Source organism: Erinaceus europaeus, chromosome 9 (assembly GCF_950295315.1).
Source record: "Erinaceus europaeus chromosome 9, mEriEur2.1, whole genome shotgun sequence".
NCBI lineage: Eukaryota > Metazoa > Chordata > Mammalia > Eulipotyphla > Erinaceidae > Erinaceus > Erinaceus europaeus.
This window is the reverse complement of record NC_080170.1, coordinates 67185792-67322144: the sequence shown is the minus strand read 5'-3', so window position 1 is coordinate 67322144 and position 136353 is coordinate 67185792. Positions and strand designations below refer to the sequence as shown.

Genomic DNA, 136353 nt, shown 5'->3' with positions numbered 1-136353 from the left:
CTATCCAGCTTGGGTCTGCTCAAGGGAGGCGACTTTAAAGAGGCAGCACCTGAGATGAGACTCTTGGGGTAAAACATAATTTAGCCTGGTAAAACATGAGAAGAGAAGGGCATTCAGGGAAAGGGGGACATTGTGGAAAAAAGACTGGGAAGCTAGAAATAGTGTGATGTATGTGAAGAAACACAGTGGCATGACTTGTGACACAGGTGGTAGACAAGGCTGAAATGACAGAGTTGAGCACTCCAACATAGGAAACCCTGGAATGGCCTTTAGAGGACTTAAAAAAAAAAAGATTTTATTTATTTATTCGAGACAAGAGAGAGAGAAACAACCAGATATCGCTCTGGCATATGTGCTGCCGGGGATTGAATTTAGGACCTCATGCTCAAGAGTCATAAGGTTTTATCCACTGTGCTACCAACTGGACCATGCCTTTAGAGGATTTTAATGCAGGAATTTAAAAGTCAGATTTGGGTTTAGATCAAGCACGTTAGCAATAGAGATAAGACTGAAGATGGGGGCAAGGAAGACAGCATAAAAATTATACAAAAATGATTTTCATGCCTGAGGCTCAATCCCAGGTTTAATCCCTGCCCCCTACCCTCCCCCCATCACCTTAAGACAGGATTGAGCAAGACTAGTCAAAATAAAAATTAAAGGTAAAAGGCAAGTTAGCAGGCTGTCATGAGCCCACAAAAAAGATGATAATGTCCACAATAGCCATGATGAGGAGCGGCAGGCTTGAAATATAATCTGCAGAGGCAAAATCTTCAGGACTTTGTGATAGTTTATTAGAATACAGTACAAATCCCTGACTTTTAGCTTGGTGACTGAATGCTACTATTGTTTCCTGGAATCCATATAGGAAAGAAACAAGCTTGAAGGGGGCAGAGGAGATAGCATAATGGTTATGCAAACAGATTCTCATGGCTGAGGCTCCCAGGTCCTAAATTCAATCCCTGGCACCACCATAAACCAGAGCTAAGCAGTACTATCATTAAAAGTAAATAAGGGAGTCCGGCGGTAGCACAGTGGATTAAGTGTAGGTGGCACAAAGTGCAAGGACCGCCGTAAAGATCCCAGTTCGAGCCCCCGGCTCCCCACCTGCAGAAGAGTTGCTTCACAAGCAGTGAAGCAGGTCTGCAAGCATCTATCTTTCTCTCTCCCTCTCTGTCTTCTCCTCCTCTCTCCATTTCTCTCTGTCCTATCCAACAACGATGACATTAATAACTACAACAATGGCAACAAAAGGGAATAAAATAAATAAATAAATATTTAAAATAAATAAATAGGGGAGTTGGGCAATAATGCAGCAGGTTAAAGCACATGTGGTGCTAAGCGCAATGACCGGCTTAAGTATCCCGGTTCGAGCCCCCAGCTCCCCACCTGCAGGGGAGTCCCTTCACAGGTAGTGAAGCAGGTCTGCAGGTGTCTATCTTTCTCTCCCCCTCTCTGTCTTCCTCTTCGCTCTCAATTTCTCTCTGTCCTATCCAACAATGACAACATCAATAACAATAATAACTACAACAACAGTAGAAAACAACAAGGGGAACAAAAAGGAAAATTATATATATATATATATATATATATATATATATAGAGAGAGAGAGAGAGAGAGAGAGAGAGGGAACATTCTTTTTTTTTAATTTATTTTTTATTTAAGAAAGGATAAATTTACAAAACCATAGGGTAGGAGGGATACAACTCCACACAGTCCCCACCACCCAATCTCCATATCCCATCCCCTCCTCTGATAGCTTTCCCATTCTCTATCCCTCTGGAAGCAATGACCCAGGGTCGTTGTGGGTTGCAGAAGGTGGAAGGTCTGGCTTCTGTAATTGCTTCCCCACTGAACATGGACATTGACTGGTCAGTCCATACTCCCAGTCTGCCTCTCTCTTTCCATAGTAGGGGGGTCTCTGGGGAAGCGGAGCTCCAGGATACATTGATGGGGTCTTCAGTCCAGGGAAGCCTGGCCGGCATCCTGATGGCATCTGGAACCTGGTGGCTGAAAAGAGAGTTAACATACAAAGCCAAACAAGTTGCTGAGCAGAGAAAATTCTTAAATAAATAAATAGAAAAACAAGCAGGGGGAGATAGCATAATGGTTATGCAAAGAGACTCTCATGCCTGAGGCTCCAGTGTCCTAGGTTCAAGCCCCCACACCACTAAAAGCCAGAGCTGAGCAGCAGTCTGAATATATATATATATATATATATATATATATATATATATATATATAAAATTAAAATAAATAGAAATAAGCTTGAATGACCAGGGAGAAATGCTGAATTTCAGGTGTCTAGAATAAAGCTAGAGATTGAGTTATATAATTAGGTATTGGAGTCTCAAGTGCTGAGCAAAAGTGTAGATGAAAGACTAGTAATTGGCTGTGCTGGATAATGGTGTACCTGGTTAAGCATACATATTGCAGTTTACAAGGACCCAGGTTCAAGCCATCAGTCCCCACCTGCAGGGGGAAAGTTTCACAAGCAGTGAATCAGTACTGTGGGTGTTTCTCTGTCCCTCCCTCCCCCTTCCCTCTCAATTTCTCTTATCAATATCCAATGAATAAATTAAAAGGAGGAGGAGGACATATCTGAAAGTTATCTACATGTCCATGCTAATTAAAACCAGGTTGAGGGGCCAGCAAAATAGTTCATGTGGATAGTGTGCAGCTTTGTCATGTGCCGGACCCAGGTTTGAACCCATCCCCACCATATGGAAAGATGCTCCAGAGCTGTGGTTTCTTTCAGGCTCTCCGCTTCTCTGTCTCAATAATAATAATAATAAACTTAGAAATAACTTAAGGGACTCGGGCGGTAGCGCAGCAGCTTAAGTGCTGGTGGCGCAAAGCGCAAGGACCAGCGTAAGGATCCTGGTTCAAGCCCCCGGCTCCCCACCTGCAGGAGAGTCACTTCACAAGCAGTGAAGCAGGTCTGCAGGCGTCTATCTTTCTCTCCCCCTTTCTGTCTTCCCCTCCTCTCTCCATTTCTCTCTGTCCTATCCAACAACATCAATAACAACAACAATAATTTTTTAAAAGGGGGCAACAAAAGGGAATACATATTTAAAAATAAATAAATTTTTTTAAAGGCAGGGGCTAGCAGTGAGGGAGTATATCTAAAAAATGAGCTGGAAACTAAGGGCAGACATTTTATTATTTATAAGAGGACAAGAAAGAGTTTCACGAGTCAGCAAGAGCCAGAGAAAATTAAATAAATAAATAAAAAGAAACAGAGAGAAGCCAGAAGACCACTCCAGTGCATGCTGTACAGGGATTGACCAGAGAACTTCAGGCATGAAAATCTGATGTTACCAGTTGAGCTATTTCAAGGCCCAACTCTTCCCTTTCCAAGTGAAAGGAGAACCTAGGGAACAAGTCCTTTGTACCTTTTCTCTTGAATGACAACCACCTATTTTCTGCTTTCACCAAGTCCCCTACTACATGTTATATTTTTGTTTTCAGCTTTGCTTATGTCAGAAAAGCTGGGCAGACATACTAAGAAACAATGTAGGGCTGGGGAGACAGTATCATGATTTCACAGAAGACTTTGATGACTGAGGCTCCAAGGTACCAGATTCAATCACCATAAGCCAGAGCTGAGCAGTACTCAGGTCTCTATCTCTCACTTTATCTTTCTCTCTGTATCTCTCTTATCAAAATAAAATGTATAAAAAATAACCAAAACCTAAAAGAAAATGTAATTGGGGAGTCGGGCGGTAGCGTAGAGGGTTAAGCGCAGGTGGCACAAAATGCAAGGACCAGTGTAAGGATCCTGGCTCCCCTCCTGCAGGGGGGGGTCACTTCACAAGTGGTGAAGCAGATCTCTGTCTCCCCCTCTCTATCCTCTTCTCTTTTCATTCTCTCTGCCCATCCAACAACAATGACATCAATAACTACAACAATAAAACAAGGGCAACAAAAGGGAATAAATAATTTTTTTTTTTTAAAAAGAAAATGTAATCATGGATTTTGCTGTTGAGGGTGGTGAGGACTGGACTGCCCTTGAACCCATTTCTCCTCTTGAAGATCTCACTCTCTTTTTAGTATGTAGAGAACAACAAGAATGCTGACAATGACTGGTTCCGTCTGGAGTCCAACAAGGAAGGGACTCGGTAGGTAGATCCCCTTGAGGGGTGTTGGGAGTGAGAATCTGACATAAGTCAAGCATTGGGGTGTCCCGGGCTTTCCACTGCCAGGCTTTCCTTGCTTCATCTGAGCTACTCCTGCCCCTATCACCCCAGACTTCCCCAGTCTCCATCCCATGAATATATCAAAGTCAAGAGCAGTATGTTTAGTCTAAGAAGAGTGGGTATGTTAGACTGGACCTTGGCCTTTGTTACAGGTGGTTTGGAAAATGCTGGTACATCCATGACCTCCTCAAATATGAGTTTGACATCGAGTTTGACGTGAGTATGATAGAGTGGGAAACACAAAGGTTAGCAGAAGAGGAGGGACTATGTTTTTGTTGGGAGGGATTATATATTAACAAGCTAAACTTTTTTGTTCTGACTGATCAGAAAAAACTTAAAAAATGAGAGGTCATGGGGCCTTGTGGTGGTGGCATATCCAGTTGAGCACACATGTTACTGTGCACAAGAAGCCAGGCTCAAGCTGCTGATCCCTACTTGTTAGAGAGGAATCTTCACAAGCAGTGGATCAGTGCTGCTCTCTGTCTTCTTTCTTTCCTCTTCCATCTGTTTCTCTCTGCCTCTACCAAATAAATAAATAAATGTAAGTCAGGAGAGAGCTCAGCAGGTAGAACGCATACCTTACCATGTGTGAGGTTCTGGATTTGACCCCTTGTACCACATGGGAGCAGCAAGGATAACACAATGGAAACTCCTTAGATGGTGGAGTGATTCTTTTTTTTTTTTTTTTAATTTCATTTTATTTATTTATTTATTTATTTTTTATTATTAATTTTATTTTTGAGAGAGATGTAGAGAGAGACACACACAGAGAAACACCAGAGCACTGCTCAGCTCTGGTTTATGGTGGTGCACGGGATTGAACCTGGGATTTAGGAGCCTCAGGCATGAGAGTCTGTTTGCATAACCATTATGCTGTCTACCCTGCCCAAGGAGTGGTTCTATAATGTCTTGCTCTCTCTCCTCACTCACTTTCTGTATAAGTACCGCGCGCTAACCGATTGCGCCACTGGAGCTCTTCTCACTCACTTTCTAATTAAATAAGAGTGATTAGTCTGGGAGTCCATGCTATGATATCATACATAAGTCAGACCCATGACAAACTATGGGTTCTCCAGTGTCAACTTAAAAAATAATAATGAGGGAGGTGGAAGCAGGTTAAGCACAGGTGGCGCAAAGCGTGAGAATCAGCGTAAGAATCCCGGTTCGAGCCCCCAGCTCCCCACCTGCAGGGGCATCACTTCACAAGTGGTGAAGCAGGTCTGCAGGTGTCTATCTCTCCCACTCTCTGGCTTCCCCTCCTCTCTCCATTTCTCTCTGTCCTGTGCAACAATGACAATATCAATAACAACAATAATAACTACAACAATAAAACAAGGGCAACTAAAAGGGATAAATAAATAAATATTTAAAAAACAGAAAAAAAAATGGGTACTAAAGCAAAGAATTCTGGGGGAGAAGGGTAAGGAGAGGATTTAGGGAGGAGGGAGGCTTTGAGGTTTTGGTACATGATGATAGAAAAGGACCTAAGTTAGAAGTGAGAGTGTTTCACAGTCACGTGTCATGACAAGATGTTGACACTTGTCATGGCAAGATATTTACACATGTGTCAACAACTGTACTGTAAACCATTAGCCCCCCCTTGCCAATACACCGCTTCCCCAATAAAATGATAAAATAAATATAGGGGGAGAGTAGTTTTGAAGAGAGGGGGTTTTGAAGTAATTGTAGCGTATAGTTACTCAATTCCATGCCTAGAATTTTTTTTTTCCCCCTAGAGCACTGCTCAGTTCTCACTTATGGTGGTGCAGGAACCTCCTGGTGAAGGAAAGTATTTTGTATAACTGTGATGCTCTCTCCCCAGCTCATGTCTAGAATTCTTTTGTGTGCATACTCTTTGGGGAGTTTTTCAAATATTTGAGTTATTTTATCTATTTTACTTTTAAAACAATTAATATTTATTTATTTATTTATTTATTTATTCCCTTTGTTACCCTTGTTGTTTTTTATTTTTGTAGTGATGATTGATGTCATTGTTGTTGGATAGGACAGAGAGAAATGGAGAGAGGAGGGGAAGACAGAGAGGGGAGAGAGAAAGACAGACACCTGCAGACCTGCTTTACCACTTGTGAAGCAACTCCCCAACAGGTGGGGAGCCGGAGGCTCCAACCAAGATCCTTAAGCCAGTCCCTGCGCTTTGCGTCACATGCGCTTAACCTGCTGTGCTACTGCCCGACTCCCTTTTTTTTTTTTTTACTTTCTTTAAATTTACTTATTTATCCCTTTTTGTTGCCCTTGTTGTTTTATTGTTGTAGTTATTATTGTCATCATTGTTGGATAGGACAGAAAGAAATGGAGAGAGGAGGGGAAGACAGAGGGTGAGAGAAAGACACCTGCAGACCTCCTTCACCACCTGTGAAGCGACTCCCCTGCAGGTGGGGAGCCGGGGGCTCGAACCGGGATCCTTATTCCAGTCCTTGTGTTTCGCACCACATACACTTAATCTTTTTTACTTTTTTTTAATTTATTTTTTATTATTTATTTTCCCTTTTGTTGCCCTTGTTTTGTTGTTGAAGTTATTATTATTGTTGTTGATGATGTCATTGTTGTTTGATAGGACAGAGAGGAATGGAGAGAGGAGGGGAAGACAGAGGGGGAGAGAAAGATAGACACCTGCAGACCTGCTTCACCACCTGTGAAGCATCTCCCCTGCAGGTGGGAAGCCGGGGGCTCGAACCGGGATCCTTTTGCTGGTCCTTGCACTTTGTGCCAGGTGCGCTTAACCCGTTGTGCTACCGCCCGACCCCCTCTTTTTTTAAAGTATTTTATTTATTTTATTTCTGAGAGAGATGCAGAGAGAGTAAGACACAAAGAGAAATACCAGAGCACTACACAGCTCTGGCTTATGGTGGTGCAGGGAATTGAACCTGAGACTTTGGAGCCTCAGGCATGAGAGTCTCTTTGCATAACCATTATGCTATCTACCCTGCCCTGCTTATTTTTATTTTATTTTATTTTTAATTTTTTTTGAAAGAGAGATAGATACACAGATAGAAACCAGAGCACTGGTCAGCTCTGAAACCTCAGAGCCTCAAGCATAACCACATCTTTTGCATAACCCGTATGCTGTCTTCCCAGACCTGTACTAATATATACTTATATCAATAGTATATATGATAAATGCATATTTATTATTGGATAGAGATACAGAGAAATGAGGAAGGGAGGTAGAGAGGGAAAGAGACAGAAAGATACCCGTAGCCTTGCTTCACCACTCATGAAACATTCCCCCTGCAGGTGGGGACCAGAAGTTTGAACCTGAGTCCTTGCACACTGTGATGTGTGCACTTAACCAGATGTGTCACCGTTTGGCTCCCTGGGTGTTTAATTTTCTTCCTTCCTTTCTTTTTTTTTTTTATTGTTGTTGTAGTTGTTGTTGTTATCGATGCCATTATTGTTGGATAGGACAGAGAGAAATGGAGAGAGGAGGGGAAGACAGAGAGGAGAGAAAGATAGACACCTGCAGACCTGCTTCACTGCCTGTGAAGTGACTCCCCTGCCAGTGGGGAGCCGGGGGCTCGAACTGGGATCCTTGCGCAGCCCTTGCACTTCACACCACGTGCGCTTAACCTGCTGCGCTACTGCCCGACTCCCTTTTAAAAAAATTTTTTTGGAAAATATTTATTTATATTCCCTTTTGTTGCCCTTGTTGTTTTATTGTTGTTATTGATGTCGTTGTAGATGGATTGGAGAGAGGAGGGGAAGACTGAGAGGGGGAGAGAAAGATAGACACCTGCTTCACCGCCTGTTAAGTGACTCCCCTGCAGGTGGGTAGCCGGGGCTCAAACCAGGATCCTTATGCAGTTCCTTGCGCTTTGCGCCACGTGTGCTTAACCTGCTGCACTACCACCTGACTCTCTTTCTTTCTTTCTTTCTTTCTTTCTTTTTAATCTTTTTTCATTTTATTTTACCAAAGCACTGCTCAGCTTTGACTTATTATAGTATTGGGGATTGAACCTAGTACCTTTGTTGACCTAACCATGAAAGTCTTTTTGTATAACCATTATGCTATCTCCCCCACCCTTATGTTTACTCTTTTAGGTTTAGAGAGTGAAAGAGACCATAGCACCAAATTTTCTTCAATGCAATGAGGGCCAGGCTTGAACCTGGGTTCTACACATGTGGCAAAGCAATGCATCATCCTTTACTGGCCCTTGAGTTCATTGTTTTTATGAAAGACCAGAGCACTTCTTAGCCTTAGCATATGGTGGTGCCAGGGATCAAACCTGAATCAAGGCATGTTAAATCCTTTTCTCTAATTCACTGAGCTGTCTCCCTGGCCTGAAACACTTAAGTTTAACCAAAAAATTCTCTCTCTCTCTCTCTTTTTTTTTGTCATAAGAGTTAGCACTGGAGCTCAGTACTTGTATAATGACTCCAACACTCTTGGCAGCGTTTTTTTTTTTTTTTTTTCTCTCTCTCTCTCTCTCTCTGTTTCTCCTTTTAAGAGAAGGTGAAAGACAGAGATAGGAAAAGACCGAGGACAGAAAGGAGAGACGCACTACTGCTCCACCACTTGTGAAACCTTTCTCCTGCATGTGAAAACCAAAGGTTTGAATCTAAGTCTTTGCACAAGGTAGCATGTATACCAGGTGCTCCACCACCTGGCCACTAAAGAAATGTACCTTTAATCTAAAGTATACCTTTAGATTAGCTCCGGTATATCTTGCTTCTGTTTTATTATTTCTCCAGATTCCTATCACATACCCCACTACTGCTCCAGAAATCGCAGTCCCTGAACTGGATGGAAAAACAGCAAAAATGTACAGGTAGGGTTGATGGGAAATGAGAAAGGGTCCAAGAGTGCTTAGGGAAGACCGTGGGAGGCAGGCAATTTTCAGGGTCCACTGGTCTAGAAGGACACCAAGCTTCCTTCCCTCTGTCAAACTCAGGCATAGTGCTTGACTATTCCACCCTTAGTTCTGATCACTAGTGATCTTCCTGTGTTCTTAAGAGGCTGTTGTGCTTCCTGGTAATCTTGACATATTAACACTGTCTTCCTCTTATCCCTCTCAGGGGTGGCAAAATATGTCTGACTGATCACTTCAAGCCTTTGTGGGCCAGGAACGTGCCCAAGTTTGGACTAGCACATCTCATGGCTCTAGGGGTAAGTTGGGGGGGATACTTGGCATATATGGGGGAAAAGGTTAGTCCTTAAGCAGTGTAAGAAAATGACTGAGTGATGTTCCGGGAGGTGGCGCAGTGGATAAGGAATTGGACTCTCAAGCATGAGGTCGTAAGTTTAATCCCCGGCAGTACATGTACCAGAGTGATGTCTGGTTCTTTCTCTCGCTCCTACCATTTCTCATGAATCAATAAATAAAATCTTAAAAAAAAAAAAAAAGAAATAAAGGTAAAAAGAAAATGACTGAGTGGTTCAGAAGGTGGCATATTGGAAAAAATGTTGGACTCTCAAGCATGAACTCTACAGTTTGATACCCAGCAGCACATGTACCAGAGTGATGTCTCCTTTTTTCTTTCTCCTCCTGTCTCTCTCATTAATTAATTCTTTTGTTTAGGGGGGTGGAGAGAAGATAGCATGATGGTTATGCAAAGAGACTCTCATGCTTGAAGCTCTAAAGTCCCAGGTTCAATTCCTCACACCACCATCAGCCAGAGCAGAGCAAAAAAAAAAAAAAAATCTTTTATTTTAGTTTTTATTTATTTTGGACAGAGACAGAGGTAAAGAGGGAAATATGGAGAGATACTTGCAATACAGCTTCACTACTTGTGAAGCTTCCCCTGCAGGTAGGGGTTGGGGGCTTTCACCTGGGTCCTTGCACACTCTAACATGTATATTTAACCAGGTGTGCCACCACCCATCCCTCTCATTAATAAATTCTTTAAAAAATATTTTATTATTGGATGCCGAGTGGTAGCACACCAGGTTAAGCATACATAGTGAGAAGCTCAAGGACCATCACAAAGATCCCTGTTCAAGCCCCTGACTCCCCACCTGCAGGAGGGGTGGCTTCACAAGTGGTAAAGCAGGTCTGTAGGTGTCTATCTTTCTTTTTTTTTTTTTTAATATTTATTTATTTATTCCTTTTTTTTGTTGCCCTTGGTGAGTGTCTATCTTTCTTTCCTCCTTTTTTTTTTATTGTTGTAGTTTTTTTTAATTTATTTTTTATATATTTATTTTCCCTTTTGTTGCCCTTGTTGTTTTTCATTGTTGTTGATATTGATGTCATCATTGTTATATAGGACAGAGAGAAATGGAGAGAGGAGGGGAAGACAGAGAGGGGGAGAGAAAGATAGACACCTGCAAACCTGCTTCACCGCCTGTGATGCGACCTCCCTGCAGGTGGGGAGCCGGGGGCTTGAACCCAGATTCTTACGCTGGCCAGTGCTCTTTGTGCCACGTGCGCTTAACCCGCTGAGCTACCGCCTGACTCCCTCTTTCCTCCTTTCGATCTTCTTCTCCTTTCTCAATTTCTCTCTGTCCTATCCAACAACAGTAGCAGCAACAACAATAATGGGGAAAAATGGCTGGCAGGAGCAGTGGATTCATAGTGCAGGCACCGAGCCCCAGCAATAACCCTGGAGGCAAAAGGGGAGAAACTGTTATTAATTTATTGTTAATGAAAGGGAGAGACAAGGGCCAGGTGGTAGCACACATGTTACAGTGTGCAAGGACCCAGGTTTGAGCCCCTCGCCCCCACCTGCAGGGGGAAAGTTTCACAAGTGGTGAAGCTGTGCTATAGGTGTGTCTCTGTCTCTCTCCCTCTCTATCACTCCCTTCCCTCTCAATTTCTGACTGTCTCTATCCAACAAATAAAGATTTGAAAAAAAAAAAAAAAGGGAAAAAGAAAAAAGAAAAGGAGAGACAGAGAGAGGATGAGACCAATACCAGAACACTGCTCAGGTCTGGATTATGATGGTGCTGGGGCTTGAGCCTGGAACCTCAGAGCCTCAAGCATAAGAGTCTTTTGTATAACCATTATGCTGTCTCCCAAACCCATAAGTCTTTTTATTTTATTTTATTTGCTAGGTCAAAAAGAAATTGAAAGAGGGAGAAAGAGGCAGTGGGAGATAGCATAATGGTTATGCAAACAGATTCTTGTGCCTGAGGCTCTGAGGTTCCATGTTCATTCACCCACACCACCATAAACCATAGCTGAGCAGTGTTCTGGGGAAAAAAGAGAGAGACAGAGAGAAAGGGAGAAAGGGAGAGGAGAGAGAGACAACACTGGTACACCACTTATGAAGCTTGTGCCTTGCAGGAGGAAACTCAAGGCTTGAACCTGGGTTCTTGTCTGTTGTAATGTGTGTGCTTAATCACCACCCAGCCCAATATATACATATATATATATATATATATATGTATATGTATATATATATACATATTCTTTTAATATATATATTAAAAGAACTTACTTATTTATTCATGAGAAAGGAAAGAACCAGACATCACATGTGCTGCTGGGGATTGAACTCAGGATCTTATGATTGAGAATCCAATGCTTCAATGCTTTATCTACATCGCTGCCTTCTGGACCACCCAATACATTTAAAAGAGATAGAGAGAGAAGGGCAGGGGTAGATATATAATGGTTATGCAATGCCGGGATAGCCTGAGGGTGCTTCTTCCTGAGCAAGTGCTCTCTGGGTTGGAGAGAACTCAACTGGAGCCATCCTAGGCTGCTGCGTGGGAGAGGGATCATGCCGCACTAACGTTGCAGGAGATATACCCTGGAACTCTTGGAGCCGGAAAGCAATTCCAAGTGATTTTACTCACAAAAGCAGCTTGTATATATACTAGCCAAGTAGGGTGGAAACAGGGTGTGACCTAGAGAGGGTGGAGCGAAAAAAGAGACTGGTGAAAATCAGGTGTGACAAGGAGAGGGGGCGGAGCAGGAGAGAATTCTACCACTAAACCACCAGTGCCCTGGAGGGAGGGTGGTGCTTAGTTAACAGTGGCTTGTGTAAATAGCTTTGAGTGGGATCAAACCAATGCCCTGCAGGCATGCCAGTGCTTAGTTAAGCAGGATTAGAGACAGAAGCTTCAAGCCATGGGAGCTGGCATACTACCCCACAATGCAAAGGCTCCAAAGTTCCAGGTACACTCCCCGGCACCACCATAAGCCAGAGCTGATAAGTACTCTGGGGGATGAGTGGGGCGGGTGAGGAAAGAAAAAAGTAGACAAGGCTGTCGCTTCTAATGGAGGTAATGGGGATACAGAACTTTGGTGTTGGGAATGGTGCAGAATTATACCCATTATCTTACAATTTTTCAGTCAACATTAAATCACTAATAAAATTAAAGTAAAAAACTGAAAAAGTAAACAAGAAGTCAGTGTTTTCCATGGGCTTGTTCCCCTAGAATACCTCTCTCTGGGAGTCGGATGGTAGCACAGTGGGTTAAGCACACATGGCACGAAGCTCAAGGACTGCATAAGGATCCCGGTTCGAGCCCCGATTCCCCACCTGCAGGGAAGTCACTTCACAAGCGGTGAAGCAGGTCTGCAGGTGTCTGTCTTTCTCTCACCCTCTGTCTTCCCCTCCTCTCTGTTTCTCTCGGTCCTATCCAACAACGACGACATTAATAACAACAATAATAACTACAACAAGGGCAACCAAAGGGAATAAGTAAATTAAAAAAAAAAAAAAAAGAATACCTCTCTCTTTTTCTCTCTGAAGAACGGAGCAAGACACGGGCTAGGTTGTGGTCAATTCACAGGCTCTCCCTTTAATTGCAGCTGGGTCCATGGCTGGCAGTGGAAATCCCTGATCTGATACAGAAGGGCATGGTTCAGCATAAAGAGAAGTGCAGCCCCTGAAGGATGAAGCCACCAGAGCATAATGGACGGACCTCTGACAGGCAACAATCTTGCACAGCACATCCAGCCGCTTTACTTCTATTGCTCCCCCCCACCACACATGCACACAACATAATTGTTACTCAGTAGCTGCAGCAATTGTTGCTACTGGATTCTCTGGGCGAGTCTAAGCAGGGAGGAAAGAGTAAGTCTTGGGCTTTGTGAAAGCTAGGGACAATTTCTGTTCTTTCCCAGGGAGGAGCATTATGAGATCCTGGAGGGAAAAGTGTGTGGGGTAGGGGGGCGTGGGGGAGTCATGCCCAGTCCGTCGGTTTTCGGAGGGGACACTTCAATAAAAGCTGTTTCCTCTGGTGCCCGTGGTTCTCCTTTTTTTAAAAAAAAATATTTATTTATTTATTCCCTTTTGTTGCCTTTGTTGCTTTATTGTTGTAGTTATTACTGTTGTTGATGTCATTTTTGGATAGGACAGAGAGAAATGGAGAGAGGAGGGGAAGCCAGAGAGGGGGAGAGAAAGACACCTGCAGACCTGCGACCTGCTTCACTGCTTGTGAAGTGACTCCCCTGCAGGTGGGGAGCTGGGGGCTTGAACCTGGATCTTTATGCTGGTCCTTGCGCTTGGCACCACGTGCGCTTAACCTGCTGCGCTACCACCCAACTCTCTGGTCCGTGGTTCTTACTGGTGAGTGCCAACAGTGGTTTAGCAGACATATCCAAAGGCACATTCACCTCCACCAAGCTGATTTGTTGTTGGGGGGGGGGGGGGTCACGGGGTATGAAGGATGCCCTGGTTTGCAACTTGGGACTGCTTCCCTGGGTCTGAGCTGGGCCTATTGTCCTCCATTGTGTGGAGAGCCTCTACTTTAACCTGCAAGGTGCTGAGCAGTGTTCTTGGGAGCCAGCATCCCTTGGCTCTCTGGTGCCGCACGCCCCTCCCTGTGCCTGGGTATTTCTCTAATATCTGTGGCAAGGACTTGGACTAAGAGCCCAGGAGCTGCACGTCGATGGTCACACCCACAACCGTGTGGGCCATGCTTGGAACACCTGGAATCTGAGCTCCAGGAAGCAGCTCTGGGTAGGGCCCAGCCACAGGGCTGAAGTTGGCCGCGTTTCCATGGAGCCAGCGGTCGGACGTAGGGGGCGGGTACACGCAGGCGCAGAGGGAGTAAGTAGGCGTATGACGCCCGTGGGTGCGCAGGCTCAGTGGGAGTCGGTGAAGCCTCTGGCCAGTGGCCGGGCGGGACCAAAAAAAGATGGCGGCGGCCCCTGCGGCGGGAGAGTTCCCGGCGACAGCTGCGGCTGGAGCTGCAGCCGGGCCCGCGCGGGGGCTGCACGGGGCCCGGAAGGGGTGGGCCTGAGCGGGGGTTTGGTCCCAGCTGACCTCTCCCGCCGCCTTGCTAGAGGACAGGTATGGAGCCGGGCATGATGGAGGAGGGTGGGGGGACGAGGGAATCCGCTGCAGCCCAGAGAGAACGCCTGCCAGCAAAGCGGGGGCGCCGGGGACCCCAAAGGGCCCGAGAGAGTTGGGCTGGAGGGACGACATCTGCGGGCCGCGGGGAATAGGGCGCTGGACCCTGCAGCCAATCAACGACCGCGGCCTTTCTGCCCTCGAGGGGGGCGGACCCGGCTGAAGCCCTGCGGGGGGGGGGAGGGGGGAGAGGTGCCAGGTCGGGGTGCCTAGTCCTTCCTCCCTGCAACTGCTTGGGAGCCCCGGCACCTCGTGGGCGCCCGGGGGTAGGGGAGGGAGGGACTCACAAACCACCCTTACAATCAGCTTCGTTTGCAGCCCAGAGGGTAGAGGTCTGAGAGTGGACCTCTGACTCCTGGACTGGCACCCTTTCATCCACACCTTGTCATCTTTTCATGCACACCTCATTCGTCCAAATGTCTGTCCTAAGCCACCCAAGGCACAACCCAATATGGGGGTCTTTGTTGGCAATGTGTTGATTATAAAGGCAATGGGGGTAAGAGATTCTCGTTGGCTCTTCAGTAAAGCTATGTGCTACAGAAAGGGCTTGAGGAATATAGCATCAAAGCAGCTGCCATTCGTTCGTTCATTCATTCATTCAGTAGATAGAAAGCATCTAATTGGTGCCTGGCACTACACTAGGTGCCAGGAATGCAAGGATCAGACAAAAAATAGTTCCTGCCCTGCCCCATGGCTTCTAGAAACTAATCTGGCAGCCTAGTAATCTCTAGAACTCATATCTGCTCCCGTCTTCTCCTGCCAGGTCCAGCCCTGGTGTCCACAATGCCCCAGGCCTCTGAGCACCGCCTGGGCCGGGCCCGGGAGCCACCTATTAATGTCCAGCCCCGCCTGGGATCCAAGCTACCATTTGCCCCCCGGGCCCGAAGCAAGGAACGGCGAGCCCCTGTCCCTGGGCCAAACCTCATGTTGCGACCCCTGCCTCCCCGGCCAGGTCCCCCTGAGGAGCGGCTCAAGAAACTGGAGCTGGGCCGGGGCCGGGCCTCGAGCTCTCGCCCCAGGGGCCCTCTACGGGCTGATCATGGTGTCCCACTGCCCAGCTCCCCACCTTTGACTGTGGCTGTGCCACTCCCATCCCGGACCAACCTCACCCGCTCCAAGTCTGTGAGCAGTGGGGACCTGCGGCCCATGGGCATTGCCCTGGGTGGGCACCGCAGCACTGGGGAGCTGGGCGCTGCCCTGAGCCGTTTGGCACTCCGGCCGGAGCCCCCTACTCTGAGACGGAGCACCTCCCTCCGCCGCCTGGGGGGCTTCCCTGGCCCCCCCACTCTGCTCAGCATACGAACGGAGCCCCCAGCTTCCCAAGGCCCCTTCCACGTGATTTCTGCCCGGTCCTCTGAGCCTTTCTACTCTGATGACAAGATGGTAAGGACTGGCCAGTGCACCTGGTTGTCCCTTCATGCCACCAGTTCTCTCACCAGCCTATGGTCGGTCGCCTCTCCCCCTTTGCCCCAGGTTCTCTCCTCCCCTCTCATTACAGCAGTAATGGCCTTTCTCTCCCTTCTCAGTCCCCACAAGCCCCTGCAGCCCTTTTTATGAGTTGCCTGAATCTCTCCACCTGCTATGCCATTTCAGTCCCCTGGAGAATGACCCCAGCCACTTGAAATTCTTCCTCAGCTCCCCAGGCCCTCATGTGCCCTGCTGCACCTTCTCTTGTGGGATGCTTCTTGGGCCTAATTAATCTCTGGAGCCAAAGATGGGCGGGTACCAAGTGGCCAAGCACCAGTGGTTGCCCATTTCCAGAGCCAGCTGCGCTGGGCTGGCTGCAGTCAGAGCCAGCAGGCAAGAGTGCAGGCAGGGGCCACGGGGGCCGGAGGGGGGGGCCTGGGGGGCAGCAAGGTGGGCATAGGGAGCAGCTGGGCCACCATGCCTGTGCTGGGGGAGCTGCCCCAGGAGTTGCAGCGCCGGCTGGCCAGGCAGAGGAGCAGGTGGGGTTTGGCCGAGTCGGTGGTGCACTCAGCTGTGATGGGCTTGCTGCTCTTGGCCAGAGAGGTAGGGAGACTGCCCCCCACACACACACCATACCCTGAAATGGAAGGAGGGTTAAGACTGGTGTAAAGGGTGGGGGGTAATGTGGGAGGCTACTGATCACAATCTGACCTTGCAGGCTCATCACACGCTGCTGCTGGGCTCTGGTCATGTTGGCCTCCGGAACCTGGGGAACACGGTGAGCACCCAACTCCTGAGACTGGGGAGCTGGTGTCCGGGGGGGGGCATTCCTCACTGTCTCCACTGCTCCCCTCGCAGTGCTTCCTAAACGCCATGCTGCAGTGCCTGAGCAGCACCCGGCCACTGCGGGACTTCTGTTTGCGGAGGGACTTCCGGCAGGAGGTGCCTGGAGGAGGCCGTGCCCAGGAGCTCACTGAAGGTGGGGTGACCTCCCGCCTGCCTCTGCCTCTCACGCCCTCTTCACACCCCCATTGGCAGCCTGAACCCCAAAATCCGGCTAATGTCATGTCTGGCTTACCTGGTGCCAGGAATGGCTTTCTGTGGTCCAGCCCCTGGCCACTAACCCTCATCCCCTTCCACTCTACTAGCCTTTGCTGATGTGATCGGTGCCCTGTGGCACCCTGACTCTTGCGAAGCTGTGAATCCTACTCGGTTCCGAGCTGTCTTCCAGAAATACGTGCCCTCCTTCTCCGGATACAGGTTGGTGAGCAGGAGGATGCGGTTATTCTCTCTGGCCATACTGTGGGGAAGTAAGTCAGGCATCCCTTCCCCAAAAAAAGAAGGGAAAAAAACACATAAACAGATGTTTTTCATCCAGGCAGTAGGGGAAGGGAAGGTCTTGGTGACTCATGATGGGGCTCCATTATCCATATTCTTTTCTGGCTGTAGCCAGCAAGATGCCCAAGAGTTCTTGAAGCTCCTTATGGAGCGGCTGCACCTTGAAATCAACCGTCGAGGCCGCCGAGCTCCCCCAATCCTGGCCAGCAATGCAGCCTCCTCTGCAGCCCGCCGTGGAGGAGTGATGCTAGAAGAACCAGACTTAAGGTGAGAGGTGCCCCCTGACCCATGTTTCCTACCCAGTGTTTCTGTGCAGCATTCATTCTGCACAGAATGAGACTGAGAAGACTGAGCCTGGGATTGGCTGAACATCTCATTTTTATAGTGCGCTGCTTTGCCATGTACAATACTGATTCAAACCCCGCCCCCACTGCATTGGAGAAAGCTTCAGAGTTTATGCCCCCCCCCAATATCTAAAAGAAAACACTAAGGTTGTAGGGACCAGGGAGACAGCCTAGCCAATATAGCCATTTGGAGGGTCAAGATTGAAGGTGCATCCAACAACGACAACAACAATAATAGCTACAACAATAAAACAACAAGGGCAACAAAAGGGAATAAATAAATAAAATAAATATTAAAAATAAATAAATAAATAAAAATAAAATAAAAAAGATTGAAGGTGCAGATGAAGGCAGAGAGAGCTGTATGCTGAAGTGGGAGGGAGGGGCAGGGGAAGGAGGGTGTTATTATATTGACAAAGGTGTGGATGCAAATTTCCAAAGAGGCATAGAGTCAGCCTGCTCTGTTTGAGTCCACTGGCCTTGACTTCCCCAGGAAGCCCTCTTAAACATCCCTCATTGACATTATGAGAAGGGCATTGGGACATGGGTGGGTTCCAGGGTAGTCATTTCAGTGGTGGTGGGGTGCCCAGTGTCCCTGCTGTCTCACGGGCATCCCCACTGCTGCAGCGATGATGACCGTGCCAACCTGATGTGGAAGCGTTACCTGGAGCGAGAGGACAGCAAGATTGTGGGTACGGAGTGACGCCAAGCAGGGTGGATGTAGGGAGAAAACTTGGGTGCTGTCAAGGGATGTGGGCTCAAGGCTGGATGGGATGCCTTGGTCAGGGTGTGGAGGGCTTGGTGGGACATTGAAAGGGCAGGAAGAAACACCCCCATGACATCTCTTTGCTTCTGCCTAGACCTCTTTGTGGGCCAGCTGAAAAGTTGTCTCAAGTGCCAGGCCTGTGGATATCGCTCCACAACCTTTGAAGTTTTCTGTGACCTGTCCCTGCCCATCCCCAAGGTGGGGCTCCAGAAGCTTTCTGGTGTGGGGACCTGGGAGGGAAATTTGGGGAGAAGAGCTGAAGCTTGGGTTGATTGGAGGGTTGGGAGAGAGAGTTCTGAACCTGCTGACCCTTCATTCCCACTTGCCTCTCCTCTTTACCCCCTACCCCCAGAAAGGATTTGCTGGGGGCAAGGTGTCACTCCGGGACTGTTTCAACCTTTTCACCAAGGAAGAGGAGCTTGAGTCGGAGAATGCCCCAGTATGTGAGGGTGCATATGGGATACAGTAGGGGAGGCTGGGGTTGGGCGGGGGAGGGCTGCATGATACGTTAGCCTGGGAAATAGTTTGTGTATCTGGTTTTGTTTGCAGCCAGGGTTACCACTGGGCCTTGATGCATACGCAGCTACTCCACCATTCCTGTTGGCTGCTGTTGCTATTATTATCATTATTATTACTGTTATTATTTTGATTGATATTACCAGAGCACTGCTCATCTCTGGTTTGTGGTGCTGGGGGTTGAACCTGGCACTTTGGAACTTCAGGCATGGACATCTTTTTATATAGCCATTATGTTATCTCCCTAGCCCTATTAATTATTTTACTTATTTATTTATTTATTTAATTTTTTAAATTTGTTATATGTATTTATTTTTCGTTTTGTTGCCCTTTTTTTGTTTTTGTTGTAGTTATTGTTGTTGTTATTGATGTCATCATTAGATAGGACAGAGAGAAATGGAGAGGAGAGAAAGACACCTGCAGACCTGCTTCACCGCCTGTGAAGCGACTCCCCTGCAGGTGGGGAGCCGGGGGCTCAAACCAGGATCCTTAAGCCGGCCCTTGCGCTTCGCACTATGTGCGCTTAACCTACTGTGCTACCACCTGACTCCCTATTTATCTATTATATAGAGGGAGAGAGGTAGGGAAAGTGAGATACTGGCAGACCTGCTTCATGATTTATGAAGCTTGCTCCCTGCAGGTGGGGACCAGGTGTTTGACCAGGTCTTCACGAATGGTAATGTGTACACTCTACCAGGTACAAGACCACTCAGTTCCATGTATCTGGTTTAGTGTTGGAGTTGCAGCTAAGTCCTCATTCTCCTAGGACAAAGGGAAGTGGTTCAGAGGGCACAGAAGTTGTGAATGAGAGGGATCAGGGAAGGGAAATAATGGAAGGGAGGGACACAGGGACCTAACATCTCCTGACACTTCAGGTGTGTGACCGGTGTCGGCAGAAAACAAGAAGTACCAAAAAGCTGACTGTACAAAGATTTCCCCGAATCCTCGTGCTCCATATCCTTACTGTCATGCTGATTCCTCACATCCACTCCTTTCTCCGTGGTGCATTCAGGAACTCCAGGAAAAGCCTATTACTCCAGGCCTTCCCTCATGCCCCCTAGGTGGGTTGGGAGAGGGGAGTGGATAGTGATCAAGACCTGAGACATCCCACCACAACGACCCCCAGGCCCCTCACCTTCCTTAACAGAAGCTCAGATCTCAATCGGTTCTCTGCCTCCCGAGGCTCTATCAAGAAAAGTTCAGTAGGTGTGGACTTTCCCTTGCAGCGACTGAGCCTTGGGGACTTTGCCAGTGACAAAGTGGGTGAGTGAGTCTTCTGGGAAAGAGTCCTAGGAGTGCCTGGAAGTGGGGGATAAGTGGTGCACGGGAGATGACCCCACCATGACTGGCCCCCCTCCCCAGGAAGTCCTGTGTACCAGCTCTACGCCCTGTGCAACCACTCAGGCAGCGTCCATTATGGCCACTACACGGCCCTGTGCCGCTGCCAGACTGGCTGGCATGTCTACAATGACTCCCGGTGAGAACTTCCTTCAACCTGTGGCCCTAGGAGAGGGTTGGAAACGGGCTACCTCTGAGGAGGGGAGTCATGTGGGAGGATGAGGGGTGGTCATAACCATGACCACAAGGCTCCCACTTGTCCCCAGTGTGTCCCCCATCAGTGAAAACCAGGTGGCATCCAGCGAGGGCTATGTGCTGTTCTACCAACTAACGCAGGAGCCCCCACGCAGCCTGTGACATTCCTGCCCGGCTGGCACCTGCGATACCATCTCTGTCTTCAAGTCCCAAGCTCCCAGTTTACCTCAGAGACGTCTATTTTTGTGTCTTTTTAATCGGGGAGGTGGGAGGGGGTGGTTGTAGCACCCATTATTTTTTTTATTGGAAAGCACCCTTCACCCTGGAAGTCTCCAAGACCCATGTACAGAGCCCCCCCCCCCGCCCACCACATCCCCTACCCATGTACAGACCCCCACCCCTCAGCAACCTCACTTTTTTTTTGTGAATAAATTTATTAAGAAAACATAGCGACTTCGTTTGTATTTTATTTTTTTACTTTATGCCCAAATATACATATCTATTTATAGTGGATAGACAGAAAAATTGAAGGTGAGGGGGATACAGGAGAGACACAAGAGGGACAACCTAGAGCCCTGCCTGAGAAGCTTTTCCCCCTCAGGTGGGAACCCAGGGCTTAAACCTAGGTCCTTGAGCATGGTAAGATGTGTGCTCTTCCAGGTGTGCCACTGCTTGGCCCTCCTGCTTATATTTTATTTATTCATGTACATTCTTTTCTTTTTTAAAAATTTTATTAGACCTCTGCTCAATTCTACCTCATGATGGTGCTGGGGTCCATCTGTATTAGTGCTAAGGGATGGACACCCGGTGAGGTTGAGCCATCCCCACCCCACTGCCCCTCCCCCAGCAGATGGGGTGAGCAGGCCGGAGGGCAGGTGCAGGCCGCCCCAGGGGAGGCCCCGGGACCCCTGTGGGCAAACACAGAGCGTTGCCGGGCCGCCCCGCTCCCGCAGGCCACGCTGTTGCTAACAGCACAACGCTGTTTATGTAGCCTCCCCACGGGTGGCCGGGCTGTGGGGTGTCCCCGCTGCGCCACCTCCCGGGACCCACTGCCGCCTCAGCCCGCAGTTTCCGGGCTCCGCGAACGCTTCCAGATCGCCCCGCCCTCAGCCCGTTCGCCGTTCTTACTGGTGATTGGGATCCGGGGTTTTCCAGAGTTTACCAATCAGGAACGGGACAGATGGGGGGGCGTGTCGAAAAGACCCAGTGGACGGTGCGCCCGAGGGGCCGAAAAGCCTGGGGGCGGAGCTGAACCACGGACCTGTAAAATGTGGGGCCTGACGCCCTGAACACGGCCCTTGTTCCCTGAACCCGCCCCGGCGCCGCGGGAGCCTGAGCTCCGCGATAGTGGGGGTGGGTCTTATCTCGCGACCGCTGCGGGGCGAGGCCTGCGACCCGCCGTCTGTTATCCCACAGTGTTCTGACCCACCCCCCTCCGGGAGGCAGTCAATTCCATTCCGGACCCAGCAGGCAGTGGTGCCATGGGCCGCCCCGTGGTCGTGCTGGGCGGGGGCATCAGCGGCCTGGCCGCCTGCTTCCACCTGACCCGGGGGGCGCGGCCCCCCAAGGTGAGCCGGGCGGCCGCAGTCCCCTCTCCCCCCCCCCCCCCCCGCGGTGGCCCGGGCTGCATGCAGCTCAGCGTTCTCCTCGTTCCACAGGTGGTGCTGGTGGAGGCCAGTGAGCGTCTGGGAGGCTGGATCCACTCTGTGCGAGGGCCCGACGGCGCAGTCTTTGAACTGGGCCCTCGAGGGATCCGGCCGGCGGGAGAGCTGGGAGCCCGGACCCTGCTCCTGGTGCGAGCCTGGGCTGGGGTCTGGGAGGGAGTGGGGCGGGGCGGGCAGGCGAGGGCTGCACTGCGGGGCTCACTCCTTCCCTTGATCGGAACAGGTGTCTGAGCTCGGCCTGGAGTCAGAGGTGCTGCCGGTCCCGGGACACCACCCCGCAGCCCGGAACCGATTTTTGTACGTGGATGGCTCTCTGCACGCACTGCCCTCGGGCCTCAGGTAGCACCACCACCACCTCTCACACCAGCCTTCCCTCTCCTCACCTCCTGCCAGGGAGAAAAAGAATAGATGTTGTGGACCCGGGGCAGGTGGGCAAAACAAAACCCTCTCCTCACTGGGCCCTCCTCCTGCAGGGGCCTTCTCCGCCCTTCACCTCCCTTTTCCAAGCCTCTACTTTGGGCTGGGCTTCGGGAGTTGACAGCACCCCGCAGCAAAGATCCTGATGAGACTGTTCACAGTTTTGCCCTGCGGCGCCTTGGACCAGAGGTGACATTGCTTAGAAGCCCCAAGTTCCTCCCCTCCACAACCAACTGCAGGGTTTTCCTCGCCCCACTTGATGGGTCACCTGTGTCTGGGGGCTCTTCAGAACTTCATGTGGAGTGCCTTCCTATCCCTACCATAGATAAACTGTTCCCTGGGGCCCCGGGTTGTGAGGCACCTGCTTAAGGGCACATAATATGAATTGCAAGAATCTGGGTTTGAGGTCCCACCTGCATGGGGGAAAGCTTCAGGAGCGGAAGCATGTCTGCAGGTGTCTGTCTCCCTATTTCTCCCTCCCCTATCGACTTCTCTCTGTCCTATCCAATTAAAAGAAAAAAGAAGGAATAAATGACTGCCAGGAGTAGTGGATTTGTACTGCCAGCACCCAGTCCCAGCAATAACATTGGAGGCAAAAAGAGGGAGAGAGAGAAACTGTACCCTGGCTCCTGCCCTACTCACCATTCCCTCAATAAGTGGAAATGGGGGTTTCTCAGTCTCATTATCCCCCTAAAGGTGGCATCCCTGGCCATGGACAGTCTCTGCCGAGGAGTGTTTGCAGGCAACAGCCAGGAGCTCAGCATCCGGTCTTGTTTCCCCAGTCTTTTCCAAGCTGAGCAAAGCCATCGTTCTGTTCTACTGGGGCTGCTGCTGGGAGCAGGTGAGGGGAGGATCAGTGCCATGGCTGGAAGATGAAAGGACTGAAACCCCCCAAGGTATTGAATAACTCTACTCTCCAGGGAAGCGTCCACAGCCAGACTCAGCTCTCATTCAGAAGGCCCGGGCAGAGCGCTGGAGCCAGTGGTCACTCCGAGGAGGACTGGAGACACTACCCCAGGCCCTGGATGCCTATCTGACAAGCAAGGGGGTCACAATTCTCAGGGGCCAGCCAGCCTGCAGTCTCACCCTCGAGGCAGGAGGATTCTGGAAGGTAGGAGTACCCCCAGAACATCTCCCATTATGCTGATTTTCTTTTAAGCTTTTTTTTCCCCCTTTTTTGCTGTCCTTGTTGTTTAACATTGTTGTGGTTATTGATGTTGTTGTTGTTGTTGGATAGGACAGATAGAAATGGAAAGAGGAGGGGAAGACAGAGAGGGGGAGAGAAAGACATCTGCAGACCTGCTTCACTACTTGTGAAGTGACTTCCCTGCAGGTGGGGAGCCAGGGGCTCAAACCAGGATCCTTACGCCAGTTATGCTGACTTTTTGAAGGTCTTTGCCTAATGTTTTCACTGGCCAGGCCTGGCAGGGTCAGAGTCCTTCCTTGTTTTCCTGCCCCAGAAGTTATTTAGGTCTGGGCAACCTTGGGTCTTATTTTATTGTTTGAAAAAAAGTATTGTTGAGGTGGGGATATATAGCATATAATGGTTACACAGCCATGCCTGATGCTCCAAAGTCCCAGGTTCAATCGCCTACACCACCATAAGCCAGAGCATCACTCAGGCATGTTGGATGCTAGAGATTGAACTAAAGATCCCATGCTTTATTTAATTTGCTTATTTATTAATTTTATCAAAGGCCTCATGTTTTAAAGTTCAATGCCTTGTCCACTGTGCCACCTCTTGGTCCACAACCTTGTTTTTGTTTGTTTGTTTTAAATAGAGACAGAGGGGTGGGGTAGGGGGAGACTAAAAGAGACCACAGCACCTAAATTTCCTCCCATGCAGTGAGTGCTGGGCTCAAACCTGTGTCTTGAATGTGGCAAAGCAGCTCATTAACCAAGTGAGCTATTTTGCTGGCCTGACCCTGGGTGTGAGAGTTGTTTATGGATGTAGCAGCTTTGACCTAGGTCTTCAGGGAGAAGGAATTCTTAGAAAGGGGCAGGACCACCCACACCTGCCTCACTCTGCCCCATTTTGGTGACATGTTGGGAGGTGGCTTTTGTGACTGCAGTCACTCAACCTCTTCATCCAGGTCTGTCCTCTGCATGGGTGCCTGGGAAACTGAGGCCAAATCCCCAATGTCTTGGGTGTCCCCACCCTCTCAGGTGTCTCTAGGGGACAGCAGCTTGGAGGCCAACCATGTCATCAGTGCTGTCCCTGCGCCAGGTACTGGGGTCCTGTCCTCCCCCCAACCCAAGTTAGTCAAGCAGATCCCCATGGAGGTCTGGCTGGAGGGATAACAGTCTCTGTCCTACAGTGCTCAGCCAGCTGCTCCCCCTCAAGGCTGCTCCCTTGGCCAGCACACTGGCCACCATCACTGCTGTGTCGGTGGCTGTGGTAAACCTGCAGTACCAGGGTGCTCAGCTGCCTGTCCAGGTGAGGCTGGTGATGGGGGGGTGGGGGCAGGATCACTGGAATCCACCCATCCTGACCCTACCTTCCCTTTTTTCCTCCAGGGATTTGGGCATCTGGTGCCATCCTCTGAAGATCCAGGTGTCCTGGGGATTGTCTATGACTCAGTGGCCTTCCCTGAGCAGGATGGGAGTCCCCCTGGCCTCCGAGTGACTGTGAGGAGGCAGCTTGATTTGAGGGATGGGCTGGAAGAGGGGCTCCCCCAGGGTGGTGGGGCCAGGCTGGTCAGGGTCATGTTCCATTACTAGGTGATGCTGGGAGGCTCCTGGTTACATGCACTGGAAGCAGGAGGTCAAGTCTTATCACAGGAGGTGTTGGGACAGCTGGCCCAGGAAGCTGCGGCCACACAGTTAGGACTTAAGGAGCCACCAAGCCGCTGCCTGGTCCACCTGCACCAGGTGAACGGAGTGAACCCTCTTTGGTATCCCACAGAGGCTGTGGGGGCCACATAAGTAACACTCATTCTCATGTCCCTGATTCTCTCTGCAGAACTGCATCCCCCAGTATACGCTTGGGCACTGGCAGAAGCTGGGTAAGTGGGGGCTGCTGCTGGGGCAAGGGCTGAGGGGTCCAGACTTTCCCCAGCCATAACCTGCCTTCTGTTCTATCTTCCCAGAGATGGTCACCCGCTTCCTGGCTGCTCAGAAGCTGCCCCTGACTCTGGCAGGAGCCTCCTATGAGGGAGTCGCGGTGAATGATTGTATAGAAAGTGGGCGCCAGGCAGCAATTCATGTCCTGGGTGCAGACCCCAACAGCTGACTACCCCCACTGCACTGTCCTGCAGCAGGGACCCTCCAACCCAGCAAATAAAGTGCTTGGCTTAGTCTGTTCTCTCCTGTGTGGACAGGTTGGTGGAGTGGAAGGAAGGGTGGAAGCCACCTGGGATGTGGAAATTGGAGGGCAGAGGTGAGACGTAGTCCTTTATTAGAAAATATATCAAAATCCCAGCCTCCCCCAAGCCCAGCTGAGAAGGGGGGGTGCTCCAGCATATCCCAGGAGAGGCTTCCTGGGGACCATAAATAGAATAAATAGTCACAGGGCCAGGGTGAGGGGAGGGGGCGCTGGGTCTCTTGTCACTCGGGGTCCAGCCCTGGTCCTGTCCCAGGAGCAGGGAGCCCCTAGGAGTCAGCACTTAAAAATCATGATTCAAGGATTCACAGTCAGATCCTGGCAGGGGACTCTCAAAGGAGAGAGGGCCCTCCAGAGGGAGAGGAGCCCAGCTCCAGTCCAGCAGTGAGGGGAGGCCCCCCAGAGTCCGGGCAGGAGAACCAGCCCTCAGAGGAGTCAATTCATGATTACAGTGGGCCACGGGGGGCTGTGTGGTTGGCAGCCGGGAGTGGCCCAGGCCGGGCAGGGGGCCGACGCTGCAACATCTCTTGCCGGAAGGCCTGGGAGGACCCAGGCGGATACCGGGGCCCAGTGGGAGTCCGAGGCCCACGTGGGTCCCTCCCTATGTCTGCTGTGATGTTCGTGTAGAGTGGGCCCAGCTCTCGGGCCAGCAGGCGGTAGGTCAGTGAGTTCATGCCATCCTGTGTCCAGGAGTTCTGAGTCCGTATCAGGAGGTCAAACCTACATTTCAGAGAGGAAGGCTGAGCCTGAAAGTCACAGCCCAGTGCCTGGGGCCCTGGTGGGAGTGTTCTGGTCAGGATGCAACCCTCCCTCCCTACCTGTGGGGGTTCTCCTCATTGCCCTTGTCTCCCCGATGCTTCACCATCTTGTAGTGACCCACAGATGTGGGGGGCCGGGAGATCTTCATCCCAGCCAGGCGCACCCTGTAGAGAAAAGTAGTGATGGAGGGAGGCTGAGAGGTGCACCCAATAAAGTACACGATACAAGCTTCATGAGCAGTGAAGCAGGGCTACAGATGTGTGTCTCTCCCTCTTTTCTCAATTTCTGTTATTCTTGGTGTAAAAGATTTTGGGGGGGGGGCGATACAGACCATGGAAAAGGATGACAGAGGACCTAGTGGGGGTTGTGTTGTTATGTGACAAACTGAGAAATGTTATGCATGTACAAACTACTGTATTTACTGTCTACTGTAAAACATTAATCCCCCAATAAAAAAAATTTTTATTATTATTCTATTAAAAGAAAGAAAAAAGGAAAACTGGCCACTAATAAATTAGTTGTGCAGGCACCATGCCCCCCGGCAGCTTTGCAGGGCAAAGAAACCACCCCACTCTGGCATGCCGTGCAATGGCCTGAGAGGATATGGCTGTGCACAAATGGGACAAGATTTCCAAGATGTCACCTCAGAGAACACAACAGGGAAGGGGGGCAGCAATGAGTCCTAGCACAGATGTTCACTCTGCAGATAGGAAAGTGGGTCACAGGAGGCTGAAGGTCAAACTGTTTCTCAGGCTGAAGATGAGCTGGCGTCAGCCCAGGGGCAGGCTGTTACAAAGGGGTCTTGGGCTCAGCAGACCTATAGCAAGAGGGCTGGGTGTGACACCCCTACAGAAGAAGGCCTTTCTAGTTCAGGAATCTTAGTTTGTGATAGTCTGTTGATTCTCCTCCTGGGAATGGGACATCCAGGTGGAGGGGGGCTGAAGGGGAAAGGGGGATACATAGCCTGACTTGAGCTAGATGAACTATGGGGCCGGGCCAGGGTGATCTCAGGTGGGGGAGATGATAGGGAGGCTGACCTGGTGGCAATGTCGTCATCCTCTCCACCCCAGCCCCAGTACTCGTTGGGGAAGCCATTCATCTTCAGGTATTGATCAGGTGTGAGTGCGGAGACTCCTCCAAAGTACTGGGGGTACGGGAGGCTGGGGAGACAGCATGCCTTGAATCTTCCCAAGTCTTCTGGGGGAGATATTCTCCCCTGTAGACCCCAAAACCACATATTCCCCATGAACACCCTTGGCCACTTCTACCTGTATCCAAACTTGTTCATGGCAACCGCCACGTGTCGAGGCCCCCGGGGATCACACACATACAAGTTGTGGTCATTCTCAGGCAAGAGGTCCACATCATGTAGGAAAAGGCAGTCCCATTCCTCATCACGCAGGGCCTCACGCACCCCAACGTTCAGCAACTTGGCCCGGTTAAAGGTCCCATTTCCGGCCTGGGGGAAGCAGAAAGCAGGATATGGGGCAAGTAAAGTGACAGGACAGACACTCCACCAATGTCTTCACTCAAGTTTGCTGCTGCAAGAGCTCTGTCTGGCAACCATTACAATATGGTATGTCAGATCCTGCTCTCTACTTCATTTTAGGGGTTACAGTCTTGCTAAAAGTAAAAAATGGGTGGGAAGTCACTAAACGTAAAAAATGGGGAGTCGGGTGGTAGCGCACTGGGTTAAGCACAAGGACCAGCGTGAGGATCCCAGTTCCAGGCCCCTGGCTCCCTACCTGCATGGAAGTCACTTCACAGGTGGTGAAGCAGGTCTGCAGGGGTCTTTCTCTCCCCCTCTGTGTTCTACTCTCTCCATTTCTCTTATGTTCTATCCAACAATGATGACATCAATAACAATAACAACTACAACAATAAAAACAAGGGCAACAAAAAGGAAATAAATATAAAAAAAAAATCTTTAAAAAAATAAATAAATAATGGCAGGAAGCAGGAGCACTGAAGCCCAAATCTGAATAAGCCCCTTGATTAGGGAATCATCATGGAATGAGGGGCCATAAGCAGCTCCCCACAATCCCCTGCCTGATGTTCTTTTTTAAATTTTATCTTTATTATTATTATTATATTTTTTACCAGGGCAATGCTCAACTCTGGTTTATAGTGGTGCGAGGGATTGAACCTGGGGCTTTGGAGCCTCAGGCATGAGAGTCTCTTTGCATAACCATTATGCTATCTACCCCTGGCCATATTATTATTTAAATATTTATTTATTCCCTTTTGTTGCCCTTGTAGGTAGTTATTGTTGTCATCATCGTTGGATAGGCCAGAGAAAAATGGGAGAGGGAAGGGGAAGACAGAGAGGGAGAGAGAAAGATAGACACCTGCAGACCTGTTTCACCGCCTATGAAGTGATTCCCCTGCAGGTGGGGAGCCGGGGGCTCAAACCTTACAATGGTCCTTGCACTTTGCGCCACATGGCTTAACCTGCTGTACTACTGTCTGACTCCCCATATTATTATTACTGCCACCTGGGTTATAGCTGGGGCTCAGGAACCTGCATGAAGAATCCCCTACTCTCAGTGACCAATTTTTTTTTTCTGGGGGGTGGAATAAGAGAGAAATTGAGAGGGGAAAGAGAGGTAGAAAGGGAGAGAGACCTGAAGTACTGCTTCACCACTTGTGAAGCTTCTCCCCTACAGGTGGAAACCAGGAGCTTGAACCTGGGTCCTTGCACACACAGTGATACCTGGTGGATGACATAGATGCCGTAGGCCAGCTGCTGGCGCTGCAGAAAGGGGTGCAGATGGTAGAGCAGCAGGCGCAGGTGGTGCTCCCGGGCACGGTGGGGCACAATGACTGCAGTACGGGAACGGGGCTCACAGCCTGGGGGGCGGTACCGGCCCCCAGCTTCCACCCGGGGATTCCGCTCTACAATCTCAGCCAGGGATGGCACAGGGCTAAAGGACACGGACACAGGACCCACTGTTGGGAGGGAACCGCAGGGTCAGGGTGGTGAGGGGCAAGACGACAAAGGACTGCCAGAAACCCCTCTTCCCAGCATTCTACTTCTGGGGCTTGGTGCCCTCCCACCCCCTTAATCACCCAGCATCTTCAGAAATGTCACACACCTTGAGCACTCTGTGGTTGGGACAACTCTGTAAAGCCCAGAGAAGCAGGGTCTTTATGCTGTCTGACCTTATATTAGGGTTCCTTTGCCCCTCAGGGTTCTAGAAGCCAGTTAGGGGGTGGGCAGGTCAAAAGGACTTAGAACTATAGCTGGTGCCAGGCAATGGCGCATCTGGTTGAGCACACACATTGCCATGTGCAAGGTCAAGTCCAAAGCAGTGAAGCTGACTATAAGTATCTCTTTTTCTCTTTCCCTCTCTGCCTGCCCCCTCATTTCTTTCTGTTCTATCAAATAAAAATAAGACTTGCAACTAACTAAACCAGGCTTAGTGACAAAGCTGTTCCTAGCCTGAGGCAGGAAGAGCCCCAAGTAGCCAATCAGTAGGAAGTTGAGGTGCAACCCAAGAGCCCCATCCAGAAACTCTGAAATTTTGTTTCCACTTAGCTGGGGCTCAGCCCACCTACCGGTTACATGACCCCTCCCCCCTGCCATGAAGTCCCACCCCTGCCTTCTGGGCTGCCCTGGCTCCCTCCCCCCACCCCAGGTCTCCCCCTCTTCTTTTCACCCCACACTCACCTAGCAGAGGGGACCGTTCTGGACAGTAGGGCAGGCCCTGAAGAGCTGGGGGACCCCCCGGGGCAATGGGGATCCCAGACAGGTGACTGAGATTGCTGTAGACATCGTGGGGGTGAGAGTAGTCAAACGTTGGGCCCGGATCCCTGCCAAACAGGGCGCTGAGGCTCCGGAAGCCCCCCAGGGACAGGTACATCATGACCGCCAGCTGGGAACCCACGAGTAGGGCCAGGGTGCAGGGCCGCTCCAACAGCCGTCGCAGCATCCTGGGTACAGGGCTGCAGAGGGAGAAGGTGTGGGGGTGCTGAGGGTAAGCAGGAAGGGAGACCCCCACAGAGGGAAGATGAGAAAGTAGAGGACTGGGGAAGAGAGACAAAGCTACATGGGGAGAGAGGAGGGCACAAGTGCCTGGCAGGCAAGAAAAAAGAAACAAGTGTGACCCCCCCCCCACCCCAGCCCAGCCACCTGCCACTTCCAGTCAAGGTTTCGCTCCTCCCCAAACCAATTCTGCCACCTACTCTCCACTACCCCCCCCCCCAAGCATCACATGGTTGGAGCTCTAGAGAACAGCTCCTCCAATGTGACAGGGGAAGGGGGAGAGGCACTCACTGAGGTTCAGGCTGTCCTCTTGCAGATCATGGGGTGCCAGGGGGTCCCGGTGAGGCAGAGATGTGAGGCATCATCTAAAATTGGAAGTGTCCCCCAGGGGGAACAGAGAGAGGTTCCATTCAAGCCTCCTCCCCCTCCCCAGCAATCCTGGGACCAGCTGAAACTAACGCAGTCAGGGATGGCCAGCCAGCCGTGGAAGTGCAGAGTGGAGCGGATACGGGTGAGGCCCGTTGTTTTTTGTGTATTTTCCCAACTCGAGTAAGGTTAAGTGGTGGGAAAGGAGGGGTTGGAGCGGGAGACCCCTGCCCACCCCCCTTGTCAGGTTCCAGCCGTCCAGAATTCCTTCCCCACTCCAACAGGACAGACCAGTTCAGGGAGCAGGGACAGGGCAGCTAGAGGAGACTTTTCTCCAGCCGGGCCGGACGGGCGCAGCAGGCGGCCTCCAAGGGGGCGGCGGGCGGGAAGCGGCTCCTCGCGCTCTTCACGTGCCCCGGGGCTGCTCCTTAGGTGCAGGAGCGTCACCACCTGGGTCTCCGCGGCCGGGCGGCCCGGGCGGCGCCCTCCACCTCTCCCCACCTGGTCCCCGCGGGGTGGGACTGGGTGGCGGCTTTGGCGGGTGACAGCGGCGCGGGAGGCTGGGCGGAGATCGGGGGATCTCCTGAGCCGGCACACCTGGAGGGGCTTGACCCGCACTCTGCAGAGCCCGCCGCCTGCTCTTTTTTTGGGGGGAGCTCCCGACCTCCCACCCACCCCCCTCCGGTGTCTGCCCTCCCTTGCAAAGTGAGGCTCGGTGCACACTCCACCTGGGACAGCACCTCAGCGCTGCGCGAATCCCTCTCCAAACCCCCCTCCCGGACTTCTCGCTCCCCGACCGCCCGAGCCCCCATCCCCGGTGGGCTTCTCTTTCCTCTAGATCAGCTCACGGACCTGGTCTCCAGCTTCCTGTTGTCACCGCCACCCATACCACCCGGCAGGCATCGCTGCAGCCATCTTGGAAGCGGGCGCCGTGGGGGCGGAGCCTGAGCTGGAGCCACCTGGGGGCGTGTCCGGGGCGGAGCCCCAGTTTGGGACCGGGGGGGAGGGCTCCACTTCATGGGGCGGGGCCTGAATTGGAGTCGCCGGGTTTGGGGGCGCCTTCGCGTAGGGCGGTGGGGCCTAGGCAGCAGCCTCCAGGGGACGGAGCTCCGCACTCGTAGTAGCTTTCGGATTGGAGCATTCGCATTTTAAACCAGAGACTTTTTGGAAACGCCTTGTGATGACCGGAGCATCACCTTCCAGGGCGGGTCTGCACTGGAGCTACCAGGATGCGGAGCGCTGAGAGGTCTACGCCTCCCAGCTCTTAGAAGTGCTTGGCAACCGCGGTCAGGTCGTCTAACCCGTGGACAGCACTCGCGGCCCCTGGACTGCGGCTGGTGGGCGGCGTCCCTGCAACTTTGTATTACTTTGTGTCAGGGTGCTTCTTGCTCTAGATGCATAGCTCAGCCCAGCCCGGATGTTTTTGGTTTTTTTTTAATTCCCGCCGGGACCTGCCGGCCTTGAAATAGAAACCATTACTAAAACAAGCAAACTTTGGTGCGCCGTCAAGAGTGCTGCTTTCCCAAGAAAATGGGTTTCCCCAGAAGTTTAAGGACAAGGAGTGAACCCCTCCCCCTCCAGCATGCATCTAGCTATACTTGAAGTCAGCTCTGTATTACTCATAACCCAGACAGAATGTAAATGTTCTGTAAATAGTTGTTGTATTATATTACCTATGGATGATTGACACGGGTTAAAGGTCTGTACGTGTTAGAACAGACATGGCCATGCTGTATAGTATATTCTTCCCACCTGTGGTTGGTTCAGTCCTTCAGAACAGCAGATTCTGAATTTTACAACTCTATAAACAGGTAACCAACTGATGATAAAATCCTATCTGATGGAGTTCTGTGAACAAGGTGGCTTCCCCAGGTCTTCTTAGCAGATGTGTTCCAAAAGCAGCTGTTCACTCCGAGGGAGCAGCATCTCCCTTTGTAGTGTGTGTGTGTGTGTGTGTGTGTGTTTTGTAAATTGGTGTGTAAGGTATAACAGAACAGCTGCACCTCATTCACATCTGGAGGTTCTAGTAAAGCTTCTCAGAAGTGATGGCTGATGGGAATCCTGAAGGCTTGTCTGTAGCACTTCCTTCTGAGACTTTATACTGTTTTACAGGGCCTGCAAAATAGCTCACTTGGATAGTGTACTACTTTGCCATGTGCATGACCCAAATTGAAGCCTGGCACCCACCACATTGAAGGAAGCTTTGGGGCTGTGGTCTCTTTCATCCTTTGACTACCACCATTACCACCACCACCCCCACCTCTCTGTCTCTATCTAAGTAAAAAATTAAAAGACTGTTTCTATGGAGTTACAGCCATATCCCGTTGTTTCAGGGAGTTGGTTCCAAGATATCACCCACAAATCCAGGAAGCTCCATATGTAAAATGGCCTAGTATTTGCATGTAACTGAAGCAAAACTTCTCTGTACTTGAAGTCAGCTCCGTATTACTCATAACCCCGACAGAATGTAAATGTCCTGTAAATAGTTATTGTATTGTAATGCCCACAGATGATTGACATTGGTTAAAGGCCTGTACGTGTCAGGACATGGCCATGCTGCATAGTATATTCTTCCCATCTGTGGTTGGTTCAACCCTTCAGTGCAGCAGATACTGAATTTCACAACTAGATAGTAAGAAAATCCTGTCTGATGGAGTTCTGTGAACAACAGTGTTCACAGTCATTATATCTGTTATTTCTCAGATGAGTTAGATCTTTAATGTGCATTCATTTGTACAGGGGTATTGACAAAGACTCCTTAATCAGACTGTCTAAAGTCTCCTCTATAGATCTCTAAAAAATTTTTTAAATTTTTTTATTATCTTAATTTGTTTTTATTGCATAGAGACAACCAGAAAACAAGAAGGAGAGAGAGATAAAGAAGGAGAGAGAGAGACACCTGCAGCACTACTTCACTACTTGTAAAGCTTTCCCCCCTGCAGGCAGGGACCAGGGACTTGAACATGGGTCCTTGCACATTGTAACGTGCACTCACCAGGTGTACCACCCCCCGGCCCCTAATTTTTTTTTTACTGGTACTCATGTACCACGTGTAAGGACCCAGGTTCAAGTCCCCAGTCCCCACCTATGGGGGGGGGGCTTCATGAACAGTGCTGCAGATGTCTCTCCTCTTTACCTCCCCCCTCAATTTCTTGTTTGCTATTAAAATTTCTAAGGCAGGGAGTCGGGCGGTAGCACAGCTGGTTAAGCGCACATGGCGCAAAGTACAAGGACCCGCATAAAGATCCCGGTTCAAGCCCCCGGCTCCCCACCTGCAGGGGAAGTCGCTTCACAGGCGGTGAAGCAGGTCTGCAGGTGTCTGGCTTTCTCTCCAGTTCTCTGTCTTCCTCTCATCTCTCGATTTCTCTCTGTCCTGTCCAACAACAAAAACTACAACAACAAAACAACAGGGCAACAAAAGCGAAAATAAATAATAATATATATATTTTTTAATTAGGGCAGTGGTTCAGGAAGTGGCGCAGTGGCTAAGGCACTAGACTCTCAAGCATGAGGTCCTGAGTTCAATCCCTGGCTGCACATGTACCAGAGTGATGTCTGGTTCTTTCTCTCTCTCCCCTATCTTTCTCATAAATAAATAAAATCTTAAAAAAAAAATTAGGGCAGTGGTAGATAGTGTAGTGGTTATGCAAAAAGACTCTAATGCTCTGTAGTAAGGCACCAAAGTAAAAACCCTGGGTGGAGGATGAGGGTGGATGTTCAGTTTCATGAGGCGAGGTGGGGGAGGGGAGGGTGGATGGTATGGGACACAGTCTTTTGGTGGTGGGAATGGTGTTTATGTACACTCCTATTAATTTGTAGTCATATAAATCACTATTTAAGTAATATGAGAAGGGAAAGACTGATTGAATGTCTCAAACTTTTTAAAGCATAGACTGATATTGCATCCGCCGATTCCAACCTAAACAATGCAATGAGTGCCAACTCAGCATGCTTCACCTCAGACTGTGTACAGAGACGTCAGGCATGGAATGCCAACACTTCACCCTCATCACTTGGGTGAGACCTTTCCTTTCATGGTATTCTCTAATTCCATTCCAGGAGGTTCACTTCCTAACAAAGTCCCAAAACCTAGATATAGACCAGGTCCCATAAGATAGAACACATGTTCACATGTATCCATAAATTAGGGCAAAATATACACCTGACAGCAAAAATACACAATAGTCTGTAGTGAGTCAGTATCAAGTTCATAATGAAATAGTGTCCACTTAGACTTAGATACCCTCCTCACCTACTTCCTATTGTAGTTCTCTTACTCACTCCAAAGCTAACCTTATCAAAGCAAGGACTGCAAAACCTGAATAAGGGCAAGAGACTGGCATACTTTAATGATGACTCTTTAGTCACTATCAGGCCATTCCACTAGCTGGGGCCCTAATCAGGGAGTCCTGAGATTCCCAAACAGACTTGATGGGCCTAGAACTCGAATAAATCCCTCTCTCCATTGTTACCAGTCATTTCTATCAGGAACAACACAATAGACCCCTCTGTGGGCCCCCATAGGACCTTGCCCTCAACTTGGATCAACAATGGTAGAGAATGTTCCATCTTCTGAAGGGAGGATGGACAACATATTCTATGCTACACCTGAGGAAGATGGGTCGATATTGGGGCAGCTTGGAATGTTCCTACTCATGACCACAGAATGTGAGCTCAGATATAGAGGGATGCAGAGGTCACACAGGCTCCTAAGCTAATTATGGGTCCCAGATCACATCAAATCGATGGAGTTTACAGTCAACAATATTTATACACCTTTCCCATATCAGGGAGCTACTCTCTTCCCTGATTCAGCTTTCTGGTCCTTTTCCCAGCTGTGACATCATCTTCCCAGACAATAATTAGGATCTACCTGCATATCAGATTTCAGGCTCAGGCAAAAAAAAAAAAAAAAAAAAAAAAGCATTAGTATAGCTACAGGCCCTTTGAAATATAACTAAAATATGCCTACTAGTTATATACAAAATGGAGGACCCCCCCCAACACTTCATCTGCACTATTCCAGCCTTTTGGTCCATGATTGTTCAACAATTTGTTTGGCTCTGTATATTAACTCTCTTTTCAGTCACCAGGTTCCAGATTCTAGCAGGATTCGACCAGTCTTCCCTGGACAGACAACTTCACCACCAATGTGTCCTGGAGCTGTGCTTCCCCAGAGCCCTTCCCCACTAGGGAAAGAGAGAGACAGGCTGGGAGTATGGATCAACCTGTCAACACCTATGTTCAGTGGGGAAGCAATTACAGAAGCCAGACCTTCAACCTTCTGCATCCCACAATGATCTTGGGTCCATACTCTCTCTCAGAGGGTTAAAGAATAGGAAAGCTATCAGGGGAGGGGACGGGATACAGAGGTCTGGTGGTGGGAATTGTGCAAAGTTGTACTCCTCTTATCCTATGGTTTTGTCAGTTTCCTTTTTTAAAAAAATTTTTTATTATTATTTATTTTCCCTTTTGTTGCCCTTGTTGTTTTATTGTTGTAGTTATTGTTGTTGATGTCGTCGTTGTTGCATAGGACAGAGAGAAACGGAGAGAGGAGGGGAAGACAGAGAGGGGGAGAAAAAGACAGACAGACACCTACAGACCTGCTTCACTGCCTGTGAAGCAACTTCCCCTGCAGGTGGGGAGCTGGGGGCTTGATCCTTCCGCTGGTCCTTGCATTTTGCGCCACGTGCGCTTAACCCACTGCTCTACCACCCAACTCCCCAGTGTTTCCTTTTTATAAATAAATTAAAAAAAAAAAAAGACTCTAATGCCCGAGGCTCCAAAGTCACAGGTTCAATCTCCCACAAGCCAGAGCTAAAAAGTGTTCTGGTAATAATAGCAATAATGTTTTTTTTTTTAGATTACTAATGACAGGGGCCGGGCAGTAGCACATGGGTTACATGCACATAGTGTGAAGTGCAAGGACTAGTGCAAAGATCCTAGTTTGAGCCCCCGGCTTCCCACCTGTAGGGGGGTCACTTTGGAAGCAGTAAAGCAGGTCTGTCTTTCTCTTCCCCTCCTCTCTCAGTTTTTCTCTGTTCTTCTTCTTTTTTTTTTTTTCCCTCCAGGCTTATTGCTGGGGCTCAGTGCCTGCACCTGAATCCACCACTCCTGGAGGCTATTTTTTTTCCCTTTTGTTGCTCTTATTGTTTTATTGTTGTGGTTGTTATTATTATTATTATTATTATAGTTGTTATTGATATCATTGTTATTGGATAGGACAGAGAGAAATGGAGAGAGGAGGGGAAGACAGAGAAGGGGAGAGAAAGATAGACACCTATAGATCTGGTTCACCGCCTGTGAAGAGACTCCCCTAAGTGGTGATACAGGGGCTCTAACCGGGATCCTTACACTGGTCCTTGTGCTTTGCACCATGTGCGCTTAACCTGCTTGCGCTACTGCCCGACTCCCAGTTTTTCTCTGTTCTATCCAACAACAACAGCAGCAGCAACAATAACAGCAACAAGAGCAACAATGAAAAAAAATTACTAATGATACAGAACAAGAGCATCACTCTAACACACTGATTGACCTTGTGCTTGAGAATCCAACACTTTATCCACTGTGCCACCTACTGGGCTATGAGACATCTTTTCAACTAAGATTCATCAATGAACACCTCCCATTTAGTGGAATCCTGCCAAGTAGCTTCGGAAAGAACCCCTCACCCCCCCCCCATGGGTCTTAACATTTGATCACTCCAGCCTGTCTTAAGCAAAAATCTTGTTAAGCTGGCTTTGCAAGATTCTCTGTCCTTCACTTTCTATCCCAATCCTCCTATTCTGTTCATAGGCTTAGAATCTCTACTGTAAAGTTCAATCCAATCTTTCAGGTTAGGATTGTCTTATTTTAAAATTTTTTTTTATATTTATTTATTTTCCCTTTTGTTTCCCTTGTTGTTTTTCATTGTTGTTGTAGTTATTGTTGTTGTTATTGATGTCGTGGTTGTTAGATAGGACAGAGAGAAATGGAGAGAGGAGGGGAAGGCAGAGGGGGGAGAGAAAGATAGACACATACAGACCTGTTTCACCACCTGTGAAACATCTCCCCTACAGGTGGGGAGCCGGGGGCTTGAACCAGTCCTTGCACTTTGCGCCATGTGCACTTAACCTGCTGCATTACCACCTGACTCCCAGGTTAGGATTGTCTTGATGCTTATTGTAATATTGATAGGCTCAAATAGAATCTTTCTTAGTGTGTGTGTATGTGTGCCTGTCTGTCTCACTAAGGCCTCAGGCACACCTGATTCTGCTACTCCCAGGCAACTACTTTTTATTTCAAATAGAATGAGGGAGGATGCAAAGAGACTCTCACGCCTAAGGCTCCAAAGTCCCAGGCTCAAACCTCCACCATCAGCTAGGGATAATTAGTGCTCTGGTTAAAAAAAAGGGGGGGGGCAGGAGTAGATAGCATAATGATTATGAAGAGACTCTCATGTCTGAGACTCCTAAATCCCAGGTTCAGTCTCCCACACCACTATAAATCAGAGCTAATCAGTACTCCGGTTAGAGAGAGAGAGAGAGAGGGGTCAGGTGGTGGCGCACTTGGTTGAGTTCATATGCTACAGTACACAAGGACCCAGATTCAAATCCCTGACCCTCAGCTGCAGGGAGAAAGCTTTGCAAGTGGTGAAGCAGTGTTGTAGGTGTCTCTCTGTCTCTCTTCCTATTCCCCTCCCCTTTCTGTTTCTATATGAAAACAAAACAAAACAAAACAAAAAACTGGGGTGGAGGTAGATAGTGTATGGTTATGCAAAGAGACTTTTTTTTTTTTTTAACCAGAGCACTGCTCAGCTCTGGCTTATGATGGTGCAGGGGACTGAATTTAAGACTTTGGAGCCTCAGGCATGAGAGTATATTTGCATAACCATTATGCTATCCCAGTCCACAAAGAGACTCTTACACCTGAGGCTCCAAAGTCCCAGGTTCAATCCTCCACACCACACCACCATAAACCAGAACTGAATAATGCTCTTAAAAAAAAAAAAAAAAAAAGCTGACTTCCAAAAGTAGTGGAGTCATTGTACAGGCACTGAGCCTCAGAGATAACCCTGGTGGCAAAAAGGAGGGGGAAGAGGGGGAGGGAGAAAAAGGGAGGGAGGAGGGGGAGGTGGAAGACAGAGAGAGAACACTGAATTTGAGCCTCCTTGTGTGGTTGGTGTCACATCTGTGATGTAAATCTCATCTTATTTAGTTATTTATTGGAAAAAGACTAAGAGATTCACAGGAAAGGAAAAGGGGAGGAGGGGCTGAGCTACAGGTAGAAATCAGGGGCTTGAATGTGGGTCCTTGCACATAGTGACTTGTGTGCTCTACCAGGTGTGCTACCACCCAGACCCCATGAACCCCATCTTAAGGAGTACTGAGAGAAGTACTCAGGGAGAAACATGGGAAATTGCCAGGAACAGTAAATTAGCCACACATCTTAATTTTGATTTAAACTTAAATTTGAGCACAAGATGAGCTGAGTACATGCCCAGTTTTGGAAGGTTCTGGTGTGTTGGTGATACAGACAGCTGAAATGGGGTTTCCTTAGAGAATCCTTCCTCTGACCTCTGCCTCTCTAAATGCTCTTCTTTTATAAAACCAGTCTTCATGTCTTACCTGCTCTTCAATACCCTACCAATTTCCACTAATTCCACTCCATTCTCCAGTGAACTCCTTGTTCTCTAGAATCTTGGCCTTCCTTTCATTTCACAATGACCACACCCTGGGCTTAGTCATTGCCCAGAACTACTGCTACATTTCTAGTGTGCCAGTTTCCACCACAATATCCTGTCTGTCTCTATTCTGAACAAGCTCTGGTGTCCCTAATGCCCCTACCCCCACTATTGACACACAGCCAGAGGAAATCCAATCTAGTCATCAAACGTGAAGGTCCTTTAAATCTGAACTTAGTTTTTTGTTTGCTTGTTTGTTTGTTTGTTTTTACCAGGTCAACTCTGGCTGGTGATGTGTGGAATTGAACCTGGGACTTTGGAACCTCAGGCATGAGAGTCTCCTTGCATAATCATTATGCTGTCTACCCTCACCCTGAACTTAGTTTCTTAAGGGAACATCAGAAGGAGGAGAAGTGAGAGCACTGTTTTTTTGTGTTTACCAGAACATTGCTCAGCTCTGGCTTATGGCAGTGAGTGGAATAGAACTTGGGACCTTGAAGCCTCAGGCATGTGAGTCTCTGTTGTATGCTTTACATTGGGTTGTTCTAGCTCTCCCCCGCCAAGAAAATTGGATCAGTCCTGCTAATTTCGGCGGGCCCGCTTGGCCCCACCCAAAGGAACACCGAGAGGGTTCCAGAGTTCCAGAGTTGCAGAGTTCGAGAGTTGGAGAGTTGCAGAGTTGCAGAGTTCCGAGAGTGCTTGGCGCCGTCGCGGGGGAAAGAGGCAGCAGAGTTCTGTTTGGTGGTTAGTTTGTCTTAGTTTATAAATCGTTGTTCCTGAATAAAGAAATACAGCTTCCCTGCCCAGCCGTATGTCTCTGGTCGTCTCTGTTACCCGCCTGTGAAGCTAGCCCGGCCAGCTGGAGCCTCCGAATTTTAACAAGTCTCTTTGCATAATTACTATGCTATCTACCTCTACCTGGGAGGACATTTTAATGTGCATTTCTTTCCCTGTTTTGAAAATTTTTACCAATATTTATTTATTTATTCTCTTTTGTTGCCCTTGTTTTTTATTGCTGTAATTATTATTGATGTCATCATTGTTGGATAGTTCAGAGAAAAATGGAGAGAGGAGGGGAAGACAGAGAGTGGGAGAGAAAGATAGATGACACCTGCAGACCTGTTTCACCACCTGTGAAGCAACTCCCCTGTAGGTGGGGAGCCAGGGGCTCCAACCAGGATGCTAACGCCAGTCCTTGCACTTTGAGCCACCTGTGCTTAACCTGCTGTGCTACCACCTGACTTCCCATTTATTTATTTATTTGCCTCCAAAGTTATTATTGGGGCTCAGTGTCTGCACCATGAATCTACTGCTCCTGGAAGCCATCCCCCCACCCTTTGTTGCCCTTGTTGTTGTAGCCTTGTTGTAGTTATTATTGTTGTTGATGTGGTTCATTGTTGGATAGGACAGAGAGAAATCAAGAGAGGAGGGGAAGACAGAGAGGGGGAGAGAAAGATAGACACCTGCAGACTTGCCTCACTGCCTGTGAACCGATTCCCCTGCAGGTGGGGAGCCGGGGGCTCGAACCGGGTTCCTTACGCCGGTCCTTGTACTTTGCACCTTGTGCACTTAACCCGCTGTGCTACTGCCCGACCACCTTCTTGCCTTTTTTTTTTTTTAATATTTATTTTTATTTATTCCCTTTTGTTGCCCTTGTTGTTTTATTGTTGTAGTTATTATTGTTGTTGTCGTTGTTGGATAGGACAGAGAGAAATGGAGAGAGGAGGGGAAGACAGAGAGGAGGAGAGAAAGATAGACACCTGCAGATCTGCTTCACCGCCTGTGAAGCAACTCCCCTGCAGGTGGGGAGCCGGGGTTCGAACCAGGATCCTTATGCCGGTCCTTGTGCTTTGCGCCACCTGCGCTTAACCCGCTGCGCTACAGCCCGACTCCCCTTGCCTTTTTAAAATTAAGATATTTTGTTATTTATTTTGAATGAAAGAGAGGGAGAAAGACCAGAACACTGCTCAGCTCTGGATCTTAGAGCCTGAGGAATGAAAGGCTTCTGCATAATCATTATGCTATCCCTGCAGCCCTCATTTAATTTTTTTTAGAAAGCTTTGTTTGTTAAAGAGAAAGACAGAGCATCACTCTGGCACATGGGATTCCAGGAGTTAAACTCAGGACCTCATGATTGAAAGTCTAACACTTTATCCACTGTGCCACCTTCCAGGCCTCCAGATGTGAAGTTCTGATAGGATAGACTGCAGGGAGTCGGGCGGTAAGTAGCACAGCGAGTTAAGTGCAAGGACCAGCATAAGGATCCTGGTTCGAGCCCCTGGCTCCCCACCTGCAGGGGAGTAGCTTCACAAGCAGTGAAGCAGGTGTGCAGGTGTCTATCTTTCTCTCCCCCTCTCTGTCTTCCCCTCCTCTCTCAATTTCTCTCTGTCGTATCCAACAACAACAACATCAATCATAACTACAACAATAAAACAACAAGGGCAACAAAAGGGAATAAATAATAATAATTAAAAAAAAAGGATAGCCTCTCCAAAGGCAGGATGCCCATTTTACATATGAAGAAACTCAGGCTCACAAATTGAGTTACATATGTGGTTCCAGGGACAGAACTCAGGACCTCATGCTTGGAAGTCCTGTGCTCTACCACTTTGCCACCTCCCTACTGCAATTCACTTAGAAATATTTAATTTTCCCAGGGGGATAAAGGATAGGAAACCTTTGGGGCCAGGTGGTGGCTCACCTGGTTGAATGCACATGTTACAATGTGGAAGGACCCAGGTTCAAGTCCCTGGTCCCCACCTGCAGGGGGAAAGCTTTGCAAGTGGTGAAGCAGGGCTGTAGGTGTCTGTCTCTCTCCCTATCACTCCTTCCCTTTCAATTTCTGGCTGCCTCTATCTGATAAGTAAATAAAGATAATAAAATATTTATTAAATTAAAAAAATATATGTATATATATATATATATATTTATTTAAAAAAATAGGAAACCTTCCAGTGGAGGGGATGGGATGGGATATGGGCCTCTGGTGGTGGTATGTATAGAATTGTACCCCACTTACCCCCCAATAGCTTTCTTTCTTTCTTTCTTTCTTTTTTGGTTAATTTTTACTATCTTTATTTATTGGATAGAGAAAGCCAAAAATCAAGAGAGATGGGGGCTATAGAGAGGGAGAGAGACAGTTAGACACCTGCAGCCCTGCTTCACCCCTTGCAAAGCTTCCCCCTGCAGGTGGGGACTGGGGGCTCGAACACAGGTCCTTGTGCACTGTCATGAGTGTGCTTAACCAGGTGCACCACTACCCAGCCCCCTACCCCACAATAATTTTTTATCACTACTGTATCACTAATAATAATAAAGGAACCCAAATAGCAATATATATATATATATATAATTTAGTGGAAGAGACAGAGGGGGGAGACCAGAGCACTGTTCAGCTCTGGCTTATGGTGGTGCTGGAGATTGAATTTGGGACCACTGAAACTCAGGCACTGAAGTATTTTGCAGAACCATTATGTTGTCTCCCCAGTGCATATTCTATAACTTCTCAGGTCTGGGTTTTATTTATTTATTTATTTATTTATTTATTTATTTATGAAAGGATAAATTAACAAAACCATAGGGTAGGAAGGGGTACAACTCCACACAATTCCCACCACCCAATCTCCATATCCCATCCCCTCCCCTGATAGCTTTCCCATTCTCTGTCCCTTTGGGAGCATGGACCCTGGGTCATTGTGGGTTGCAGAAGGTAGGAGGTCTGGCTTCTGTAATTGCTTCCCCGCTGAACATGGGCGTTGCCTGGTCGGTCCATACTCCCAGTCTGCCTCTCTCTTTCCCTAGCAGGGTGGGTCTCTGGGGAAGCGGAGCTCCAAGACATATTGGTGGGGTCTTCAGTCCAGGGAAGCCTGGCCGGCATCCTGGTGGCTTTTTATTTTTATACTTGCTTTCTCAGTTTCTCATTTGGAACACTTGGCCCCTCCCCGCCCTTCCTAGGCCACCTAAACCCTGTCCCCACATTCATTCCTGCCTGGGGAACTCCTCCCATTGTGTGGCCCCCCTCTTCCAGGGCCCTCTTTGGGCGGTGTTCCCCTCAGCTGTTGGGGGGTTTGTGTTGTTACTGCTGCCAAGGTTGCGCGCTTCCCTCAGCAACAGTGATGGGGAAGGCATCCCATTGGTTCACAATACAGCCTCTTAGCCAATAAGACGTGAGTGGTGTGCACGTCACTGTGCCGCCATTTGTCACTCACTGTCAATCTGCACTTTCAGAAAAGGAAATGTTGGAATTAATACTGTGCGTGGGCTAGGAGGTAGATGTGTAGATGAGTATCCCTGGTGACGCTGCACCCCCAGACACCACGCGTTTCCAGCCCAAGCTATGAAAAGGGTTGGGGACATGCCCAGATTCCCTGGACTCAAACCACAGACCTAGAATCTCCCCGAGGGCAGAAAGCACTTAAAGAAATTGTACAGGGCTGAGAAGATAGCATAATGCATACAGATTTTCATGCCTGAGGCTCTGAGGTCCCAGGTTCAATCACCATATGCCAGAGCTGAGCAGTACTCTGGTCTTTGTCTCTCTTTTCTCTCTCTCTCTCTCTCTCTTTTTATAACATTTTATTTATTTATTAATGAGAAACATAGGAGGAGAGAGAAAGAACCAGGCATCACCCTGGTACATGTGCTGCCGGGGATTGAACTCAGGACCTCATGCTCAAGAATTTGACGCCCTATCAACTGCGCCACCTCCCGGACCACTCTCTCTCTCTCTTTTTTTCTTTTTTTTTTCTTTTTATTTATTTATTTTTAAGGAAAGGATTAATTAACAAAACCATAGGGTAGGAGGGGTACAACTCCACACAATTCCCACCGCCCAATCTCCATATCCCACCCCCTCCCCCGATAGCTTTCCCATTCTCTATCCCTCTGGGAGCATGGACCCAGGGTCATTGAGGGTTGCAGAAGGTAGAAGGTCTGGCTTCTGTAATTGCTTCCTCGCTGAACATGGGCGTTGACTGGTCGGTCCATACTCCCAGTCTGCCTCTCTCTTTCCCTAGTAGGATGGGTCTCTGGGGAAGCTGAGCTCCAGGACACATTGGTGGTGTCTTCAATCCAGGGAAGTCTGGCCGGCATCCTGATGACACCTGGAACCTGGTGACTGAAAAGAGAGTTAACATACAAAGCCAAACAAATTGTTGAGCAATCATGGACCCAAAGCTTGGAAAAGTGGAGAGGAAGTATTAGGGAGGTACTCACTGCAAACTCTAGTATACTTCTGCTTTCTTACTTTGGTGCCATACTCCAAACTCAGTCAATTTCTGCTTTGCGTTTCTACTTCTTTTTTTTTTTTTTTTTTACATGCATAACATTCCCCACTCTGTCTCTCTTTTATGTTTATTTATTTATTATTGGGTAGAGTCAGAGAAATTGAGAGGGGAGGGGAGAAAGAGAGACAGACAGACAGAGGGACAGAGAGACAATTGCAGTCCTGCTTCACCACTTGTGAAACTTCCCTTTACAGGTGGGGGACCAGGGGCTTGAACCTGCATCCCTGCACACTGTAATGTATGCGCTTAACCAGGTATACCATCGCCTGCCTCCCTTTATTTATTTAAAAAATTCTTTTTTTTAAAAAGGGACCAACTCACAGGTACTGCTTCAAGCCACCTTCACTAGCAGCAGCATCACACACACACCTCTGAAACGACAGAACACTCACTGCTGTGTTCTTGTCTCTTCCTTTTCCATCTCAGCATCTTTGATTTTGTAGAGAGGAAAGGGGGGGGCAGAGGTGAGACACCACAGCACCACTCTACCATTCACAGAACTTTTTCAGTGCCTCTATGGTGCTCCCATGTGGTGCCAGTGATGGACCTCTGGGACTCACATACAATAAAATGCAAGGTAAAGGATGATCTGTCACCTGGCCACCAGCACATCAGCTTTTTCTAGATCCAAATGTGATCCTAGAACAACTAAGATGCCTCCTTTTTTCCTCTTCCTTCCTATCCTCCTGCCCTGACCCTTTGCCCCAGTCCAGACCCATGAGTACCAGAAAGAGAAAAGGAAGAGAACTGACTCTGGCTCCCATAAGGAGGGAACACTCCTGCACCACATACCCTTCAAAAGTAACTGCTGCTGAGTCCAGTCAGGGTCTGGGAAGGGGATATGAAGAACATTTTTTTAAGGATTTTATTTATTTATTAATGAGAAAGGAGGAGAGAGAAAGAACCAGACATCACTCTGGCACATGTGCTGCCGGGATCGAACTCAGGACCTCATGGTAGGGAGTCCAAAGCTTTATCACCTTCTGGACCACATAAAGAACATTCTACACCAAAGTAAAAGACTCTGGGGTGGGTGGATGGGTGGGGAGAATACAGGTCCATGAAAGATGATGAATGACATAGTGGGGGTTGTATTGTTAAATGGGAATCTGGGGAATGTTATGCATGTACAAACTATTGTATTTACTGTTGAATGTAAAACATTAATTCCCCAATAAAGAAATAAATTATTTAAAAAAAAGAAAAAAGAACATTCTAAAAGGTAGCTGGACTGAGCCTGGGTTTGAAGGCTGAGGTGCCCACCTTTTCTCTGCAGAGCTAGCATTCGCTCTCCTTCACTTGTCCACCTGCACAATACCCTTTCTGGGAGAAATTTCTTGGATGCCAGCCTGGACCCTGCTGGGGGAGAATGGGCTGCCTCTAATAATCATGCATGTGGGGGAGTTGGGTGGTAGAGCAACGGGTTAAGCTCATGTGGCGCAGAACACAAAGACCAGCCTAAGGATCCCAGTTCAAGCTCCTCCCCCCCCCCCCCCCCCCCGGCTCCCCATCTAGGGGAGTCACTTCACAGGTGGTAAAGCAGGTCTGCAGGTGTCTATCTTTCTCTCCCCCTCTCTGTCTTCCCTTCCTCTCTCCATTTCTCTCTGTCCTATCCAACAACGACGACATCAATAACTGTTGGGACTATGTGTAAGCTTGGTAGAGCTTAGGAAGAACTCCCCCATCCTTGGATGGAGGTCTGAGAAGATACCCTCTTGGTTAGTCTTTCTCAACCGAAGTGAGCAAAAGGGGGGAAACTCAGACTTAGTTCTTTCCTTCTTGACTCTCAGGCTCACAGAAACCCCAATACTTCTCCCCATTAACTGCAGGCCACATGGCCGCCTACTTTAAGATTCACTTACTCAAAGTTCACAGAGGAGAACACACCTTATCACACACTCCTAGCAGTGCCCTTTGATGTCCTCAATTTGCATCAAACCTTGCTTATCGTCTATCTTGCCTTAACTGGTTCAACCTCTCTCCTCCCCTCAAACACCTTTGGGTAATTAAATGCCTGCATCAGGAGACTAATTATCTTGACCTTTATGTATCTGCATCAATTCTTGTCATACCAGCCCCCTACCATAGGGGCAAGCCGATCTTTAAGAAACCTGTAATTTCTGACATATTTCAATAATTCCCTTTGTTTGGTTTTCTATTTAACTCATGTCCACCTGCTAATAAACGAGACCTGAGACCTGAGACTTGAGATCTGAGGTCTGAGCATGCTGCAGGTCTCCCCGGTGTCTTTTACTTCATGTTGTCTCTTGCACAAGCGAGAAAGAACCGGTCCATTACCTTTCCCCTGGAGATCACCCCACCAGAGACCCCGACAAATAACAATAATAACTACAACAATAAAACAAGGACAACAAAACGGAATAAATAATTATTTTTTTAAAATCATGCATGTGGGGTCAGCAAAATAGCTCACTTGGACAGTGCACTGCTTTGCCATATGAAAAACCCTTATTTGAGCCTGGCTGGCTCCCACTGCGTTGGAGAAAGCTTTAGTGCTTTGGTCTATCTCTATCAAAAGGAAGAGAAAAGAAAAAATGATTCACATGACAGTGTGAATCCCCAGGAGCATTGGAGAAAGGGAAGATAGTGGGTTATCAAAGTTACTGGCCTTTGCCTCTCTTTCATCCCATGCCAGACTCACCCTCATGGGGCCCACAGCCTGTTAAGCTGGTTGGCTCAGTCTGCTTGGTCAGTGGTCCTGATCATAGCCCTATTCCATTTCATTGTCTCCCTACAGAGGTAGGGAACACCCCCTCCCACAAAACAGAACAGAATGCCCCTTAGGTTATAGACTTGTGAGCTCTGTCTCCCCAAAGAGTCAGAGAAACTTCTCTCAATACAAGCCTCTTCCATTCAGTTCCCATATGTGGGAAACCGGTATCAGTTCAATGCTTAGGAACGTCTGGCTACATGGCTGGAAAGACAGTTTTAAGAGCAGTGAAAACAGGTGGGTCCCAGGTTCAGCTTCCAGCACCACCAGAAGCAAGAGCTGCAATAGTGTTATAATAAAAACAAATAAACAGTGGTCTGGGAGATGGCACAGTGGATAAAGCATTGGACTCTCAAGCATGAGGTCCTGAGTTCAATCCATGGCAACACATGTACCAGAGTAATGTCTGGTTCTCTCTCTCTCCACTTATCTTTCTCATGAATAAATAAATAAAATCTTTTTTTTTGCCTCAGAGTTATTGCTGGGGCTCAGTGTCTGCACTATGAATACACTGCTCCTGGAGGCTATTTTTTCCTTTTTTTTTTTTTGCCTTTGTTGTTATTGTTGAATCTTTTTTTAATTTATATTTATTTATTTTCTCTTTTGTTTCCTTGTTTTTTTATTGTTGTTGTAGTTATTGTTGTTGTTATTGATGTTGTTAGATAGGACAGAGAGAAATTGAGAGAGGAGCGGAGACAGAGAAGGGGAGAGAAAGATAGACACCTGCAGACCTGCTTCACTGCTTGTGAAGTGAACCCCCCTGCAGGTGGGGAGCCAGGGTCTTGAACTGGGATCCTTGAGGTGGTCCCTGTGTTTTGTGCCATTGCGCTTAACCTGCTGCACTACTGCCTGACCCCCAAATAAAATATATATATATTTTTTAATAAAATCTTTTTTTAAAAAGTCAAACACCTGAGAGCTTGGAAGCTCTCTCCCCATCTCTTGTCCTTTCCTGACAGAAACAGCAATTACTGCTCCCCTTTTTTCTATGACCTAGAAGAAGGGAGTTTGGGGGGGTGTCACCCAAGAACATCTTATCAGTGACTATCCCCTTCTATCCCAGAAACTCATCTTTTTTACTCTCAGAGTGAAGATGAGGTCACCTGCTCCTTGTCCCATGAAGCCCCCCTCCCATCTTCCTGCCCTGACACCCCAGATCCCCTATCATGTGAGAAATATCCCCAACACCGCCCATTTTTCTTTAGAACTCATGACTCTGGCTCGTACACATCTATGCTAGTTGATGCTATTAAATGGGTTTTTCCTTTCCTCATTTGCCTGGTGACATTCTGATGACTCATCTGGAACCCCGAGAGGTGGGGGATTTCCCCCTCATTCCCCCATAGATTGCTAGGTGACTTTTCCCACTGCCACTACATGGGCTCACTCATTGTACTTTGAGACTGGAATGTTCCAGTTGGCTACCAGCCTACTATCTGGGTCCAATTTTGCTAATGAGCTGGAACAGGTCAAGATCATTCTGTGGACTATTCTCTCTCTTGCTCCCTTCTCCAAGCTGGGGGTATTCGAGTCTGGCATGGAACCATGAAGATGGGACAGGATGATGGGGGCAAGGGATGACCCCCCCACTCATGGCTGCACCTGGTTGGGCCATGTGAGGAGCACAGGTCAGCCAAGTCCAGGGAGCACAGTACATGCACACACAACCTGCACTCCTGCCTCAGCCCTACACCCGAGAAATGGGGAAGTGGTACAATGAAGAGCTGTTGGCCATGCAGGGGTGAAGCACCCCAGCTCCCCCACCTGTGGACCTTTGCACCTGGGGTCTATCCCTCACCAGCTCAACCAGCCCCTCCCCCGAGCCTAAGCACCCCTTCCCTGCAAATGTCACATCCTGCCCAGTCTTCTCCCCACATCACACACACAGGACACCCCATCTTTCTTTTTTCTTGTATGTGAGAGACAGACAGACCAGACCAGAGAACCACTCCACCATCCATTGAGTTCCCCTAGTTTGTGGTGCCCCATATACAGGTTGAACACAGGACTTCAGGTATGCAGTGTGTGCCCCAAGCCACCTTCCAGGTCAGCCCTTCTCTGTCTTATTTTTTGTTTCTTTTTGAGAGAGAAAGAGGAGAGAGGCAGACACACACACACACACACACACACACACACACACACACACACACACACACACACACACACACGAATGTTATTCAACTCTGGTGGTGCTGGGGATTTAACCTGAATTATAACCTCAGGCATGAAAGTCTTTTGCATAATCATTATGCTGTCTTCTCAGTCTTCCCCACCCCTTTCTGAAGTTACCTGCTCAGAGGGAAAGGGGAGCTTTTTTAGGTCCCCTTTGTCCTAATGATCTGTGGCCTTTCACCCAGGTCCCCCACCAGCCATGGTTTGCTCCCTGACAACCCTCCAATCCCCTGTCACACCGGCACATACACTGCTCTCTGTCCTCATTCATTCCCTTCTAGGCACAAGGCCTGTCCCTGAGGAAGGTGGCTGGTCTGCCCTGTAGCTATCCTCAGCTGACCTGCTCACCAGCGGCATTGTAAGGGTCTCTCTCTCTGTCTCTCTCATTTTGTTTAGATAGAGACAGAGAGAGAATGAAAGAGACCACAGTGCCAAAGCTTCCTCCAAGGCTGTGCTCAAACTTGGGTTACACACATGGCAAAGCAGAGCACTATCCAACTATTTCATGGACCCTCACGGTGGGTCCAAACAGCCATGACAGAGCCCCTTTTCCCCCAGGGATTGGAGCTGGGGTTCAGGCCAGGGCCCAGATCTCTGCCACCTCCCAGCCCAGTGGTCAGTCAGCAGAGGTAGAGAGCAGTTGATAACAATGACAAGCAGCAGCTGTCACCTGTAGTTATCTGCCAAACCCAGGCATGATGCCAGCTCTTTATTGATGTGACTTGATCCCACAAGATATTTCTTTTTTTTTTTTCCCCCGCCCCTCACAAGATATTTCTGAGGAATTATGACTATTGGCAAAGGAGGTGATCCACAGAACACCACACATGCATAAATAACAGAATTAATATTTATATCCTAAAGACAAGGCAAGACTTGTGTCCCCCAGTTTTTCACATGAACACAGACACATTCTTTCTTACACACACACACACACACACACACACCCCTTCGTCCAACTACCATGTTCCCAGGCAGGTGAAGGTTCTGGGGGGGTTAGAGGTTAGCTCCCCAAGACCCACCCTGATCCTCTTCCCTGCTGCTAAGTAAAGATGAATAAATATGAAATAAATACAACAGGAGCCACCCCACCTCTTCAGGGCAGAGGGGGTGGTTCGAATTGGGGTGAATTGGAGGGAAGGGGTATCTCCCAGCCCCTTTCCCCCAGTCCTGCCAGCCAGGGCAGGACACCAGGGCAGGGCCAGCCTGCAGAGAGTGGAAAGGGACACTGCCCACTGCTTCTGAGTGGGAGGGGCCTCTCTCCCCTGGCCAAGTCTGAGGCCCGGGGCCCAGGGAAGGGCCACCGGGATGGTGAGGTCACTTCCTGCCAACCCAGGGCCTCCTCTGTCTGAGAACCTCCAGAATCTGTGCCTTGCGCTGCAGCCAGTCCTGGGGTGCAGGCTGTATGGCCACTGGTGTCTGCTTGGGCATAAAGAAGCTGTAGCGGATGCGTGCCTTCTGGAAGTCACCTGCTACCAAGACCTGAAGAGTCACAGGCTGAGCCAGGGGCCCGTGACCTGACAATGTTTCAGTGTCCGCAGTGGCCCCACTGTAGCGCAGGCTGACAGCCCCAGGCAGCAGCACGTCAGTGGGTGAGGGCATGAGTGTGTACTCGCCATTGAGGGCATATGAGCCATCAGGGAGCTTGAGGGCCAGGTAGAGACTCCTGCGGCCTGGGGGTCCCTGTGGCCGGACCAGGATGTGGGTGGCCCCAGCTGGGAACGTAATCACATCATTGTATCCATACCTGTGGGAAGGGAATCAGGGGGCTCAGTCTTGGCCTCCTTCAGAGCCCCAAAGCCTCCTGAGCTGCATGTGCAGTGTAGACATGGGTTGTGCCCCCGATCTGTGCTATAGACAATGTGCTCTCCGCCCTCTTCTCTCTGACTCTGCCACCTGCTGCCCCAGGAACAGTGAGAGCCAGTCTTTGGTGCCAGGACTCTGTACTGTCACTGTTCCCACCCATCTACTAGATGGGGCACTAGGGGAGAGAGCTGGGTAGAGATCACCTCTGAGGTTAAGCCCCCCAGAAACCATGTTGGGAAGATGGAGGAGGAAGGATGTAGGAACCTGAACTTCCGGAAGGAGCCAGACTGCTTGGTGCAGCCTGAGCCATCCCCACCGCACACCATACACTTGTCAAACTTCTTTTTGGAGCCAATTACTCGGTCACAGCCAGCGTGGATGCAGCGGCCCTGGACACAGACTGAGGAGCTGTCCGGGGAACAGGGTGTCCCATCAACCACCTAGGGGAGGCAAGGGTCAATGCAAAATATCCTTCCAAAGTCCAGAGGAATTCAGACCAGCCCACCCAAAAGGGGTGTCAGATAAGTGGGGAGAAGAAAATGACTCAAGAATCTTGTGTCTCTCACATGGGAGGAGGTCCTGGGTTCAAACCCGACACCACAGGGGAGTGCTATGGACAGCACCAAGGATAACGGAGGGATGCTGTAATGTCTCTCCCACTCCCTCTGCCCCTCTTTATCTCTGAAAATATAAAATAAAACATTGGCTCAATTGTACATGCCCAAAGCCCTGAGTTCATTTCCTACTATTACTTTTTCTTTAAAAAAAAATAAAACCTTTTTTTTAAAGCAGTCATCTTTTTTTCTTTTAATTCTTTATTATGTTTATTTATTGTATAGACACAGCCAGAAGTTGAGAGGGAAGGGGGAGATAGACAGGGAAAGAGACAGAGAAGCACCCCCCCCCCACAGGTGGGGACCAGTGGCTTGAACCTGGGTCCTTGTGCATTGTAACCGTGTACTCAACCAGGTGCGGCACTACCCAGTCCCACAGTTGTCTATTTGTTTTTTAAAAATATTTTAAAATTTATTTTAATGAGAGTGCTGATAGGCTCTGGCTTATGGTGGTGTGGGGGACTGAACCGTGACTTCGAAGCCTCAGGCATGACAGTCTGTTTGCATAACCATTATGCTATCTACCCCACCCCCTATTTTTTATCTTCTAAAATTTTATTTATTGGGGCTGAGCAGTGCTCTAGTCTCTCTCTGTGTGTCTTTCTATATCTTTCTCATTAAAAAATAAAATAAATACAACAAGGGCAACAAAATAAAAGAAAGAAATGAATATTTAAAAAATAAATAAATAAAGCATTAAAAATAGAGGGGCCTGGTAGTGGAGCATCTGATTGAGCGCACATGTTACAATGCACTGGGACCCAGCTTCAAGCTTCTGGTCCCCATCTGCTTTTCCCTAAAAGCTTTGAGGGTGGTGAAGCAGGATTGCAGGTATTTCTCTCTCCCTCTCTATCACCCCTTTCCCTCTTAGTTTCTGGCTGTCTTTATTTAATAAATAAAGATAATACAAAAAAATTTAAATAGAGGGCCCTGATTAAAAACCTAAAATCTTATTTATTTATAAGAGAGAGCAAGAATCAAACCATCACTCTGGCACATGCAATGCCAGGGATAGAACTGGGGACCTAAGTCTTAAGAGCTCAGCACTTTATCCAATGGGTCACCTCCTAAGTTGCAGCACTACTTAAAATAAAAAATAAAATAAAATAAAATAAAATAAACTGGGGAATGTTATGCATGTACAAACTATTGTACTTACTGTTGAATGTAAAACATTAATTCCCAATAAAAAAATCAGAAAATAAAAAAAATAAATAAAACTTTGTTGGACTAGAGAGACAGCATAATGGTTAAGTAAAAAGACTTGCTTGTTTTGAACTTCTGAAGTCCCAGGTTTAATCCCCAGCATCACTAGAAGCTAGAGCTGAGCAGTGTGCTCTTATAAAGAAAAATTAATGAAATGAGTAAGTCCTATTGGCCACTAGGGGAGCTTTGAGCAGCCAAGGCCACATCTGTGCAATCGGTGGGTCTCTGTGATAGCCCCGCACTTGTCCCTGCTCCCATCAGACACAGCAACTTGCAGGTAAGAGGCTCTCATCAGACACCTTGGTCCCACATATACCAGAGCTCAGTGGTAATCTGGTCTCTCTCTGACATACAAAAAGTGTTTATTTTATGTGCGTTACATGATAAGTTTTATAAGTGAGACAGAAAAGCCAGAGCCCCACCCCAGTGCATGTGGTGCTAGGGGTCAAACTGGGAGCCACAGGCACTCAAGTCCTACACCCTGAGCTGTAAGGATTGATTTAGTGATGCCTTTATGCAGAAAGGCCAGTGCACCTGCTCTGCCACACGTACTGCCAGGGACTGAACTTGGGACCTCTTCCACATAAAACACCTACACTCAACCTGCTGAGTCACTTGACTGATGGCTCAATAAATCTTTAAAATGAGAACAAGCAGGTTAAGCACAGGTGGCACCAAGTGCAAGGACCGGCATAAGGATCCCAGTTTGAGGCCCCAGCTCCCCACCTGCAGGGGAGTTGCTTCACAGGCGATGAAGCAGGTCTGCAGGTGTCTATCTTTCTCTCCCCCTCTCTGTCTTCCACTCCTCCCACCATTTCTCTCTGTCCTATCCAACAACAATAACAACAACACTGATAAACAACAAGGGCAACAAAAGGGAAAATAAAATAAAATGAAATGAGAACAAGCCAGAAATGGGGTGAAGTGGAGGGTGTGGAATGAGCAAATGCGGGTAGAGGAATGTGACCCTCAAGATGATAAAGCTGCCCTTTCAGGCACCAGCCCTGCACCTCATTGGGGACACACACACGGACACACACACACACACACCTCTCACATGTACACCTGGAGGTTGATCCTCCAAAGATGGATGTGGAGGCTTAGAAAGCTACAAGACTGGTGCTCGGGAGATAACATAATAATGGAAAAGGACTTCTAAGCCTAAGACTGAGCTCCCAGGTTCAATCACCAGCATCACCAGAAGCCAGAGCTGAACAGTGCTTTTGTATTTCTTTCTTTCCTTTTTTTTTTTTTTTTTTTTTGCCTCCAGGGTTATTGCTGGGGCTCAATGCCCTCACCATGAATACACTATTCCCAGAGGTTATTTTTTCCCCTTTTGTTGCCCTTGTTGTTTAACGTTGTTGTGGTTATTGTTGTTGCTATTGATTTTGTTGTTGTTGGATAGGACAGGGAGAAATAGAGGGGGGAGGAGACAGAGAGAAGGAGAGAAAGACATCTGAAGATGTGCTTGACCACCTGTGAAGCGACGCCTTTGCAGGGGGCTCAAACCCGGATCCTTACTCGGGTCCTTGTGTTTTGAGCTATGAGCGCTTAACCCGTTGCCTGACCTCCCCTCCCCTTTTCCTTTTTTATTTTATTTTTTTAATTTACTTATTCCCTTCTGTTGCCCTTGTTGTTTTATTGTTGTAGTTATTATTGTTGTTATTGATGTCAATTGATGTCATCGCTGTTGGATAGGACAGAGAGAAATGGAGAGAGGAGGGGAAGACAGAGAGGGGGAGAGAGAAAGATAGACACCTGCAGACCTGCTTTACTTGTGAAGCGACGCCCCTGCAGGTGGGGAGACAGGGGCTCGAACCAGGATCCTTCCGATGGTCCTTGCGCTTGGCGCCACCTGCGCTTAACCCGCTGCGCTACCGCCTGACTCCCACTTTCCTTTTTTAAACTTACCTTTATTTATTGGATAGAAACAGCCATCAAGCGAGAGGGAATTGGGAGATAGAGAGGGAGAGAGCAAGAGAGACACCTACAGCACTGCTTCACCACTTGAAAAGCTTTCCCCTGGAGGTTGGGACCTGGGGGCTTGAATCCGGGTCCTTGTGCATTGTAACATGTGCACTCAACCAGGTGCGCCACTACCCTGCACCCTCTCTGTGTCTTTCTCTCTGTATCTCTCACTTTAAAGTAAAATAAATACATATAAAAAGGGCCGAGAAAATGAGCCAAGAAGAGGACTTCGCCACTTCCCAGTGGAGCCTTGCACCAGGGAGGCAGCACCCCCGATGGACGCTAGAGGGCGCCCACCTACAGGAACTGTCCCGGAGTGATGTCTAAGTTTCAGAGCTGTGCTAGTGGGCTTTGGGAGGGCAGAGATGGTGCTCCTTTACAAGGAGGGCCGGTGAGTAGAATGAGGCCCCTTGCTGCCACTGAAGGCAGAGGGGAAAGGGGGGAAGGGGAGGACAACGAACCTGCGGCCGGGGGCACTCTTACCCGCGGTTCCAGCACGTAGTAATAGCCCAGCGCCCTTGCCTGGCAGGTGAGCTTACACTGGTCCCGGGCGGCCACGCCTACATAGCGGGGGACCCAGTCCATGGGCCCTGGGAAGCTCTTGAACATGTCGGTGCGCTGGTTGTAGGCGGCACACTGCTCTTCACGGAAGGTCAAGGCTGGGAGGAGGGGATAGATGTCAGCGCTCCCCACCAGGTCCTCCCACCACTGCCGCCCAGGAATTCCTGGAGAGCGTTCCTGAAGCCTGCAGCCGCTCCCTTAGCAGCTGGGTCAATATCCAGGTCTCCTTACCCCCAAGCCCCTCACTGTACTCAAGAAACCCCCTCTCCCCTTACCTGAGTCCCGGGGGCAGTCCTGGGTGTTGCAGGACCGGAATCGGGTGCGTCGGCCCTCGCAGTACTTGCCACCGTTGCGGGGGACAGGCTTATTGCAGTCGCGGGACGAAAACTGGACGCCACCTCCGCAGCTGCGAGAACAGTCACCCCAAGAGCCCCAGGGCCCCCAGCCCCCAGCCTGCGGGATCTAAAAGATAGGGTGGAATGTTGAGGTCCATACTCTCTCCCCAGGTCCTGATTTGCCGCCGCCCCCCCCCCCCCCCAGCGCCGCCCCAGACATCCAGCCCCACCCAGCACTAACATTGAAGTCTCGGAACTGGTCCACGTGGAGACAACGACCTCCCATGCAGGCCTGTGAGGGCCCGCACCGGGTGCCGTCAGCCCATGGAGAGTGCTTGGTCTGGCACATGGCATGGCCATTGAGGTGGCCAGAGCACCAGAGGGCAGCACAGGGTGGCGGCAGCTGTGGGCAGTGACGGGAGTCAGGCCCGAAGGTCAACTGGCACTGACGGTCAGCATCGTAGTCCTTGCCAGGGAATGTCACCGGCAGGTGCAGTGGGGCCTCTGGCTTGTCTAAGAGACAGTGACCTGGGGGGACAGGGCAGTGAGAGGAGGTCAGTGAGGAGCTTTGGAACATTCTAGAACCTTGGGAAGAAAGCACTGCACTAGGTTCAAGTCCCTAGTAAGGGAAAAGCTTTGCAAGTGGTGAAGCAGTCTGCAGGTGTCTTCCTCTCTATCACCCCCTTTACCCATTGATTTATGTGTTTCTACCCACTCAAGAAAATAAATAAAACAGATTTTATTTATTATTTTATTCTATTTTATTTATTTATTATCATAGAGACAGCCAGAAACCAAGAGGGAAGGAGGTGATAAAAAGAGAGATAGAGAGACACCTGCAGCCTTGCTTCACCACTCACAAATCTTTTCCCCTGCAGGTGGGGACTGAGGGCTTGAACCTGGATCCTTGTGCATTGTAACATGTGCACTCAACCAATTTCTACAAGTAAAATCTTTGAAAATATTTATTTACTTATAGCCAGAGCACTGCTTAGCTCTGGCTTATGGTGGTGTGGGAGACTGAACCTGGGACTATGGAGCTTCAGGCATAAGAGTCTCTTTGTATAACCATTATTCTATCTACCCCTGCCCAAAATATTTTATTTATTTTTAAAAAAGATTTCATTTGTTTATTAATGAGAAATGACAGGAGAGAAAGAAAGAACCAGACATCTCTCTGGTACACGTGCTGCTGGGGATTGAACTCAGGACCTCATGCTTGAGAGTCCAAAGCCTTATCCACTGCACCACCTCCCAAACCACAATATTAGAATCCAAAGCCTTATCCACTGTGCCACCTCCCAGACCACTCCACTTATCTTCTTCATGAATAAATAAATAAAATATTGTGCTCTGGACTCTCAAGCATGAGGTCCTGAATTCGATCCCCAGCAGCACATGTACCAGAGTGATGTCTGCTTCTTTCTTTCTCTCTTATCATTTCTCATGAATAAATAAATGAAATCTTAAAAAGAAGAAGAAGGAGAAGGAGAAGAAGAAGAAGGAGGAGGAGGAGGAGGAGGAGGAGGAGGAGGAGAAGGAGGAGGAGGAGGAGGAGGAGAAGGAGGAGAAGGAGGAGGAGGAGGAGGAGGAGGAGAAGAAGAAGAAGAAGAAGAAGAAGAAGAATGGGATGAAGGGGAAGAAGAAGAAGAAAAGTGGAGAGAAAGAAAGAACCAGACATCACTCTGGTTATGTGTGCTGCCAGGGATTAAACTCAGGACCTCATGTTTGAGAATCCAATGTTTTACACACAGCACCACCTTCTGGATCATAAATAAAATATTAAGAGAGAGAGGAGAGAGTGAAAGAGAGGGAGATTTGCACTGCAATCCTAATAAATACTTTGCTTTGAGAGGCTGGGTGGTGGCGCACCTGTTACCATTCCTTGAAGACTTGGGTTCAAACCCCCAATCTTCACCTGCAGGGGGGAAGCTTCATGGTGGAGCAGTGCTGCAGTTATTTCTCCTGCTCTCTGCCTCTTGCTCCCTCTCTATACTTTGCTATTTCTCACCTGCTATCAAAAGAATCTAGATGGCAGGAGGTGGTGCAGTGGATAAAGTGCTGGACTCTCAAGTATGAGGTCCAGAGTTGGATCCTAATCATGCCCCATCCCAGATGATGCTCTGATTCTCTCTCTCCATCTCTCCCTTTCCCATAAATAGAATCTAGATGCATGAGATGAAAGTTGGACTTCCTAGAATCCAAAGCCTAGGGTCCCTAGGAGCTTCCCAGTACAGCTCTGGTTTGTCAAGTGGCTCCTCCCAGATGAGCTCTGGTTAAATGTGTCTGAGTGGGATCTGTGATCACACAGACCCCCCAGAAGCATCTGCTATGTGGCCAGCTCAGTTACACTGCTGCACACACTGAAGCACATACTGGGACAGCAGCCCCCAAACTCAGCCCCCAGTCAGCTTCCACTCAGTACTTGCCCAGAATGTCATCTTGCCAGGCTCACACTTTCAAGTGGCAAGGCTGGACTGTGCCAGGCAGTCCTGGCCTGGCCCTTGGGGGGTTGGTTTGAGTTTGAGTGAGCCCCACTCTGACTCCCCAGCTGCTCTGGGAGGAAGTGGAAGTGCACCCCAGGGAGTCACTTTGGGAGTAGCAGCAGAAGTCAGCTGGGGGTGGGGGATGAGTTTGAGACTGGGGGATGGTAAATCCATTTACCATAGCCATTGTCCAGGAAGTCTGTGATGAAGTGGGCACTGCAGGGTGACCAGGGCTCCTCAGGGTCCACATGAGCCATCACGGGTGCCATGACGTGGCGGGAGGTGCCCCCCAGTCTGTTGTGATCAGCACAGGGCTTAGAGTTGTCATGCAGCATGCTGAAGACGTGGCCTGTGACACCAGAGGGGCTGCTAGGGTTCAAGTGCCCACCCCCATTATTTCCTCTGATCCTGCCTAGCTTGCCCCCATTACCCTTGGGGGTTCTGAAGGCCCCTCAGTAGGGAGCCCCATTGCTCTGCTCTGTCTCACCTTTCCCAAAGTAGATTCCAGGTCCTTCTTCTCATTTTTCCTTGTAGCCAGTGTGTGTGTGTGTGTGTGTGTGTGTGTGTGTGTGTGTGTGTTTTAGAAAAAGACAGAAAGGCAGTGAGAGTGAAAGAGACCATAGTGGGGCCAGGCGTGGCACACCTGGTTGAGTGCACATATCACAATGCACAAGGACCCAGGTTCGAGGCCCCATTCCCCACAGGCAGTGGGAAAGCATCACAAATGGTGAAGCAGATCTGTAGGTATCTATCTTTCTCTCCCCCTCTTTATCTTCCTTTCCCCTCTTAGCTTCTCTCTGTCCTATCCAATAAAAAATGAAAAAAAAGTGGTCCGGGAGGTGGTGCAGTGATAAAGCTTTGGACTCTCAAGCATGAGGTCCCGAGTTCGATCCCCAGCAGCACATGTGCCAGAGTAATGTCTGGTTCCTTCTCTCTCCTCCTTTCTCATAAAGAAAACCTTAAAAAAAAATGAAAAAAAAATGGCTGCCAGGAGCAGTGGATTTGTACTGCAGGTACTAAGCCCCAGTGATAACCCTGGAGGCAAAATAAATAAATAAATTTAAAAGGAAGAAAGAAAAAGAAAGGAAAAAAGTGCTCTGGGCAGTGGCACAGTGGATAAAGCATTGGATGTCCTGAGTTCAATCCATGGCAGCACATGTACCAGAGTGATGTCTGGTTCTTTCTCTCTCTCTGCCTGTCTTTCTCATGAATAAATAAATAAATTATTTTAAAATAAAATAAAGAAAGAAAAAAAAGATACCACAGCACCAGAGCTTTCTTCAAGGTGATGAGGGCCAGGATCAAACATGGGTCATACACATGGCACAGAAACACACTGTCCAAGTGAGCTATTTTACTAATTCTCCCCCTTTTTTCTTTCTCTTTGTCTTTTCTCCTCTTTCCTTCCTTCCTTTCTTTTTGTTGACTTATTAATTAATGAGAGAGAGTGGAGAAGAGAGAAAAAGCCAGAGTATCACTCTCACTCTGGCATATGTGCTGCTAGGGCTTGAACTTGTGGCCTTAAAGTCCAGCATTTTATCCACAGCACCTCCTGAGCTGCTTTTACACACACACACACACACACACACACACACACACACACACACACACACACACACGGCCTTTGTCTCCATGCAGAATAGAGAAGGGTACTGGCCTTAGGCCTGAGGAGGGAGGACCCTGGAACCTATAATCACCTACCATGTCCCTCACACACCCCCAGACCCCCCCACCCTCCCTGTCGGGCCCCTCACCCAGCTCATGTGCAGCAGTGAAGGCTGACTGGAGCCCGTCATCCTCCACGATGGCACAACTTCGTGCTGGGTCACACACAGTGCCCACGTCGGCCATGCCCAGGGTGTCACATGTGGAGACCCCACACAGGTCCTGTAGAGAGGGACCCCCGGAGGTATGTGAGGCACTGAAAGCCCAGGGAGGGGAGCCTGGGAACCAAATCCCTAGCATTGTGAGGTTCAGGGAGGAATCCATGGATAGATGAGGCACCCTGGCCATTGGGCTCACCTGGCGGGTGAACAGGATGGCTGTGTCAAAGTGCTCAGGTTCAGAGTCCTCAAGGGTGTTGAGGCCTTGCTGCCAGGTGCAGAAGCTTCGTAGTGTCTGGGCGGCGCTGGAGTCAATCTGGGGCCCCTCCTCACCTGGGCCCAGGATCACCAGTCGAGTTACCACCAGGTGGACTGGGTTGCGGATACTCGGGTGCTTGAAGGCCTTGGCAGCAGCTGCCATAACCGTCAGCAGGTAGCGCTTCAGGCCTGCCCCATGGAAGGCTGCCATCTTACTGTCTGCCACCACAAGGGTCTCCACAAACCGGCTCAGTGATGCAAAACGCTGGGGTGCAAGGAAGTGAGGGGGAGAGCCTGAAGCAGCCTCCCAGGCCCTGGGGCCACTTCTCCCCTGGGACATCCTCCCCTCAAAGGGACTGGGTTAGGTCTTCCCCTCCAATCCCAGAACCCAGGCCTTGTGGGAACCCTGAGAAATTGGCTGCAGTTTCTGTGAAGGAGGAGGAGGAAGAGGGAATGTCTCATTCTAGCTGCCTGCGCCCCCCCCCCCAAAAGCAGCTGGACAGCCCAGCAGGGGTGGGGGGTGGGGTAGTCGTGTGTTGTTCCCCCCCTCCCCCCCCCAGCATCCAGTGTGCAGGGCCTGCAGGCTGGGCACAGGCTGGGCTGCAACGTGTCTGCACCTCGTGGTTGGAGGAACAGTCCTGTCAGCAACCCAGTCCAAAGCTCCGCGTGGCGGCTGTGAAGGGAGGTCTGTTCTGGATTAAAGTTAGAGACAAGGAGGGAGGGAGAGAAGGAGGGGAGACAGGGAGGAGGGATGGAGCCTTAGGCCGACATTTCCTGATAGACTAGGGGGAGAGGGGAGAGGGGAAGACCACAGAATTGAGCTTTCCCTGGTGCTGTGGGGACCAGGAGCAAACCAGGGTCAATGCTGTATCAAATCAGTCACCTTCCCAGCTATCTTGCCTACCCTGGTTAGACACTTTTGAAGGTAGACCCTCTGGCCTTAGACCTCACTCATAGCTGGGGAGTGTGTATGTGTGTGTGAGGAGGCACGTAAAAATCCAATGAGGGGGTTCAGCAGAGAATCCAGAGTGGCATCAGAGCCTTGTTGCTGGAGCCTGTGGCCCTGTGATGGCTCTGGCCAGTTAGGAACCCCATCCAGGCAGGAGCAGGAGGGGGCATGCATGCCCATACACAGGCTCAGAAACACATCTGGGAGCTCTGGGGGAGGCCTCATATTGGGCAAAGAAGAGGCTGAGTGCCCTCCCCTCCCCGCCCCCAGAGAAGATGGTGGGATGAGGGGAGAGGCAGTCAGGCAGGGGAGTGAGGGAGGGAAAGAGGGAAGCCAGGAGTGGAAATGGGTGGAGAGAGACTGGATGGAGGTCAGTGGGACAGACAGGGCAGAGGAAATGGAGGGCACTGGGGACCAGGTTTGGGGAATTGCCTACCTTGGCTCTTCGGGGGCCAGAAATGGGGCCCCCAGGGGGTCCCTTGACATTGCACATGGGGCCCTGGCCGCTGGCAGGACTCTTCCGGCGCAGGATGTGCGCCCCAGGCCCCCCGGCTGAGTTCGGGGCTCCTCCCTCCAGAGGCTGGAGGTGCAGTTCTGACCCCCTGTACTGCAGGACCCCCAGAAGGGCCCCTTCATCCCAATGCAGAGAAGCCACAGACTCTGGATCTCCGTTGATGGTGCCAGTGAGGTAGGCGCCCCGCTCAGCGCCGTCCAACAGCTCGAGCGCCGGGCCCAGGTACTGCACTGTGAGCCCCTCAACTCGCACACCAGGGTCCTGCTCCAACTCCAGCAACAGGGTCTCCCCGAAGGCCAGCAGACGGCACCGCAACCTTGCTGGGAGTCCCTGACCTGGCAGGATGCTGCCGTTGAGCCTCTCGGGAAACACAATCTCCTCATCTCGGGGCAAGGGGCCAGCTGGCTCTGCTGAGGGCAGGAGGGCAGCCAGCGGCAGCAGGAGCAGCCACGGTGCCCCGGAGACTGAGGGCAGTGGCTGGGAACCCCTGGCTGCATGCAGGGAAGGGGACATGGCCTGGACACTGCAGCTGGAGGCACAGAGGTTTGTTCCCTACACTCCTGCTTAGGGAAACTCCTTTGGGTTCTCACTCAGGGTGGGATCAAAGGGGCTGGGTCTTTGGAGGCAGGGGGAGGTTGCTCAGGGTCTGCTCTACTCTGCCAAGCTTTCTTTCTCCTCTTCAGCCCACGGTGCACCCCCAAGGTTCAGTCTGGCTCTGTCTGCTCCTGCTCAGCCTCCCTCTGTCTCTCCGGTGTTTGAATGTCTGGGGCACTCCCAGCTCATCCCCGCCAGCTCTTTAAGGCCTCGGGATCCTTTGCCATTGGCTGAGATGTGAGCCATTCAGCTGGCAACGCGGTTAGGAGAAGTCTCCCGAAGTATGTCTCACTGCTTCCCAAAAATCCAGAGTTTTTGTTTTCCTTTGAAAAAAACAGAGAAGGGGAAAAGAAAGAAGGGAGGGGCGGGAATTTGCCCTAGGGAGGAGAATAGATTTGAGGCAGAGGGCCAACTGATGATCTAGCCATTTCCTAAACCCCAAGTCTGTTGCTGGTAGGGGGAAGGGGGGAGGGGGGAGGAGATGGAAGGAAAGAGTCAGGGAGAGGGTTGGGCTAACACACTAGAGGAGGGGGAGGCATTCTGGCTCTACCACTGTTCAACCTAATTTGCCCTTCTTTCTCTTAGGGTCACCCTAGACTGCTTTGTACCTCAGGAGCTGGTTCCAGGGCTGAGGGAAGGAGATTTGGGGGGGGGATGGGACCCAGGTAAGGAAGCTTCTGCAGAGTAGAAAGTGGAGGTGACTCCAGGAGAAGAGGGTCCAGGGTGTGTTCCCCCTAGGCCAGCTAAGCTGTCCAGACAAACATTTTCTTTTTCCAGACAAACATTTGAAGAGGCCAAGAGGGCCTAAGGGCTTCCCACTCCCTACCCCATCACTTTTTTTTTCTCTTTCTTCACCAGAGAACTGCTAAACTCTGGCATACGGTGCTGGGAACTGAACCTGGGACCTTCAAAGTCTTTATTTTTTTTTAAGTCTTTCTGTATAATCATTATGCTAATCCCCTCAGCCCCTCCCCCCTTTATTAGAAGACTGCTCAGCTCTGGCTTATTGGTGGTGCTGGAGAATGAACTGGAGGGGGGCAGGAGATGGGGCACCTGGTTAAGTGCTCACATTACAGTATGCAAGGACTGGGTTCGAGTCCCTAGTCCCCACCTGTAGGGGAAAAGCTTCATGAGAGGTGTAGCAGAGTTGCAGGTGTCTCTCTGTCTCTATTTCCTCCTCCCCTCCCAGTTTCTCTCTGTCTCTATCCAATAATAAAAATATTAAAAAAGAGAGATATTGAATTTGGGACCCTGTAGCCTCAGATATGAAAAGCTACATAACTGCTGTGCTATCTCATCAACCTCCCCTTTTGTAGCACAGCATGGCACCTCTTCTGCTCTAAAAAACCCTGATCTTTCTCCCCCTTGAATTCCCCCTTCCTGATTGGGTTACCACCATCTCCTCCAAGCCCAGAACTGTTATTCCACCCCCACCCCCGCCCTCAGGGCCCCCCCACCCCACTTCCTGACTCCCTGCTTGCTTCCCTGGCCCAGCTCCCAGTAGCTTCCCCTGGGCTTTTGGCTATGCTCCTACCCACCCAGCTTTGCCCCTTGTCTACCCCCAAGTCAGCAGCCTTAGGCTCCATGCAGGGACAGACTTGCTCTCTCCAAACCCGAGGAACCAATCCTTCCACAGTGGGAATCCCCCCTGCTGGCTCCCTCTTCCATCCCTACCTGACCCTGGGGACCCATGTTCCTAGAATTGCTAATAATCTCTGCCCTTGTCAGCCCAGGCATTTGGGGAAGTGTGCAGGATAATGAGGTGTTGGGACACCAAGGGAAAGGAAGCAAGAGGTGCGCATGGGGGGGGGGTGCTGTACTGAGGGAACTTGGACCTAGACATCTGCTGGAGGAGACTCTCAAGGCGGGGAAGGAAAGAGCTCAGAAGTGGAGCTGTGGCCACCCATTTCCCCAGGATATCCCCAGGAAGGAAGGAGAGCATGCAGGCCCATCATCATTGGTCCCTTCCTTCTAGGTCCTGCCTGCTCTGCCTTGTCACCTCCTGCTACCATCATCTCCATTGAGACACTTCCTCTCCCACCCTTCCTGCTCAGGTTACCTGTGCTGGTGCCTACCACTCCCCTCTCCCCTACGCACCCCCATGAGCATGCCCTGGGGCTTCTGTCCTAAGTGGAGGGGCTGGGGGAGTCAGACAATGAATGGTATACCAGAGGCAGGGCCAGGAGGAGCCATCACTGGGAGCCTCTGCAACCCCCCCACCCCACCCCATCTGAGAAGAGGACAAAGGAGGTGACTAAGCAGTGGGAGACAAAGAGCCTTAGAGCCTTAGTAGAGAGCATGTGTGTGTGGGGTGCCAGCACTGGGAATAGTCACAAAAGCTGCAGTGTCTTAAGCAGATCCCAGGACCCCACCCCAGTCCTAGCTCCAGCTGCCCCCTAGACCTAGGGGCCTGGGTCTATCCTAACTCACCGTGTGCAGGATTAGGGCAAATTCCCGAAGCCCCCTACAAAATGCACCTCCAGAGACCCATCTTGGGTTCCAATTCTCAGGGGCTCAGTGAGAAGTGGGTAAGGGGCAGGACAGAGCCTCTGTCTTGCTTCCTGAAGAGTTTTGCCAAGGCCCTACAGCCAGAGGCAAGGTGCCACCCTTTGGTCTGATTCCCATTAGGTCAACAATTCTGTCTACTTTGCCCTGCCCTTGAGATGAGCCCTGGGGACTTTGTGTGGGGGAAGCCCCAAAGGAGGCTCAGAATGGGTGGAGGTTTAAGCTTGTGGGTGGCCCAGCTGGGCTCAGAGGCCAGACCGTGGGAAAGGCTCCTCTTGGTCTCTTCCTCAAGAGACAGGGATCAGGCTGCCCGTGGGACTGCATTTCTCCACTGTAGCCACTGCCAGGACCCAGCCAGTAGAGGCAGCAGGTCAAAAGGAGAGAGGGACTAACTCAAAGGGAACTGGGGTCCCAGGGAGATTCTGGAAAGGCACCAGCATTCTGGTCCCAGAAGCAGCCGCCCCCGTCTGGGGCCACCCGCAGCCACTCCCAAGGCCTGTGGCCCTGGCATCCTGCTCCTTTTCCTTTGGGTTTGGCGTAAGCCTCAAGTATCAAGGGTCCCTTTTTCTAACCCATTCGGGACATCTGGGAACTCCCTGACTTTTCCTGCTCTGAATCTTCTGGAATCAGAACAAGGAAGTTACTAGCAAAGCAAAGGAGAGACCCAAGCAGGAGGGGACCCCGCGGGCGGGAAGGGGGTGCCGGGGAGGGCGGAGGGCAGACCAGAGTGCATGCGCAGCCAGGAGAAGCACTCAGCACAAATCCCGCAGCTTGGCCCAGACACGTGGGATGGGGGCGGGGCCAGTTCCAGCCGGAGATACGGAAGTCATTGCGTCGCGAGAGCAGCTCTGCCCATTTCCAAGATGGCGGCAGCGCGGTGCTGACGGGCGCGAAGCCACTAGGGCACCACTTCCGCCCGGTTCTCCTTCCGCTGTCCGCGGCGGCAAGATGGCGGCGCTGAGGGCGCTCTCCGGGTTGCGGGCACTGCGGCCGGTGGTGGGGCTCGGATTATGCAACCAACCCAGCAGGTGAGGCCGAAGTCGACCCCGCCGTGCTCACCTGTCGCACGGTTCTCCCGAGGCTGGGGACTGCACAGGGTCTGTGCCCTTGTGAGAGATGACACAAGACTGCGACCCCTCACCCAAGCCTGCTGGCTCCGAGGTGCAGGAGCGCTGGCTCAGACCGGAGAGAAAGAGGATCTCGAGCTTGTTCCGCGGAGGAAGGGGAAGGGGGTTTGGGGGTGTGAGAATTAGGGGAATCCGGCCCCTCAAGTGTTAAAGATGTGTCACGTTTTTAGGTCCTTCCTCTGCTCCCCCCTCCCATAATGAAGTTGAGAGGCCTTCAAAGCATGACTCTCCTTGAACCCCTTACAGCAGATGGGTTAAAGGTGCAGTGTGCATGGGTACCCCCTTTTCTTATTCCTGAGGTGACACCGAATGAACCCTGTGCATACACACCAGGCAGGGACTATGAATAGGCCCAGAATGTGTAAGAACTAGGAGTCCCCATATCACAGACCTAGGGGTTGCAGGTGAAGTGCCTCCGCAATACATTGTTGGTGAGTCACCCAGAACTATCTGGATTTTTCGCATGTTCTGCCAAAGCCACCCTAGCTGTGTGTGTGACTTGTCAGTTGGAAGACACACAGGACAGTGACAGATGACCCAGGATCCTGCCCTTCAGGCCTTGGGCTAGGATTCATCTTTTTTTTTTTTTTTTTTTCGTTGCGTGGTACATTACCTCTTCAAGCTGACTTTTTCAGATAGAACACACCACAGAACTGAAGCTTCCTCCAGTGCTGGGAAAGCTAGGCTTGAACCTGAGTGTACATGGGTTGTGCCCGTGGTCCTACGATTTGTCTTTTTTTTTTTTTTTAAATTTATTTTATTTATTCCCTTTTGTTGCCCTTGTTTTATTGTTGTAGTTATTATTGACGTCGTTGTTGTTGGATAGGACAGAGAGAAATGGAGAGAGGAGGGGAAGACAGAGGGGGAGAGAAAGATAAGACACCTGCAGACCTGCTTTACCACTTGTGAAGTGATTCCCCTGCAGGGGGGGAGCCAGGGCTCGAACCAGGATCCTTACGCGGGTACTTGTGTTTTGTGCCACCTGTGCTAACCCGCTGCGCTACAGCCCGACTCCCACAATTTGTCTTTTAACTTTCTAGAGGTGCTCGTCAATGGCAACCAGATGTGGAATGGGCAGAGCAATTTGGAGGAGCTGTTATGTACCCCACCAAGGAAACAGCTCACTGGAAACCTCCACCTTGGAATGGTAAGTTCCCAGGGCCACTGTCCCAGCCTACACCTGTCCTGTCCCAAGCTGACACCCAGGTACTGTGGAGCTCTTTGTCTTAGGCAGGTTTGGGTAATAGGGCTATATTGCTTTCCCCAAGCAGTTGAACAAATGTTATAATGGTGGTAACAGCAATTATTTATCCTGTAAGAAGGAGAGGAAGGACATCCCAGAAGCCATGGAAAATTAGGTCCTAGCCAAGCCATAAAAGTTGTACCAAGGGGCTAGGCAATGGCATACCTGGATGACTGTACATGTTACCACGATGTGTAAGGACCCAGGTTCAAGCTCCCAACCCCTACCTGTAGGGGGAGAGCTTTGCAAGTTGTGATGCAATGCTGCAGGTGTCTTTCTTTCCCTGTCTCCATCTATCTTGAATTCTCTGTCTCTAGGCAGTAAATAAATAAAATATTAAAAAAAAAAAAGCTGTACCAAATTGAAATCTTTAGCTTTTTTTTTTTTTTTTATAGGTTCAGTGTATTATATAAATATTTTTCTTGGGAGTCGGGTGGTAGCACAGCGGGTTAAGCGGACATGGTGCAAAGAGCAAGGACAGGCATAAGGATCCCAGTTTGAGCCCCAGCTCTCCACCTGCAGGGGAGTCTTCACAGGCAGTGAAGCAGGTCTGCAGGTGTCTATCTTTCTTTCTGTCTTCCCCTCCTCTCTCCATTTCTCTCTGTTCTATCCAACAACAACGACACCAATCATAACAACAACAATAAAACAATAAGAGCAACAAAAGGAATAAATAATAAATATTTTTAAAAAATTTTCTTTACTGTTTATTTATTTATTCCCTTTTGTTACCCTTGTTTTATTGTTGTCGTTGTTAGATAGGACAGAGAGAAATGGAAAGAGAAGGTGAAGACAGAGAGGGGGAGAGAAAGACAGACACTCGCAGACCTGCTTCGCCACCTGTGAAGCGATTCCCCTGCAGGTGGGGAGCCGGGGGCTCAAACCAGGATCCATTAACGCCTCCTGCACTTAACCTGCTGCGCTACTGCCCGACTCCCCCCTTTATTCTTTCTTTTTTTTTTTTTTTGATAGGACAGAAAGAAATTGAGAGAGAAGGGTAGGAAGTGAGAAAGAGAGATACCTGTGGCACTGCTTCACCTCTCATAAAGCTTCTCCACTGCAGGTGGGGACAGGGGTTTGAATCCTGGTCCTTGTTCATGGTAACATCTGTGGTTTTTTTTTTTTTTAATTTATTTCCTTTGTTGCCCTTGCTCTTTTATTGTTGTAGTTATTGTTGTTATTGATGTTGTTGTTGTTGGTTAGGACAGAGAGAAATGGAGAGAGGAGGGGAAGACGGGGAAAGAAAGAGACACCTGAAGATCTGCTTCTCCCCTGCAGGTGGGGAGCTGGGGACTTAAAACAACAAGGGCAACAAAAGGAAATAAACAAATTTTTTTTTTAAATAAAAAAAATAAGCCCTCTTTTTCCCCATCAAAACTATCTTTTTATTTGAATTTTTTTCCTCCTCCTCTTCCTTTTTTTTTTTTAACCAGAGCACTGCTTAGCTTTCGGTTATGGTGGGGCTGGGGACTGAACCTGGGACTTACATGAAAGCCTTGTCACCATTAAGTTCCTTCCCATTTTGATTCCACATCTGGGAAATGTCTTCTCTCCATCTACCTGAACCACTCACTTAGATTCCACCTCAACAGAATTTCACTCACTGTCCCTAAAATGATTTTGTCCTCTAACCACTACGCTGTCTTGTAATCATGTTCCTACTTCCCAAATATGTTGTAAGCTTCTTGAGAGGAAAAGCTGTCAGAAGTAGTGAAGAGAGGTTGGGGAGACAACTCAGCTGGTAGAATGCAGAACTTGCATGCTTTGAGGCTCCAGATTCAGTCCCTAGCATCACATGTACCAGAGTGGTGCTGTGACTTACCTCTTATGGGAAATTATCATATATAAAATAAGTATATTTTTTTCATTTTTAAAAAAACTATTTATTTATTTATTTATTTATTTATGAGAAAGATAGGAGAGGAAGAACCAGACATCACTCTTGTACATGTGCAGCTGGGAATTGAACTCAGGCTCTCATGCTTGAGAGTCCAGTGCTTTACCCACTATGCCGCCTCCCAGACCACTTTTTTTTTTGTTTGTTTTTTTACCAGAGCACTGCTTAGCTCTGGTTTATGGTAGTGCAGGGGATTGAACCTGGGACCTTGGAGCCTCAGGCATGGGAATCTATTATGCTATAACTATTATGCTATCTACCCCTGCCCTCTTCTTTTTTAAAATATTTATTTATTTCCTTTTGTTGCCCTTGTTGTTTTATTGTTGTAGTTATTATTGATGTCGTCATTGTTGGATAGGACAGAGAAAATTGGAGGAGGAGAGACGGGGAGAGAAAGGACACCTGCAGACCTGCTTCACCACTTGTGAAGTGACTCCCCTGCAGGTGGGGAGCCAGGAGATCGAACCCGGATTCTTACACGGGTCCCTGCGCTTAACCTGCTGTGCTACCGCTGACTCCCTTCTTTTTTTTTTTTTTTAAGAATTTTAAAATATTTATTTATTTCCTTTTTGTTGCCCTTGTTGCTTTTATTGTTGTAGTTTTTGTTATTATTTTTTTATAGTTTAATGTATTTTAATAGCAAACTTACAGGAACAGCACAGAAGACAGACAACATTAAAAACATTTACTTGCATGTAGGACAACTCAGTTAGAAAAGTATAGTGAATGGATGGAGTCTACTGTATGATAAAAATGCCACAAACACCATTTAGTTGCCATCAATAAGAAATTTACTTGTTTTAAAAAAATCCAAATGCTGGCATTGTCCAGAAAAATTTAACAGGTTTATTTATAATTGTTATTATAAAGTTGAACTGCTAAAACTTGTTCACTGAAACATTTTGACTTGCAGTAATGCTTTATATGTCCCTGCATTTATATAAAAAATCCACACACAAATGAAAATGGAAAAAACTGCCAATACCTGATTTCTGTCCCCTGTTTCCCACTTGCAATTATATACTTAGGTACCTTTGACCCCCATGGAAAAAAAATATCTAACATTCTGAACTACCAATAACAGGAAGAGATTTTTTTTTTTTTTAAAGAATGAAATGTTTCCCATCATAGTGGATTCTTAAGCACGCTCTCCACGTATGCGGCGTGCTAGCTGGATGTCTTTTGGCATACTTGTTACACGTTTGGCATGGATAGCACACAAGTTGGTGTCTTCAAAAAGGCCCACCAGATAGGCCTCACTTGCCTCCTGCAAAGCACCAATAGCTGCACTCTGGAAGCGCAGATCCGTTTTGAAGTCCTGCGCAATCTCCCGCACCACACGTCGAAATGGGAGTTTACGAATCACAAGTTCAGTGGACTTCTGATAACGTCTAATTTCATGCAGTGCCACAGTACCAGGCCTGTAACGATGAGGCTTCTTCACCCCTCCAGTGGAGGGCGCACTCTTGCCAGCGGCTTTTGTAGCCAGTTGCTTCCTTGGTGCTTTACCACCCGGTCGATTTGCAGGCGGTCTGCTTTGTAGAGCCATGGTAGAGAGAGCTCCTTACTTAACCCCCCTCCTCCTTCAGCTGGAGCTAGGGTTGTTGTTATTGATGTTGTCATTGTTGGATAGGACAAAGAGAAATGGAGAGAGGGGGAGAGAAAGACCGTCTGTGAAGCGACTCCCCTGCAGGTGGGGAGCTGGGGGCTCGAACTAGGATCCTTAAGCCAGGCCTTGCACTTTGTGCCACGTGAGCTTAACCCACTGCGTTACTGCCCGACTCCCTTTTTCATTTTTTTTCCTTAACTTTATTTTTTCCCTTTTGTTGCCCTTGTTGTTTATCGTCATTGTAGTTGTTACTGCTGTCGTTGTTGGATAGGACAGAGACAAATTGAGAGAGGAGGGGAAGACGGGGAGAGAAAGACACCTGTAGACCTGCTTCACCGCGTGAAGCAAACCCCCTGCAGATGGGGAGCCGGGGCTTGAACTGGGATCCTGATGCCAGTCCATGTGCTTTCCACCATGTGCGCTTAACCCACTGCGCTACCACCCGACTCTCTTCTTTTCATTTTTAATTGCAACCAGGCTTATTGCTGGGGCTGAGTGCTGGCGCTATTAATCTACTGCTCCTGGTGGCCATTTTTATCCCCCCCTTCTATTTTGTTTGATAAGACAGAAAGAAATTGAGAGGGGAGGCTAGAGATAGACAGTTGCAGACCTGCTTCATCACATGTGAAGTGTTTCCCCTGGAGGTGGGGTCTAGGGGCTTGAACTTGGGTCCTTACACATTGTAACACTCATCCAGGTACACCACCACTCAGTCCCCAATAAATCTTTTTTAAAATAGCAGTAGGGATTAAGGATACATGTGCTGATTGGCTGACATATAATTGGGAGGGCATTGTGTTGTACTGGACAGTGGGCCTAAGTGAGCTTCAGCCTGACTCTACCATAGACTATTGCCACCAGGAGTCCTTTATCCTCCCTGGCCTGTGCTGCTGTAAGAAATTGGAGGAGTCGGGTGGTAGTGCAGCGGGTTAAGCACACATGGCGCAAAGTGCAAGGACTGGAGTAAGGATCACGGTTCAAGCCCCCGGCTCCCCACCTGCAGGGGAGTCACTTCACAGGTGGTGAAGCAGGTGTCTATCTTTCTCTCCCCCTCTCTGCCATCCCCTCCTCTCTCCATTTCTCTCTGTCCTATCTAACAATGATGACATTAATAACAATAGTAACTACAACAATAATAAAAAACAAGGGCAACAAAAGGGAAAGTAAAAGGACTATATATATATATATATATATATTTTGGTGGTGCAGTGGATAAAGCATTAATTAGACTCTCAAGTATGATGTCCTGAGTTTGATCCCTGGCACCACATGTACCAGAGTGATATATGGTTCTTTCATTCTCTTCTATCTTTCTCATTAATAAATAAATAGAATCTTTGAAAGGAAGAAGAAAAGAAAGCAGTTTGTGGTAATAACAGTCCCTACTGTTTATTTTGTTGTGGTAATGAATAGAATGAAAATAAGCATTTAAGTGGTATATGGAATACTGTAAGGGCTACATATTATCCTTTTTTTTTTTTTTAACCTTAGTTGAGGTAACAGGCTTTCATGAACCCATGTGGGTTTCAGGTGAATTACATCTATTTTATTTTTTGTTTTTTAGTTAAGAGACAGCGCAGAGACTGAAAGAGATCACAACACTGAAGCTTCCACCAGTGTAGGGGGCTGTGCGTAAACCTGGATCATGCACTTGACAAAGCAGCACACTATCCAAATGAGCTATTTTCACTGACCCTATTTAATTGATTAGTTAATTTTAAAATTATTTATTTATTCCCTTTTGTTGCCCTTTGTTGTCTTTTTATTGTTGTAGTTATTGTTGTTGTTATTGATGTCATTGTTGTTGGATAGGACAGAGAGAAATGGAGAGAGGAGGGGATGACAGAGAGGGGGAGCGAAAGATAGACACCTGCAGACCTGCTTCACCACCTGTGAAGCGACTGCAGGTGGGGATCCAGGGGCTCGAACCAGGATCCTCAGCTGGTCCCGGCACTTTGTGCCACCTGTGCTTAACACGCTGCGCTACCGCCCAATTCCCTAGTTAATTAATTTTTATTGCCACCAGTCATTGATGGTGATCGTGCCTACATCCACTGCCCCTGATGGCCATTCCCCCTCTCTTCTCTCTCTGCCTCTTTTTTTTCTTCCTTTATTTGATATGACAGAGAAAGTGAGAGGAGAGAGGGAGACAGAGGGAGAAAGATAGACACCTCAGTATTTGTTTCACCACTTGTGAAGTTTCTGCCCTGTGAAGGGAGAGTGGAGGCTCAAACCTGGGTCTTTGTGCTTGATAACAGTGGGTACTTGGCCAGGTGCACCACAATCCTACCCTTATTTATTTAGTTATTTGATACCAGGGCACTACTCAGTCTCTAGTTTATGGTGCTACTGGGCATTAGTGGTGTGATAATTTGAACTTGGGACTTTTCTGGACCTTATTCTTGACATCTATCCACTGTTCCATCTTCTAGGCCACAAGGAATGACTTTTTCTTTCTTTTTTTTTTTTAGATAGTGGAAATGAGAGGGAAAGGGGAGATAGGGATAGAGACAGAGAGACATCTGCAGTTCAGCTTCACCCCTTATGAATCTTTCCTCCTATGGGTGGGGACCAGGAGCTTGAACCCAGGTCCTTACATATTGTAGTGTGTGTGCTTAACCAGATACCCCACTGCCTGGCCCCATGAATGACTTTTTAGAAGAGATCTTAGGAAGCATGGAAAGGTTTGGGAAGCTGACCTTCCGGGAAGTATCCCTTCCTTCCTTCTGCCCTAGGGTCCTTCTCAGGGTTGTGTTGGAGATGAGGGGATTAGCAGGGCACAAAGTGGTGGTGGTGGGAATCTTTTGAGAGGCTGCCTCTCACAATTTCCAACTAGATTTGAGCTGTTTCCCTCTTCTCAGATGTGGAGCCTCCAAAGGATGTGATGGTGTCAAACCTGACCCTGAACTTTGGGCCGCAGCACCCGGCAGCCCATGGAGTACTGCGCCTGGTGATGGAGCTGAGTGGGGAGATGGTGCGTAAATGTGACCCTCACATTGGGCTGCTTCACCGTGGCACCGAGAAGCTCATCGAGTACAAGACCTACCTGCAGGTGTGTGGGCATGGCCCAGGGTGCCTTAGCTGAGCACCCCCATTTCTCTATAGAGATGTTTTCGGGTGGGGGCAGCACTCCAAATTTGCTCTGCCCAAGTCTTGCCTGGCCCCCAGATCCCCACTCTAGTACTTCAGTTTCCCTGCTTTTAGAACATCTGAGTACGCAGAGAGAGAGGAGAGAGACGTCAGCTTCCTGGGAGTCACAGCTGACTTTTGTCTCTTAGAGCTGTCTGAGTGTGGTTATGAAGCACTAGATGAATCAGAGAGACCGACAGAGAGCTGGTGACATGGCTTGTTATGTTTTTCTTAGGAGAACCCTGTGACCTACACGGCCAGGGTCAGACTTAAGGGAGTTGAACCCAGGATGGGAATCATCATCATTATTTTTTCTGTTACAGAGAAAGGTCTTGATGGGAAAGGGATGGGCGGGGCCCACTGACCAGAGTGACTCCCCTGAGAGTACAGGCATGGAGGGTCTCTGTCCAGAGCTTGTGCCGGTAACCCCTACTACACTGTCTACGTCACTATGACATGAGGGCCAGAACTGGCTGTCCTTAATCAGGTCTTGGCTGCACCTCCTTCCTGGAAACTGTTCAGTTGCAGATGCCAGGACTTGGCTTTCTTGGCATTGGGGAAAGCCCTGAGTTCCTGCCAGAAGCTGCTCCTTCTCATTGTACTGTCTCCCTCAAGAACCTCCCTCCTAGGCACCCTTCTCCCAACACATCTGGCAGAGGCAGGACTGGGGTCGGGCCCACCACCCTGGCTCACGAGGACAGAGTTTATATTCCAAGTCAAAGGTAAACACAGCTGTTCCTTATTTTATTTAGCTAATCCCCCCCGCCACCAGAGCACACTGCTCTGCTCTGGCTTATGGTGGTGCTGGGGTTTGAACTAGGGACTTTTGAGCCTTAGGCATAACCATTATACTATTTCCCGTCTTACAACTATTAATTCCAAGGAGAGTATCAGTGACTGGGGAAGTAACTCAGTAGAGATGGCACAGAACTTGCAGTTCCAAGGCTCTGGGTTTGAACCCTAGCAACTCTGTCTCTCATACACACACACACACACACACACACACACATACACACACACACACATACACACACACACACGGTCTAACACAGTGGGTTGTATTAAGGGTGAAGTAAGAAGATAGCAAGCAGCAGGGGTTGGGTGGTGGTGCACCTGGTTGAGTGCACATGTTACAAAGCTTAAGAACCTGGGTTTGAGCTCCCTGTCCCCATCTGCAGGAGGAAAGCTGTTCAAGTAGTGAAGCAGGGCTGCAGGTTCCTCTCTCTCGCGCACTCTCTCTCTCTCCCTTCCCTCTCAATTTCTGACTGTATCCAGTAAGCAAAGAAAGACTTTTAAAAAAAAATAGTATAAGAGTTTAACAAGCAAGGGGTCTGAGTGGTAGCATACCTGGTTAACTGCACAAATAACCAAGTGTGAGGATCCAGGTTTAAGTTCCCCCTCCCCACCTGTACAGAGAAAGCTTCATAAACATTGAAGATTTACAGGTGTCTCTTTTTTTCCTCTGTCCTCCCCTCCACTCTCAATTTCTATCTGTGCCAGCCAAAAAAAAAGGGGTGGGGGTTAGTAAGCACATTACTTCCCTATTTCCTTTCTCACCACACTGACACACTGTGCTTTACCACATCTGCTGTGGAAACACTTTCTCTGCCACACTACACACCTGGTGTCAGTGCAGCTGTGGAATGTGGAGGCTTTTCATTGACTCTGTTAGGGGTATTTCTACTACATAGACCGTAAAATGGAAAATCAGGGTCCTATACCCCTTCAGAGAGTTCTTTCTTTTTAAAATATTTATTGGGTAGTGACAGAAATTGAGAGGAAAGGGGGAAGCAGAAAAGGAGAAAGAATGAGAGACACTTGCAGACCTGGTTCACCACTTGTGAAGTGTTTGCCCTGCAGGTGGGGGCTGGGGGCTTAAACCCAGGTCCTTGCACACTACCATGTGCATTCAGCCAGGTATACTGCTGCCCACCCACCCCCTTTAATTTTTATTTATGTATTTTATTTATGTATTTAATGGATAGAGACAAATTGAGTGGAAAGGAGGTGATAAAGTTTTTTCTTTTTTAAAATTTTGTTACACCATTCCCATTTATTTATTATACACTACTTATTTATTTATTTGTTTTTTTTAAAGATTTTATTTATTTATGAGAAAGATAGGAGGAGAGAGAAAGAACCAGATATCACTCTGGCACATACGCTGTTGGGGATCGAACTCGGGACCTCATGCTTGAGAGTCCAAAGCCCTATCACTGCACCTATCACCTCCCGGACCACTACTACTTATTTATTTTATACCATTCCCACCACCAAAGGTCTTCGTCCCTACCCCTAACCCCCTATAGTGAAGTTGAAAATCTACCCTCACCCTCCACCCAGAGTTTTTTACTTTAGGGCAATACTCCAAACTCAGTCAAATTCTGCTTTGCATTTCCCTTTCTGTTCTTCTTTCTCAACTTCTGTTTATGAGTGGGATAATCCCATACTTGTCTTTCTCTTTCTGACTTATCTCAATTAATATAATTCCTTCTAGCTCCATCCAAGATGGGTTGGAGAAGGTGGGTTCTTTAAACCCGGGATTTAGGAGCCTCAGGCACAAGAGCCTCTTTGCAGAACCATTATGCTATCTACTCCTGCCCTCTCTTCTATTTCTTTTCTTTTTTTAATTCTTTTGCATCAGTGGGGCAGCACCACTCTGGGATGACTTTCAAATAGAGATAGGAAGTGACTACAGCATCAAAACTTCCTGCAGAGCCTGAAGGTCAGGTCTCAACCTGGGTCACACACCTGGCAAAGCTGGCACATGTCAAGGTGAGCTGTCTCACCAGTCTGACCCAGTTTTAAGCATCTACCAGTGCAACCCAAGAAGGAGGTGGTGTATTGACTAGTATTGGACCTGAGGCATGGGGTCCTGAGTTGCATCCTTGACATTGCATGTGCCAGATTGATGTTCTGCTCCCCCCCCTTTTTTGTTAACATGTATATATTGGATAGAGACAGAAATCAAATGGGTGGGGGTATAGCATAATGGTTATGCAAAGAGACTTTCATGTCTAAGGCTCTCAAGTCCCAGGTTCAATCCCCCACACCGCCATAAGCCAGAGCTGAGCAGTGCTCTGGTGAAAAAAAAAAGAGAGAGAGAGAGATAGAAATCAAGAGGGAAGACAAAGACACCTGTAGCACTGCTTCACAACTTACAAAGCTTTCCTCCCGGAAGTGGAGACCAGGGACTTAGAAGCTGGGCTCAACTGGATGTGCCACTGCCCTACCCCTCTATTCCCATACCCCTTCTCTTAAGTAAAAATTTATTTTCTCCTGGCTTGACTCAGCCTGGCAACTGGGTTCTTTTTTTTTTTTTAATCTTTATTTTTTGGGTAGAGACAGCAGGAGATCTAGTGGGACTGGAGAGATAGAGAGGGAGAGAATCAGAGAGACACCTGCTTCACCACTCACAACGCGTTCCCCCTACAGGTGGGGATTGGGCTCAAACTCAAGTCCTTGTGCATTGTAACATGTATGCTCAAAACTAGGTGCACCACTACCCAGTCCCTATTTTTTTTTTTTAATAATCTTTATTTATTGGATAGAGACAGCCAGAAATTGAGAGGGAAGGGGGAGATAGAGAAGGAGAGAGAAAGAGAGGCATCTGGGATCTTGACAGTATCATTTATTTATTGGATACGGACAAAGAGAAATCAATGGAGAATGGTGAAGTAAAGAGGGAGAGAGAGAGAGGAGGTGAAAGGGGCAGGCAGAAGGAGTTTGGGGAGGCAGGCTGGGAGCTGGGGAGTTTTCCTTCGGACCTACCTCAGGGAAGTGGGAAGTCTTGGGGCTGACCAGTACCTTGTTGTAACTTGTCTGGATCTGTTGAGACCTAGGAAATAAAGGTAGCTAATATTATAATTTTTTAAAAATATTTATTTTATTTATTCCCTTTTGTTGCCCTTGTTGTTTTATTGTTATAGTTGTTATTGTTGTTGTCATTGTTGGATAGGACAGAGAGAAATGGAGAGAGGAGGGGAAGACAGAGAGGAGGAGAGAGAAAGATAGACACCTGCAGACCTGCTCACCGTCTGTGAAGCGACTCTCCTGCAGGTGGGGAGCCGGGGTTCGAACGGGGATCCTCATGCCAGTCCTTGTGCTTTGCGCCATCTGAGCTTAACCCACTGCGCTACAGCCCGACTCCCATATTATAATATTTTTATTGGAATGTTCTGAATATAAAAAAATAAAACTTGTAAGGGAAAAAAAAAAAAGCTCTACTGCTCTACTGCTCCACTGCTTCTGAAGCTTTTACCCTATAGGTGGGGATCAGGGGCTGGAACCTGGGTCCTTGCACAGTATAACATGTGTGCTCTACGAGGTGGCTTTATGAAATGAATCGTAAAAATAAAAAAATAAATAAAATAGTGGTCCAGGAGGTGGCACAGTGGATAAAGCATCAGACTCTCAAGCATGAGGTCTGGAGTTCAATCTCTGGCAGCACATGTACCAGAGTGATATCTGGTTCTTTCTCTTCTATGTTTCTCATAAATAAATAAATTCTTTTAAAAAAATAAAATAAGTAAACATTTCCTAGCATTCCTTCTGGCCTGTGGAACATTTCTTCCATCGACAGGGATCCTGAGACATGGGGTAGGGCATCCATACATGGATCTTGGGTACCCACACAGTGCTTCCAGTGCCACACTGATGTTTCTCTCTCTTCCCAGGCCCTCCCCTACTTTGACCGGTTGGACTATGTGTCCATGATGTGCAATGAGCAGGCCTACTCGCTGGCTGTTGAGAAACTCCTCAACATCCAACCTCCACCCCGGGCCCAGTGGATCCGAGGTACACAGCCCCTTTCCCAACCCATCAGGAACCCTGCAACCTGACCTCACATTCAGACTCCAGCCTCTCCCCCTTCCTTGCCTCCACAGTGCTGTTTGGGGAAATCACACGGCTCCTGAACCACATCATGGCTGTGACCACACATGCCCTCGACATTGGGGCCATGACCCCATTCTTCTGGATGTTTGAAGAGAGGGAGAAGGTATGAACAGAAGGGGAGCACAGGATGGGACGGAGCCACAGGCAATGGAGAAGGCACAGAGAACAGGCAGGAGGTGGGCAGTCAGGGGAGCAGGTTAATTAACCTGGATTTTGAACTGTCAGGAGGGATCGCATTGGTGGGCACAGGAAGATGGAAGGCAAGAACCTCCATGATGTTGGAAGTAGGGACCCAAGACTTTATCACTAATTCCTAGTGTGTCCTTTCAAGATACTTGAGTTCTATTTATTTTGTTTAATGAGATAGGGAAGTGGTCTAGGAGGTAGCACAGTGGGTAAAATGTTGGACTCTAAAGCATGAGATTCTGAGTTCGATCCCCAGCAGCACATGTAGCAGGGTGATATCTGGTTCAGTCTCTCTCTCTTCCTATCTTTCTCATTAATAAATAAATAAAAAGGGGGGGCGGGGAGATAGCATAATGGTTATGCAAACAGATTCTCATGCCTGAGGCTCTAAAGTCCCAGGTTCAATCCTTCGCACCACCATAAGCCAGAGCTGAGCAGTGAGTGCTCTGTTCTTTCTCTCTCTCTCCCTCTTCCTCTGCATCTCTCTCAAAAATAAAATAAATAAAATATTTTTTTTAAAAGTGTTCCATTTCCCATATTAAAAAAGAGAGAGAGGGAGACCACAGCACTGCTCAGCTCGGCTCATGTTTATGGTGCTGCTGGAGATTGACCCTGGTACCTCAGAGCCTCAAGCCTGACAATCTTTTGCCTAACCACTGTACTGTCTCATTGGCCTAAGATGTTTGAGTTCTACGAGCGGGTATCTGGGGCACGCATGCATGCTGCCTACATCCGGCCCGGAGGTGTGCATCAGGTGAGCCTGCGACTCTTGCCTGTGTCCTTGTCTGTGTCCGTTGTGGTGACTGGCTTACCTCATTGTCACCTCCATTTGGGTGTAGGACCTACCCCTGGGGCTCATGGATGATATTTATGAGTTTTCTAAGAACTTCTCTCTTCGGATTGATGAGGTGGAGGAGGTGAGATGGGGGTCTGGGAAAACTACTTTTTGAGGTGCTTTCTGGGTGGGGGAGGTTGGACGCCCTTAGGAGGGGCCTCAGCATGCCATGCTCTGATCCACAGATGCTAACCAACAACAGGATATGGCGCAACCGGACAGTGGACATAGGGGTGGTGTCTGCTGAAGATGCGCTCAACTACGGCTTCAGGTGGGAGAAAGCAGACACCTGTGAGAGGGACCCAGCCTCCCTGACCTACCTTCTCCCTGTGGCTAAGTGTGGAGGACACCACAGCAGAGAGAAGGAGAGACTGCATCTCCTTAGGGGATTTGTGCAGTGATGTGGCCCATGCTCCCCTCTTCCTAGTGGTGTGATGCTTCGGGGTTCAGGCATCCAGTGGGATCTACGGAAGACCCAGCCATATGACGTCTATGACCAAGTGGAGTTTGATGTCCCCATTGGCTCTCGAGGCGACTGCTATGATCGGTGAGACCCAGGCCTTCCCTAGTAACAGTGTCTAGCTGATGTCTCAGCCTTTCTGTTCTACTGCTTTCCCTTTCTCTATATATATATTTATTTAAACATTTTTTTAAATGGGGATGGTGATGCACCCAGTTAAGTGCACATAGTACAAAGTGCAGGGAACCCACACAAGGATCCCATTTCAAACCTCCAGCTCCCCACTTATAGGGGGGTCACTTCACAATCGCTGAGGCAGGTCTGCAGGTATCTATCTTTCTCCCTCCCTATCTTCCCTCCTCTCTCAGATTCTCTCTGTCCTAGCCAATAAAATGGAGAAAAATGACTGCCAAGAGCAGTGAATTCATAGTGCTCTCATTGAGCTCCAGTGATAAACTTGGAGGCAAAAAAAGATTTTTTTAAAAACTTTATTTTATTAGATAGGACAGAGGAAAGGGAGTGAGAGACAGAGAGAGATAGATACCTGCAGCACTGCTTTGCCACTTACGAAGCTTTCCCCTGTACAGGTGGGGAATGGAAGCTTGAACCCAAGTACTTGCCCACTGTGATGTGTTCACTTAACCAGGTGTGCAACCACCCAGCCTCAATAGTTTTAATTATTTATTTTGGATAGAGACAGAAAATGGGGGGGGGGGGGGGCGGGCACAGAGGGAGATACTTGCAGCCTTGCTTCAACATTCATGAAGCTTTTCCCCTGCAGGTAGAGACTAGGGACTAGAACCCAGGTCCTGGGTGCCTGATGGTGACACAGTACACAAGGACCCAGTTCAAGCCTCTGTTCCCCACCTGCAGGGGGAGAGCTTGATTGAACTTGGGACCTCCTGCTTGAGAGTCCAATGCTTTATCCACTGCACCACTCTGGACCACTCTCCTTTCATCTTCACTACTCTCTGCCTACCTTTCCATGTCAAAACATAAGGGGTGGGGCGGGGGAAGGCACCACAGCACCAAAGTTCCTCTAGAGTGCAGTGGGAGTCAGGTTTGACTCTGGGCTATGTGTATGACAGACCAAGTGCTCTATCCAGATGAGCTGTCTTGCCAGCCCTTTTGCTACTCTTTCTGGTTGTGAAGGCTGGGAACAAAGTTCAGGGTCGCCCTGAACTTTGGATTATTTGGTTAGTAGTGGTTGAACTATTGGGTTGTCAGAAAAGTCATGATCTGGGAGTCAGGTGGTAGCGGCAGCAGGTTAAGTGCACATGGTGCAAAGTGTAAGAACCAGCATAAGGATCCCAGTTTGAGCCCCCCAACTCTCCACCTGCAGGGGAGTCACTTCACGGGCGGTGAAGTAGGTCTTGCAGGCGTCTATCTTTCTCTCCCCCTGTCTGTCTTCCCCTCCTCTCTCCATTTCTTTCCATCCTATCCAACAACGATGACATCAGTAACAACAACAACAATAATAACAATAATAAAACGGAGCAACAAAAGGAAATAAATAATTTTTTAAAAAATGAGAAAAGTCATGATCTGTCACCCTCCCTCCCTTTTTTTTTTTTTTGGTTACGACAGAGAGAAATTGGGAGGGGAAGATAGAGACAGAGAGAGACACCTGCAGGCCTGCTTCATCGCTTGTGAAGTGACTCCTCTGCAGGTGGGGAGTCGGGCTTGAACCGTGATTCTTGCTTGCTTGGGTTCTTGCACTTTGTATTATGTATGCTTAACCCGGGTACACCACCATCTGGCCTGCCTGCCTGCCTGCCTGCCTGCCTTCCATCCTTCCTTTCTTAAAGTCTTTTTTTTTTTTTTTAATATTTATTTTCCCTTTTGTTGCCCTTATTGGTTTTTATTGTTGTTGTTATTGATGTTGTTGTTGTTAGGACAGAGAGAAATGGAGAGAGGAGGGGAAGACAGAGAAGGGGAGAGAAAGAGAGACACCTGCAGACCTGCTTCATCGCCTGTGAAGCAACTCCCCTGCAGGTGGGGAGCTAGGGGCTCAAACTGGACCAGGATCCTTACGCTGGTCCTTGCACTTTGTACCACGTGCACTTAACTTGCCGCGCTACCGCCGGACTACCCCTTCCTTTCTTTTATCAGAGCACTATTCAACTCTGGCTTGTGGTGGTACAAAAGATTAAACCTGGGACCTTTCATAACCTTTGGCGTGAGAGTTTATTTGCATTACCATTTGCATTACCATTATACTAACTCCCCCACCCCACATATTTTTCAGTGTAAATGCTTCGTGACTTTTCTGATAACCCAATAGAATCCTTCCCCAGTACTTTTCCCACCAGATTCTGAGCTTCACGCTCCATTTCTGTTTTATTATACTTCCCTGTTTTATCTACCCTTCTTTTTCTGAATCTACCCCCACATGTATTCCCGTATTGAAGAGGGCATGCTGCAACAAGTTTAGAAGACTATGAAGTCCAAAAGTTAGGGATTATTTTCTTTTTATGATAGATGCAAAGAAGAAAGAGAGAGAGAAGGTGAAAGATATTACAGCACTGAAGCTTCCTTCAGTGTGATGGGGCCAGCCTCAAACCTGGGTTGTGCACATGGCAAAGCAGCGCACTGTCCAAGTGAGCTATTTTACCTGCCCCCCCTCATATTAGATAAAGTTTTACATGAGAGAGAAGACAGAGTGCCGCTTCTGTACGTGCAACCCAGGGTCCTGAACCAGAAGCCCAGACATGCAGGCCCTGCACATTACACAGTGAGCTATCTCCCTGCCTTCTGGTTGCAGACCCACCCAGCCTCACCCCATCCTGGTCTTCCTGCTCTTTCAGGTATCTGTGCCGAGTAGAGGAGATGCGCCAGTCTCTCCGAATCATCTTACAGTGTCTCAACAAGATGCCTCCTGGGGAGATCAAGGTTGACGATGCCAAAGTGTCTCCACCAAAGCGTGCAGAGATGAAGGTCAGCATTGGGGATGGGGTTGGGGGCTTACAAGTGGCCAATGGCAAGCAGATTCCATTTTACTCTCTTCTCTTTCTCTCTCTCTTTTTCTCTCTTTCTTTCTCCCAAAGAATTCCTGTTTGTGAACATCTTTTCTCTTGGATTAAATTTTTATTTATGTACTTATCGTTGGATAGAGAAATTGAGAAGTGGGAGATAAAGATGGAGAGAGATACAGAGACACCTGAAGCTCTGCTTCACCACTTGTGAAGCTTTCCCCCTGCAGGTGGGGGGGCAAAGGGCTTACATCTGGGTCCTTGAGCACTATAGTATGAGCACTTAACCAGGCACACTACCACCTGGCCTCCAACATCTGTTTAAAAATTTAAAAAAAAATTTTATTATCTTTATTTATTTATTGGATAGAGACAGCCAGAAATTGAAAGGGAAGGGGGAGATAGAGAGGGAGAGAGAGACCTGCAGCCCTGCTTCACCACTTATGAAGGAACCCTGCAGGTGGGAGCGAGGGGCTCGAACCTGCTTCGTTGTGCACTGTAACTTGTGCACTCAACCAGGTGTGCCACCACCTGGCCCCAGCATCTTTTATTTTATTGCAAGAGGGATCTGAACACTACTCTGCTACTCTTAGGATCAGGTGTCAAACCCAGCTTCATGTAGATGTGTGCTGTATTGCTGAGCCAACTCCCTATCCCAAAAGTGTGTGTGTGTGTGTGTGTGTGTGAGTGTGTGTTTCTCTGTTGGGGAAGCAAAATCCAGTCTCCCTAGAAACAGGCAGAGATACTCACCTTAGCGGGGATAGGCACAAGGATTCTCTATTTTTTTCTTTTTTTGCCTCCAGGGTTATTACTGGTGCCTGCACTACGAATCCACTGCTCCTGGAGGCTATTTTTTCCCTTGTTTATCATTTTTGTTGTTGTTATTGTTATTGCTGTTGGATAGGACAGAGAAGATGGGAAGTCAGGGGGAGAGAAAGATAAGACACCTGAAGACTTCACTGCTTGTGAAGCGACCCCCCTGCAGAGGGGGAGCCGGGGGCTTGAACTAGGATCCTTATGCTGGTCCTTGCACTTTGCACCAGGTGTGCTTAACTCGCTTAACCTTTAAAGATTTTATTTGTTATATGTGTGAGAAAGTTTGTTTTACATGGTGGGGGCAGTGTATCACTCTGGTACATGTAGCAGTAGGAATTGAACCTGAGAACTCAAGCATTGTAAGCCTAGTGCTCTACCAGTTGAGCCGTCTCCCCAGTTGAGGGCATAATTCTTCTAAAGAGCAATTTATTCATTGTGGCTAAGAAGTAGTACAGTGGATAAGGTGGATAGACTCTTAAACATGAGGTCCTGAGTTTGAACTCTGGCATCTCATATATCAGAGTGATGTTCTGACACCCTTCCTCTGTTGATAAATAGTTTTTCAAAATGGTTTATGAGAGTCGGGTGGTAGCTTAGCGGGTTAAGCACACGTGGTATGAAGCTCAGGGATCGGTGTAAGGATCCCGGTTTGAGCCCCCGGCTCCCCACCTGCAGGGCAGTCACTGCACAAGAGATGAAGCAGGTCTGCAGGTGTCTTGTCTTTTTCTCCCCTTCTCTGTCTTCCCCTCCTCTCTCCATTTCTCTCTGTCTTAGCCAACAATGATGACAACAACAATAATAACTACAACAACAATAAAAAAATAACAAGATCAACAAAAGGGAAAATAAATAATTTTTTTAAAAAAGAACTAAATAAAAAATGATTTATTAATGGAAAGAGGGAGAAAGAACTAGGATATCACTCTGGCATATGCATTGCTGGTAGTCAAACCTCAGGACTTCTTGCTTGAGAGTCTCACTTTATCCACTATGCTACCTCCCAAGCTATAGGGGACAAGAATTCTTAGCCCCTTGGCCTCTTCTGCTATTCTGTTTTTTGTGTGGTGTTTGAGCTCTTTGAGGGGAGGGACTCTCCCTTGTGCTGCAGACAACCAAGCACACAGCATATCCCCAGATCACGGATGCCTCTGCCCTTCCCATCTCCAGGCATCCATGGAGTCGCTGATCCACCACTTTAAGTTGTATACTGAGGGCTATCAAGTTCCTCCAGGGGCCACCTACACAGCTATCGAGGCTCCCAAGGTGAGAGAAGGGGAGAGGATTGGTGAGGGCAGTAAAGGGAGAGGGCATGTGGATGTGGTTCATGACTCGGATAGGAGATGGTAAGGGTACCTGGAAGTTTGGTTGACAGAGTCGCTGTCATCCTCCCACAGGGAGAGTTTGGGGTATACCTGGTGTCCGACGGCAGCAGCCGCCCTTACCGGTGCAAGATCAAGGCTCCTGGCTTTGCCCACTTGGTAAGATCCCAATGTCAGCAAGTAGCTCTGCTTAAAATTACCTCCTGCTGGGAATTCCAGGGCCCTTCTTCCCCTACCCCTCCCCCCGTCCACCCTGCCTCACCCAGGCTTCCTCTCTTCTCCCCAGGCTGGTTTGGACAAGATGTCTCAAGGACACATGCTAGCAGATGTTGTGGCCATCATAGGTACCTGTAGAGATGTCCTAGACTGGGGAGTTTGGGATACCCACTGTGGGGTTGGGGGGGGGCAGAAATAGAACACTTCCTGCTTGGCAAGAACTGTGGGCCTAAATTCAGCCCTGCAGAATCCTGGTGCCAGAGTGGCTTTGAGGCCTATGACAATACCACCTTATATTTCTCCCGACCTTCCAGGTACCCAAGACATTGTGTTTGGAGAAGTGGATCGGTGAGCAGGTGCGAGCCCTTACCTTCTGGCCGACCAACTTTGCTGTGGTCTGGATGGTGTGTGTGTGTGTGTGTGTGTGTGTGTGTGTGTGTGTGTGTGTGTGTGTGTGTGTGTGTATCTGTGTGTCTGTGTGTGTGTACGTACACACACTGAGGAGAACACTTAGCCTTCCACATGAACAGGAAAGGAGAACCTGCAATAAATTAGCCGCCCCTCGGTCCCTATATCTAGACTCCTTGGCATCCTTATTGCGTCTCACTGTTCTGCTATGGGGGGCCTTGCAAGTTTACTCACCTCCCCCTTCTCCAGAAGACTGTTCTTGGCCATTGTTCCTGCTCATCCCCGCCCCGTCCCTGACTCTTGTCCTTTCCACTTCTCCATTACCCATTTCCTCTTTTCCCCTGCAGCTTCCCTTTGCCTGAATCTTGTACCCACACAAATTGTAAGCTCCTTGGACAGACCCAGGGTGAGCCCTGGGCAGAGGTGTTAGGACCCCTGATGGGCAGTATATCACGACATGGCTCCTAACATGGTGGGAGACGGCTGGCTGGCCAGGGCGGCCTAGCACAATCCGAGAACTCCCTCTCAGTGGGCACAGGCCCTGGTCCCCAGGACAGAAGCAGCAGCACCCAGCTCTCCTAGTGGCCAGGGTTGGCCCTTCCGGGAGCCGCCCGGCCTGAGTTCAGGAAGGGGAAGGGGCCAAAGAGGGGGGAAGGCGTGGCAGGAAGGGGGGAACTCTGTGGTCAGGGCGCTTCAGAAGACAGCTGCGCAGTGCTCTCGGTGTCGCCAGCTCTCAGCCCCTGGTCCTTGCCCCTTGTCCAAGATGAGTCCTGTGCTCCTACTGTTATTACTGCTGGTTGATCGAGCAGGTAAGAGGACACCGAGGAGACGGGGTGGGCATGAGGGTATATGGACCCCGATCCTGAGGCCAACTGTTATCCTCACCAGGACACCAGGCAGGGTTCCCCTGTTTCTTTGCCCCTTCCCGCTTTTCCAGGGTTGATAGCAGTGGGGACTTCTGGCTGGGCAGGGAGGGGACTGGTCTGGGGATGTAGGCACCGTTGCCTGTGCTCAGCGCTGCCCTGGACTGGGGAGGAGGAAGGAGTTGTCCAGTGACTATTTTGTGGAAGCTGATCTGTTTTGGAAGCCCTCCAGGACCTTTCTGGCCTGTCTGTAGGCTGAGGGAAAACAGTGGGAAGGAGCAGATGTGACAGCCCCCCCCCCCCCCCCCCCATACAGCAGCTAACCCAGGGCAGGGGGCAGCAAAAATTCTAGGAACTGAGTAGTACCTCCAGGCTGGGAGATGGGGACAAGGCCTGGGCCTGAAGGTCTGCCACAGCCAGCTCTTACTTCTTTCTCAGGGGGTGGAGGGGTGGGGGGGGCTGGGAACACATGGACTTAATTAAGGGAAGCTGTGAAAATTGAAAGACAGAGAGGCTTGCCCCCTCACCGACTGAACTATTACTGCTTTTGTGAGCAAAGGGAATGCCTGCCTGAGGGAAGAAGGCCACTCTGAGCAGGAAGTCTAGACTTGGGGCTCTGTGTAATGGACTTCTGCAGAGACCTAGCTTAGTTCTGAGTCCTGGTTTCGTCACCCATAAAGGTGACGCCGTTTCCCCCTTGGGTGGTTTTCAGATGTGCAACCTTGGGTGAAAAGCAGTGTCACCCCTCTTGTCCTCATGGGTCAGCCCATGGCCCTTCACTAGGTGGCCCAGCAGAAGGGGTTTGCACCATCTATGATTTTTCTCAGGTTTTTGGGGGGCCAGGGAGCACAGAGGGTGATGGAAGCCAGTGCAAGGGAGTGATGGATCAGGGGACTGAGAGGGCCCCAACAGCTGGGGTGGGGTTTCTTCTCTCATTGATTAAGCCCTCAGCTAGCCAGTGGGCAGAGCCCACTTGGGGCCTAGGGGAGTAGACCCCTTGGTTTTGTGTAGTATTGGCAGGCAGCCCAGGGTGACCAGCGCTGCAGTCACTGCCCCTTCTTGCTGCCCCGCACATCCTTCCTGTCCGGCCCTCAGCCGCAGGTCACAGGACCAAGCAGAGACACTTGTGGTTTCTTCGATCAAGTTTGTCACCAACTCCCCTCCGCCTCCCCCTCTGAGGTTGTTCCCTCAGCCCAGGCAAGACAGATCAGTCCCCAGAGCCTACCTGGGGGACCAACCACAGGGGAGGAGAGTTCTGGGGCCTGGGCAGAGGGGGTTGCCATCCTGAGGAGGGGAAGGGACCCTAGTTCCAGACCCAAACTGCCCCAAAGACCCCTCTAGCCCTGTCTACCCTGGGAGCCCCCACTTGACCCCTCTGAGCCCCAGTGCCTCCCCCTCTCTTCTCAGTGGCCCTGGGCGAGCCTCAGCTCTGCTACATCCTGGATGCCATCTTGTTTCTCTATGGCCTGGTCCTCACTCTGCTATATTGCCGACTCAAGGTAGGGGGATCCCAGTGAGAACGGGCAGAAGAAGAAGCAGAGGGTAGGGGCAGCAAGGGCCCCAGAAAAGTGAATCTGGAGGCAGGCAGGCACCTCCCTCTGTCTTTCCTCATACCTTCCCTTCCTCCCAGATCCAGGTGCGGAAGGCAGCTGTTGCCAGCTATGAGGTAAGCTCTACCCACAGCAAGGTATAGGCATTCTCAGGAGGAGTCAGCATACTGTGCTGGAGAAGCTCCCCCACCTGACATGACCACCACAAGGTGGATCCTGGTCACCACTCACCACTCAGCCCATGGCATGGAAGACCCAGCTGAGGGGGAAAGGAGTAGCCTAGGGCAGGACCAGATAGCATATCTGGTATATATATATGTGTGTGTGTGTGTGTCTGGTCTGCGGATGGAATGTGTTTTTATGCCGTGTGTGTGTGTGTGTCTGGTCTGTGGATGGAATGTGTCTCTATGCCCTAGAGTGTTCAGGGGGTGGGTAGACACCTTCACTGGGGGGAAGATCCTCAGGACTCTGGAGGAGTGGGGAAAATGGGGTGAGGTGTCTCTGATATCGTGTACCTTGCCTCCACAGAAATCAGACGGCATCTACACGGTGAGTAGACCTTGTTCTCACCTACCCCTTAGAAGTTGGCAGGTGTGGGATGTGGGTGGCATTTCCAGTGATCTTTGGAAGGGGTCTGGTCTGGGTGTGTGTGGGGCTGGGACTCCTAATTGTCCTCTATGTACCCTTTCCCTGCCAGGGCCTGAGCACCCGAAACCAGGAGACATATGAGACCCTGAAGCATGAGAAGCCACCACAGTGACAACAGGCACCCCTTTCCCTTCACTGCCTTCCTAATCCTCCAGGGCCCTCCCACTGGCCCCCTTAAGTAACTCCCCCCTTACCCTGAGGATGGACAGTGGGGTTCTTCCTTCATCAGAGACCTACAATCTGTGATCTTCACTAAAAGTATCTTTTAGTCTTTCCCCACCCCCATCTCTTCTCATGTCTCAGCCCTTGATGGAGCCCCCACAACAGAGGAAAGAAAAAGACTGTCTCAATAAAACCCACCAACCACTTTGTTGGTGCTTTGTCTCTGGACTTCTGGTGGGCTCTGGGTGGGGAACTTCCAGGAGGGAAGTTGCCGGCTGGTGGTGAGCCAAGAAGGGGACCTGGCTAGGTGTTCCCAGAGACATTGGATGTGAGGAGACAACTTTATCCCCAGCCTGGCCTGTGTGTGTGTGTGGGGGGGGGGGTAGGAGGGGAAGAGGAAGTGATGCCTTGCTATCCAACCCCCAGGGATTAACACATATGAAGGGCTTCAAGGACAGGTGGATCCAGCTCCCCATCATGTGGACTTGGCACAGCTGAAAGCCAGATGGGCAGAAAGAGGGGATGATGTTGTTGCAGAAGGTATTATGGGGTTACTGAGTCTTCTGTGGTTTCTCAGGCTGGGGAGACCTTGGCATGTTAGGAAGGCGCCCCCCTGGGAGGGGTGACCCATGGATCACACCTTCCCTAGTCAGAACCTAGGGTTCTGAGCAGAATTTTGATCCAGCCCCTTCTCCCCCAGAAGCTGCCAGGCTTCTGATCCAGCAGCCCATCAGAATGAGTCTAAGGAGATCCCCTCATGCCAGGTAGTAGCTCTCCCTGCCCCTTCAGCTTGCAACCTTCTCAACCATCTCTTGTTACCTCAAGGGGAAGTGTGCCTCTTTGAAAAGCATTCACCACCCAGCGCCATCCACCCAGGTACAGTCTTTGGTCCCTGGACAAAAAAAAAAAAAAACAGTAGGGGAGTTGGGTGGTAGTGCAGTGGGTTAAGTGCACATGGTGCGAAACACAATGACTGGCATAAGGATCCTGATTCGAGCCCCTGACTCCCCCATCTGCAGGGGAGTCGCTTCACAGGTGCTGAAGCAGGTCTGCAGGTGTCTCTTTCTCTCTCTCTCTCTGTCTTCCCTTCCTCTCTCCATTTCTGTCCTATCCAACAACGACATCAATAATAACTACAACAATAAAACAACAAGGGCAACAAAAGGGAATAAAAAAATAAATAAATAATTTAAAATTAAAAAGCACACAGTTTTAATTAAAAAAATTTTTTTTTAAAAAAAGTAGATACTAGATAGAAGGTGGGTTCACAAGTGTAGACTGCTTGGGCTGGCCCATCTGCTAGAAAACTGGGGTAGCGGCTTCAGACACAAGGGGACTTGGTGGGGAACTTTTGAGAGGCTGAGTGGGAGTGCGTTGTCACTGGAACACTAGAACACACTCTTCATCCAGCATTTTGGGGTGGTGAGTCTGCTCTGTCCACATGGCCTGGTTTCCCTTCCCACCTGAATCAGTGACCTCAGTTTCTCAGTTCTATTAGGCTGTTAGGCTATGGGGCTGCTAGTTCCAGGCCTGAGTTGGGGGACATCATGGGCATTGAATCCCCAAACCCAATTTAGGTGAGAGTTTTGGTTTTTATTTTTTCTACCCCCACCCACAGTTATCAGGGTTGTCGCTGTACCTCCACATCTGTATGATTCCACCACTGCCACAAGTTTTTTTTTTTTTTTTTTTGCCCCTCAGATAAGAGTTAGAGACAGGGAAAGAGTACTGGCAAAATAGCTCACTTGGATAGTGTGTTGCTTTGCCACGGGTGCAACCCAGGTGTAAGCCCAGCCCCCACCGTATTAGAGAAAGCTTTGGTGCTGTGGTCTTTTCCATTCTCTGCCTCTGTCTCTAATTTTTAAAAGGTCAGAGAGAGAGGAAACACACAGCAATACCACTCCATTGGTAGTGAAGCTTACCCTTTGCTTAGTGCTCCCTTGTAGTGATCAGGGGCTCAGGCCAAGGTCCTCACACAGGTGTGCATTCTGTCAAGTGAGTTATCTCCCAGCCCTGTTTCCCCCCCACCCCCACCCCCCTTAACACAGAACCAGGAGAGGTCAGGTGATGGTGTACCTGGTTAAGCACACACACTACAGTGTACAAGGACCCAGGTCCAAGCCCCTGGTCCCTACCTACAGGGGAAAAGCTTCATGAGTGGTGAAACAGGGCTGCAGGGCTGCTCTGTCTCTCTGTTTCCCTCCTCCTTTTTTTTTTTTTTTTTTTGTTTGTTTTTTTGCCTCCAAGGTTATCGCTGGGGCCGGGTGCCGTCACTATGAATCTACTACTCCTGGAAGCCATTTTTTCCATTTTATTGGATAGGACACAGAGAAATTAAGAGAGGAGAGGAAGGTAGAGGGGGAGAGAGAGAAAGATAGACACCTGCAGTGTAAAGATCCAGGTTCAAACCCCCGGCTCCCCACCTACAGGGGGGTCGCTTCACAGGCGGTGAAGCAGGTCTGCAGATGTCTATCTTTCCCCCTGTCTTCCCCTCCTCTCTCCATTTCTCTCTGTCCTATCCAACAATGACATCAATAACAATAATAATAATAACAACAATAAAACAACGGCAAAAAGAAAGGGGGAAAAAGCAAATTAAAAAAAAATTGACTTGAATTAAAAAAAAAAAAAAAAAACAGGAAATGAAACCAGGGCCTCTTAGAATTGCAACACCACCAAACAAGCATACTCTCTTTTAGTGTATTTATCTTAGAGGGCAAAGAGAAGAGTGGGGAATGGTGGATGGAAAAACAGACAGAGAGGAATGACACCTCAGCACTGCTCTGCCATCCATGGAGCTGTTCCCATGTCGTTTTAGTTGCCCCTTTGTGGTACTGAGACTTGAACCCAGGACCTCACACTCAACAAACCATGAGCTCTACATGGTGAGTCACCTCCTGACCCTTGGCTGAGAGGTTTTTTTTTTTTTTAAATATTTATTTTATTTATTTATTCCCTTTTGTTGCCCTTGTTGTTTTATTGTTGTAGTTATTATTGTTGTTGTCGTTGTTGGATAGGACAGAGAGAAATGGAGAGAGGAGGGGAAGACAGAGAGGAGGAGAGAAAGATAGACACCTGCAGACCTGCTTCACCGCCTGTGAAGCGACTCCCCTGCAGGTGGGGAGCCGGGGTTCGAACCAGGATCCTTATGCCGGTCCTTGGTTTTGCGCCACCTGCGCTTAACCCGCTGCACTACAGCCCGACTCCCCGGCTGAGAGGTTTTAAAGGTAGGATTAGGGCATGTATTCATTTCTTATACTCCCCTCCCTTACACACACACCAAGAATCTGGGATTCAGCTGAGGAATCATCCATGCCTTCTGCAGTTTCATGCCCAGCCAAAGACTAGTGTTTATTCAAGGGCCTCCCAATTCCTTGGGTCTGGAGATGGATCCCCTGCACTCCCACGTTCCCTAGCCCTCCTTAGTCTCTCCACCTTCCCTTCATCCCACCCCTCTATAGGAACTCTTCCTCCGTATTCCTCTTCTGAGTTCCCCAGACTTGTCATCCCCAACACACACACACACACACACACACACACCAGGCTCAGACTTAACTCATTCCATATTTATTACAGAAAACAAGGGGTGGAGAGTGGGTCTCCAGGCCTGGCCACAGGGGTCTTCGAGGTGACTGGGAGGAAGGACTCCTGCAGGTCCTTTTAAGCTTCAGATTGGGTTGTGAAGGGTATGAAACTGTTGAAGATGTTTAACAGCTCCGTCTTAGCCTCTGTGACCAGGGGTGCCAAGTGCTCCTGTGTCTTACTAAGGTAATTCCTACAGATGGGAGGGGTCAGAGGTCAGTGCCAGAGGTCTAGGAGTCAGGGGGCCTGTGCCTGTTTGGTGCTGGTATTTATTTTTATTGTCTGTAGGCCTTCATGGGAACTTTGAGCCTGTGAAATTCCATGGTTCCCAGCAGACTATTTTCTTCCTCTCAGAGGGTGAGAGGTAGAGAGGAGACACTGCTCCACCACCATGACATTTTTACTTTACATGGTGGTTCCCAGGAGGCAGTTGGGAACTGGAACCAGGTCCTTGTAAAATGCATACTTTAGCGGGTGAGCTATCTTATGTTCTTCCCATCTCAGTTTTTTTTTTTTTTTCCTCCTCCAGGGTTATTGCTGGGCTCGGTGCCTGCACCATTAATCCACCGCTCCTGGAGGCCATTTTTTTTTTTTCCTCCTTTTGTTGCCCTTGTTGTAGCTTCGTTGTGGTTATTATTATTGCCCTTGTTGACGCAATTCGTTGTTGGATAGGACAGAGAGAAATGGAGAGAGGAGGGGAAGACAGAGGGAGGAGAGAAAGATAGACACCCGCAGACCTGCTTCGCTGTGAAGCGACTCCCCTGCAGGTGGGGAGCCGGGGGCTCGAACCGGGATCCTTACGCCGGTCCCTGCGCTTTGCGCCACATGCGCTTAACCCACTGCGCCACTGCCTGACCCCCCCATCTCAATTTTTATTTATTTTATTGGACTTTTGTTTCTGAGAGAGAGAGAGAGAGAGAGAGAGAGACCATAGCACTGAAGTTTCCCTTAATGCAGTGGCCTCAACCTGAGTTGTGCCCATGGTAAAGCAGCATACTATCCAAGTGAGCTATTTTGCTGGCCCCAGTGCAGTCAACTTTGAACTTCTTTGTGCACCCCTTCCCTCCCCCTTCCCTCTCCGCCCCCGCCCCCACCCCCAGCCCTGAGTTCAGTTTCTCAGAAACTCACTTGGCCTGGGTCTGAAACTCTGGGACCTTATCCACCAGTTGCTTGCTGTAGCTGGTCAAAGTCTGCAGGTACTGAGAGAACAGCTTCTGCAGGCCAGTCTCCGGCTCCTCCGCCTGCCTCTGCCTCCGCACCAGTGCCCCTGTAGTGCACACAGCCCTCAACCCCCTCTCCAGGCAGACTTCCCCTCCAGGTCTCTGGCGGGGCTTTTCGGTTGCCAGACCTGGGTATAGGAGCTAGAACTTTACCCCCCACCCACAGGGTCCCCTCAGGCTCTATCACACTGACCTTCAGATTCAAAGCTACAGATGGTGAGGAGCAGCACAGTCACGGCAATCAGCTTCATGATGGGACAGTGGGAAGGAGGTGGCCTGGGGACCGCTGGGAACACAGGAGGACACTGATATGGGGTGGATTTAGGGGTTTCCCAGCTAGCTCCAGCCCACTCCAGCCTTAACCCCTCCCCACATGAACCCAATTGTACTTGTTCAGTGCCTCTTGTTAGGTCTTCGTCACCTGGGTTCTCACTGCTTGTGCCTGGCCCAGCTGGGAAGCAGGGTTATATACCTGTCTGGTCCCCACCCCCTGACAATGGACAAGGACACTGGAGGAGCCAGTAGGGCAGAGGCCATGCTGGAATAAACAAGGGGTGTGGCGGGGAGGAGGGGAAAGGCCTGTAGGGGCTCCTGGTGATAGGGCAGAGGTCCGGAGGGCCACTTCAGGCCTCTGGGGTCCAGGTAGCAGTCCCTGGGTTTGGTCTTTAAGACTTACTTACTTTTTTGACTTTCATACCTGAAGCACCAAAGTTCTTGAGTTCAGTCCTGGGTACCAACTACCAACTGAAGTTGGAGATAAACTGTCCTCTGGTAAAACAAAAAAAGTATTTCCTTTTAAAAAACAGATGTAGGGTTGGGGACAGATAGTATAATAGTTCTGCTGAAGACTTGCATGCCTGAGGCTCTGAGGCCCCAGGTTCAATCCTTAGCATCACCACAGGCCAGATATAAGCAGTGCTTTGGTAAATTAAATAAATAAATATGGGTGTATTTGGTGTATTAGTAGTGAGAGAACCAGAGCATCATTCTGGCACATGTGATATTTGGAAATTGAACTCGGGTCTCCATGTTTGAAGGTCCAGTACTTTATCCACTGCACCAGTGGATAAATGGCCCAGGCTGCCATTTAAGATTTTAAATATATATATATTATTTATTTATTTTAGGTAAAGACAAAATGAGAGGGAAAGGGGAGGTGGAGAGACACCTGTGCTCTGCTCCAAGTTCTTGAACATGGGTCCTTTTGCATTGTAATTTGTGTGTTCTACTAGGTGAGCCACCCTCTGGCTCCCCACCATTTAAGATTTATTTATGTATTCATGAAAGGGAGAATTCGAATCCTTCCTGGCATATATGGCACTGTGTATTAAACTGGGAGTCCTCACACATAAATGTCTTGAGCTCTACCATCAAACCCTTGAAAGCCTCTGTATTTTCATCCCATCATAGGTAGAATGCTTCTCCCCTTGATACCCAGCTCAGTCCCAACTTGGCAGACAATCATGGAAGGACAGAGGAGAGAGGGAAATCAGGGTGGGAGGAGTTGAGCCACAGGGCTAGCGGGGGCGGGTGTGACTGACTGTCCATTTTGAGTTAATGTGTAAAGAGGTGGGGGAGGAAACACCAGAGCCCAGAGTGACCCCAGTGTTGAGCAGTGAGTGTGGCCTACTTTCCTCCCACCCCCACAATCAAGCAGAATGGCTTCTGGGTGGGGTTAGATAGCATAATGGTTATGCAGAGAGTCTCTTCTTATGTGAGGCTCCAGAGGCCCAGGTTCAGTCCCTCACAATCCCCATAAACCATAACTGAGAAATGCTCTGGGGGAAAAAAAAAAAGATAAGAAAAAGTAGGGGCCGGGCGGTAGTATAGTGGGTTAAGTGCACATGGCGCCATGCGCAAGGACTGGCATAAGGATCCCTGTTTGAGCCCCCGGTTCCCCACCTAAAGGGGGATCGCTTCACAAGTGGTGAAGCAGGTCTGCAAGTGTCTTTTTCTCCTCTCTGTCTTCCCCTCCTCTCTCGATTTCTCTCTGTTCTATCCAACAACAATGACAGCAATAACAACAATAAAAAGGTGGGGGGATGGCAAAAACAAAAAAGAAAGAAAAAAAAAAACTGGCTTTTGCTTGGGACCTCCCAGCTGGACAGAAGGTTCTGGCATGGAAGGAGGCCAATGGGAGGCTTCCCTCAGGTTGAAGGTCACATGATCACCTTATCTGGGTGGGAGTCAGCCCATGAATCAACAGGGCCCCCAGCCTTGACAGGGAGGAGGTAGGTATACCCCTACCTTGTGGGTTAATACTCATTAAGAACATCTTTTTTTTTCCCCAGAAAAAAATTAAGAGGACCAGGCAGTGGTGCACCTGGTTAAGCTCACACACTACAGGTTCAAGCCCCTGATCCCCACCTGCAGGGAGAAAGCTTCGTGAGTGGTGAAGTGGGCTGCAAGTGTCTCTGTCTCTCTCCCTCTTTACCCCCCCCCAATTTCTGTCTCTATCCAATAATAGTTTAAAAAGTAATATTTATCTTACATACATGCACACAACTCACCACACCCACCACAGATTTCTGTGCCATCACACCAGCACCTGTGTGTCACTCTTCTGTCCTCAACATGTGTGGAGGAACATTACTGAAATGGGGGAGAAGTTCTGCCAGAAAAGGAGACAGGCTGGGGTCATCACACACCACCTTCTTCTGGCAACTTGGCTTTTTATGGGTGATGAGAAGTGCAGACGTTGGTGGAGGTGTGGTAGGGGTGCTATTTGTAGCTGAGTTAACATTCCCAGGTGTTTTTTATTTTATTTTATTTATTTATTCCCTTTTGTTGCCCTTGTTGTTTTATTGTTGTTGTTGGATAGGACAGAGAGAAATGGAGAGAGGAGGGGAAAGACAGAGAGAGGGAGAGAAAGATAGACACCTGCAGACCTGCTTCACCACTTGTGAAGCTACTCCTCTGCAGGTGGGGAGTTGGGGCTTGAACTGGGATCCTTACTCCAGTCCATGTGCTTTGTGCCACCTGCACGTAACCCACTGTGCTACAGCCCAACTCCCCCAGGTGTTTGTTTTTGCCAAAGCTTTGCTCAGCTATCCACTGCTCCTGAAGGCTCTCCCTGCCTTTTGTTGCCTTTGTTGTTTATCATAGTTGTTGTTATTGTTGTTATTATTGGATAGAACAGAGAGAAATCTAGAGAGGAGGGGGAGACAGACACCTGCAGACCAGTTTCACCGCCTGTGAATCGACCTCCTGCCGGTGGGGAGGTGGGGGCTCGAACCAGGATCCTTACACGGGTCCTTTAGCTTTGCGCCATGTGTGCTTAACCCCCTGGGCCACCGCCCAGCCTCCCATGAAAGTCTTTTTGTATAAGCATTATGCTATGTCCCCAGTCCCATTCCCAGGTTCAGTTTTCTAGGATGAACCCTACAAAGCAGCTCCTTGGGGAAAGGTGGGTTCTATCAGCTAATGCTGCACACCTGCACCTGTTCCCCAATTCTCACAGCCCACTCCCATTGCACCCAAAGGGCAAGATGAGACTGGGGATACAGACCACAGGATAGAGGCTTGAGTGCATGTCTCAGAAAGGTTGCAAGTAGTTGTCCACTGGAAGTGTATTTTGGGGGCCCCTTTGAGGAGGGTTCCGAAGGGATCTCTGTCTTCAAAAGAAAAAAAAAATTTTTTTCCCTTTTTTTTAAAACGAGAGCACTGCTCAGCTCTGGTGTATGGTAGTGTGGGGATTGAACCGGGGCTTTGGAGCCTCAGGCATGAGCGAATCTTTTGTATGACCAGTATGTTTGTTATCTATCCCCAACCTGTGAAGGGCTCTTGATGGGGGTTGTGAAGAAGAGTGTGAGGTGCCAGGATTCCAAAGCGGACTTCATAGTATGCCAGCTTTGAAGGCGCGTTTCTGGGTTCATTGGGTACAAATTTCCCCATGCTCCTAGGAACCATCAGACCCGCGGGTCCCTGACTTTGGGGACCTGGACTTTCCAGTTTAGGTACAGTCGCTTTCACTTCAGTCCGCCCGCCGCAGCAGCCAGGCTTGCAGCTCTTTGGACGTCGGACCTGCCACTCCTTTGCTTTTTGCTTTCCCATTGGCTTGTGGCAGATCAGGCAGCCTTCCTGTTAGCCCATTAAGCAGGACCCAACCAAGGGCGGGCCGTACTTTTCCGAGCACTTCTTTTGCCAGCTTGCAAGATGGCGCTCCATCCCGCGCTAGGGATGCTGCATGAAGCCGCAGCCCTGCCATCACTCAAGATGGCCGCACCCATCAAGATGACCGGGGTGTGCCGGGAGAAAGGTGCAGAGTTGTGGTCTGCGACGGTAAGGGCTGCTGCTTTATTGCTAGCCTCGGCTCGGGGCCTGAGAATGGAGAGGAGAGAGACTGGGAGGCTGGGTGAGGTCATAGGGGCTGGGATTAGAGTGGGGGGAGGGGATGGGGTGACAGGTGGGGGAGCAGGAGCCGGCATGGGACGGTAGTTTGCCGGGGGCTGTCTCCCCACTGCTACCTTCTTCTCGCGCCCTTCCTTTTCTAGGTCTAGCAGCGGACCATGTGGAAGTTTCTAGGACTGGGGAGCCGGGTAATGGGGGGTGGGACCCTTGGGGGGGACAGGGAACTTTAGCGTCCATCCCAGACTAGCCCCGGCCCCCGACTGACATGGGGAACACTTTGGGTCTGGCACCCATGGGGGCTTTGCCGCGCCGGAGCCCCCGTCGAGAGGAGCCTCTGCCCAACCCTGGGAGCTTCGATGAGCTGCACCGCCTGTGCAAAGGTGAGAATTGGACGTCTTGTGGGTGTCCCATTGAGAGGGCTCAGGATAGGGTGAGGGTGTCTGGAAGGGCTGGGAGATCGCGGCGCTGAGGGCATCTGGCCTGCAGGGAGGCTCCAGTGGCTGGAGGAAATGGGGCGCATACAGTGGACCGAGGTCAGTCCACAAAGCCCTTTCTTTCTAGAAAAGTCCTTGGGGGTCAGGCTTCCTGGTTGGTGCTCACTTTTTCACTCCCCCCATTCCTCCTCCCCTGCACCCCCTCAGATGTTTTTCCGGCTCAGATGGAGGGCGTGAAGCTGGTGGTCAACAAGGTTCTGAGCAGTCATTTCCAGGTGCTCCTCCTCTCCGCCCGCCTCCCTCCCTCCCACCTGGCCCCACCCCCACTTCCTCCCTTTGCGCTCCAACATTGTGCTGTACAACTGAGGCAGGAGGTGGGGTGCCATGGGACCACTCTTTACCCCCTCGCCTGTGACCCTGGGTGCGTTGGAACACTGCGGGGACTGTGGAGATTGTAAAAGGCCTTGGGGCAGGGCGGAGGTGCAGAGGGTTGGGGGCGGGACTGAGCTTCCTTCTACCCCTCCTTCCCCTTCCTCCCTCAGGTAGCTCACACCGTGCACATGAGTGCCCTGGGATTGGCCGGCTATCACTTACACGCAGCATATGCTGGGGACTGGCAACTTAGCCCCACTGAGGTGAGGGTTAGACCTCATATAGGCTGTAATAGCTTCTGGAACCCAAGCTCCGGAAGGGGAGGGGGAGGATGATGGAGAGGAGGAGGAGGAGAAGGCGGCCACTGCTTTGGGCGGCTTTGCCTTGTGGTTCCAGCAGGAGGCGCTGTGGACTGTGGAGAAATGCTGTGTTTGGTTCTGTAAGGAGTGGGGTAAAGTCAGCTCAGCCTTTATGTCTCTCCCATCTTCCACAGGTCTTCCCCACTGTGGTGGGGGACATGGACAGCAGCGGCAGCCTCAATGCCCAGGTCCTGGTCCTGCTGGCAGAACGCCTCCGAGCCAAAGCTGTCTTCCAGGTGACCATTGCTGCCTGGCCTCTTTCTCTTATTTAGTTATTAATTATTATTTTCAATGACAGAGACACAGAGAAATGAAGAAGAAGGAGGTGGGTTAGTGGGGGAGCAATGAGATACACCTGCATCATTGCTTCTCTGCTTGTGAAGCAAGATGGGGACTGAGGGCTTGAACCTAGATACATGGCAATGTGTGTGGTCTACAGGGTGCAACACAACCCAACCCCTTTTTCCTTTACTATTTGGGTTGTCTACCCCTGGGGGCTGCCAGGGCATAGTGATGGCACCAGAAGACAGCAGGAGGGAGTTGTGATTCCTGCCTCTCCTTACCCAGACGCAGCAGGCCAAGTTCCTGACATGGCAGTTTGATGGGGAATATCGGGGTGATGACTACACAGCTACCCTGACCCTTGGGAACCCCGATCTGATTGGAGAGTCAGGTGAGGAGGAGCTGAGCACCTGCTGGTGGTGACTTTTCCTCATCAAGGGGGTCAAAAAAGAAGCTTCTTGGGTTGGTAAAACAGCTTACTTAGATAGTACATTGCTTTGCCAATGTGTATGACCCAGGTTCAAACCTTCCCCCACAGCACTGGAGGAAGCTTCAGTGTTTTGGTTTCTTATTCTCTCTCTCTCTGCCTCTAAAAAAAAGAAATTTCTTGGACAGGCTTGGGTGGCAGTCCTGGAGGGGGAAGCTGACCTAGATGTGTTCTCTCTTACTGACTCCCATCTTCCCCCACTCCTCACACCTCCCAGTGATCATGGTGGCCCACTTCCTGCAGAGCCTTACACAGCGGCTGGTGCTAGGGGGAGAGCTGGTGTACCACAGGCGACCAGGCGAAGAGGGGGCTATTCTGACACTGGCGGGAAAGTACTCAGGTACAGGGCAAAGGGGTCCAGGGTTCTGGGCCCAGCTAGGACTTTAGGGGGGGGTCTCCTAGCTTTCTGCATCTCCCAAAGTGACGCTTCTTTTCTCCATCCTTTGGTTCCTGCAGCTGGGCACTGGGTGGCCACCTTGAACGTGGGGTCAGGCGGGGCCCATGCAAGTTATTACCACAGGGCCAACGAGCAGGTGAGGCCACAAACCCCACCTACCACTGAGCCCCCAGCCCCAGAACCCAGGGGTTCCTCTGTGTTGCTTTTTTCCCCACAACACATGAACATATATGCTTGGAGACACACACACACACATACATACACTCTAGGCCCCTTAGGTGTGCCATCACCCCCTGAACCCTGTCAGGACCCTATGCTGACATGGAGACCCCACCCAACCAACATTCTTACCCATGCTTCTCAGGTTCAAGTTGGAGTGGAGTTTGAGGCCAATACCAGGCTCCAGGACACCACATTCTCCTTTGGCTACCACCTGACCCTGCCCCAGGCCAACATGGTATTCAGAGGTGATGTCTGGAGCTACCAAGGGTTGTGGGGGAGTCTTGCCTTTGTGCTGCCTCCTATCCTCCCAGCTCTGCTGAAGTCCCCCTCCGGTCCTGTCTCCCCACAGGCTTGGTGGACAGTAACTGGTGTGTGGGGGCTGTGCTAGAGAAGAAGATGCCCCCCCTGCCTGTCACCCTGGCCCTTGGGGCCTTCCTCAACCACTGGCGCAACCGCTTCCACTGCGGCTTCAGCATCACCGTGGGCTGAGACTATCTCCAAGCCAACACCACCACAGTGGCCACCTGGACGGCTGAGGACCAAGGCCCATCTCTGGAACCCATCTAATTGGGCAACCACAGGGTCCCAGGAGCAGAGTAGGGGATGGGACTGTGCCCTGGGAACTGGAGCAGTCACATCCAAGGGGTGCTGGTCTGAGGCCCCACACTGTCACCAGCCCCGGTATCCTCTCCCAAACTCTGGGACTCTAGCTAGGGAGGAGGAAGATTCAGGGAAGCTCTCTGTCTGACTTTTCTCCCTTCCCACCCTACTTCTTATTCTTCTTCACTTCCCTATGAATTAAAGCTCCCAGCTCTCTCCTTCTCCAGGGAAGAAAAGTCTGCATGGGACTAGCTCCCTACCCCAGAATCCCCCTCCACCCCCACCCCATCCCCCCAAAAAAGGGCTGAAGGGCTGAATCTCTTAACCTCAGAAAGTGAGGCTCACTCATTCCTAGGAGAGCTTGTGTCACCCTTTGTGTTCCCAGAACAACAGTGTCCCCAGGCCCACCTCCCCTTTCCACCCATGACCGCATGAAGAGACAGTTACGGCTTTCAGTCTTTCATTGCCACTGTTGCTAGGAAACCCCCTTCCAAGGGTCCCCTCCTTTCCTGGTCTCAGCTGCAAATCTCTTGCAGAAGTGGCATCATGGCAGACAGCCCCTGTATATGCTGTATCTGGTGCCAGTAGGCATTGTTGATGCTCCGGAGCTCAGTCAGCAGGCCTAGCAGCTTGGCATACAGGAATCTGGGGCGGGGGGGCGGAGAGGGTTGGCTAGAGACAGTCAGAGGGCAAGGTACAGGTTCCTGAGGCTTCCTCTACCTCTGCATCTCCTGCATTGTCCCCCAGCAAGGACTGAACACTACAGAATATCATGCTGTGTTGTGACTTGTCTGCCCGGGACCCCCAAGGTCCTTGTGGAGCTGGACACTGTCTCACTGTCCCCACTTTACCTTGAGCCACTTGGGAGGAAGAGAGCCCTAGACTGGGGCAGAATTGATACTGTGCAGATTGAGGGTGTGGCCTAGAACAGGTTCTAGAAGGTGCTTCTGCTATGTGAACCTTTCTTCTGGCCAAATTAGCTCCTAGAGAAGGAGTTAGGATAGGAGGGGAGGGCACTCCTGTCATGGTTGAAAGCTCACCACCTGCTGGACCAGGGGCTGCCTTTGACCTTAAAGTTGTGAACAACCCTCAGTTCTAGGGGAATGTGGAATGAAAGAAAGTGGCCCTCTGGCAAAGGGGACCCTGAGGAGCTGGTTTGGCAGATGCCCATGGCCTTAGGGCCCAGGGCTCCAGGAACGCCTTCTTTCATACAGAGCCTGTGAGCCACCATTTGCATCTCTACTCAATAAAAAACAAATCTGGAGACCTTGAGCTGAAGAAGCCACAGAACAGCTTGGGTACTGAAAGGAGTTAACATGGGAGGGAGGCAAAGGGAGGGCCAGGCCTAGGAGACCTTGCAGAAGGGCAGCTAGAGGCATCAGTGCTGGACCTGGGCTTTCTGGGGTTCCTCCCTGATCACTGCTCCCACATACCTGCTCCGGGACCTGAGCTGCTGGCCTCGAATGTAGCTCTGAAGGGTCAGTGCCATCTCCTCTTGCAGCTGGTCTATTTCCTGTCTACAAGTCACCCCTGGCCTGTCTATAAAAGAAAAAATGGGAACCTCAGAGCGGGTTGACAGCCTGGAAGGTCAGAAGGCTGGAATGAGAAGGATTCCCAGGGCCAGGAGTCTGGGTTGTGGTGGGAGCCAAGCCCAGCTTCTTGGGGTGCTCACCAGGAGAGAAGAGGGCCATGGCAGCCAGGAGCACATACTCAGCCTCCTGCAGCTGCAGCCTCCTCAGTGTCTTGTGGAAGCGGATGAGGAGCTCCAAAAACTCTTCCTGGAACCCCGCTGTGGAAGAGGCCAAATTCAGGCACTCTCTGGGTCACCTCAGCAGCCACTGTCCTACCTTTGGGGGCCGGCAAAACCCTGCTCACCATGTGTCCCATGTTCAACAGTATAGCGGAGAGGTCCACATAGGAAGTTTTGTGTTTGGAGACAGAAGGTGGTGTTGAGTGCGATCTGGCAGATTTCCACAGCTGCTCCCTTGAGGAGGGAGATCTGGTCTTCCATGGGCAGAGACCTGGGGTGGAGAGGACGTGGGAGGCAGGAAAGGTGCTTTAGACTCCTGGCTAGACTTGAACTTGACAGGAAAGAAAGATCTTGATTGAGACGTGTGAAAGCAAAGCTGGAAAATGGATTTTCATTTTCTGCTCTTTTTTTTTTTGAATTTTTAAAAACAAAATGTTCAAGTTTATTATCTTATTTTAGGACTGAGGAGACAGCATAATGATTATGTAAATAACCTCCAAGACTGAGGCTCTGAGCTCCCAGGTTCTATCCCCAGCACCACTATAAACTGAGCAGTGCTCTGGTAAAAAATAATAAGTAAATAGAGTGGGGGTAGATAGCAGAATGGTTATGCAAAGAGACTGTCATGCCAGTTGCTCTAAAGCCCCAGGTTCAGTCTTGTACTACCGTATGCCAGAGCTGATCTGTGCTCTGGTAAAAAAAAAAAAAAAAATTTAAATAAATTTAAAATGTAAATAAATAGTGGTTCAGGAGGTGGCACAGTGGCTAAGGTGATACACTCTCAAGCATGAGGTCCTGAGTTCAGTTTTCGGCAGCACATATACCAGAGTGATGTCTGGTTCTTTCTCTCTCCTATCTTTCTCATTAATAAATAAAATCTTTAATAAGTAAATAAGGCTAGGGTTGGTAGCATAATGGCTATACAAAAAGACTCACACCTGAGGCTCCAAAGTCCCAGTTCAATCTCCTGCACCACCGTAAACCAGAGCTGAGCAGTGCTCTGGTATAAAAGGAAAAAAAAAAGTAGATAAAATTTAAATTTTAATTAAGACGCAGACAGAAATAGGAGGAGAGGGGGTCAGGTGGTAGCATAGCGGGTTAAGCGCACATGGCACAAAGCACAAGGACTAACATAAGGACCCTGGTTCAAGCCCCCGACTCCCCACCTGCAGGGGAGTTGCTTCACAGGTGGTGAAGCAGGTCTGCAGGTGTCTTTCTCTCCCCTTTCCTGTCTTCCCCTCCTCTCTCCATTTCTTTCTGTCCTATCCAACAACAATGATAGCAATAACAACAATAATAACCACAACAACGATTAAAAATAACAAGAACAACAAAAGGGAAAATAAATATTAAAAAAATGAAATAAGAGGAGAGAGAAAGCCTGCTCCACCACTCATGAAGCTTCACCATGCCTGGAACTGGGGTTCCTTTACATGATAACTTGTATAAACAAGTTGTGCCATCGCCTAGCCTGATATATATGTATGTATGTATTTTTTTTTCTTCAGGGTTATTGCTGGGGCTTGATGCTTGTATTACAAATCTACTGCTCCTGGCTGCCACCTTTTTCCATTTTTGTTGTTATTGTTGGATAGAACAGAGAGAAATTTGGAGAGGAGGGGGAGACAGAGAAAGATGGACACCTGCAGACCTGCTTGCGAAGCAACCCCTCTGTAGGTGGGGAGCTAGGGGCTTGAACCAAGATCTTTGCTTAAGTCCTTGAGCTTTGAACTATGTGTGTGCTTAACCCCATGTGCTACTTCCTACACCCTGTTTTTTTTTTTTTTAAATATATATTTAATATATTCATTTACTTATTGGATAGAGACAGAACGTGAGAGGGGAGAGAGTCCTGCTTCACCACTTTACCCCCTGCAGGTGGGGACCCGGGGCTTGAACCTGGGTCCTTGTGTACTGTAGTGAGTGCGTTTAACCAGTTGCACCACTGCCCCTCTCTCTCTCTCCATATATATATATATATATATATATATATATATATATATATATATTGTTTTTTTGTTTGGCTCTAGGGTTATTGCTGGGGCTCGGTGCCTGCACCACAAATCCACTGCTCCTGGAGGCTATTTTTTTTCCTTTTTTTTTTTTTCTTTTTTTCCCTTTTGTTGCCCTTGTTTTTTTTTTGTTTGTTTGTTTTTGTTTTTGCCTCCAGGGTTATTGCTGGAGCTTGGTGCCTGCACTACGAATCCACTGCTCCTGGAGGCCATTTTTTTCCCTTTTGTTGCCCTTGTTTATCGGTGTTGTTACTATTATTGTTGTCGTCGTTGGATAGACAGAAATCGAGAGAGAGGAGGGGGAGAGAAAGATAGACACCTGCAGACCTGTTTCACCGCCTGTGAAGCGACTCCCCTACAGGTGGGGAGCTGGGGGCTCGAACGAGGATCCTTCCACCGGTCCTTGTGCTTTGTGCCGCGTGTGCTTAACCCTTTGCACTACCGCCTGGCCCCGCCCTTTTTTTTTTTTAATCGTTGTTGTGGTTATCGTTATTGTAATGTCACTGTTGTTGGATAGGACAAAGAGAAATGGAGAGAGGTGAGGTAGACAGAGAGGGGGAGAGAAAGACAGAAACCTACAGACCTGCTTCACCACCTGTGAAGCGACCCCCTCTGCAGATGGGTAACTGGAGGCCTGAATCAGGATCCTTATTCCAGCTATTGTGCTTTGTGCCATGTGTGTTAACCCACTGTGCTACTGCCCGACCCATCATATACATATACATATACATATACATATACATATACATATACATATACATATACATATACATATACATATACATATACATATATATTTTTTTAATGAGAGAGACACCAGAATACTTCTCAGATTTGGCTTCTGGTAGTTGAACCCAAGATCTCAGAGCCTCAGGCATATGAACTTAAACACACTGAGGTATTTTCCCAGGCCCTGGAAATGTGTTTAAAGATATATATATATATATATATATATAAAGATTTTTATTTATTTATTAATGAGAAAGATAGGTGGAGAGGGAGATAAAGGATCAGATATCACTCTGGTACATGTGCTGCCAGGGACTGAACTCAGGATCTCATGCTTAAGAGTTCAATGTCTTATCCACTGCACCATCTCCTGGACCAGTAAAGATATATTTCTGGGGGCACAAGGCACACTGGTATAGCTCAAACCTTACCGAGCAGGAGCACCTGGTTCTGAGCCTTGAGACCACATGGGAGCATTTTGAATGGTACCAAGGGCACTCACTTGATGGACAGTGGAGCGGTAGCTCTGTCTTCCCTCACACATGGTGCCAAGCACAAGGACCAAAGTAAGGATCCCAGTTTGAGCCCCCGGCTTTCCACCTGCAGGGGGATGGGGGGGTCACTTCACAGGCAGTGAAGCAGGTCTGCAGGTGTCTTTCTCTCCCCCTCTCTGCCATTCCCTCCTCTCTCCATTTTTCTCTGTCCTATCCAACAATGACGACATCAATAACAACAACACCGATAAACAACAAGGACAACAAAAGGGAAAAAAATTTTAAAAAAGAAGAGATAGCACAATGGTGATGCAAAAAAATATATATATATTTTCCTCCTCCAGGGTTATTGCTGGGCTCGGTGCCTGCACCATGAATCCACCGCTCCTGGAGGCCATTTTTTCCCCCCCTTTTGTTGCCCTTGTTGTGGTTATTATTATTATTGCCCTTGTTGACGCAATTCGTTGTTGGATAGGACAGAGAGAAATGGAGAGAGGAGGGGAAGACAGAGAAGGGGAGAGAAAGACAGACACCTGCAGACCTGCTTCACCGCCTGTGAAGTGACTCCCCTGCAGGTGGGGAGCCGGGGGCTCGAACTGGGATCCTTATGCCGGTCCCTGCGCTTTGCGCCACATGCGCTTAACCCACTGCGCCACCGCCCGACCCCCACAAAAATATTTTCTTGCCTGAGGTTCCCAGGTTCTGTCCTCAGCACTACCAGAAGCCAGAGTTAAGTAATTGTATCTCTGGTTAAAAAAGAAAGAAAGAAAAAAAGAAAAAGGAAAAGTTGGTCAGAGGAGACTACTCAGCAGTGGTGTCAGTTATGCACAAGGCTCTTCTTTCATCCCCCAGTACATGGCTCTAATGATCATGAAGATTCCCTTTTTTTTTTTTTTATCTTTATTTATTTATTGGATAGAGACAGCCAGAAATTGAGAGGGAAGGGGGAAATAGTGAGGGGGAGTGACAGAGACACTTGCAGCCCTGCTTCACCACTTGCAAAGCTTTCCCCCTGCAGGTGGGAAGCGGGGGCTTGAACCTGGGTCCTTGTGCACTGTAACTTGTGCACTCAACCAGGTGCACCACCACCTGGCCCCGAAGATTCCCTTTTTCTTGGCATTCCTGTGTGGTGGTAGGTTGGGGCTCAAACCCAGATACTCAAACATGGTGAAGTGTGTGCTCTGCCAGATGAGCTGTCTCCTAGCCCCAAGATTTGTTTATTTATTAATATTTAATTTTTTATATTTATTTTCCCTTTTGTTGTCCTTGTTTTTTATTGTTGTTGTAGTTATTATTGATGTCATTGTTAGATAGGACAGAGAGAAATGAAGAGAGGCGGGGAAGACGGGGGGAGAGAAAGATAGATACCTGCAGATCTGCTTCACCACCTGTGAAGTGACTCCCCTGAACGTAGGGAGCCGGGGGCTTGAACCGGGGATCCTTATGCTGGCCCTTGCCCTTCACACCACATGCACTTAACCCGCTACGCTACTGCCCCACTCCCTTATTTATTTATTTTGCCTCCAAGCTTATCGCTGTGGCTTGGTGCCTGCACTATGAATCCACTGCTCTGGATGCCATCTTTTTTCCATTCTTGTTGCTATTGTTGCTGGATAGAACAGAGAGAAATTGAGAGAGGAGGGGAAGACAGAGAGGGAGAGAGAAAGACACTTGCAGACCTGCTTCATCACCTGTGAAGTGACCCCATGTAGGTAGGAAGCCAGGGGTTGGAACCAGAATCCTTGCATCTGTCATTGTGCTTCGCACTGTGTGCACTTAACCCAGTGCTCCACTGCCCAGCCCCTTCTCCTCTTCCTCCTTTTTCTTCTTCTTCTTCTTCTTTTTTTTTTTTGAGGGAGCCCAGAGCACTGCTCAGTGCTAAGGATCAGACCCAAGTTCTCATGCACTCAAGTCCTGTGCTGTCATCCACTGAGCTGTCTCCAGGAGCTGATAACTGAGCATATCTTAGGTGTATACATAGTTCATTACCTAGACCCACCCCCCATCAGGAGCAGGTTAGCCACCACTCACCGGAAGAGGGGCAAGTCTTTGGTGAACTTGATGACCTGCTCCACCATGAAAGTGTTGATATCAGCAAAGTGAGCCAGCAGGGGCAGGGGCGGCCCCATGGTGGCCAGGGGCTGGCAGCAGGCAAACAGGTGTGCTGGGGGCTGCAAGAGCAGATCCTGAGCCAGAGATCGGCAGGTATGGGGGTAGGTGGAACCCTGCCCCACAGATACTATTTTGGTGGGTCCTGGGCTGGGCTGGGGTCTGGTGGTACCTAGCCCATCACCCAGACCAGCCTCTGTGTGTGTGTGGTGGGGGGTGGGGGTGGGGCTCACCTTGAACTGAACAAATTGGTCAAACATGGTGCCCACGTGGCGGGTGTGAGCCCCAACCAGGGTCTGCACCAGCTCCTCCTGCTCCTTGCTCAGCTGCCCTGGAACCTGCTGAGCCCGCCTCTGGGCCTGCCTGGCTCGCCGCAGGGCCAGGGCTTCTGCCGACAAGATCACTGCAGTCAGAGGAGACATGACAGAATTAGGTTCCTGGCAGGGCAGGTTCCAGGCCAACCCAGGCTGGGGGCCTGCAGACATGCTGCAAGAGTGAGGGCTGGGATGAGGGCTTGAGGCCTCCCTGGCACAGGGATGGAGAGGAAGGGTATCAGGGTCTGTGGGCAGAGGAATGAAGAGGAGGGGTACCAGGTCTTGGGCACAGTAATGGAGAAAGAGCATGGTGATCAGGAGAAAACAAAAAGGTTATGAATTGCAAGGAGTCCTGTGATGACATGCTGATCTGAGGGGTGGGGGATTGAGTGGTCTATGAGGACATGGGACACATGCCCTCAGGCTCACATCTGTCCACAGAGTACTGGAATTACTAAGGTTCTGGGGTTCCAGGGAAAAGACCCCACTGGGTTGATCCCCATTTTCCAGATACATATGAAGAAGCTAAGTTTCAAGAGATTGAGGGTCAGAGAATAGCACAGCCAGGGGAGACTAAATTACAGCCAAGAGGTCAGGTCTCAGTCAAGTTTCCATGAGGAGACAAGTGATGTCATGGAAAAAGTGGGAGGCTGGAAGGCGGATAGCCCAGTCTGGAGACTGACCATGGCTTTCCGGCTGAGTGAAGTGGCTGGCTGACTGCCAGGAGAGAAGCCAGTCACCCAGTCCTGGGGTGATGATTGGTGGTGGAGAGTCAGCTCAGTGCCAGGGACTGTGAAAGAACAGGGTCAGGGAGGGGGGAGGTCTGGAATGAATGTCCTATAGGAGAGACTTGAAATAAGGGCGGCCTGGGGCAGTGAGGCTGCAAGGGACTGAACAAAGGCCACAGGGTGGGACGTGAAGTCTCAGGGTATTGGTGGTCCTGATAGAATGCACACATTACCATGCTTAAGGACTTGGGTTCAAACCCCTGGTCCCCACTGGCGGGGGCGGGAGGGGGTTTCATGAGTAGTAAAGTAGGGCTGCAGCTATTTCTCTTTTTCAATGTCTCTTTCCCTCTCTATCTCTCTCTTTCTCACCCTCTGTCAAAAGAGAAAAAAGTCACCAGATGGAGTTGAATAAGGCACTGAGCCCTGGCAACAACTCTAGTGACAAAAAATAAAATGAAATTGGCAGGCTAGAGAGATAGTATATTGGTTCTACAATAGACTTTCATGCCTGAGGCTCTGAGGTTACAGGTTCAGTCCTCAGTACCACCATAAGTCAGAGCTAAGCAGTGCTCTAGGGTTTTAATGTCTGTCTGTCCCTGCTTCCCTTCCTGTTCCCCCTTCTCTCTATATATATGGCCTGGGGGGTGACAAAATGGGTAAAGCTTTGGACCCTCAAGCATGAAGTCCTGAGTTTGGTGCCCTGAATCACATGTGCCAGAGTAAATCTCTGGTTTTCTTTTTGAGATATAAATAAATTAATGATATAATTGTGGTATAGTGCACACATTACTATGTGCAAGGACCAGGGTTCAAGTCCCCAGTTCCCACCTGTAGGGAGGAAACTTCAGGAGTGGTGAAACAGTGCTACAGGTATCTCTCTTTCTCCCTCCCTACCTCCTCCTCCCCTTCTCAATTTTTCTTTTTTTATATATATATTTATTTATTTTCCCTTTTGTTGCCCTTGTTTTTTTATTGTTGTTGTAGTTATTATTATTATTGTTATTGATATCATTGTTGTTGGCTAGGACAGAGAGAAATGGAGAGGGGAAGGGAAGACAGAGAGGGGAAGAGAAAGATAGACACCTGCAGACGTGCTTCCCCACTTGTGAAGTGACTCCCCCTTCAGGTGGGGAGCCAGAGGCTCGAACCAGGATTCTTAAGCTGGTCCTTGTGCTTTGCACTATGTGCGCTTAACCCACTGCGCTATCGCTCAAGTCCCTCTTATATATTTTTTTTATTTATTTTCTCTTTTGTTGCCTTTGTTGTCTTTTGATTGTTGTTGTAGTTATTATTGTTGTTATTATTGATGTTGTCATTGTTAGGATGGAGAGAAATGGAGAGAGGAGGGGAAGACCGAGAGGGGGAGAGAAAGACACCTGCAGACCTGCTTCATCACCTGTGAAGCCACTCCCCTGCAGGTGGGGAACCGGGGGCTCGAACCGGGATCCTTATTCTGGTCCTTGCGCTTTGTGCCATGTGCGCTTAGCCCGCTGCGCTACCGCCCAACTCGCTATTTGTTTTTTTTAAAGATTTTATTTATGTATTAATGAGAAAGATAGAAAGAGAGAGAGAACCAGACATCACTCTGGTACATTTGCTGCTAGAGACTGAACTCAGGACCTCATGCTTGAGAGTCCAATGCTTTATCCACTGCACCACATCAATTTTTCTGTCTCTGTCAAAAAATAAAAAAAATAAGTGTTCCGGGAGGTGGCACAGTAGTTAAAGCATTGGACTCTTGAGCATGAGGTCCTGAGTTCAATCTCCAGCAGCACATAGACCAGAGAGATGTCTGGTTCTTTTTCTCTCTTTCCTTCTATCCCTCTCATTAATGAATAAATACAATATTTTAAAAAAGAAAAGAATAAAAAGTAAATTTAAAAAATAGCTGAGGGTTTGTCAGGAAGCTAGATTGTGTATATCTATGAGAGAAAGAGATAGAGAGAGACATACAGAGAGAGAAAGGCACAGAAAGAGCTCTGCCTGCCAAGTAACAAGTTTTGGGGACTGCAGGGACCAACTCACTATCCTTCTTCATTCCTGAGTTCAGACATTTCTGTAGCCGGCAGGCTGGGCAGTGGCGCCTCTGAAACTTGTTGACCTCGCAGCTCCCAGCAAAGGGGCAGAAGAGAGCCACGCTCTTGGTGACAGTCCGCCTGTGAGAGACAGAGGCAGGCATAGATAACAAGGGATCCCTGGGAAAAGCCTCATTAACACAGCCTGGGCTGGTTGCAAAGAATAATTAACAGTCTGATTGATTCACATCTTTGTATTTGGTGTCAGGAAATGGACTCAGAGCCTAGTGTGTGGGCTCAATTTCTTTCTTTCTTTCTTTCTTTCTTTTTTCTCCTCTTTTTGTTTTGTCACCATGGTTGTTACTGGGGTTTCACTGCTGCATGATTTCATCACTCCAAGTGGAATTCCTTTTTTTTTAAAATAATTTTTTAATATTTATTTATTTATTTCCCCCTTTTTGCCCTTGTTTTTTAATTGTTGTTGTAGTTATTACTGTTGTTGTTGATGATGTTGTCATTGTTAGAACAGAGAGAAATGGAGAGAGGAGGGGAAGACAGAGAGGGTGAGAGAAAGATAGATACCTGCAGACCTACTTCACCACCTGTGAAGCGACTCCCCTGCAGGTGGGGGGAATTCTTTTTTTTTTTTTAATTTAATTTATTTATTTTCCCTTTTGTTGCCCTTGTTGTCTTTTTATTGTTGCTGTAGTTGCTGTTGTTGTTATTGATGTCGTTGTTGTTGGACAGAGAGAAATGGAGAGAGGAGGGGAAGACAGAGAGGAGGAGAGAAAGACAGACACCTACAGACCTGCTTCACCACCTATGAAGTGACTTCCCTGCAGGTGGGGAGCCAGGGCCTTGAACCGGGATCCTTACGCGGGTCCTTGTGCTTGGTGCCACATGCGCTTAACCCTCTGAACTACCACCCGACTCCCGGAATTCCTTTTTTTAAAGATAAAACATGGGGTGGAGGAGAAGAGAGATACCACAGCACTGCTCCACAACTTGTGAAGTTCACCCTTGTGCAGGTGCTCCCATGAAGTGACTGGACACTCAAACCCAGTTCTTCATGCACGGTAAAGTGTATGCTGTACTAGGCAAACCATCTTCCAGCTTTCATTCTTTCTTATTTAATCATAACTAGTTTGATTTAATTTTAATTAAGTTAATGGATTTTATTATTTATTGCCAACAAAGTTATCTCTGGGGTCCCTGTGACCATTTTCCCTCTTTTCTGTTTGATTTGATAGGACAGAGAGGAAATGAGGGTAGAGGGAGACAAAGAGGAAAGACTACTCCACCAATACAGAAGCTTTCCCCCTGCAGGTGGTGGCCAGGGGCTTGAACCGTACACATTGCTCATGGCAACGTGTGCACTCAACTGAGTGTACCAACACTCAGCCTTTTTTTTACCAGAGCACTGCTTAGAGAGTCTTTTTGCATAACCATTATGCTATCTACCCCCTGCCCCCAGCCTTTATTTATTTATTTATGAGAGAACCATCACTATAAGAAGCATCACTATTCAGTGCCAGGACAGAAATAAGGAACTCATGATTACCAGCCCTGTGCTTTATCACTATACCATTTCCTAGACCACTTCATTCATTTTATCTAGAGAATGGGGGGAAGTAGAGACACCAATAGCATTACTTCACCATCCATGGAGCTCCCCTGAAGTCCTTATAATGTTCCCATGAAGTGTCACAGTTCAGACACATAAAAAGGCATGTATACTATTGGATGAGCTGTCTCTTAGTCCCAATAAATGGTCTTTTTTGTTTCTTTTTATACTACTGGGATTTTTTTTTTCTCCAGGGTTATTGCTGGGGCTCAGTGCCTGTACTATGAATCTACTGCTCCTGGTGGCCCTTTTTTTTTTTTAATTGTTGTAGTTATTATTGTTGTTGTTACTGATGTTGTAATTGTTAGATAGGATAGAAATGGAGAAAGGAGGGGAAGACAGAGAGGGGGAAAGAAAGATAGACACTTGCAGACCTACTTCACCACCTGTGAAGCAATTCCTCTGCAGGTGGGGAGCTGGGGGTTCGAACCGGGATCCTTGAGCCGGTCCTTGTGCTTTGCGACACATGCACTTAACCTGCTGTGCTGCCACCTGACTCCCGGCCATTTTCTTTTAAAAAATATTTTGATTTATTTATTACTGGATAGAGACAGAGGAATTGAGGAGGAGGAGAAAGAGACAGACACTTGCAGCCCTGCTTCACCACTCGTGAAGCTTTCCCCCTGCAGGTGAGAACGAGGGGCTTGAACCCAGGTCCTTGCACATTGTAACATGTGCGCTCAGCCAGGTGCCCCACCACCTGGCCCCCATGGCAATTTTTTTTTAATTGGATAGGATAGAGAGAAATTGAGAGGGGAGAGGGAGATAGAGAGGGAGACAGAGAGATACCTGCTGAACAGCTTTTCCACTGTGAATTGACCCTTACCCTTGCAGGTGGGGAACTGGGGGCTCAAATCTGGATCCTTACATGGGTCCTTGTACTCTGTATTACATGCACTTAATCCAGTGTGCCACCGCTTGGCCCCTGCATTGGGATCTTTTGCATTTTATATTTATCTGCTCTTGAGCAAACTTTTTCTATCTTTTTTATTATTGTTATTTTAAATTTTATTTATTTATTCGATAGTTACAGAAAGAAATCAGGGGATGGGTGGTGGTGCACCTGGATGAGTGCACATGTTACAATGTACAAGGACCCAGGTTTGAGTCCCCGGTCCCCACCTACAGGGGGAAAACTTTACAAGTGGTGGAGCAGGGCTGCAGGTATCTCTCTCTCTCCCCCCTCTTTTTAAAAAATATTTTATTTATTTATTTATTTTCCTTTTTTGTTGCTCATGTTTTTTTTTATCATTGTTGTGGTTATTAGTATTGTTATTGATGTTGTTGTTGCCAGATAGCACAGAAAGAAATGGAGAAAGAAGGGGAAGACAGAGATGGGGAGAGAAAGATAGACACCTGTAGACCTGCTTCACCGCTTGTGAAGTGACTCCTCTGAAGGTAGGGAGCCAAGGCCCTGAATTGGGATCTTTACGCCGGTCCTTGTGCTTTGTGCTACATGCACTTAACCCACTGTGCTACTGCCTGACCCCCGCATTAAAAAAAAAAATTATTTATTCCCTTTTGTTGCCCTTGTTGTTTTATTGTAGTTATTATTGTTGTTGATGTCGTCGTCGGATAGGATAGATAGAAATGGAGAGAGGAGGGGAGACAGAGAGGGTGAGAGAAAGATAGACACCTGCAGACCTGCTTCACCACCTGTGAAGAGACTCCCCTGCAGGTGGGGAGCCGGGGGCATGAACCAGGATCCTTAGTCCGGTCCTTGCGCTTTGTGCCAACCCGCTGCACTACCACCAGACTCCTCATATATTTTTTTAACCAGGGACTGCTCAGCTCTGATTTATGGTGGTGCGGGGAATTGAACCTGAGACTTTAGAGCCTCAAGCATGAGAGTCTCTTTGCATAACAATTATGCTATCTACTACCTCCCCCCCCCCCATCCTTCCTTCCCTCTCGATTTCTGGCTGTTGCTATTCAATAAAAATAATACCAAAAAATAAATAAATAATAGAAATCAATAGAGGACAAGACAGAAAGAGAGACACCTACAGCACTACTTTATCACTCCTGAAACTTTCCTCCTGCAGGTGGGGACAGGGAGCTTGAACCCTGCTCTGGGCACCTTATGGCATATGTGCTCTACCAGATGCACCACCACTCAGCCCCCCTTATTTTATATTTATTTATTACTTCATTAAAGAGAGAACCAGAGCATCACTCTGGCATATGCAATGCCAGGAACTGAACTCAGGACATTATGCTTGAGAGTCCAATGGTCTAGCCACTTTGTCATCAACTGACCCCCTTTTCAGTCTTTTTATTTCAGAGAGAGGAAGAGACTGTAACAATGAAGTTTCCTGAAGTGCTGTGACACTCCCGTGTAGTCCTGGAACTCAAACCCAGGCTGGGTACCTGGCAAAGCATGTAGTCTGCTGGGTACAGTATCTTCCAGCCTGAGATAAATAGTCTGGCATTAGGCTGTGTCCCCGAGCCATGCGTCTGTCCGTCCCTCTGCTATTATGCCACCTGTTTATATAGTGCAAAGCTTGGCAAAATGTGTTGGGTCAGCCACCAGGAAGTGGGGCTGTGGGTGCAGGGGTCATGTGGCTGGACAAGCTCAGACATGTGCAAGGGACAGGGTGATGGCCTGATAGGCTTTGGGAGGTGGGGTAGGGGAGGGGACATTTGTTCTTAGGATAGCCCACATTCTCACCTGAAAAAGCCCTTGCAGCCCTCACAAGTCAGGGCATGGAAATGGTAGCCGGTGGCTCGGTCCCCACACACCACACAGTTCCTGGGCTCCTCTTCTTCACCATCAGCCATGGTTTCAGGTCCTGGGGTGACTGTCATGGACACCAAGGTAGAGGGCAGGGGTAAGCTCAGACCAAACTTGACTCTCCACTCTATTCCCCTGTTGCCCAACCTCTGCACCAATCTGCCTGGGCCTGACCTCCTGTATGTGAACTTGATTGCTGTTAGATTCTGAACCCCAAAATTAACTCTGCCAGTCCCCCTTCTCCAGAAGCATATGTACCTGCAGACTTGGGGCTGGAGGCCTGGCTCCATGCCCCTGCTGTCCTGCTGTCCACTGTGTCTCCAGGGCAGCCGGGGCCAGGGTGTCAGGAACACGGTCTACAGAGGAAGTTGAAAGCACAGATTCTTGCTGTGTGTAGCTTTTGGTGACATCCAGAGAGTCCCCATATCAGGCATAGACTCTGAACCCAGGGCAAAGGCCTAGATGGGAGGTTTTACCAGCATGCCCATGGGGCTGGTGGCTGGCATGAGGGGAGGGACCTTGCTGGGTGGAGAAATTGTGACTCACTTGGAGTGGCTCCTTATCAAACTCACTGGTTGCCTTGCTGCTTTTCTCATCCCAGGGATACCCGGACAGGCTAGGATGACAGAAGATAGTAGGCAGGACAGTTGCAGGTCTGAAGGTCCAGGGGCTTCAGGGGCCCCAGCTTCTGTTACAGAGTGCTTGGGTCATGGAGGAAAATCCAAAGATATCTGTTTTCTCACACTTTATTTTATTATTTATTTATTTATTTTAAAAATATTATTTATTTATTTATTCCCTTTTGTTGCCCTTGTTGCTTTATTGTTGTTGTTACTGTTGTCATCATTGTTGGATAGGACAGAGAGAAATGGAGAGAGGAGGGAAGACAGAGGGGAAGAGAAAGACAGACACCTGCAGACCTGCTTCACCGCCTGTGAAATGACTCCCTGCAGGTTGGGAGCCAGGGGATCAAACCAGTGATTTGCACCACCTGCGCTTAACCTGCTACGCTACCGCCCGACTCCCTATTTTATTTTATTTTATTTTATTTTATTTTATTTTATTTTTTACCAGAGCATTGCTTAGCTCTGGCTTATGGTGGTGTGGGAGATTGAATTTGGGACTTTGGAGCCTCAGGAATGATATATATATATATTACAGAATTACATGTTAACAGGGGTTTGAATCCACACCAGAGCTCTGAATCTTCACTCTCCCCACTGCAATCCACCACAGTTCCCCTAAGGTTATAGACATCATCTTTACAACTATCTGTCCACATTTATACATAGTTGCCACCCACTTATTATTATTATTTTTCCTGATTCAATCTTCTCTTCCTCTCCAAGCCACTCATGACATCATAACTACCTCCATATGTCCCTCTCTTTTTTCCTTCTGAGAGTCTCTTTGCATAACCATTATGTTATCTGTCCCTACTCTCTCACCCTCTATGTCTTCTTTCCCTCTTCTTCCAATCAAAGCTTGGGCGTCAGCAAACCTCTCTACCTCACTCATCCAGAATGATAAGATGCTTGGTCCTGTTAATAGAAACAGGAGACAGAGAAGGAGAGAGAGAGAGAGAGAGAGAGAGAGAGAGAGAGAGAGAGAGAGAGAGAGAAAAACAGAGAGCTCCCTTTAATGTGGTGGGGGTTGGGCTCAAACCTGAGTTGCACATATGGCAAAGCAACACACTAGCCAGGTGAGCTATTTCAGCAGCTCCAATTTTCCATTCATAACCAACAGTTCCACTGATCTCCCAGACCCACCCGCCTTCCAGTCCATCTTCCATGTACGACTACTGCTAAAAATGCCAATTTGCTCCTCTCTCTCTCTCCTGCTTAAAATTCCTCATTTCCTTAGATTGAATCACCTTCAGGATCCATTGTGATCTCTTTGGCTTGTCACACACAGTTCTTGGTGGCCTGGCAGCTGTTTGTGTCTCTGACCTCCTCTGTCCTAAGCTCATGCCCTCCTCTGACCCAGCACTACCCGATTTGGCTCCCAAGTGTTAAAGCACTGAGCACTGTCTGGACAAGCTGTTCTCACTCACCTTTGAACATCCACCTTTGTTGTTCTGGTTGGCTGGGGTTCCCCGCATACACCCCACCTCCTCTACTCTTCTCCCCTGATTTTTCCAGAAAGTCTTTTTTTTTTTATTTTAATTTTAATTTTTATTTTTTAGGTTTTATTTACTTATTCATGAGAAAGATAGGAGGATAGAGAGAAAGAACCAGAAATCACTCTGGTACACGTGCTGTGGGAGTTGAACTCAGGACCTCATACTTGAGAGTCCAGTGCTTTATCCACTGTGCCACTTCCCGGACCACTTCCGGGAACTCTTGTCCCTTCCATCCTGGGTTCTGGGGACATCTGGGAGTCATGGCACCTCTTACCTGGCAGAGTGACTATGCTTTTATTTTATTTTATTTATTTTTATTTATTTATTTATTCCCTTTTGTTGCCCTTGTTTTATTGTTGCAGTTATAGCTGTTGTTGTTGTTGTATAGGACCGACAGAAATGGAGAGAGAAGGGGGAAGACAGAGAGGGGGGAGAGAAAGATAGACACCTGCAGACCTGCTTCACCTCCTGTGAAGGGACTCCCTTGCAGGTGGGGAGCTGGGAGCTCAAACCAGGAACCTTATGCTAGTCCTTGTGCTTTGCACCACCTGCGCTTAACTCGCTGTGCTACCGCATGACTCCCTATTTTATTCATTAATTTATTTCTTGGATAGAGACAGAGAAATGGAGAGGGAAGGGGGAGAAAGAGAAGGGAGAAAAAGAGACATCTGCAGCACTGCTTCACTGCTTGTGAAGCTTCCCCGCTGCAGGTAGGAAAGAACCAGGTGCTTGAACCTGGGTTCTCATGCATGGTAACCTGTGCATTCAGTTGGGTGCACCACCATCTGGCCGCATCTGTTCTGATCATGTCTCTTTCTGCCTTTATCCATCAACCATGTGATGCTGCAGTCCAGAGCTCCATTTTTTCCCTGAGTCCTAGTATCTCTCTTGGTTACCCCAGGCATATATGAATGAAGAAATGAGCTAGGAGATGACTTATCTTATGCAGTTTGTTTGTTTGTTTTGTTTTTAGATAGATAGACAGACAAAAAGACCATAACACCGAGGCTTCCTTCAGTGTAGTGGCAACTGGGCTAGAATCTGGTCTGTGCATCATACTTGACTTAGCTTCTAATTTCAAACTACTGCGGCCTCCTGAGCCCTTGCCACCTGGCTTGTTGGCATTTGACATATGACCAGCTCTACTCAAGAGTTGTTTGAGCCACATTTCCAGTCTGGACCTGTCCCTGCATTCTGGCACAATTTCTCTTTTGAAGAGTAAAGGTTCTGGTTGCCTCCTATCCTTTGCATCAGAGCATCACATTGGCACATTCAATGCCAGGGACCAAACTTGTGACTTTATGCTTGAAAGTCCACAGTTCTACTCTTTGTACCATCTCCTAGGCTGCTCATATGAGTCCTTTTATCTGACTGCCTAGTACAGGCCCTGAAAGAAATATGTACTTAATGGTCAGTGACAAGTAGAATAACTGGCCTGGGAGGTGGTGCAGTAATTAGAGCATGAGGTCCTGAGATCTAGTTCTGGAATCACATATGCCAGAGTGATGCTCTAGTTCTCTCTCCTCTTATCTCATTAGTAAATAAATAAAATGTTAATTAAATTAAATTAATTAATTTTGGTAGGGTCAGCAAAAACTTGAAAGGGAAGGATAAGATAGAAAGGGAGAGGTGCCTGCAGCGATGAAGCTTATTTTTCCAAGTAGGGACCAGAGGCTTGAACCCAGGTTCTTCTTTTTTTAAAAATTTTTAAAAAAATATTTATTTAATTTATTTATTCCCTTTTGTTGCCCTTGTTGTTTTATTGTTGTAGTTATTATTGTTGTTGTCATTGTTGGATAGGACAGAGAGAAATGGAGAGAGGAGGGGAAGACAGAGAGGAGGAGAGAAAGATAGACACCTGCAGACCTGCTTCACCGCCTGTGAAGCAACGCCCCTGCAGGTGGGGAGCCGGGGTTCGAACCGGGATCCTTATGCTGATCCTTGTGCTTTGCGCCACCTGCGCTTAACCCACTGCGCTACAGCCCGACTCCCTGAACCCAGGTTCTTGCACTCTTTAATATGTGTGCTCAACCAAGTGTGCTACTGTCCAGCCTCAATAAATAATTTTTTTTTTTTGCCTCCAGGGTTATTGCTGGGTGCCTGCACTATGAATCTACTGCTCCTGGCAGCCATTTTTTTCCACTTATTTTTTATTTTATTTTATTTTTTATTGGGTAGGACAGACAGAAATTGAGAGAGGAGGGGGAGATAGAGAGGGAGAGAGAGAGGGCAGGGGTAGATAGCATAATGGTTATGCAAAAAGACTGTCATGCCTGAGGCTCTCCAAAGTTCCAGGTTCAATAATCCCCTGCACCACTATATGCCAGTGCTGAACAGTGCTCTGGTAGAGAGAGAGAGAGAGAGAGAGAGAGAGAGAGAGAGAAAGAGAGAGAGAGAGGAGAAAGACACCTGTAGACCTGCTTCACCGCTTGTGAAGTGCCCACCCCCACAACCCCTTTGCTTGGGTCCTTGCACTTCATACTGTATTTAACCCGGTACACCACCACCCAACCCCTCATTAAATACAGTCTTAAAGAAAAGTACAAAGTGAAACATGGACTGGACATAGTGTATTGCACCAAAGCCAAGGACTCTGGGAAGACAGGGAGAAGGAGGATAGGAAGAAAACTTTGGGAGCCTATTACACAGTGAAATTGTATGCATGTCAATGATTGCACTATAAAGCACTGACCCCTCAATCAATAAAGAAAAGAAAAGAGGAGGAGGCAGTGGCACACTGGGTTAATTGCACATAGTGCTATGCACAAGGACGCAAGTTTGAGCCCCTGTTCCCCAACTGCAGTGGGTAAGCTTCATGAGCAAGCAGTGAAGCAGGTCTGGAGGTGTCTACTTCCCCTTTCCCTCTCAATTTCTCTCAAGTAAAAATAGAAAAAAGAAAAAATGGCCACCTGTAGCAGTGGAGCCCCATTGACAACCCTGGAGGCAAGGAAAAAATAGGCACCCAGTGGTGGCATACCTGGTTGCACATACTACCATGCACAACGACCTGAGTTTGAGTCCCTGCGCCCCACCAGCAGGGGAAATCTTCAGGAGTGGTGAAGCAGGTCTGCAGGTGTCTCTCTTTCTCCCCTTTCCCTCTCAATTTCTCTCTCTCTGTCCTATCAAATAAAATAGGAGGAGGAATGGGGGGGGGGAGGAGAAGAGGAAAGGAAGAAAGAAAAAAGAAAAGAAAAAATTATGTGGTTGCTGGCGCAGCGGGTTAAGCGCAGGTGGCGCAAAATGCAAGGACTGGCGTAAGGATCCTGCTTTGAGCCCCCAGCTCCCCACCTGCAAGGGAGTTGCTTCATATGCAGTGAAGCAGGTCTGCAGGTGTCTATCTTTCTCTCCCCCTCTCTGTCTTCCCCTCCTTTCTCCAATTCTCTCTGTCCTATCCAACAATGACAACATCAGTAGCAACAATAATAACTACAACAATAAAACAACAAAATAAGCAACAAAAGGGAATAAATAAATAAATATTAGGAAAAAAATTAAAAAGTAAGAAAAAGATCTCATGACACATAAGAATTATATGGAATTCACTCACAAATAGTGCCACAAATATGATTTTATTAAAATATAACCAAAGCTCTGTTTAATTTTTTTTTTAATCAAAGCGTTGCTCAGCTCTGGTTGGTGGTGAAGATTAAACCTGGGTAAGCATCTCACACCTGAGAGAATGGCTTACGTCAACAAACCAAGAAGTGACAGGTTTTGGAGAGGTTGTGGAGGAAAGGAAACTTTGCTTCACTGCTGGTGGGAATACCCCTTTGGAAGACTGTATGAAGAGTCCTTAAACAAATAAAAATGGAAGGGCAGGGGAGATAGCGTAATGGTTATGCAAACAGACTCTCATGCCTGAGGCTCCAAAAGTTCCGGGTTCAATCCCCCACACCACCATAAGCCAGAGATGAGCAGTGCTCTGGTGTTTCTCTCTCTCTCTCAAATAAAATATTTTTAAAAAGTACCTTATGATCCAAAACTGCCACTGTTGGGCATTTATCCAGTGGACACTCAAGCATGAATTCACTCAAGCCTCTCTCTTAAGACACTCAAGCCTCGTTCATAGCTGCATTATTCACAATAGTTCAAAGAGTAGAAACATCCTAGATGCCCATCAGCAGATGACTGGCTAAAGAAATTATGAGATATATATTCCATGGACTACTACTCTGCAATGAAAAAAGGTGATATTATGTCCTTTGGAATAAAATGGATGGAACTGGAGCTGATTATGCTTAGTGAAATAAGTAAAGAGGTGAAAGACAACTACCAGATGGTTTCACTCATATGTGGAATCTAGAAACAGGATGTACATGAACTTGCCCCCCACCCCCTACAATCCAAACAAAACAGAAGCTAACAAACTAAGACTTGAGAACTATGGAGGTTATCTCTGGGAGGGTTGGGACACAGAACTTTGGTGGTAGGTGTGATGTGGAACTATACATTATAATCTTACAATCTTGTAACATACTATTAACAATAAATTAAAAAATTAAAAAGCCTGGGTAAGCACACACAGGTTGAAGACCCCGGTCTTCACATGCGGATGTCTCTCTGTCTTTTTCCCCTCTTTCTATTTCTCTCTTTTTTAAAAACTTATTTCCCCCTTTTTTTTAAATTGACCGATTTATTTTATTTTATTATTTATTCCCTTTTGTTGCCCTTGTTTTTTTATTGTTGTAGTTATTATTGACATCATTGTTGTTGGATAGGACAGAAAGAAATGGAGAGAGGAGGGGAAGACAGAGAGGGGGGAGAGAAAGACACCTGCAGACCTGCTTCACCGCCTATGAAGCTACTCCCCTGCAGGTGGGGAGACTATGCCACTTGTGAAGAGACACCCCAGCAGGTGAGGAGCCAGGGCTCGAACCGGGACCCTTAGGCCAGTCGCTTAGCGCCACCTGCACTTAACCCGCTGCGCTACAGCCCGGCTCCCTTTGTTACACTTATTGTTGTTGTTATTAATATCATCGTTGTTAGATAGGCCAGAGAGAAATGGAGAGAGGAGGGGAAGACAGAATGGAGGAGAGAAAGATAGACACCTGCAGACCTGCTTCACTGACTGTGAATTGATTCCCCTGCAGGTGGGGAGCCAGGAGATCGAACTGGGATCCTTATCCCGGTCCTTGCGCTTTGCACCACCTACTCTTAATCCTTTGTGCTACCGCCCGATTCCCTCTCTTATCTCTTTTTTTAAAATATTTATTTATTCATGAAGAAGATAGGCAGAGAGAGAGAAAAAGACTCAGACATCACTCTAGTACATGTGCAGCTAGGGATTGAACTCAGGACCTCATGCTTGAGAGTTTTATGCCTTATCCACTGTGCTACCTCCTGGACCTCAGGCATAAAAGTTTTTTTGTGGGCAGGGGAAGATAGCATAATGATTATGCAAAGAGTCTTTCATACCTGAGGCTCCAAAGTCCCAGGTTCAATCCCCTGCACCACCAAAAGCAAGAGCTGAGCAGTGCTCTGGTAAAATAAATAAATAAATAAATATTTTTAAAATTATTTTAAAATAGTGGGGTCGGGCGGTAGCACAGCAGGTTAAGTGCACATGGTGCAAAGTGCAAGGACCAGCCTATGGATCCTAGTTTGAGCCCCTGGCTCCCCACCTGCAGGGGGTCACTTCACAAGTAGTGAAGCAGGTCTGCAGGTGAAGCAGGCCTTTCTCTCTCCCTCTCTGTCTTCCCCTACTCTCTTGATTTCTCTCTGTCCTATCCAATAACAATGACATCAATAACAACAACAATAATAATCACAACAACGATAAAACAACAAGGGCAGCAAAAGGGGAAAAATAGCCTCCAGGAACAGTGGATTTGTGGTGCAGGTGGCGCAGGCGCCACCATGCGAGCTGCTTAACAGGGTACCAGCTTCGCAGCAAGTTCAGCACGGCTCGACTCTCCAGGCCAAACTGAAACCATCTCACCTTTTGCCATGTATAAGGCTTGGGATTAAGCTCTGTGTGGTCTTAATAATATTTACCTATGGCCAGGCTCAGAGCCTGACTGATAACAAAAGTAATGACAAAACGTGCACTGCACACTGTAAGACTGAGCATAATGGAACAAGCAATACCAATAATACAGAATTTTTTTAGGAGACTCCAAGAGGAAGAATTGTTTCCCCTTTATCTACACCACTTCCTTTAGTATTCCCCCTAAAATACAGAGAAAGATTGGTGATTCCCACAGTGGAGGGGCCACCTTGCATAGCGTAATTAATAAATGGAAAGTTGTGGTACCTGCCTAGATACAGTGGGCCTTTTAATCTACCACCCACCACTATGCTCCCACTTCCTTATGCAGGAATAGCACACGAGAGAGAACCTAGGTCACATAGTGAGCATACAAGAAAGATGGATTCCAGTTAGAGAGCTTAACTTTATGGAGAGGCTGGCCAGGTCAGCACCACCTTGGTGCCGTCTCAGTAAGAAACAAAACAAAAACTCCTTGATCCAACAATGCAACAGATTTTATGAAAAATGGGCTGCTCAATTTGTTTAAGGCCCCTAGAAACATAAAAAGCTTGAACTTACTTTTTAAAAAACATTTTATTTATTAATTAATGAGAAACATAGGAGGAGAGAGAAAGAGCCAGACATCACTCTGGTACATGTGCTGCCGAGGATTGAACTCATGACCTCATGCTTGAGAGTCTGATGCTTTATCCACTGCACCACCTCCCAGACCACAAGCTTGAACTTTCTATGAACCATGGCTTCTGATGCATAGGGGCAAGAGGATAGCATAAACATATAGGTAGAATATTAATTAATAGGACATCTGCCTAGCACACAGGTACAGGAATAACAAAAGACATAGAAACTGTGATGTGATCTCTAAGGAGAAAAGTGCTCCTGGAATATAGATGTTCCACAAAACAGGAGGTGTTCCCTACCTGTGCTGTTCTTTTTTTTTTTTTTTTTTAATATTTTATTTATTTATTGATGAGAAAGTTAGGAGGAGAGAGAGAAGGAACCAGACATCACTCTGGTACATGTGCTGCCAGGGCTTGAACTCAGGACCTCACACTTGAGAGTCAAGCGCTTTATCCACTGTACCACCTCCTGGACTATACCTGTGCTGTTCTTACTTGGTGATTTTTGTATTAATAATCAAAGCCTTGGTGATTTTTGTATTAGTGACCAAAGCCTTGCTGACTTTTGTTTTAATGATCTATACCTTGGTGATTTTTGTTTTAATGATCTAAGCCGTATGAGACTATAAAAATAAAGTTCTGCTCAAGTATGACAGAGATGTCTGCTTGAGCTTGATTCAGCATCAACTCACTTGTCTCTCATTCTTCCTCATTCCACACCGACGCCCCTCATCTTTCAGGTTATCCTAGTAACCTGCTGGGGCTGGCCCCCAATATGCAGGCACTGAACCCCAGTAATAAACCTAGAGGAAAAAAAAATATATATATAATTTTTTAAAAGTTTTTTGCAGGAATCGGGCAGTTTCGAGGTGGGTTAAGCGCGCGTGGCGCAAAGCACAAGGACTGGCATAAGGCGGTGAAGCAAGTCTGCAAGAGTCTTATCTTCCTCTCCCCCCTCTGTCTTCCCCTCCTCTCTTCATTTCTCTTTATCCTATCGAACAATGATGACATCAATAACAACAACAATAACCACAACAACAACAATGAAAAACAACAAGGGCAACAAAAGGGAAAACAAATATAAAAAAAAATAAAAATAAAAGTTTTTTGCTTAACCATTATGCTATCTCTATCACTCTACCAGGAGCTTTGTGTCTTTGTGGGCTTTGTACCCATGTGATCCACAGCTCCCAGCAAACTTAAAAAAAGTATATATATATATTCCTTTTTTTTTCCCCTTGTCAATCTCAGATAGAGATGGGGGGGCAGGATGGTTACACACCTGGTTGAGCACACATATTACAATATACAAGGATCTGGATTCGAGCCCCTAGATTCTACCTGCAGGGGGAAAGCTTTGTGAATGGTGAAGCAGTACTGCAGGTGTCTGTTGTATGCTTTACATTGGGTTCTAGTTCTTCCCCGCCAAGAGAATTGGATCAGTCCTGTTAATTTTGCGGCCCGCTTGGCCCCGCCCCTAGGGACCCCACCAGAGTTTCAGAGTTCCAGAGTTGGAGGGTTCCTGAGTTGCAGAGTAAGAGAGAGTGCTTGCGCCGCCGCAAAGAGACAGCAGAGTTCTGTTTGGTGATTAGTTTGGTTTAGTTTATGAATCGTTGTTCCTGAATAAAGAAATACAGCTTCCCTGCCCAGCCATTGTCTCCGCGTCCGTAAAGCTAGCCCAGCCAGCAAGAGCCTCCGAAAATTTTAACAACAAATGGCGCCCACGTGGACCTGACCTGCGCATCTCTCAGATAAGTAAAGACAATTTGGCTACCTATGTACTATGGCCTTCTCTCCTGCTTGTGAAGAGATCTCCAAAGGCCTCTGCTCTTTCTTCACGAGACTGTTTTGCTGTTTCTGGAACATTTATCTCTGGACCACTCTGTGGTATCCACTCGCTCGGGCGAACTCAGAACAGCCAGCGGGAAGAGCCAGCGGGCGGGAGGCCAGGTGCGGAGCTGCTGTTTCCACCTGGTTAAACAGCCAGCCAGCCGGCTGCACCCAGACAACCCCGCGCACCGTGCCCGCAGCCCCGCAGCCCCGCAGCCTGCAGGAGGCCGACGCCAGCACCCAAGAGCCCCAAGAGCCTGACGCCAGCACGCAAGAGGCTGACGCTAGCACACAGGAGCCCGATGCCAGCACGCAGGTGCCCGATGCCAACACGCTGGAGCCCGATGCCAGCACGCTGGAGCCCGATGCCAACATGCTTGAGCCCGATGCCAACACGCAAGAGCCCGAGGCCAGCCCACAGGAGCCGGCTCTCCACCCTGTGGCGCAGGGCACTGGACACGTGATCCCTCCACGCTGCTCGGCCACTGCGAGCAGGGCAGCAGACATGGCAGGGCCATGGGGCAGGGCTGTGGCGGCCTATCATGGCTGCCACCCCTGGGCACCTAGGCCCACGCCTTCTACAATGGTGGCCTGCCTGCCCTCTTGCTATGAATTCTGGAACGATCCCGGACCTCCCGGAGCCCCGGGATCCCTGCCAAAACTGGGCACACGAGATCTCCAGCCGCCGGTCCGGTCTGAAGACAGACAAGCTGGAGTACGCAGAGATTTGTGCAGAGATCGCAACCTGCAATTCCTAAAAGTGAAGCTGCGCGGGAAGCCACCTCCGGATGGTGAACCCCCCCCCCCAACAACTAAGACAGTACATATCTAAATTCGTGTTTAAAATGACATGTCTTCGTAACAAAGGTTTCTCTCCTTGTGTATTAATGACCATGTTTATGTGTATGTTTAAAGTTTGGTAAACAGTAACTTTAAGGCTAAATTCTTACTAGTCAAAGTTAAATGAAAAAGGTTTTCAACGTAATTCTCATAAAGATAAAATTAACTTACATTTAAAGTCTAAGGTAAAAATTAGTTAACAAGCAATATATTTTAACTAAGTTGGTCTAAACAAAAGGTTAAATAGACTTGTTGATATGTAAAACTCTCCATTACCTTCTCTATTAGAAATGGTAGATCGCACAATGGCTATGCTAATTATTCTCATGCCTGAGGTTTCCTCTCCTGCCCACAACTAGGGTGTGTCTCCATCTTGAATGGGTGTAACAAAAGGTTAAAAGACATTGTTGATATGTAAAAGTCTCAAATTCCTTCTCTATTAGAAATATGCTAATAACAAGTTTTGTTTCATAGTAAGTAAATTGCAGCCAGCTGCCTTTGGGACTCTAGGCCGTTCCCCACCCTCATACAAATGTCCTTTGAGACAGGTACGCCCCCCAGAGGCAAGAAATGTTTTTTTTAAGCTGATAAAGTTTAGCCCACAGAGGCAGATATGGCCCCCTCAGGCCTTCCCTTAGCAGCACACTGGTTCTTGTTACTTGCTTGCATGTTTCTCCATGTTTGTGCCAGTTTCTTTTCATAAAAATGCCTGTACGATATAGGTGTCTGTTCACCCCACACCCTTGATACTGTAGCCATTTAGTTAAAAGAAAAGGGGGAATTGTTGTATGCTTTACATTGGGTTCTAGTTCTCCCCCGCCAAGAGAATTGGATCAGTCCTGTTAATTTCGCGGCCCGCTTGGCCCCGCCCCTAGGGACCCCACCAGAGTTTCAGAGTTCCAGAGTTGGAGGGTTCCTGAGTTGCAGAGTAAGAGAGAGTGCTTGCGCCGCTGCAAAGAGACAGCAGAGTTCTGTTTGGTGATTAGTTTGGTTTAGTTTATGAATCGTTGTTCCTGAATAAAGAAATACAGCTTCCCTGCCCAGCCGTTGTCTCCGCGTCTCTGTTACCTGCCCGTGAAGCTAGCCCAGCCAGCAAGAGCCTCTGAAAATTTTAACAACAGGTGTCTCTCTCCCTCTCTAATTCCCCCTTCCTTCTCGATAGTCTCTATCTTATAAATAAAAAGATAATACAAAATTAAAAAGAGAGAGACAGAGAGGGAGAGAGAAACAGAGAGAGGGGGCCGGCTTGGCAGTAGTGCAGCGGGTTAAGCGCACATGGTGTAAAGCGCAAGAACCAGCTTAAGGATCCTGGTTCGAGCACCCAGCTCCCCACCTGCAGGGGAGTCGTTTTACCAGTAGTGAAGCAGGTCTGCAGGTGTCTGTTTTCTCTCCCCCTCTCTGTCTTCCCCTCCTCTCTCCATTTCTCTCTGTCCTATCCAACAACCACAGCAATAACAACAATGATAAACAAGGGCAACGGGAGTCAGGCAGTAGTGCAGCAGGTTAAATGCAGGTGGTGCAAAGCACAAGGACTAGCCTAAGGATCCTGGTTCGAGCCCTCTGCTCCCTACCTGCAGAGGAGTTGCTTCACAAGCAGTGAAGCAGGTCTACAGGTGTCTAGCTTTCTCTCCCCCGTCTGTCTTCCCCTCCTCTCTCCATTTCTCTCTGTCCTATCCAACAATGACAAAACAACAATAAAAAACAAGGGCAACAGAAGGGAATAAATAAATAAATAAATATTAAAACAAAACACAAGGGCAACAAAAGGAAAAAATAGCCTCTGGGAGCAGCAGTAACCCTGGAGGCAAAAAAAAAAAAAAAAAAAAAAGAAAGAAAGAAAGAAAAGAAAGGGGGGGAAGGGGGGAGAGATACCACCAGATCACTTCACTGTTCACAAAGCTTCCCCTGGTGCCAGACACATAAATCTAGGTCCTCCTGTTAAGTGAACTATCTCCTGGCTCTTTGTTTACCTGTGACCCACCACTAACAGGAATCTGAATAGGTTAATAGAAATAAAATACCACTGGCACTGTACTTTCTGCCTGTCAGAGAGAAAGTTTGCTGAGCTCTCACCCAGGATCTGTGTATTATCTGCCAAGCTGCTGAAGAACTTTCTCGAGAAGCTGCCATAAAAAACAATCTTTTGAATGCTAATTAGCCTAATTCATTAGGAATGTGGGGAGAAGGAGGCGGCAGAGAGCTAGTGTGTAGGAGCTACCTAGTCAGAAAGTTGGTCACTTAGGCAACCAGATACCCAATGGGAAGTGTTCTAGAAGATGGAAGAACTCTGGTGGATGAGGAAAGAGCGATGTTTTTCCCATCTTTGTTTCTCACCTGGCAGAGTAAATGCAAGTGGACCTGAGTAAAGAATGACAGGCAGAAGTCTTAGCTGAATCCTGAATCCAGTTGGTCATTGGTTGCTGGTTAAGACTAGCTCAGTGATTAATGCCACAGCATTTATAAGTCACTGAACAAACTACCAAAAGGGAATCACAGCTAGGAAGGGTTTGGCTTTGGCTGATTACAACCTTAAGTAGGCTAACAGGTTTGGGATTCCTAGATGTAGTGCAGGCAAGAGACAGGAGAGGGTTTCTGTATAGTAGGAGTGGAGTGGAAACTAGCCATTTAGAGATGCAGAAGTAGCCATTAAAGTGATGAGAACAGTGACTGGAGAGGTAGCTCAATTCTTACAGCATTGGATTTACTTGCCTGAGGGTCCTGAACCGCATGTGCCAGAGTGATGCTGTCTGGTAGTCTTTGTCTCTGTTTTTTTTTTTTTTCTTCGCTCTCGTGGAATTCTCTCACGTGCAATAAATAAATCTTTTTTATTTTTAACCTCATTTTAAAAAATATATTTTTTTATTTTAAAAAATATTTTATTTAGGGAGTTGGGCAGTAGCGCAGCAGGTTAAGCACAGGTGGCGCAAAGCGCAAGGACTGGCATAAGGATCCTGGTTTGAGCCCCCCTCCCCCCACAGGGGAGTTGCTTCGCAGGTGGTGAAGCAGGTCTGCAGGTATCTTTCTCTCCCCTTCTCTGTCTTCCCTTCCTCTCTCCATTTCTCGCAGTCCTATCTAACAATGACATAAATAACAACAACAATGATAACTACAACAACAATAAAAAACAAGGGCAACAAAAGGGAAAATAAATAAAATATAAAAATTTAAAAATAATATTTTATTTATTTTCCCTTTTGTTGTCCTTGTTGTTTTTTATTGTTGTACTTATTGTTGTTGCTATTGATGTCGTCCTTGTAGATAAGACAGAGAGAAATGGAGAGAGGAGGGGAAGACAGAGAGGGGGAGAGAAAGGTAGACACCTGCACACCTGCTTCACTGCCTGTAAAGCGACTCCCCTGCAGGTGGAGAGCCGGGGCCATGAACTGGGATCCTTGCTCGTTGCACTTTGCTACCTGCGCTTAGCCAGCGGTAGTACCACACAACTCCCTAAATAAATCTTTTTTTAAAAGTGACCAAAAGTCTTATTTTACCTTATTTGTCATCACCAGGGCTTCACAATTCTATAGTCTTTTTCATACAAAAGAAGGGGCTGAAAATAGCTCACCTGGATAGTGCACTGATTTGTCATGTGTGCAATGTAGGTTTGAGCCCAGCCCCCCACCACATTGATGAAAGCTTTGGTGCTGGATTCTTTTTCACACACATACTCTCTCTTTATTTATCTAAAGCCAACAAACACAAACAGAAAGAGAAAGAAGAAGAGAGGAAAGACACAGCACCCAAGCTTCCCCAAGTGGGCTGGGGACTGGGCTTGAATCTATGTTGAGCACATAGGAGGCATTGTCCCAGGTGAGATATCTTGCCAGCCTGATGTCATCTTTTTCTTAAAATGTATGCAATATGGTAATTATTAATATATATTTTTGGCCTCCAGGGTTATTGCTGGGACTTGGTGCCTGCACTATGAATCCCCTGCTCCTGAAGGTCACTTTTTTCCTTCTGTTGCCCTTGTTGTTTATTGTTATTATTGCTGTGGTTGTTGTTGGATAGGACAGAGAGAAATCGAGAAAGGAGGGGAAGACAGAGAGAGGGAGAGAAAGCTAGACACCTGCAGACCTGTTTCACCACCTGTGAAGCAAACCCCCTGCAGGGGGCTCAAACCCAGATCCTTATGCCAGTCCTTGCGCTTTGCACCATGTGCACTTAACCTGCTGTGCTACTGCCCAGTCCCCTCAATATGGTAATTATTTAATGAGTTTCCATCTTTCTGTTTGCTTTTGGTACAAGTAGGGCCTCACACATGTATGATTTCACTTCTGTAGGTCTTTTTTTTTTTTTTTTCAGATAGAGAAACAGAGAGAGATATCTTCTCTTGCTATAGCACCTCCCATGTGGCATTAGGGCTCAAATTAACATCATGGTGATGCAGGCACCCTACCCAGTGAGCTAATCTCCAGCCCAGTAAGGTTCTATCCTATTGAAAATCAAACTATAAAGATTGGACTGTGACTTTCATCTCTCTCTCTCTCTCTTTTAACCAGAGCAATGCTCAGCTCTGGTTTATGGTGGTGCTGGAGCTTGAACTTGAGACATCAGAGTTTCAGGAATGAGAATTTCTTCCTTTTTTTAAAAAATTTTTTTTAGTGACCCGGAAGGTGGTGCAGTGGATAAAGCATTGTATTCTCAAGCATGAGGTCCTGAGTTCAATCCCCGGTAGCACATGTACCAGAGTGATGTCTGGTTCTTTCTCTTCTCCTATCTTTCTCATTAATAAATAAATAAAATCTTTAAAAAAAATTTAAAAACTTTATTTATTAATTTTTCCCTTTTGTTGCCCTTGTTGTTTATCGTTGTTGTTATTGTTATTGCTGTCATTATTGTTGGATAGGACAGAAAGAAATAAAGAGAGAAGGGGAAGACAGAGAGGGGGAGAGACAGACACCTGCAGATCGCCTGTGAAGCAATCCCCCTGCAGGTGGGGAGCTGGGGGCTTGAACAGGGATCCCTACTCCAGTCCTTGTGCTTGGCGCCATGTGCACTTAACCCGCTGCACCACTGCCTGGCTCCCAGAATGAGAGTTTCTGTGCATAACCATTATGCTATCTACTCCTCATCCCTCTCCCCTACACCTGGGCAGAGTCAGGTCTGCTAGTTTAGTTTTTCAAATGTGGTCTCCCAGATCCATAGGTGGATTGCTACCCAAATTGCAGAAAGAATCAGGTTAGAATCATGGAAGAGAGGACTTATATATTGAAGCTGGCTTTATTTATTTTAAAAGTTATTTATTTAGGTGAAAGAAGCAGACCATCAGCATTCTGGCACAGGTGGTGATGGGATGGTGGCCATGGTTTTTCTTTTCTGTTTTTTGGTAGAGGGTGAAAGACAAAGAGAAAGCTAGAGAGAGAGAGAGACAGAAGTAAAGAGAAATACCTACAGTACTGCTCCACTGCTTACAAAGTTTTATGCCTGTAGGTGGGAACCAGGGGCTTGAATCTGAGTTCTAGGACATGTATACTCTACCAGGTATGCCACTATCTGGCCCAGTGTGAGGGGTGTGTGTGTGTGTTTTCCAGGCACTGCTCAGTTCTAGCTTATGGTGGTGCAGGAATTGATCCTGATACTTTGGAGCTTCAGGCATGAGTATCTCTCTCTATTAGTCATATAATAATGATTGACAAGATTATGGGATAAGAGGGGTACAATTCCATACAATTCAGTTCCTACCAACAGAGTTCCATATCCCCCCCTCAAGAGTCTCTTTTCATAGCCATTATCCTCCTCCTCCTTTTTTTTTTTTTTTTTTTTTTAAATACATATAGCTTGATCACTACCCCAGCCCAGTGAAGGGAACGAACAAGAAGTTATATGTAAGTCTTTTTTTTTGGGGGGGAGGCACACATTATCTATTGAAGTGGATGCTATAGGGTGCCATAGATTTGTTGGAGAGGTTTAAATTTTGTTAAGACACACACACACTGATCAACAATTTGTTTGGCTTTGTATGTTAACTCTCTTTTCAGCCACCAGGTTTCAGGTTCCAGATGCTACCATGATGCCAACCAGACTTTCCTGGACAGACAACTCCACCAATGTGTCCTGGAGCTCTGCTCCACTCTTAAAAAATATATACTAAAATTACACACACACACAGACACACACACACACACACACACACACACACAGACACACACTTACCAGAGCTCCACAGTACCTTAAAAAATGTCTTGCTGGGAGTTGGGCGGTAGCGTAGCGGGTGTAAGAATGCCCCGGCTCCCCACCTGTAGGGGAGTTGCTTCACAAGGGGTGAAGCAGGTCTGCAGGTGTCTCTCTTTCTCTCCCCCTCTCTGTCTTCCCCATCTCTCTCCATTTCTCACTGTCCTATCCAACAACAAGGACATCTATAACAACAACAATAACTACAGCAATAAAACAACAAGGGCAACAAAAGGGAATAAATAAATATTTAAAAAAAATGTCTTGCAGGGAGTTCGGCAGTAGCACAGCGGGTTAAGCACAGGTGGCGCAAACTGCAAGGACCAAGGACCCAGGTAGGGATCCTGGTTCGAACCCCCAGCTCCCCACCTGCAGGGGAGTCGCTTCACAAGTGGTGAAGCAGGTCTGCAGGTGTCTTATCTCTCTCCCTCTCTCTGTCTTCCCCTGCTCGCTCCATTTCTCTCTGTCCTATCCAACAATGACAACATCAATAACAACAACAATAATAACTACAACAATAAAACAACAAGGGCAACAAAAGGGAATAAATAAATATTATAAAAAATGTCTTGCAACTCCCTAAAATCGATGATCTTCCAAATCTGACAGGGCCCCCACAGACCCCCCTGGTTTTGGCCAAGAAATATGATCAACTAGCATTTTCCTTTCCTCTTGAGCCCATTTCTTATTCAGATGGAGTGCCTTTTCTTTAAATTTTAAAAAATATTTATTTATTTATTCCCTTTTATTGCCCTTGTTTTATTGTTGTAGTTATTATTGTTGTCATTGTTGTTGGATAGGTCAGAGAGAAATGGAGAGAGGAGGGGAAGACAGAGAGGAGGAGAGAAAGACACCTGCAGACCTGCTTCATAGCTTTGTGAAGCAACTCCCCTGCAGGTGGGGAGCCAGGAGCTCAAATCAGGATCCTTATATTAGTCCTTGAGCTTTGCACCACGTGCTCTTAAACCACTGCGCTACAGTCTGACTCCCTCTTTTTTAATTTTATAAAATATTTTTAAAGACTTTCTTGTTTAAATTTTTTATATTTATTTATTTTCCCTTTTGTTGCCCTTGTTTTTTATTGTTGTTATAGTTATTGTTGTTGTTATTTATGTTGTTAGATAGGACAGAGAGAAATGGAGAGAGGAGGGGAAGACAGAGAGGGAGGAGAGAAAGATAGACACTTGCAGACCTGCTTCACCACCTGTGAAGCGACCCCCATGCAGGTGGGGAGCCGGGGGCTTGAACCAGGATCCTTGAGTCTGGTCCTTGTGCTTTGTGCCACGTGCGCTTAACCCGCTGAGCTACCGCCCAACTCCCTTAAAATATTTTTTAAATATTTTATTTATTGATTGATGAGAAAAATAGGAGAGAGAAAGAACCAGACATCTCTCTGGTACATGTGCTGCGGGGGATTGAACTAAAGACCTCATGCTTGAGAGTTTAATGCTTTATCCACTGCGACTCCTCCCTGACCACTTCTTTTCTTTTTTATAAACTTAAATATCAACAATAATAATAGTATACCTAGGGAGTCGGGTGGTAGCGCAGCGGGTTAAGCGCTGGTGGCACAAAGCAAGGACCGGGGTAAGGATCCTGGTTCAAGCCCCCGGCTCCCCGCAGGTGTAGTCGCTTCACAGGCTGTGAAGCAGGTCTGCAGGTGTCTTTCTCTTCCCCTTTCTGTCTTCCCCTTCTCTCTCCATGTCTCTCTGTCCTATCCAACAACGAACGACATCAACAATAACCACAAGGCTACAACAACAAGGGCAACAAAAGGGGAAAAGAAAAATGGCCTCCAGGAGTAATGGATTCATGGTGCAGGCACTGAGCCCCAGCAATAACCCTGGAGGAAAAAAAAAATTCTCAAGCCACCGTCTCCCCACCTACAGGGAAGTTGCTTCACAAGCGGTGAAGCAGGTCTGCACTTGTCTATCTTTCTCTCCCCCTGTCTTCCCCCCCTCTATTTCTCTCTGTCCTATCTAATGACGACGACATCAATAACAATAACTACAACAGCAATAGAAAAGGGTAATAAATAAATATTTAAAGATAATAGTATACCTAATGAGAGTATTACAGAGCTCTGGCTCACGGTGTTACTAGGGTTTGATCCTGTGCTCTCAGAGCCTGCGGCATGAAAGTCTCTTTGCATCAGCACCTGCCTTTTCTAAATCTGCACCAGCTCTCAGAGGCTTTCCCTCCATTCCTCGCTCTGTTGCTCGGGGATCCCGTTGATTTCCTCCCCTTGCAGCTCCTCCTCACAGCTTTTCTCTGCATCCCTC

General features: G+C 48.4%; 10 protein-coding genes, 1 long non-coding RNA gene and 1 pseudogene across 22 annotated transcripts in view; 6 read left to right on the top strand and 6 right to left on the bottom strand.

Moving 5' to 3' along the window:
- UFC1 (ubiquitin-fold modifier conjugating enzyme 1) overlaps positions 1–13142 on the top strand; it is a 15109-nt gene extending 1967 nt beyond the window's left edge. The window contains exons 2-6 of the mRNA XM_016194436.2: positions 4052–4119; positions 4350–4413; positions 8908–8984; positions 9232–9322; positions 12915–13142. Coding sequence (XP_016049922.1) covers positions 4052–4119; positions 4350–4413; positions 8908–8984; positions 9232–9322; positions 12915–12995 — 381 coding nt within the window. The 3' untranslated portion in view covers positions 12996–13142. The remainder of the gene's footprint in view (positions 1–4051; positions 4120–4349; positions 4414–8907; positions 8985–9231; positions 9323–12914) is intronic.
- A 1103-nt stretch (positions 13143–14245) lies between these two features.
- Positions 14246–20813, top strand: USP21 (ubiquitin specific peptidase 21). 3 transcript variants are annotated; one of them, XM_060198122.1, is made up of 13 exons: positions 14246–14400; positions 15224–15843; positions 16586–16645; positions 16726–16846; positions 17016–17127; positions 17317–17472; positions 18177–18241; positions 18410–18513; positions 18668–18754; positions 19707–19787; positions 19989–20094; positions 20194–20308; positions 20436–20813. In XM_060198122.1, exons 2-13 carry the CDS (start codon positions 15244–15246, stop codon positions 20524–20526), a joined length of 1698 nt encoding a protein of 565 aa, XP_060054105.1. In that variant the 5' UTR covers positions 14246–14400; positions 15224–15243; the 3' UTR covers positions 20527–20813. The 3 variants fall into 3 exon arrangements, 2 of the variants coding, with proteins under 2 accessions (XP_060054105.1, XP_060054106.1); XR_009551617.1 differs by lacking the exon at positions 19707–19787 and having other exon boundaries at positions 19979–20094; positions 20436–20458; XM_060198123.1 differs by lacking the exon at positions 19707–19787 and having other exon boundaries at positions 18672–18754; positions 19979–20094.
- A 798-nt stretch (positions 20814–21611) lies between these two features.
- PPOX (protoporphyrinogen oxidase) lies at positions 21612–25748 on the top strand. 4 transcript variants are annotated; one of them, XM_007537413.3, is made up of 12 exons: positions 21613–21932; positions 22023–22157; positions 22252–22367; positions 22502–22634; positions 23142–23286; positions 23366–23556; positions 24612–24672; positions 24764–24882; positions 24963–25073; positions 25167–25316; positions 25408–25450; positions 25535–25748. In XM_007537413.3, the coding sequence occupies exons 1-12, from the start codon at positions 21846–21848 to the stop codon at positions 25675–25677; spliced, it is 1434 nt and encodes a 477-aa protein (XP_007537475.1). In that variant the 5' UTR covers positions 21613–21845; the 3' UTR covers positions 25678–25748. The 4 variants fall into 4 exon arrangements, with proteins under 4 accessions (XP_060054100.1, XP_007537475.1, XP_060054101.1 ...); XM_060198117.1 differs by lacking the exon at positions 22502–22634 and having other exon boundaries at positions 21612–21932; positions 23228–23286; XM_060198118.1 differs by lacking the exons at positions 21613–21932; positions 22502–22634 and having other exon boundaries at positions 22029–22157; positions 22252–22456.
- Positions 25749–25825: 77 nt separating this feature from the next.
- B4GALT3 (beta-1,4-galactosyltransferase 3) lies at positions 25826–31843 on the bottom strand. Of its 3 annotated transcripts, none has more exons than XM_060198120.1 (9): positions 31730–31838; positions 31169–31437; positions 30803–30876; positions 30197–30471; positions 29240–29475; positions 27795–27985; positions 27564–27686; positions 26586–26690; positions 25826–26487 (listed from the first exon to the last, which is right to left on the bottom strand). In XM_060198120.1, exons 4-9 carry the CDS (start codon positions 30456–30458, stop codon positions 26214–26216), a joined length of 1191 nt encoding a protein of 396 aa, XP_060054103.1. In that variant the 5' UTR covers positions 30459–30471; positions 30803–30876; positions 31169–31437; positions 31730–31838; the 3' UTR covers positions 25826–26213. The 3 variants fall into 3 exon arrangements, with proteins under 3 accessions (XP_060054103.1, XP_060054104.1, XP_016049935.2); XM_060198121.1 differs by having other exon boundaries at positions 31169–31298; positions 31730–31818; XM_016194449.2 differs by lacking the exon at positions 31169–31437 and having other exon boundaries at positions 31730–31843.
- Positions 31844–43928: 12085 nt separating this feature from the next.
- Positions 43929–63101, bottom strand: ADAMTS4 (ADAM metallopeptidase with thrombospondin type 1 motif 4). 3 transcript variants are annotated; one of them, XM_060198110.1, is made up of 9 exons: positions 62170–63099; positions 60726–61049; positions 60458–60590; positions 58882–59052; positions 56459–56745; positions 56158–56344; positions 55805–55980; positions 51798–51973; positions 43929–44655 (listed from the first exon to the last, which is right to left on the bottom strand). In XM_060198110.1, the coding sequence occupies exons 1-9, from the start codon at positions 62758–62760 to the stop codon at positions 44316–44318; spliced, it is 2385 nt and encodes a 794-aa protein (XP_060054093.1). In that variant the 5' UTR covers positions 62761–63099; the 3' UTR covers positions 43929–44315. The 3 variants fall into 3 exon arrangements, with proteins under 3 accessions (XP_060054093.1, XP_060054094.1, XP_007537498.1); XM_007537436.3 differs by lacking the exon at positions 43929–44655 and adding an exon at positions 50401–51474 and having other exon boundaries at positions 62170–63083; XM_060198111.1 differs by lacking the exon at positions 51798–51973 and having other exon boundaries at positions 44464–44655; positions 62170–63101.
- A 3113-nt stretch (positions 63102–66214) lies between these two features.
- NDUFS2 (NADH:ubiquinone oxidoreductase core subunit S2) lies at positions 66215–86625 on the top strand. The gene is made up of 14 exons (XM_060198112.1): positions 66215–66374; positions 67514–67620; positions 74084–74274; positions 79028–79148; positions 79238–79350; positions 80113–80187; positions 80273–80350; positions 80454–80539; positions 80696–80815; positions 83536–83665; positions 85684–85779; positions 85911–85994; positions 86122–86183; positions 86370–86625. Exons 1-14 carry the CDS (start codon positions 66295–66297, stop codon positions 86401–86403), a joined length of 1377 nt encoding a protein of 458 aa, XP_060054095.1. The 5' UTR covers positions 66215–66294; the 3' UTR covers positions 86404–86625.
- LOC132540185 (histone H3.3A-like) lies at positions 70213–73647 on the bottom strand (annotated as a pseudogene).
- A 485-nt stretch (positions 86626–87110) lies between the features above and the next one.
- FCER1G (Fc epsilon receptor Ig) lies at positions 87111–89890 on the top strand. The gene is made up of 5 exons (XM_007537415.3): positions 87111–87268; positions 88730–88821; positions 88953–88988; positions 89401–89421; positions 89570–89890. The coding sequence occupies exons 1-5, from the start codon at positions 87223–87225 to the stop codon at positions 89630–89632; spliced, it is 258 nt and encodes an 85-aa protein (XP_007537477.1). The 5' UTR covers positions 87111–87222; the 3' UTR covers positions 89633–89890.
- On the bottom strand, positions 89734–97491 carry LOC132540423 (uncharacterized). The gene is made up of 2 exons (XR_009551616.1): positions 97365–97491; positions 89734–90709 (listed from the first exon to the last, which is right to left on the bottom strand). It is a non-coding gene; the product is annotated as an uncharacterized LOC132540423 (long non-coding RNA).
- LOC103126519 (apolipoprotein A-II) lies at positions 93234–94941 on the bottom strand. Its single transcript, XM_016194444.2, has 4 exons — positions 94874–94941; positions 94678–94770; positions 94393–94531; positions 93234–93457 (listed from the first exon to the last, which is right to left on the bottom strand). The coding sequence occupies exons 2-4, from the start codon at positions 94733–94735 to the stop codon at positions 93343–93345; spliced, it is 312 nt and encodes a 103-aa protein (XP_016049930.1). The 5' UTR covers positions 94736–94770; positions 94874–94941; the 3' UTR covers positions 93234–93342.
- Positions 97492–97699: 208 nt separating the features above from the next.
- TOMM40L (translocase of outer mitochondrial membrane 40 like) lies at positions 97700–102017 on the top strand. The gene is made up of 10 exons (XM_007537416.3): positions 97700–98765; positions 98978–99214; positions 99476–99543; positions 99811–99903; positions 100134–100235; positions 100567–100672; positions 100986–101108; positions 101225–101301; positions 101530–101632; positions 101737–102017. Exons 2-10 carry the CDS (start codon positions 99100–99102, stop codon positions 101874–101876), a joined length of 927 nt encoding a protein of 308 aa, XP_007537478.1. The 5' UTR covers positions 97700–98765; positions 98978–99099; the 3' UTR covers positions 101877–102017.
- A 413-nt stretch (positions 102018–102430) lies between these two features.
- NR1I3 (nuclear receptor subfamily 1 group I member 3) lies at positions 102431–116950 on the bottom strand. Of its 3 annotated transcripts, XM_007537423.3 has the most exons (9): positions 116755–116950; positions 116434–116563; positions 112149–112279; positions 109315–109484; positions 109004–109143; positions 103863–104008; positions 103660–103776; positions 103421–103526; positions 102431–102632 (listed from the first exon to the last, which is right to left on the bottom strand). In XM_007537423.3, exons 2-9 carry the CDS (start codon positions 116541–116543, stop codon positions 102503–102505), a joined length of 1050 nt encoding a protein of 349 aa, XP_007537485.1. In that variant the 5' UTR covers positions 116544–116563; positions 116755–116950; the 3' UTR covers positions 102431–102502. The 3 variants fall into 3 exon arrangements, with proteins under 3 accessions (XP_007537485.1, XP_060054096.1, XP_060054097.1); XM_060198113.1 differs by lacking the exon at positions 116755–116950 and having other exon boundaries at positions 116434–116570; XM_060198114.1 differs by lacking the exons at positions 103421–103526; positions 116755–116950 and having other exon boundaries at positions 116434–116570.
- Positions 116951–136353: the final 19403 nt, after the last annotated feature.

Coding starts and splice junctions, on each gene's coding strand:
- USP21 (XM_060198122.1), top strand. CDS start 15,244: ATGCCCCAGGCCTCTGAGCACCGCCTGGGCCGGGCCCGGGAGCCACCT. Junction 15,844..16,585: donor TCTACTCTGATGACAAGATG/GTAAGGACTGGC, acceptor CTGACCTTGCAG/GCTCATCACACGCTGCTGCT. Junction 18,514..18,667: donor TGTCCCTGCCCATCCCCAAG/GTGGGGCTCCAG, acceptor CCCTACCCCCAG/AAAGGATTTGCTGGGGGCAA.
- PPOX (XM_007537413.3), top strand. CDS start 21,846: ATGGGCCGCCCCGTGGTCGTGCTGGGCGGGGGCATCAGCGGCCTGGCC. Junction 25,074..25,166: donor CCCCTGGCCTCCGAGTGACT/GTGAGGAGGCAG, acceptor TTCCATTACTAG/GTGATGCTGGGAGGCTCCTG. Junction 25,451..25,534: donor TGGGCACTGGCAGAAGCTGG/GTAAGTGGGGGC, acceptor CTATCTTCCCAG/AGATGGTCACCCGCTTCCTG.
- B4GALT3 (XM_016194449.2), bottom strand. CDS start 30,458: ATGCTGCGACGGCTGTTGGAGCGGCCCTGCACCCTGGCCCTACTCGTG. Junction 29,476..30,196: donor AGAACGGTCCCCTCTGCTAG/GTGAGTGTGGGG, acceptor CCCTCCCAACAG/TGGGTCCTGTGTCCGTGTCC. Junction 26,691..27,563: donor GATGACGACATTGCCACCAG/GTCAGCCTCCCT, acceptor TTTTCTCTACAG/GGTGCGCCTGGCTGGGATGA.
- ADAMTS4 (XM_007537436.3), bottom strand. CDS start 62,760: ATGTCCCCTTCCCTGCATGCAGCCAGGGGTTCCCAGCCACTGCCCTCA. Junction 60,591..60,725: donor CCATCCTGTTCACCCGCCAG/GTGAGCCCAATG, acceptor CCCTCTCTACAG/GACCTGTGTGGGGTCTCCAC. Junction 56,746..58,881: donor CTTCCTGGACAATGGCTATG/GTAAATGGATTT, acceptor CTGTCCCCCCAG/GTCACTGTCTCTTAGACAAG.
- NDUFS2 (XM_060198112.1), top strand. CDS start 66,295: ATGGCGGCGCTGAGGGCGCTCTCCGGGTTGCGGGCACTGCGGCCGGTG. Junction 80,540..80,695: donor GCGCTCAACTACGGCTTCAG/GTGGGAGAAAGC, acceptor CCCTCTTCCTAG/TGGTGTGATGCTTCGGGGTT. Junction 80,816..83,535: donor CGAGGCGACTGCTATGATCG/GTGAGACCCAGG, acceptor CTGCTCTTTCAG/GTATCTGTGCCGAGTAGAGG.
- FCER1G (XM_007537415.3), top strand. CDS start 87,223: ATGAGTCCTGTGCTCCTACTGTTATTACTGCTGGTTGATCGAGCAG. Junction 87,269..88,729: donor ACTGCTGGTTGATCGAGCAG/GTAAGAGGACAC, acceptor CTCTCTTCTCAG/TGGCCCTGGGCGAGCCTCAG. Junction 88,989..89,400: donor CAGCTGTTGCCAGCTATGAG/GTAAGCTCTACC, acceptor TTGCCTCCACAG/AAATCAGACGGCATCTACAC.
- LOC103126519 (XM_016194444.2), bottom strand. CDS start 94,735: ATGAAGCTGATTGCCGTGACTGTGCTGCTCCTCACCATCTGTAGCTTT. Junction 94,532..94,677: donor CTGTAGCTTTGAATCTGAAG/GTCAGTGTGATA, acceptor TGTGCACTACAG/GGGCACTGGTGCGGAGGCAG. Junction 93,458..94,392: donor GAGTTTCAGACCCAGGCCAA/GTGAGTTTCTGA, acceptor TCCCATCTGTAG/GAATTACCTTAGTAAGACAC.
- TOMM40L (XM_007537416.3), top strand. CDS start 99,100: ATGGGGAACACTTTGGGTCTGGCACCCATGGGGGCTTTGCCGCGCCGG. Junction 99,544..99,810: donor TTCTGAGCAGTCATTTCCAG/GTGCTCCTCCTC, acceptor TTCCTCCCTCAG/GTAGCTCACACCGTGCACAT. Junction 100,673..100,985: donor CGATCTGATTGGAGAGTCAG/GTGAGGAGGAGC, acceptor CACACCTCCCAG/TGATCATGGTGGCCCACTTC.
- NR1I3 (XM_060198113.1), bottom strand. CDS start 116,570: ATGACAGTCACCCCAGGACCTGAAACCATGGCTGATGGTGAAGAAGAG. Junction 109,144..109,314: donor ACCAATTTGTTCAGTTCAAG/GTGAGCCCCACC, acceptor CTGCTCTTGCAG/CCCCCAGCACACCTGTTTGC. Junction 104,009..109,003: donor AAAGACTTGCCCCTCTTCCG/GTGAGTGGTGGC, acceptor TCTCCACCCCAG/GTCTCTGCCCATGGAAGACC.